General features: G+C 43.1%; 1 protein-coding gene across 2 annotated transcripts; it reads left to right on the top strand.

Moving 5' to 3' along the window:
- MBOAT1 (membrane bound O-acyltransferase domain containing 1) lies at positions 18,124–133,198 on the top strand. 2 transcript variants are annotated; one of them, XM_018039164.1, is made up of 13 exons: positions 18,124–18,172; positions 85,115–85,260; positions 86,133–86,210; positions 92,351–92,446; positions 103,360–103,415; positions 105,597–105,651; positions 107,563–107,746; positions 109,799–109,991; positions 115,533–115,636; positions 118,038–118,102; positions 120,036–120,168; positions 122,950–123,101; positions 132,026–133,198. In XM_018039164.1, exons 3-13 carry the CDS (start codon positions 86,164–86,166, stop codon positions 132,150–132,152), a joined length of 1,212 nt encoding a protein of 403 aa, XP_017894653.1. In that variant the 5' UTR covers positions 18,124–18,172; positions 85,115–85,260; positions 86,133–86,163; the 3' UTR covers positions 132,153–133,198. The 2 variants fall into 2 exon arrangements, with proteins under 2 accessions (XP_017894653.1, XP_017894652.1); XM_018039163.1 differs by lacking the exon at positions 18,124–18,172 and adding an exon at positions 18,545–18,971.

Genomic DNA, 138,055 nt, shown 5'->3' with positions numbered 1-138,055 from the left:
TATATGTAGTGATTCTTTCCATTTTATATCTCTTTTTCAAAATGGTCTTGGTTATTCTAAGTCCTTTGCCTTTCCATATCAATTTTAGAACACATTTGCCTATGTCTTACTGGGAATCACTTCACCTTAATTGTCCTGGAATAGAGCCCTGGTATCAGTAATTTATATTCCCACCCCCAGGGGATTCTGATGTATAGCCAAGGTTGTGAACTTTGGTTTAAAGCTAAACACATCTAAAGAAAAATTGCCCTTGGAGAGCAGATGATTCAAGTCTTGGCTTAAAAGTTTGAAGAACAGGTGGGATCTTCTGAGAAAGAGACTATGAAGTGAAATTTAAAGAAGTGAAAGGAGGAGAAAGAAATAGAAATTTCTTTACAGCCCTGCAAGTTGTCTCCATTATATGCCCATCTGAATAGGAGGAAGCCTCGGTTTGAAAGAGTAGCTCAACTAATCTTGACAAAGCTCCAGAAATGGAAATGGCTGATCTCCAGCCACACTATTCTCACTTGGCTTGAACACAAAAAAGACTGTGGCCAAGACCACAGCTGTTAGAGGCAAAATACTCTACAGATAGGTGTGGTACAAGTTAGTAATGTGAAAGCATTTTTCTTCTGTATGGATGGTGCTACAAAGAAGGGTTGACACTTTAAAGGATTCAGAGGTCTTTTGAATCCTGCTTGTGCACATGCTCAGTAACTAACTTGTGTCTGACTCTTTGCAACCCCATGGACTGTAGCCCACCAGGCTCCTCTGTCCATGGGATTTCCCAGGCAAGAATACTGGAGTGGATTGCCATTTCCTTCTCCAGGGGATCTTCCCAACCCAGGGATAGAACCTGCGTCTCCTGCACTGCAGTCGGATTCTTGGGCCACATTCAAAAGCTCATCTGGACTGAAATTTTAAAAATGGCAGACATAGTCATACATTTGTTGTCCTTCTTCTTTTCTTTTAACTGAAAGCCTTTTTAGTTGTATCCAGTGAGCATCAATGTTATTACTTTTCTGACAATGTGCCTGTGATTTATAGTTGCTGTTGGTGAATAAATGACAATATGCTTGAGGGGATCTCCCTCCTTTTAAATACTGTTGACAGATAGTCTTCCCCTAACTGCAATTAATACAGATTTCCCCCGTAGTTATAGAAAAGACAGAATGATTGAAGTAAAACTGTTCCAGAGCAAAATACAGTTCTTTTACTACTTTTAAAATTACCAAGTAGTTGGCACCACAGAAATTTGGGTCTAAGAGATACCTAAGGAGGTTGAATGTCTCTTAGCCATCCCATTTGTGTTTCTCAAGGCTGCTTTCTGCAGTGACCACAGTACCAGGAAACAGAAAGCTTTTCTCTCCGTCGTCTTCCTGTTGGCCCAGTTCACTGACCTTCACCTGAGGGTGAGGCGTTAGTCTGCTTTCAGTGATCTCACTAGCAGGGAAGGAGCTGGGTCACCTGCCTCCCTGGCTTTCAACTTCATCTCCTTGGGGAATTTTGTTCAAAAGGAAGATTCCTGGTTCCTGGTCCCCCAGCGTTAGCCATTCTGCTCTGGAGGTCTGTCATGAAGCCCTCAAGTCAGCACTTTTGACAAATACCTTTGAAGGTGCTGAAACTGGCAGGGTCTGAGTCTGCTTTGGGGTTTGGAGTCGCAGAGGGCTGGTTGTGATAAAGATGCTTTTCAAGCACACCTGGCTCGGTGATGAAGGTGGCGGCCTTCATCATGAAGGTGGCTCCTTCATGGCTGGAGGAGCCCTCTGTGAGAGGCTCTCCTGAGTGCCCACCTGCCTCTCCAGACCCTTTTCTCTGAAGTTGCTTCTGCCCTGAACTGCTCCCTCTCAGCGACCACAATAACAATCCTCTGTTTCAGTTCTCACCACTTCACTGAGAATTTGACTATTTCGGTCCCTGTGGCTCTCCACCTTCTCTAGACTTGCTGTCATCACAACGAATGAAGCAGAGGCATTCTGAGGGGCCGCTTCTAGTGCGAAGGCTCATGAGGTAGCATCCAGGCTCTGGCCAACTCATGAGACACCTGTCCTTACAGCAGTTTCTCGTGACCCAGCCCCTCCTGCTGCCTCCTGCACTCCGTCCACAGGGCCTCTCGTGACCCAGCCCCTCCTGCTGCCTCCTGCACTCCGTCCACAGGGCCTCTCCTTCAATCAACCTGCCCTCCCTGGGTCTTCACTGCTATTGTGACTTCATCCCAGCACATGCCGCTGCTTTCTCTGCTTCGGAGACATCACTTTTTCCATAGTGTCCAGCACCCCAAACAGTTCCATGCCCGCGCCTCTTATGTGCAGGAAATTAGAAAGTTATTCTCATGACTAAATGTTAGCAGTAGGTTTCCACAGCCAGAGAATTTGTAAACTGAAGTATAACCACGGTGTCTATAATGGGCTTTGTTAGTTCCAAACCCAACCTGAGTGCAACAATTGACATTTCTTCTTTCACCCCAACTCCCCTGGAAGCTCCTTAACTGCAGCGACCATGTCTTCTTTGTCCCCCATGTTTTCCGTAAGCTTCACTGAGAACTGGAAAGGATGTTGGACAGAAAGAGAGAAGGGAGTATGATGTAAGAAAAGAGGATGGGCTTTGGAATCTGTGTGGGAAGAATCACGATCCCCCAAAGACGTAACCTGTAAAATTGGTAAAAATAATTCTCTTAATTGTATAGATGAAGCAGCTGAAGTTCTAATTGTTCAATACATGCCAAAGGTCACATTTACAAAGAACACAAAGCTGACAAAGGTCCATCTAGTCAAAGCTATGGTTTTTCCAGTAGTCATGTGTGGATCTGAGACTTGGACCATAAAGAAAGTTAAGTGCTGAAGAATTGATGCTTTTGAACTGCGGTGTTGGAGAAGACTCTCGAAAGTCCCTTGGACTGCAAAGAGATCCAACCAGTCCATCCTAAAGGAAATCAGTCCTGAATATTCTTTGAAAGGACTGATGCTAAAGCTGAAGCTCCAATACTTTGGCCACCGGATGTGAAGAACTGACTCATTGGAAAAGACCCTGATGCTGGGAAAGACTGAAGGCAGGAGGAGAAGGGGACAGCAGAGGAGGAGATGGTTGGATGGCATCACTGACTTGATGGATGTGAGTTTGAGCAGGCTCTGGGAGCTGGTGATGGACAGGGAAGCCTGGCGTGTTGCAGTCCATGGGGTTGCAAAGAATCAGACAGGACTGAGCAACTGAACTGACTAACTGAAAGATCACATAGCAAGGTAGCATGAAATCTTTTTGAATCTTGATTTTCATTTAATATAATTTCTATGTCTCCCAGGTGGCACTAGTGGTAAAGAACCTGCCTGCAGTGCAGGAGATGTATGAGACATGGGTTGGGTTTCTAGGTTGGGAAGATCCCCTCGAAGAGGACATGGCAACCCACTCCAGTATTCTTGCCTGGAGCATCCCATGGACAGAGGAGCCTGGTGGGCTACAGTCCACTGGGTTGCAAAGAGTTGGACACAACTGAAGAGTATGTTTTGAATGACTCCTTGGTGACTGAAATTTATTTGCATAATCTCATTCTTCTGAGCTCAGTTGCTTCTGTCGTGTCCAACTCTTTGCATCCCCATAGATTATAGCCAGTCAGGTTCCTCTGACCATGGGATTTTCCAGGTAGGGGTACTGGAGTGAGCTGCCATGCCCTCCTCCAGAGGATCTTCCCTACCCAAGGATTCTCCATTTTACAGATAAGGGAATAGATGGGATAGTAAATTGCTCAAATTCCCAAAGGCAGTAAATAGTAAGTACAGAAGTGGCCTTTATTTTCAGTTCTGTCTGAGTTCAAGGTCCCTGGATTCTTTCCTTACAGCATGCCATATCTCAGAAGGCAAGGCTCAGATAGTTCTGGATTTTGGACTTCCTGTTATTTCTTATAGGTCAATATCATAGTTTGCTTGTGTTTGGTTGTCTCCCTCTGACCACTCTTCCCAAATAATCTGACTTAAATAGAGCTTGCAATTGTAACTATTTTTAAAGATACCCACCTCCCCTACCCACTTTGGTGAACATTTGCAATTATGAAATCAGAATTCCTCTCTTGAATACTTCCCAAGAGTCTTTTTCCATTTAGAGGAGTACTTGCTGATTAATTGATGGTAGGCACTCAATGAAGGTTTTTAGAATTTAATTTAAGGATTCCCATGGAGCTTGCATACTTGATAAACCTTACAGCCACAGGAATTTTAATTTTATCATTGCTTACATTTGAGAGGACATTTTTTAATTTTTAATTTTTAGTCTTTTTTTACTGAGGTATACTTGACTTACAATATTATTATATATTCATTTCAGATGTACAGCATAGTGATTCAGTATTTTTATAGACTATACTCCATTAAAAATTATTACAAGATAGTGGCTATAATTCCTTGCCCTGTAAATGGTATCTCTGCTGCTTATCTGTTTTATACATAGTAGTTTGTATCTCTTAATCCCATACCCCTAACTTGCTCCACCCCCTTCCCTCTCCCCACTGGTAACCACTAGTTTTTCTTTTATATCTGTGAGTCCTCTTTCTGTTTTGCTATATGCAGTCATTTGTACGTGAATCTGAGTGAACTCCTGGAGTTGGTGATGGACAGGGAGGCCTGGCGTGCCGCGATTCATGGGGTCGCAAAGAGTCGGACACGACTGAGCGACTGAACTGAACTGAACTGAAATAACATATAGTATTTGTTTTTCTCTGTCTGACTTTTTTCACTAAGCATTAATATTCTCTAGACCCATCTGCTGCTTCTGCTGCTAAGTCGCTTCAGTCGTGTCCGACTCTGTGTGACCCCATAGACGGCAGCCCACCAGACTCCCCCGTCCCCATCTACATTGCTACAAATAGCAGACTCTCACACTTGAGAATACTTTTCAAAGTCCTGTTTCCTGCACTCAACATACATATCACGGAATGAGGGAATTAGAAGTGGAAATAGCTTTAGCAATTATTTCACCACCTTTCCTTTTCCATTTTACAATGATTACTGCAAGGGGTTAAGTGAGTAAACCAAAACAATGCAGCTAGTTAGTGAAGGCACCCACATCAGAATATAGAAATATAGGTTCAGTTTAATAGAGATAAATATATCTGAGCTTTAGAGCTAAAGTGGACATTTGTTTTTTTTTTAAACCTAAAATCCATTTTTCCTTGTTTTGATAACAGAACACTATTTTTTTTTTTAGAAAATTACTCCTCCTCCACTTTCAGTTAAGAGGTTGTGTTATGCAAATTCAGCCTCCAGTTCCATAGATGCGCATATGATAATGATCTGGCCAATCAGAGTGGTACACTCTTTATTTGGTTCAGAGATGGGCACGTGACACATTTAGGGCCAATGAGATTCAATCCTGGGATTCCTGCTGGGAGGACTGCATGCTCTGGTTACTGAGAGGACAGGAAACTAGCCTGGAGCTGCAGGCAGCCATCTTGCCATCCTAAGGGGATGGAACATCATAGAGCAAAACAAAAGCCAGAGATACTAAAAGGCCAATCCTGAAAACCTTGAGATCCTGGACCTAGGTGTATCTGAAGTGCAAATACTCTTGGACTTTTCAATTATTTGACTAATTAATTTGATAACCAATAAATCACTGCCTTGTTTGTTTAATTGCCTAAGGATGCTTGAAATGGCATGTCTATCATTTGCAACAACAACAAAAAAACTAAAATAATGAAAATATGATCAAAACATTAATTGACGAGGATAGGAATGGGGAGGCATGGCCTGACAATTATTTGTGTGAAAGAGGCTCTTTGGAGAATTTTTTTTAGTTGAAGTATGGTTGGTTTGCAATGTTGGGTTAGTTTTAGGTGTAAAACAAGGTTATTCAGTTTTACATACATATATGTCTATGTTTTTCAGATTCTTTTCCCTTATAGGTTATTATAGACTAATGAGTATAGTTCCTTGTTGATTATCTAGAGAAATTCTTATTCGTATTAATTTGAAATCTGATTTCTTGAAATGTATGACAATAAGTCTGGGTACTATACTGAAAAATGAAAACAAATAATGTAAATTTACTTAAGTATGGCAGCGATTTTTCTTTGTTTGGCCGCACTGGGTTTTCATTTCTATGTGTGTCCTTTCTCGAACTGCAGAGAGTGGGGACTATTCTCCAGTTGTCTGGGTTTCTCATTGCCGTGGCTTCTCGTTGCAGAGTACAGGCTCTAGAGTGCTCCTTCAGTAGTTGTGGCTCATGGGCTTGAGTGCAGGCTCAGTAACTGTGGCGAATGGGCTTAGTTGCACTGTGGCATGTGGGGTCTTCCTGAACTAAGGATCACACCGGTGTCCCTTGCATTGCAAGGTAGATTTTCAACCACTGAACCACTGGGGAAGCCATGGGCAGGGGTATTTTTAACTTCTAGAAACAGCTGATAATAGTTTCCATCTATATTGCACTGGTCATCTCTTGCTTGGAAGACTGTTTTCAGTTTTGTGTAATGGTTTTTAAGAGAGACAGGGACAAACAACAGAATCTCAGGAACAGGGTAATTAGAATAGTATGAGATCTTAAAATTACAACATTATTGAAGGAATAGTTTAGCTATGGAAATGAAGGCTTATAAGAGGGGAGGAAAAGAGACTCTTTTCAGTCTTTAACTGCTGTCAAATGGAAGAAAATATTTTTTTATTTTATTTGGCAGAACTAGGAAGAGTGGTTAAGAGTTTCAGGACAGCAGGTTTTAATGCAATATGATCAAAATTTTTAACCAATATGCTGTTTCCACAGTGTCTGTCATGGGTTACATATGAGCCCCATATGTTTGTTATTTTCTTGGAAGAACCAATTGACACAAAAATGTTTCACTGTTTAAATAGAGTCCCTCCCCTTATCCCAATTAATAACTAAGAGCAGACTGTGTTTGTCTGTACATCAGTATGCTGAATGGTCTGGGACAATGTTGGGTAAAAGCATTATAAATATATATTCAATATATGTATGAACAAAGTTATTATTTTTTAAAATATATATTCTCACAATGTTCTACCTGTCTGAAGTCTTTGTGAATGATTATATATTTGATTTCAGTTAGCAAAACATTAATGTATATGTTTAAGCTACAGTGATTAGTGTAGGATTGGTCTCTGTCTTCTATGAAGGAATTAAATGTAGCCTTACTCAACTTGTGTATACTCTATACAACCTATTCCTATGTCCTGTCATGATGTATCATATTGATTACTTCCCTGAATAAAGCACTTCAAGGAGAAGGACTGTGTCTTATCAAATTCCATATGAAAGTCCTGGAGGTTTTAGCCAGCTCAATAGAAGAAGAAAAAGAAATAGAAATACAAGGATTAGAGAGAAGGGAATAAACTGTAACTTTGTAAAGAAGATGATATGATTTTCTACTTAGAAAATTTGAATCTATATACAAATAAGTAAAATTCATAAATATTTTAAAGGGTGCTTGTATGTATAAGATGATAGATCAATTTCAAAAGTAAATTGCAACAAACAGAATATGTAATATATAAAACAAAAGAGAGAACATTTACTAGTGCAAAAGAAAATATAAAGTACCTGGAATAAATCTAATCAAAATGATTGAGGCATTTATATAGATAGTAATAAAAACTTAATCAGAAACTTCGAGGTCTGAGTAAGCAGAGAGAAATACTGTACTCATGGAACAAAAACTCTACATATCATAAAGATTTCAGTTCTCTGCAGACTGAAAATTTCTCTACAACTTGAGAAAGTGACTCAACACAATTCTAATCAAAACCCAATGGGGTTTTTCATGAAACTAACAAACTGGCTCTAAAATTTACATGGAAGAAGGCCCCAGATTGTCCAGATGCTCCTGAAGAATAATATGATGGCACATCTCATTCCAGGTTCCAAGACTTAACACATCGATTGTAATTATGGCATTGTGGTATTGGTCCACAGTAGACACATAGAACAGTGGAATGAAATAGTGAGCTTAAAACAGATCAACACAAAAATGATAACTTGATATATGACAGAGCTTGATTAGCAGAAAAAGGGGAACAGGTTGATAAAAGGTTCTGAAACATCTAATAATCCATATGGAAAAAAAATGAAACCTCACATTCTATCTCACATCATAACCAGGAATTAATTTTAGATGAGACAGAGTTAAGTATAAAGTAAAATTTTTTTAAAAATCAACCAGGATACAGCATGCTTGGAGCTGGTGCATGGGGATGACCCAGAGAGATGTTATGGGGAGGGAGGTGGGAGGGGGGTTCATGTTTGGGAACGCATGTAAGAATTAAAGATTTTAAAATTTAAAAAAATAAAAAAAGTAAAAAAAAAAAAAATCAACCAAGATAACCTTCAGTAATTGAATAGATAAACAATTGTGAGGGTGGCTTCCCTGGTGGCTCAGTGCTAAACTCTTTGAAAAATATTTCTATTCTACTCCCTCCACAAGCTTTTGTCCTAACATGATTGAAAGTCTTCTATTAATTATCCTATCATACTTATTCAAAACAAAATATGCATATAAATGTAATCTTAACATTTATCTCATTTTCTGGTATAAGGCTCTAAGATTAATTCTTCTAAAAAATAATTCTTCTAGATTGAGTTACCTTTGTAATTATTGTGCTCAGTTGCTTCAGTCCTGTTCAACTCTTTGTGATCCATGGAATGTAGCCAGTCAGGCTCCTCTGTCCATGGGATTTTCCTGGCAAGAATACTGGAGTGTGTTGCCATTTCCTTCTCCAGGGGATCTTCCCAACCCAGGGATTGATTCCCCATCTCCTGCATTGCAAGTGGATTCTTTACCACTGAGTCACCAGGGAAGCCCTTCTTAAATATATTTATAAATGTTGATTTGTTAAATATAAAAAGTAAAATTTATTGGAAATCCTTTTTTACTTTTTATTTAAATTTGAAGTATAGCTGATTTTAGAAATAAATAATTATATAAGAAGAATCATGCTCTTTTTCTATGCTTTTAGTACAGAGAACAGTTTATACTGGTGAGAACTGGTGGGACTAGCAGTTATTTTCTATATTGTTTTTATTGACAGGAGATAGAAAATAATAAACATTTCAAAGGATAAAGTAATAAGAATCACTATAATTACAAACAATTAATCATATAATTGATGAAATAGGTTTTAATTACCACACTGAATACTACATACAAAAATGGGAAAAAAAAGTTTTTTTTTTTTGATCTTACCCAAAGTTATCCTGAAAATTTTGGCAGTCCCAGGAAACATTCCAGTAACATTGAAAAGAATCACAGTCATTCTGCTTCTTCAGCTGATCAACATGTTTTTATTTCCAGCAAATGACACACCCTAGGAAAGAGTATCGAAAATAGCTGAAAAGAAATTCTTGTTTTTAAACACATGAGAAAAAGCCTCAAGTTTTCACTGTTGAGTCTTTCTTTTTCTCTCTCTCCCTCCCTTCCCTCCCTCCCTCCTTTCTTTCCTTCTTTCTTTGGGCATCCCGTGCACCATGTGGGGTCTTAGTTCCCCAACCAGGAATCAAATCCATGCCCCCACACAGTGGAAGCACAGAGTCTTAACCACTGGATCTGCAGGGAAGCCATAGTGTTGAGTATTTCTTACCCATCCTTTCTTTATTTTTCTCTCCCAGGACTCTTCCTCATTCTTGGAAAATGAGCTGGGGAAGAAAGAGGTGGAAAATTATCATTGCCACCTTCATTCTCATCACTACCATAGGTCTGATGTCAGAACATCTTGACATAGTTAACTCTAAAATTCATGCTCTGCCATTAACAGAAATATGCATAAAATGGGAACCAAGAAAGCCCTGTGGGTTAATGGAGCCTTGCTTAATCCTCAGGAGACCTGGCCCATTTGGAGATGAGAAGGGTTCACACCCAGGACCCTGGTACACTGTGAGATTTGCAGTGGATGCTTTGATCAAGTGGGAGAAGGACTGTTGTGAACTTGAGACTTCTCAGGTAAATTTGGTTTAGCAAGAGTATATATGAAATTTGGGTATCTAGAAATAATTTACATTAACTGGTAGATGGTTGCTGCTGCTGCTGCTACTGCTGCTAAGTTGCTTCAGACGTGTCCGACTCTGTGCGACCCCATAGATGGCAGCCCACCAGGCTCCCCCGTCCCTGGGATTCTCCAGGCAAGAACACTGGAGTGGGTTGCCATTTCCTTCTCCAATGCATGAAAGTGAAAAGTGAAAGTGAATTCCCTCAGTCGTGTCTGACTCTTAGCGACCCCCTGGACTTCAGCCCACCAGGCTCCTCCATCCATGGGATTTTCTAGGCAAGAGTACTGGAGTGGGGTTCCATTGCCTTCTCCATGGTAGATGGTTCAGTTCAGTTCAGTTCAGTTCAGTCGCTCAGTTGTGTCCGACTCTTTGTGACCCCATGAATCGCAGCACGCCAGGCCTCCCTGTTAGGTACTCGCAAAAGTCCTTATGTACCTGAGTAGGGGTGGGAAGGTGAGAAGCATACAAGCCTTGGTTTGGAGAGCACTGCTGATGATGTTTCTGATGTTCTATTTCTTATAAGAGTTGTGATAACATGCATTTATCTTTTATTGGTCTGTTTTTAGTTTATATTTGTATAGATATATATTGGGTTGGCCAAAAAGTTCATTTGGTGCTTCTTATAAGATCTTATGCAAAAACCCAAACTTTTTGGCCAACTCAATATACATACATACATATACATAATAATAACAATATATTATTATACTTACACATATGATGTATCTCTCAATAAATAGAGTTTTTAAAAATCTATAATGTTTGCAGGGCAGTTTTATTTCTCAAACATATAGATGGAAACTGTAGCCGAGGAAGACTGGGTTTGTAGGTGTGACAGTTGAGGGAAAATCTAAAATTTTCAACAACTGGTAGGAGAATCTCTTTCGGGGGAAAAATGTCTTTATAGGGTGTATTTTAAAGAGGATGGTAAATAAAGATATAGTTCCATTGTTTTACATTAAAAATGAGGGAACTCGGGTAAACTCTCACAGATACGGCCAAATGATCTTTGACATGGATGTCAAGACCATTCAGTGGGAAAAGGACAATATAAGACTGTTGACAAGCTGGAAATCCATATGCCAAAAAACTGAAGTTAGACTTTTATCTTATATTGTATTCACAAAGTAACTCAAAATGAATTAAAACATAAGCAGAAGACCTAAAACTATTATAGAGAACTAGAGGAAAATATAGGGGAAAACTTTATGACCTTGGATGTGGCAGTGATTTTTTAGATACAACAAAAAAGCGCAAGCAATGAAATTAAAAAGAGAAAAATGGGACTACATCAGGCTTCAAAACTTTCATGAGTCAGAGGAAACAATCAACAGAGTGAAAAGACAACGGACTGGATGGGAGAAAATACTTGCAAGTCATATATCTGATAAGAGGGTTAATATCCAGAATAAATGAAGAACTCTTACATTTCAACAATGAAAAAAATCAATAACCTCACCAAAAAATGAGTAAAGGACTTGGGCAGACATCTCTCTAAAGATGACGTAAAATGGCTAACAAGCATATGAAAAGATGCTCAACGTTACTATCAGAGAAATGTGAGTCCAAACCACAATGAGATTATTTCACACCCATTTGGATGGCTACTATTGAATAAAAACAAAATAGAAGATAAAAAGAGCTGGCAAGAATGGAGAAAAATTGGAAGCCTTGTGCAGTATGGGTGGGCTTGTAAAGTGGCAGAGCTGCTATGGCAAATAGTATGATGGTTTCTCAAAAAAATTAAAAATAGAATTGCCATATCATCCATCAACCCTGGAGAAGGCAATGGCAACCCATTCCAGTATTCTTGCCTAGTGAATCCCATGGACAGAGGAACCTGGTAGGCTGCACTGTGGGGAATTGCAAAGAGTCAGGCACGACTGAGTGACTAACACACACACACATACATGATCCAGCAATCCCATTTCTGAGTATATATCTAACAGATTGAAAGTAGGGTCTCGAATGCTTTTGTTATGTCTTCACCTTTTAGAGTATAAGCTCCATTAGGGGAGGGATTTTTGTCTGTTTATAGTTGATGTGTATCCCAAGCACCTAGAATGGTGCTTTATTAAATAATAGTAGTTTATTATAAACAATAAACATGTGCTGAGTCTGACTATGCCAAGGCCTTTGACTGTGTGGATTACAATAAACTGTGGAAAATTCTGAAAGAGATGGGAATACCAGACCACCTGACCTGCCTCTTGAGAAACCTAAATGCTGGTCAGGAAGCAACAGTTAGAACTGGATATGGAACAACAGACTGGTTCCAAATAGGAAAAGGAGTACGTCAAGGCTGTATATGGTCACCCTGCTTATTTAACTTCTACGCAGAGTACATAATGAGAAACGCTGGGCTGGAAGAAACACAAGCTGGAATCAAGATTGCCGGGAGAAATATCAATAACCTCAGATATGCAGATGACACCACCCTTATGGCAGAAAGTGAAGAGGAACTAAAAAGCCTCTTGATGAAAGTGAAAGAGGAGAGTGATATGTTGGCTTAAAGCTCAACATTCAGGAAACGAAGATCATGGCATCCGTCCCATCACTTCATGGGAAATAGATGGGGAAACAATGGAAACAGTGTCAGACTTTATTTTTGGGGGGTCCAAAACCACTGCAGATGGTGACTGCAGCCATGAAATTAAAAGGCGCTTACTCCTTGGAAGGAAAGTTATGACCAACCTAGATAGCATACTGAAAAGCAAGAAAGCTGAGCGCCGAAGAATTGATGCCTTTGAACTGTGGTGTTGGAGAAGACTCTTGCGAGTCCCTTGGACTGCAAGGAGATCCAACCAGTCCATTCTAAAGGAGATCAGCCCTGGATGTTCCTTGGAAGGAATGATGCTAAAGCTGAAGCTCCAGTACTTTGGCCACCTCATGCGAAGAGTTGACTCATTGGAAAAGACTCTGATGCTGGGAGGGATTGGGGGCAGGAGGAGAAAGGGATGATGGAGGATGAGATGGCTGGATGGCATCACTGACTCGATGGACGTAAGTCTGAGTGAACTCTGGGAGATGGTGATGGACAGGGAGGCCTGGCGTGCTGCGATTCATGGAGTCACAAAGAGTCGGACATGATTAAGCAACTGAGCTGAACTGAACTGAATGTCAACTCAGTCTTCACAAGCAAAAACACTGTTTCCCTAAGTGAGTCTGGGGAAAGCTAGTTCTGAAGGATGTACTGTGAACACAGAAAATGTCCTATGGTGAGTGGAGCCTGATGTTCCTTTCTTGGAGATCACCGACATGGGCACCTGTGAGTATGTGATGGGGATAGATACTCTGAAGTAATTGACCAGTAGTGATGGAAATTGTTTTGAAGAGAATGGAAGTTGCAGAAATGGCACAATCGGAGTGTAGGGAAGGCTTAGGTAATAAAGACAAATACCTACTTTAGTTCTATAAAGAAGAGACTACACTGTGCAGTCAGCATTTAGGGCTGGCCAGCCCGATGTGCTGACGCTGATGGCCACACAGGCTCTGAACAAGCTGGGTCATGGGGATTTAAGTGAGAAGTCATGAATACCATTGGCTGCACAGATGGCCAGGAAACCAGCCATCTCATCATTTGAAAGCACTGTTGTGCATGGTATTATCACAGGGCCCAAGAATCAGGCAATAGAACGAGGAGTGAAGTGCCTAGTCACTCAGTCGTGTCCGGCTCTTTGCAACCCCGTGGATTGTAGCCCACCAGGCTCCTCTGTTCATAGGATTCTCCAGGCAAGAATACTGCAGTGGGTTGCCCTTTCCTTCTCCATCTCCTAACTCGTAGTAGAACCAAAACAGACGTCAAGGGAGCAACAACTGAACTATGAGAGGAGGTTGAAAAACTAGGAAGTAGACACAGTAACTGAAAAAGTTTGTCTCTTTAGGTGAAATTTAGTGCCTGGACAAACTTTGGACAAGTCAGTGGACTCTAAGATGTCATCACTATATTGCAGGAGGGGGTTTTTGATTCATCAGTAAAAATTCAGTTATGATCACTAACTCCATTCAAGTAAGCAGGAACACATGCAATCCATTTTAGAAACCTCTTCTTCCCAAAAGACTAGAGTTAAAACTAAAATGTTAGCTTGTAGAGGGTATGCTTCTATGGAGCAATTTTAGCATTTTTTTTTTAAACAATTACTCGGTAACAGTTTAGTTTACATATAATATTTCCTTCAGTCCTTATACCAATGACAAGAGACGGTAATTCTTATTTTCATGTTGTAGAGCAGGAAGCTGAGACATGATAACTAACCTGCTCAGTCACAAAACCAAAAAAAAGCATTTCTGGTTTTCATATCCAGTTTTGTTTTGCTCTAAAGGCTGGGTTCTTTTGACTTTCATTCCCTGTTCCTTTTCTGCGTTTTAGGCTCCAGTCCTGCCTACTCAGGAATTGTACAAAATCATATTTATTGCTCTGTGTACTTTTAGTTAATGACATTTTGTAGCAGGTTTTATTTCTGCATTTGCTTATCAGTGACTAACTTCTGCTTTGTATTTCTCATAACTGGTTTCTCTCAGAGGCTGGCAAATTATTTTGGATTCTTTTGTCTTTACAGCATCTCCCTGATGTAAGTACAGAGATTAGCAGGCTGAGAGGATTTGTGTTGATTTATTTTGAATGACTAAATGATACCACTATTCTCAGAGGAAAATGCTATGTTATGAAATAGCAAGAGAAAAATCTGGCATGTGTTCAGTTATATTAACTTCTTAATTTTCTGAACCTGTACAAATATGAAAATAATGTTTAACTGTGATTGCAACTCAGAAAATAAGTTAGGCAGGTAGGTGGCAATAGATGCTCCAAGCCAATGTAGAATGGTGGAGCTAAAAACATGAAGAAGTGAAGCACTGATTGCAAAATATAAGTTCCCTACAATTTCGTGTGGATGATGCTTAAGGAAACAGCTTAAAAAGCAAGAGTGGTACCCATCGTGGGTCACTTTAGACCACTCTCCCGATCCGATCTCAAATATTAAGGCATAGAGTTTAATGCCCTTGGCAGGCAACAATTTCTGCTGTTTTCCTGAAGGTGGACTCCTAGTATAATAAAAGATTTCTGTGTGATTAAAAAAGAACAGTGGAATAGCTAAGTTTGAATCCTACGTTTGCAGGTTACTAGGTGGATAAGCTAGCTGCAAGTTACCAGAAACTTCATATTTTCATGAACAAAAATGGAGATGATGATAACATAATAAAAGTGGTAACACCTGCCTTTTCAACCTCCTAGAGTTGGTGGGAGGATCAAAGGGGATGATATAAATGAATGTTCTCTGTGAATACAGAATATACACAAATATGTGGTATTATTAGCATGGCAATTTATTTTTATGTGGGTTATGTCCTTTTAGATGGTTTAATTAGTTTTTGTGATAATTATTTTTTATGGAATCATAAGAGTCTATCTTCTTGGGGGAGTTATACCTTCATAAATTTTGAGGGTGATTTTAATTTTGTTGTTTATGTTTGGCTGGGTCTGTGTTGGCATGAGACTGGTGTTGGATTTTTATCAGTCAATAGCGTCAAGCTGCCTTCCTGAAACATGCCAGATTCTTTTTCAGGTCTTTTTTGTCTGGCCTTTAATTTTAGACCAGTCATCAGGATAAGTGCTGGGTCTTCTGGATGACTTCACATTCTGAGCATAGCTTCATAAAGGAGATTAAAAACTTGACCTTGATATAAAGCCTCATTTTACTGCAGATAGAAGACAGGTGAGACAAAGTGCCTGTAGCATCACACCAGCCACCTCATTTTTGAACAGTAAATGCAGTGTTTTGTCGATAGGAATGACAAGCCTGCGGGTATGTGAGTAGGCCTCCTGATAGAGAAATGTTTTAAGAGGCAAACGGCAAATGACTGAGAGCCCAGGCTCTGAAATCAGACAGACATGTTTTATTCAACCTCCCTTAACACAATCAAGACACTTAAGCTCCCCCAACTTCAGTTTTCTCATTTGTAAAATAGAGATTATAATAACTACCACATGGGCTATTGTCACTGGTAAATGAGAGAGCTTTTGTAGAGATATAACTAACATATAATAATTATTATGATGAATGTATGATTCACAGAGGATGGTAACAAAGGGGAAGGAAAAAAGAGTGATAAGTCCATGGTGCGTCTTAGAATCATAGCTCGTCCTCCAGAACCCAACTGAATTAACCTGTAGTATAACTGGGGCTTCCCCGGTGCCTCAGAAGGTAAAGAATCTGCCTGCAATGCAGGAGACGCGGGTTCAATCCCTGGGTCAGGAAGATCCCTTGGAGAAGGGCATGGCAATCCACTCTAGTATTCTGGCCTGGAGAATCCCACAGACAGAGGAGCCTGGTGAGCTACAGTCCATGGGGTCGCAAAGAGTCGGACACGGCTGAGCGACCACCACCACCAACAGTGTAACTGATACCTTCTCTTGATGCTACATTTCTTACAAGTTCTTTGAGGATTAATTGTACTACAGTTATCAGTGAGTGAGTGAAGTCGCTCAGTTGTGTCTGACTCTTTGAGACCCCATGGACTGTAGCCTACCAGGCTCCTCAGTCCATGGGATTTTCCAGGCAAGAGTACTGGAGTGGGTTGCCATTTTCTTCTCCAGGGGATCTTCCTGACCCAGGGATCGAACCTGGGTCTCCCACATTGTAGGCAGACGCTTTACCGTCTGAGCTACCAGGGAAGACTTACAGTTATCAGTAGGACAGGATTATTAAGATTTAAGTTCTGTGATGTTTTGTTTTCAAGATCTAAGCATATTTCCTGCCTTTTTAAGGGTAAATTTTAGACTAGATGATAATCTGTGTTTTGTTGAGAAGAAAATCCAAGTAGGGCTAATCTCTGTTTTTAAACCTATGCCAATGTGAGGACTATTTTTTGAAGTCTGAAGAATATAGCTTTGTGGAGAACTATGAGTGGTCTGAGGGTTTTCTTCATAAACACCACCTAAACTGGCCTATGTCTGCTTTCTAGCAGTTCACATTTAAGAGATTTTTTTTTTTTTGAGGTTTCAAACTCTTTCTGCCCTCAAATACCTCATGTAAGCTGTCATCTTGCTGAAGATAAAAGGAACATTGTTTCAATTCTGGTCAGTTTCTAGAACTGTGTGATATTTAGTAAGCCCGTCTAGCCTCATTGGGGCTTCCCAGGTGGCATTAATAGTAAAGAATCTGCCTGCAATGCAGGAGGCTCGGGTTCAATCCCTGGGCTGGGAAGATCCCCTGGAGGAGGGCATGGCAACCCACTCCAGTATTCTTCACCTGGAGAATCCCAAGGACAGAGAAGCCTGGTGGGCTACAGTCTATAGGGCTGCAAAGAGGTGGACACAACTGAAGTGACTTCAACATGCATACACACAGCCTCACTGATCCTCAAGCATATGCCTGTGTGTGTGAGTGTGTGCACTGTGTGAGTAAAGGAGAGTGGTGATGATAGTGGCCTCCTATAAAATCTTCATGGGACCAGGAGTGGTGGTCGGGACATTTTTTTTGCTCCTCAGTAGAGGACAAAAGTTGAGAAACTCTGGCCTGACCATCTAAAATTCTGTGCAGCTTTTTGGTGATGAAACTCTTCCAGAAGGCCAGGGTGAGGCTGAGCCTTGGAGGGAAAGGTGTTAGGAGTGTCTGACAGGCCTTCAGTTGGATTTGAAGCTGACGGTCACATTGAGGACAATTAGTTCTGTTCTAGAGGGGCTGCCCCCTGTTTGGTTGGTTTCTCCACCAATTAATCCTTGGCTGGGTTGCTCAGTGTCCGTCCCCAGGTAAACTTCCAATGCAAAGTATTGAGCTTGGTTACCTGGTGAAGCCTGGGGATTGACACCAACTCATTTTTTTCCTACCCATTTGATTTCAACACTGCTTTCCTGAAAGTCTTCTTCATCAGCAAGCATTACAGCAGTTCCTGGAAAGAGCAAGACTTTTATGATTCTCAAAATCTCTGTATGAACTGAAGAAGTTTCCCAAAGACCAGTGAAACACTTCTGGGGACAAAGAAGTGAAGGGGCCAGGTAACCCGTTTTTAGAACCGGTGCTGGCAAGAAAGTGATCAGAAAGCACACAGTACCGCAGTAGCATCGTTTCTTATAGGAGTGAAAAGACTTTACAGTCCGCAGGGGGCCGGACATCCGAGGTCAGAAGCGAGCAGTTCTAGTGTCTGAGCTTCTGCGACACGAACCGAGGGTGTGCTATGCTTGTCCGCAGGAATGTAAGGAGAGAGAGAGAAGGGGGTGAGTGATGGGGCGCTGGCTGGGAGCATCGGGGTGTCCTTGGGTTTCCAGCCCCCGAGCAGATGAACTCTTGGCCGCAGGGAAAGCGCAGGAAAGCTTCACCCGAGCGGGAACCGGGAGGGTGGGGGTGCTGAGACTGCGGCGGAACCAAAACAGGGTGTGGCCAGGGTGCTCCCGAGTGCTAGGCGCCCGCCTTGGCGACCCGGGAGGAGGTCGTTTTCGGGTGGCGGGGAGAGAGGACGGGGAGCTCCGGAGAAGGAAGAGCATTGGCTCCTCCCGCCCCACCCCCGCCCGGGGCTGCGCAACGCCGGGCGCAGGGCAAGGCGGCGGCGCTCTCCCGCCCCGCGCGGCCGGGGCAGGGCGGGCCGGGTGGCGCTCGGGGGGCCGGGCTCTGATCCCCACTCAACCCTCCCTCCCTCCGCCTCCCGGGCCGGGCGGCCGGGCCAATGAGAGGCGAGAGGAGGGGAGCGGGAAGCCGAGCGCGCTGGGCCGCGGCCCTCCTACCGCGCCCGTAGCCGCAGCGCCGAACGCCAAGTTTTGCGCCCCGAGACTTTGCGCCGCGTCTCGTCCTCTGGCTCGCAGCTCGGTCCGCGGGAGCCCGGCGGCCGCGCGCTGCCCTCGGGACGGCCGCCCGCGCGCACTCGGGCGGGAGGACGCCGAGCCGGGGGCCGGGGCTGGGGGCGGCTCCTCCCGAAGATGCAGGATGGCAGCGGAGCCGCGGTCCAGCCTGTCCTACCGCACCACGGGCTCCACCTGTCTGCACCCGCTCAGCGAGCTCCTGGGCATCCCGCTGGACCAGGTAACTGCGGGCGGGCGGCCAGGCCGCGGCTGGGGCGTGAGCGCAGGCACCCTCCCCGAGCCGGAGCGGGAGGGAAGCCGGGGGAGGCGAGGAGGGGGATGTTATCTACCTCCGTCCCCGCCCCCATGCAGATTTCCCTGCTTCAGACTAGTCAGGTGGAGTTTTGTTTGTTTGAGTTGATGTTTTTCTCCTGTAGGTATGGGGAGCGGGGAGGGAAGGGTATACCCTGCACAGCAGATTCGAATAAACTTTGTTTTGGTCTTGTTTGAACTTTGGGGTTGCCTCCTTTCCTGTAAGCCAGTTCTAAAGCCTTCTGATAAATGAAATCGTGTTCCGTCAGTGCACTCAAGTCTTCATTATTTTTAAGTTAGTTGAGCCTACTTAGAAAGTAAGCCTGACTGATGTCTAAGCAGTAGCCTACCGTTTGGGGATAAGAGACCGGGGTGTTTCGGGCAGCGAGGCTTGGAAAATCGGGTTGACAGTTATTCTGTGCCCTGTGCGATCTCCATCCGCAAGGGAGGAGGGACACAGGATGCTGTGGTTTTCCGAGGGCCGTGGTTTATTCAGTCAGTCCGTCCTCGAGGGTCCAGGCTCCCTAGCAGGACAGGTTATTGGAAGAAGAGAGAGGCTGCTGCAGGTGTTTGGACTGAAACTGAAAATAGCAACAAACAGTAATTCCAGGTAAGAAATCTTTCTAGGCGTTGAGGCTCTTAACCCATTTTTTTGGTCTCTCTAGATGCTACAGGCTAGATCTGCCCTGTGTTTAGTAGTAAGCCAGTAAATACACAGTTGACCCTTGAATAAGACAAGTTTGAATTGCATGGATTCACTTATATGTGGATATTTTTCAATAGTAAGTACTACAGCGCTGTACCAGTACTGAAGCTGCTTAAATCTGCAGAGTCTAGGAAGGGAGGATACAAGGGGCTGTCTGTAAATTATAGGCAGATGAACACCTATGTGGTTGAAGGGACAGCTGTATGTTATTTAAATGGAATTGGGTAAGGGTTCTGGAGGAGGGCCCGCATACTCCTGTTTCCTGCTGAGTTTTCATCCAGTTTTCTTCCTCTGCCTGTTCCCTAGTGAACTTTAAAAATTCTTTCCTTCACACAAGAGCATACCTGCCGCACTGTCCACTCCCATTCCTTCAGCAATGAGGAAGTGAAAGCTGGATGTTTGCTTTACTCAGATGCTGTTTTCTGAGCTGCCCTCTACCTGGTCCCCTTTGAGGCTTTGATTCAGAACTCAACCTGATCCGACAGTTGCCTCTCATCAGTTGTGAAATCTCGAAGGTCAGGAGGGGTTTTTTTCAGCTGCCCGTGCCTGTTCTTGTAGTGAGGATGTAGTGATTGCCAGGGACCTGCAAAGGCAGCAATAATAGCAAATTCTCTAGCCCTGAAATGAAATCTAACTCAGAGCCAAATTTCCTTTCTGGGGAGTTTGTTTCATACTTAACCCCTCTACCCTCCATCACAATTTATTTTAATTGCACTTTCCATTTGCAGCAGTACAGCACAATCCAGGGTTTTTTTGTTTTTTGTTTTTTGTATGGAAAGAGAGAGATTGTTAATAGATCCTGGAGATTGATGGCTAAGAGGCACCTAAGATGGATGTTATTAAGTGCCCTGTAACTGCCTCCACCATCATCTTGAGTCTCCTGGATTTCTGACAAAGGAATCCTGGTTTTAATTTATAAGAAAGAATGAAAGACGGAGAGGGGAGGGATTTGGGGGTACACGGAAGGAGAAATGTGGGCTCTAGACAAGAAAGGCACACCTGTGATCTTAGATCTTAGGGAGCCCTGCTGCCCTTCAGCTGGGTCCAATCACAGTGATTCTTGGTGGAAGACACCCGTAAAGGGCAATACCCCAGCTGGCTTATTTAGGCCGAGGGAGAATCCCAACCCATAAACAATGTGGTTTGAGGCGAAACTGTGGCTTGAGGGTTTGGAAGCTTGATGTGTTTTTCTCCCTCACACTTTCAAGGGCCTTTTAGATGTTAGACTGACTTGCGGGTAATTCCTGGTCTGCTAGGAAACTTCTTTTGTGACCGTCAGCTGGTATTCTACCAACCTGGAGCCTCAGGGTCCTCATGTGTAATGTGGGAGATGGCAAAAGACCTACCTTTGGGAGTTGAGACATTTTACATAGATGTGAAGTGCCATACGGTCCTTGTATCAGACACGGGCCTGGCAGGAAACAATTCAACTCAATGGCTTATAATGAAGAAACTTCCCTGAATTACTTAAGAGTTGTGGGTGGCACTATAGGAGCCAATAAAGGATGTTCAGGTACCAAGATTGGGTGCTGAAGGGGAATAGGGAGAAAGTCCTGTTGCCTGGATGCAGGGGCAAAGCAGAGAACTTGGCCCTTCTGCTCCCCATCCCCTGACCTTTGCATCTCTTGCTGTGGCCCCTGGTGGGTGGCTGGCCTAGAGCGCCTGGGTGAAGTGGTCTGAGGGACTTCTCCTGGGCCACAGGGGGGATGAGAAGTGTGGAGCCAGCTCTGGAGGACAGACCTAGGCTAAGAGCCCAGCCCTTGATACACATTTGCTCCTGGCCCATTAAAGAGTGCCTTCTTATTGGCCTGCAGTTTGCCAAGAATGATAAAACATATCTCAAGTTGCCCAAGTAGTGCCTCATATACTACTTACAGACGACAGTGAATCCTCTCCTTAATGTTTTAGGATTTCACATGTGTGTTTGTAATTTCTGAATTGATTGCGCTTGTGGGAATGTCTTTGGCTTCTAGGTCTCCCTGGGTCAAGTTGTTCTGCTATGTGAGTGAAGAGCTGTGTTTTTCATCCAGTTCTTCCATTTATCTGTTCTCTTAGCTCTTCGGGGGAGCCCATGTGCATTGCGACTATACTCAGGAGAAGTCTCTGGTTTTAGTTTCCAGGGGCTTTGACTAGCCTGGACTCCTCTGAAAGAGGTTAAATGCAAAATCATCTTATTTAATTAGAGACTTGGAGCCCAGCAGTTCAGGTCCAGAGTATTGGAAATGGAGGATGTATGGGCCTTCACAGGTGCCTCACAGATGAGTTTGTTGAAAACTGTGTTTCTAGAATGAGTTCCTTTCTGTTGTGCAGATGTGGAGCTTGGGCAGGGAGCAGAGGATAACTGATCTGCTTTTCTGTTTAAATCATCTGTTCATACCCTCTCCACCCTGTTTAGGTTGTGGGCTATGACAAGATCCATCTTTAAACTGTCCCAGCCTTCGAATGGACTAGGACTCAACTAGTCCTAAATGGACTCAGCTGCCAGAATGCTGACATTCCTAATGTGTGTGTCACTTGATCATATCCGAGGAGCTGTGCAAGAGGAGGAATTCCTGGCTTTAAGGACTTTGCAATTTGGTGAACTGAGTGCCAAGACTTTTTTTTTTAACCAACTGAACCCCCCCCAAATTTGTCTGTATTTGCATAAAGTATCAATTCAATATTAAATTAGGATTCTTTGTCTGGATTTCAGTTTTTCCCCCTAATGTGGCATCAGCAGAAAAAAGGGACAAAGGAAAAATAGACCAGGAGATAAGAATCTAGGAAGTGATTGCCGAGGTTAAAGCAGTCAAGGTTTAGGTCTCTTCCTGTAGGCTTGTATTACAGTTTAAAAGGCTAGATGAGTGAAGACTAGCTCTCAAGGCCTGGCCTTCTCAACTCATGGGCTTCTCAACTACCCCCGCCTCTGGTGGCTCAGATGGTAAAGAATCTGCCTGCAGGGCTGGAGACTCAGGTTCAATCCCTGGGTTGGGAAGATCCCCTGGAGAAGGGAATGACTACCCACTTAGTATTCTTGCCTGGGAAATTCCACGGACAGAGGAGCCTGGTGGGTTACAGTCGCGGGGTCGCAAAGAGTCTGACACTACTGAAGCCTCTGACCATAAACTTTCTCTACCTGCCTGGAGTTTTCAGTCACCTGGTTGGTTCCCTTGCCTGTCTGTGGAAAGCCCAACCCTCAATTCTTGTCTTATCTAAGCCTTGCCCTTGGTTAAAAGCTTAACTCACATTCCACAGTCATTATTAAATATTTGTTTCATACTTGTAATGCCAAGGACTTGGTCAGGTCGTAGAAATATAAGGATTAAAAAAAAAAAATCAAGGTTTCTGTCCAAGAAGAGTTTATACACCTATAAAGGAGACAAAAGACCCACATAAATATTAATATACAAGTACTATGTCCTGATGAACCGGTGTAGGTGCTAATAGAGGTATGCTGTTGTTCAGTACTCAGTTGTCTGACTCTTTGTGATCCCATGGACTGCACACGCCAGGCTTCCCTGGCCTTCGCTATCTCCTAGAGTTTGCTCAAACTCATGTCCAATGAGTTGGTGAGATCCAACCATCTCATTCTCTGTTGCCCTTCTCCTCCTGCCCTCAATCTTTCCAGCATCAGGATCTTTTCCAGTGAGTCAGCTCTTTGCATCAGGTGGCCAAAGTATTGGAGCTTCAGCATCAGTCCTTTCAATGCATATTTAGGGTTGCCTTCCTTTAGGATTGAGGTTTACACGTGGTAGCTTAGTGGAATGGAGATGGGAAAGCCACAGGACACCTTGGACTCCTGTAGAATTTACTGTTTACCTTTGACACCATTTGTATTTGACACCTTGTAAATGTTACCCTATTTTGTTAGCTGTCCTTCTACATTTGTATGCGGAGTTTCAAACCAAAGTTTTCTTGAGGGTCAGGTTTTATTTCCCTTTGTATTCTAAACAAGTAGTAAGTACTCAACAAATGTTTATCATTAGTAACAGTATGCTGCTGCTGCTGGTGCTAAGTCGCTTCAGTCGTGTCCGACTCTGTGCAACCCCATAGATGGCAGCCCACCTGGCTCTGCCGTCCCTGGGATTCTCCAGGCAAGAACACTGTGTATAGGCCCATGCTAATGGTGTACGTGATCAGATGTTGATATAGATAATCTTGTTTTTCAAGTGGACAGTGGATGGGTCTTTGTGGGGAAAGGGCCCGCCACTGAACATCCCCCCTGTTGGTGCTGCCTCCAGGCTGTACCCTCGGGTTTTTGATTTGAACCATCTGCTCTCCACCCTAGGGCTTTCCAGTTGACCCCAGCTCAGGATGCATTTGGCAGGCCAGAAAACGTCAGTCCTGCAGAGAGCCACTTCCATTTATTTATTTGGCCTCCTGGTTCCTACAAGGCCAAATCTTCTCTCCCCACTCAATTTCTCTTTCATTGTCCGAGAGTGAAAATCATTGACTCCCAGGAGGAAGCTCGTGCGGTTAGACCACAGATAGCAAATCCTGAGTTTCTGCCGTATTCCAGGAATTCCTGGAACCAAATGAGGCTGGGATGATTCAAACATGAATAAATTGGGCCCTTCCTCAAAAACCCTGGAGAAGGAAATGGCAACCCACTCCAGTATTCTTGCCTGGAGAATCCCATGGATGGAGGAGCTTGGTGGGCTACAGTCCATGGGTCGCAAAGAGTCAGACACAACTGAGCGACTTCACACTCAAAAAATTCACTGGCGATTGGGGCGAGGGACACAGAAGTCAACCAGTGTTGCTTCTGTGCAGTGCCTGGGCCAGCAGCATCAGCCTTCAAGCTTGTTAGAAACGTCCATTCTCTCTGCTTGGAGCCCCATCCGCCACTCTGCAGGGCAGACCCAACCAGAGGGTGGTCTCATGAGCCCTCCTGGTGGTGCTGGGAGCAAGAAGTTTGAGAATCACTGCTGTATACAGATAATTGGGATACAAATGAGTTTAGTGCAGTGGGGAGTCGGGTGAGGTTTGGTTGTCAGAGAGCATCTCACGGGTGGGGCGGAACATGAATTGGGTCTTGGAAGGACGAAGAAGTGTTTGTGTGGTGAGGTGGGTAGAAAGAACAGCACGTACAGAAAGTGGGGAAGTGTGAAACTGCGCTTTGTTTGAGGTGTTGAGCCCACTGAAGTGGCCAGTGGGGCTGCGCTTGTGAAGACTGTGGGACCGTAGGTTGGGGAGGGAGGCGGGGGTTACGTCACAGAGAAGCTGGAAGGCTCTGGTGAGGTGTCTGCACTTCATCCTGCAAACCAGGGGGCGGCAAGCTTTTTATATAAAGGACCGGACAGCAAATATTTTCAGCTTTGCAGGCAGTCTTCGTTGCATCCACGTCACTGTGCCTTTGACACTTCAGAGCAGCCCCAGATGGTATGTAAATCATTGGGCCTGGCTGTGTTCTCCTGAAGCTTTATTTACGGACACTGGAATTTGAATTTTGTGTAATTTACATGGGTTGTGGCATTCCCTTCTTTTTTTTTTTAAAGAAAAAAACCTTATTTTTGGCCGTGCTGGGTGTTCGTTGCTTCGTGTACACTTTTCTATAATTGGGGGCTTCTCACTGGCGTGGCTTCTCTTGTGGAGCCGGGCTCGAGGGCATGTGGGCTTCAGTAGTTGCAGCCCACAGGCTCAGTAGTTGTGGTTCGGGACTCCTGAGCACAGGTTCAGTAGTTTAATTGCACGGGCATAGTTGTTACGTGAGAGAAGGCAATGGCACCCCACTCCAGTACTCTTGCCTGGAAAATCCCATGGACAGAGGAGCCTGGTAGGCTGCAGTCCATGGGGTTGCTGAGGGTCGGACATGACTGAGTGACTTCACTTTCACTTTTCACTTTCATGCATTGGAGAAGGAAATGGCAACCCACTCCAGTGTTCTTGCCTGGAGAATCCCAGGGATGCGGGAGCCTGGTGGGCTGCTGTCTATGGGGTCGCACAGAGTCGGACACGACTGAAGCGACTTAGTAGCAGTAGCAGCAGTTGTTCCGTGGGACATGGAATCTTCCTGGACCAGGGAATCAAACCTGTGTCCCCTGCATTGGCAGGTGGATTCTTATCTGCTGTGCCATAAGGGAAAGTCCAAAATTCTCTTGATTTTTTTTTCCCAACCCTTTAAAAAAATGTAAAAACACATAATTAACATGCAGGCCGCACAAAAACAGGCAGGGGCTGGATTTGGCCCGAGGGCTGGAGTTTGAGATCCATATCCTAGACTGATTTTCCTCCAATCTGGTGGATGGACTCGCATCAGAATATACTGTATGCTTCTGGGATTCGATTCAGGCCTAGTGAGTCCAAATGCCTGTCCGAGTGAAGGGGCTGCCCAGGTGATTCTCCTGACAACTGAAGTTTAGAGGCACTGCTCACATCAAAGGGAAAGCGTTGAAGGGTTTACTGTGAAAGGATTTTCATCTTGTGAAGTGGGGTGGGAGGTCATGGCTGAGGGATGAAGGGATGGAAGTGAAGCCGGAGTTTTGAGGATGAGCTGATATTTTGGGTGGTCTTTATGGGGGAGCAGAGAAGGAGCTGCCTGGGGTCAGTTGAATGGGTTGCTGGGTATAATCAACCCACTGAAAATCAAAAGCGTCAGGATTTGTGCCAGTCTGATTTTTCTCTTTCAGCAGCGCCTTCTCAGAGCAAAAGTGAAATAGACAGTTGGAAGGGAAAGTTGTTGAGACGTTAAGAAGTAAGGGTGTTGAGAGACTCTCACAAGTAGTTAGAGGTGGTGACAGTGAGAAAGGAAACATTAGGAGATTGGAAGGACTTTGAAGAGCAGGTGCTGGGAAAGTGAGAGAGCCAGGCGCCGGGGTATTCAAGTTGAAGATCCCTAGCAAAGCTTCCCTGGGAGAAGGGATGGAAGTTGATTCAGTTTAGCAAGCCCAGGAACCTAGGGGGGTTTGAGGGATTGTCCTCTTAAACACTGAAGCTCCCCAGGTTCCCCGGGGATGTGAGGTGTGGTACCTAAGCTCTCCAGGAATGTGGAGGTTGGTGGGTGCTGACAACTAGGAGGGACCAGAGAGGGCATGACCGGCTCTGCTTTCAGGCCCTCAGCCAGCTGCTCTGCAGGGCGCATCCTATCCAGGGTTAGGAGGAGCCAGACTTGGGTCTGGAGGGGAGGTACTTCTTGGCTGGAAGGATGGTGCCTCTCTTGAAGGGTATTAGGAGCTCTCCTACCCCGTTTATAGAAGGAGGCAGCAGCTGAGCCTGATGAGGGGAGCAGAACACGCCTGCTGTGTTCTTTTGATGCTTGCCACCCCCGTTCCCTCCAACAGCCCCGTCTTAGGGGCCCAGTTCATAATTGGTGCTAATTAAACACTTTAAGAATTGATGCTTTCAAACTGGTGCTGGAGAACACTCTTCAGAGTCCCTTGGACAGCAAGGAGATCAAACCAGTCCATCCTAAGAAAAATCAACCCTGAATACTCATTGGATGGACTGATGCTGTAGCTCTAATACTTTGGCCCCCTGATGTGAAGAGCTGACTCACTGGAAAAAACCCTGATTCTGGGAAACATTGGGCAGGAGGAGAAGGGAATGACAGAGGATGAGATGGTTGGATGGCATCACTGATTCAATGGACATGAACTTGGGCAAACTCCAGGAAATAGCGAGGGACAGGGAAGCCTGGCGTTCTGCAGTCCATGGGGTCAGGAAGAGTGGACACGACTTAGTGACTGAACGACAACAGAACACTTCATGAATACAAGACCAGACAAAATGCATTCAAGTGCTTTCTAGAAAAAGTCCATTTTAGAGGTCTTTCTATTCAGGCTAACAAATAAGGGCAGAGATGCTACTTTCACATGATTGGCTGATTTTACACACGCTTAGAGCTTTTAGTCCGCAAGTGTATTACTAAATGGCAGGGGATGGTGGAAGAAAAATCGTCCAGAGCAGCACTGGGGGAATCTGGACAAGCAGTGACTTTTCTTCTCTCTCCTCGCCCATGTGGTGGTAAAATCGGGAAAGCAGACGCTGGGGGCAGACAGCTCTCCCACCAGGCTGAGAGCTGAGGGAGGGAGCTGGGAAGACTCTGAGGTTTCCGGAGCAGAGCAGAGGTCAAAAGTGGGAGGGAGGTCAGTGGTGGGAACATGAATCATGGAAGCGGAGCAAGAAGTCCATAGCTGCAAGTGTGCACTCCCGACAGGAGGCTGGGCGGATGAGAGGCAGGGTGCTCGGCAGGGCAAGGAAAGTGCCTCCTGAGGGCCCAGGGGCCTGGTAACGCCATGGCCAGCAACTGACCCTGAGCCTTGCAGTCTTTCCTGGAGCTGCTCGCAAAGAGAGTGGAAAGATCCTTTGTGGTTCTGAAGAGACTGCTTTTGGGAGATGGAAGGCGCCTTTTAAAATAGCCAGAGGCTCAGTGGCAAAGAATCCGCCTGCAATGCAGGAGACACAGGTTCACTCCTTGGGTCAGGAAGATCCCCTGGAGGAGGGCATGGCAACCCACTCCAGTACTGTTGCCTGGAGAATCCCATGGTTGGAGGAGCCTGGCGGGATACAGTCCATGGAGTCGCAAAGAGTTGGACATGACTGAATCGACTTAGCATGAGCATAATGAAACGGTGAGATGTATTGAGGGAAAGACTACATTATAAACCCCAAATTCCATATAATAAAGAGGACAGGGTGGGTGGCGTTGGGCAATGTCCCTCAGTCCAGCCCTGTGTGTGGGAGGAATGACTCCATCCTAAGGGACTCGGGTGGGTCCAGTGGGTGCTGGCCGGAATGGCCAATGCTGGCTGGTGTCACAGTCTGGTGGCCTGATTTGACCACAGTTGAAGGGGGATGTGTCCATATGCTTTCTGGCATTTCAGGCAGAGGCCTGGTGGGTCCTGGAGCTTCTGCCTGCCTGTCATGGAACAAGATGTGTTTTCTTCTTGACTTGGCCTCAGTTTACCTGTCTGCCCTAAAGACACCAGCAACTCCATATGCTGGATGCTTAAACAGGCTTACAGGTCTTCAGTGGGACTTCCCCAGTGGCTCAATGGAAAAGAATCCACTTGCAATGTAGAAGACACAGGTTCTATCCCTGGGTCAGGAAGATCCCCTGGAGAAAGAAATGGCACCCTACTCCAGTATTCTTTCCTGGAGAATCCTATGGACAGAGGAGCCTGGCTGGCTACAGTTCATAGCGTCACAAAGAATCAGACAAGACTGAAGCGACCAAGCCCACACAGGTCTTCAGTAACTTGCCTGCAGCCCTAGGGCTGGGCGAGGGCAGAGGCAGGACTTGAACCTGGGACTCTGCAGGCTTTGCTGTAGTCACTGCCTTGCATCCCAGCATGCTTTCCTGGGTTCTATAGACAGCACAGCAGACAGTGCTTTCCTGTGGCTCAGATCCCCTGTGCCTTTTACACCTTCCAGGTTCTGTTCACACTTCCCCCTCTTGCAGGCAGTAGCCCTCATCCTGATCCTCATTTCCTGTTTCACCTCCTCTGTCTGCTCTCTGTGACCCTGGCCTTGCTCTCCCCTCTTCCCTTATAGACTCCCTCCCCCAGGGCCAAATGACCCCCTTTTATTTTGTTTCTCCACAGCACTCTCTCCATATCACATGTACCTCTTTTGGGGAGGAAGGATTATGACAGTAATCCAAAGGGTTATGTTTATTGACTTTGTATATGCATATCTAAAGGAAATCAACCCTGAATGTTCATTTGGAGGACTGATGCTAAACTGAAGCTCCAATACTTTGGCCACCTGATGCTAAGAGCCCGTTCATTGGAAAAGACCCTGATGCTGGGAAAAATTGAGGGCAGGAGAAGGAGGAGGCAACAGAGGATGAAATGGTTGGATGGCATCATCAACTCAATGGACATGAGTTTGAGCAAACTCCAGGAGATAATGAAGGACAAAGAAGCCTGGCATGCTGCAGTCCATGGGGTTGCAAAGAGTGGGACGTGATTAAACAACTGAACAACAATATGTGTATCTACTTGTCTGGATATTGGTTCTGTGTGTCTGTTTCTGTCTTTTTTAAATAGAAAATTCATAGTTGATTTACAATATTGTATTAATTTCAGCTGTACAGCAAAGTGACTCAGTTATATATATTTTTCAGATTCTATTCCATTATAGGTTATTATAAGATACTGAATATAGTTCCCTGTATTGTACAGTACATCCTTATTTCTTACCTATTTTATGTATAGTTGTTTGTATCTGTTAATCGCATACTCATAATTTTTCCCTCCCCACCCTTTCCCCATTGGTAGCCATAAATGTTTTCTATGTCTGTGAGTCTGTTTCTGTTTTTTTTGTATATAAATTCATTGGTATTATTAAAAAATACTAATACCAATCTAAAAATCTGAAAAGATTCCACATATAAATGGTATTACATAATATTTGTTTTTGACTTCACTTAGTAGGATATACTCTAGGTCCATCCAAGTGGCTGCAAATGGCAATATTTCATTCATTCTTTATCACATGGTGCCTCTTACCTGTGTCTCAGATATTTATTGGTCTTTCTGCCCTGCCTCACTCTGAGAGGCTTCTTTCTGTAGTTGCTTATTGAACACCGCCTACCAAATATTGGGCTGGAAGGGGGATACAGAGATGAGCTAGGGCCTGTGCCTTCTAGCAGACAAACCTATAAGCATGTGTAAACTCTTACAATGCAGTATGCTTAATTATTCCAGAAAATATGTGCATCCAGGCCTCAGCACCCCTGGGCCTCTTCTGGGAAATTATGTGTGTGGGGAGTGTTCTTCCTGGGAGTTCCTGCTTTAGAAGGAGGAGAGAAAGTGCAGGGATGGGACCCGGGGGACAGGCAGAATATACCAGCAAGAGGAAACTGTTTGAGCAAAGGTACTGAGAAAAGATGAACTTTCTCTGTGGGCAGTGACTAAGGCTGAATCGTGGCCATCTTGGTATGCTTAGGAGTATGAAGTAAAAACTAAATAAACTTGCTTCCATTGTAGTGGAATTTTATTTACATATTTGCGTTGGAATGGATGACTAAGTGATGAGAAACTCAGGGGCCAGTTCTTTTTAATCACTGGGTTAGGCCTACCTGTTTCTTATTTGGACCCTGCATTTCAGATCGAATAGGTCTAATTTCTGATCGAAAGTTAATTAATGGCCCAGTTGCTGGTAGTGAAATGTGAATCTTGAATTGTTTAACATTCTCCATTCCTGTTTTCATTGTGTGAAGTTGATAGATTTATTACCCTAGATAGATCTATAGTAATAGATCTATTACTATATGATATAGTCATATCATGGGCTTCCCTGGTGGTTCAGATGGTATTATCATCATCTTTTGGGGGGTCAGAATGTCTTATGTTAGTGTGGGCAATATGTAGAAATTCCTTTCCCAGTCTGAAGTCACTTATACAAAAAGTACAGTATACCCCAGTACTCTCAAGTATTTTTGAAGCATGGCCTCTGAATTACATTTATAAAGAAAAATTTCATGAACAGATTATATCAAAGCAGATACAATCTGGTAATATCTTTTTGTGGCAGCAACTTATAAAAAAAATTAAGAATTCAGTCTATGTAATTTAATTGCAGTATTTGGTTGTGTGCTTTTCAGAAGCTTTCTATTTTAAGTAAGTCAACCCTTTCAGTAAATAAGACAAAGGAAAAACTTGCTGCAGACTTATTAATGACAGTTTCTAGTAGTTTTGCCAGAAAAGCAAAAGGATAGAGAACAATCAATGGGAAAAGTACCTTCACATAGTTTATAGTGGTTAAAAATAGGCTTTATTAAAAGACCACTATCCCTTAGGCCTCAGTTACATGACCATGTGCCACAAAATGAACTCATTAACCCATTTGTAATGGGTTTTTACTTGGCCAAAAAATATGTACTTGGTGAATCATTTACCAACTTCCTTATAATAGAAGGGCTCTGCTTATAACTGTTGTCAGTGGTTAATCTTCTTTGAAGTATGTTTTTGAAAGTCCACACGGCATTAAAGCGTCTCTAAGTGTTGAACTAGGATTTCTGGGGGGTGGGAAAGGGGGTTGGTGCTGAGGGTTTCCCCAACCATCCTATTGTTAAAAATATTCCATACTCCAGCTTATTTACCAAAACAACAACACAAAGCTTGGGTTCTTGTCTCATTTGAAAAAAAAGAGCAGGGTTTTACTGGAAAAGTTTTCTTCAGTTCTAAATTCATATTTCAAACAAGTAATTAACAAATCCTGTGGTTTGTCCCCCCTCGTTTTTGTCTCATTCCTCATTCTGTGCTTCTTATCTGAAACAGAGTCAGCAAAGGTATATACAACATAAAGTTGCTAAGCCTAGAGGAAGTTGCTAAATTCAAAAGTCATCTTGTGAAATGTCACGAAGTGGTTTAACTGTGAGTGTCATTGGGTTGAGACGTCTTTCCTCCGAAGACCTCCCCCACCCATCCCCACCCCGGCATTATTTGTTGCTCTGTCTTTCTAAAAATTTAATTTCTCTTATTTTAAATATTTATCTGTTTTAATGAAACATGATTTGTGTTTGATTAGCTCATTTAGGCTTTTACTTTGTGTAAATACAGATGTTAAGAAATGAGTTTTCTGACTAGGTAGCTTATGTATTTAAAGGCAGAAAAGGGGGGTAGGATGAAAGGTCAGTCCCAGTGGTGTTCCCCCCACCCCTTATCCCCCATCCCCCTAGTTTGAAGCTGCTCAGATTCCCTCTCCACTGGCAGCCAGTGGCATCCTTTGAGCGGTAGGGGAGACATCCATGTATATGGAATCTTTTTGTCTTTTCTGATATAAACGAGAGTGTATGGTTCCTCCACTCTTCTCCTTTAAAAAAAAAAAAAACCAGTGTCTCCTAGGAATTGATTCATATCTGTGTCTACAGAGCTCTTGCAATGCCGACTTCCTTTCTGCCTTTTCTGAGAGTTCTGTTTCTGTGCTTCCAGGAGTGACCTCCTTTAGCCAAGGCTGAAAAATGCTGCTGGGGGTGGGTGATGGAATTGGGGCGGGGTCCTCCACTTGGCATGGTCCCCAGGAATATGGAGAGTGTGAGGACTGCCTTCAGTGGGACAGGTTGGGGGGTTGAGCACGGAGCTCAGAAGAGGGTGCAGAATGGGATTTGCCTCCAGTTTCCGCTGGGAGGGAGAGAGATCCACTCTGGACTTAGGCTTGAGGATGTTGAAGATCCTCTGTCCCTTGTGGCCCAGGGATTCAGATGGCTCTGTCTCTCACAGACGTGATGTCTGTGGCCTGTCTCCAGAATTTCTGCTCTCTCCATCTGCCAGAAACGATACTCCTGAAGTCCAGTGCAGCTCTAAAATTCTGTGATTCCAAGATCTTCAACAGTAGAGGGAAGGCTTGGTTTCAGATTGTAAAGGAACTCTTCTTGAGGGTGAAGACCCCCTTTTCTTTTTCCTTTTCAGGGGATGTAGCTCAAAGGATTGCACCTGTATATGCACCTTATTTCTTATTTCTTTCAATGAAATGTGCGCATTTCCACACATGTTGGCTGAAGCGAATAGAACTTCAGGGCTCTGGAATTGCTTTGCTTCCAGCTCCTTGTTAGAGTTCGGTCAGAGTGCCTTAGAAATGTGTGTGCTTTGCTCTGGAAATAAGAGTAATTTTATTTGAAAAGAGCTTCTATTTCTTGTTCACATGTTTGAGGAGAGAAATGTTTATCTTACTAAACAATTATTCGTTCATGAAAATCACCTGATGAAGAGCCTGAGGATTCAGGATGAACCGAAAGTCCTTTGTATCTTTACTGAAAGTGACTTAGATGCATGCAATGATTTTAATAAATCTGACTTTAAAGTAAAAGTCAATCTAAAGCACAAACACATACTGGTGTAATTGTGTGTGAAAAGAGCTTCTATTTCTTGTTTACTAGGGATGTTGAGCTGATTCTCCTCCCTTCTCTATCCCAAAAGAAAATTGCCCATTCATCTCCAAACAGTAAGTGTTAACTTGCCTGCGGATTCAAAAGGAAGCAAATCAAACTGGATTTGAAATTGTATTCAGAGGTCCACTTTCTCTACCCTGTGGAGTGAAGAACAACAAAAAAATTTATGTGTTTTTTTATTTTAATGACTGGGTTCTGAGGGTGGAGTTTACAAAAAGGGTATAATGAAAGGCTGTTTTGTAGTCTCAGCTTTATTGAGTTATCATTTACCTCAGTTTCATAGTGAGCTTGCTGCTGCTGCTGCTGCCAAGTCACTTCAGTCGTGTCTGACTCTGTGCGACCCCATAGACGGCAGCCCGCCAGGCTCCGCCGTCCCTGGGATTCTCCAGGCAAGAACACTGGAATGGGTTGCCATTTCCTTCTCCAATGCATGAAAGTGAAAAGTGAAAGAGAAGTCGCTCAGTCGTGTCCAACTCTTAGCGACCCCATGGACTGCAGCCTACCAGACTCCTCCGTCCATGGGATTTTCCAGGCAAGAGTACTGGAGTGGGGCTGAGCTTGACCTAGTTGCAAATCTTTTATCTTTCTATAGGGGTATTTAGAGTGTCTTTATAGATACCTTTATCTGATGGCTAGTTTGTTATCTTAATTTCAAAGAAGGCTGAAAGGAGGCTATAAACTAAAAGTAATCTTTTCATCAGAGTACAAGGTGGGGCCCAGTTTCACTGTCTTGAGCAATAATGAATTATGACCGTGTACCTTCGCTCTTTGAAACTTTGAGAGACTCTAAAGGACAATAGTAAGCTGTTAAATTGATTTAGAAATTGACCACTTTTTTTTTTTTTATAAGAACTGGAACACTGTCTGTTGTATGCTTGGCAACCCCCAAGTATTTATTAGAGTTGTATGTATCGAGATTGGTTCTCTATTGCAAAGTTTCTAGAGGATATGGTGCAGTTAGAAAGGAGCAGGAAACACGGTTACGAGGACAACTGAATTGAAGGTTCCTAAACAAGAGAAAGTGGACTTGAGTAGAGCTGACTGAAGGTGGCCGAAGCTGCATACTATGGAATGGTGATCAAGGAGGCCCGTAAAATGCTGGTTTGGTGACCGTAGGTGGGGTGTGCCGCTGATGTATGCCTTTTCCTGAAGAAGGCCTTGAACTTGATGGCCTCAGAGAGCTCCTTTGTCACGTCACTTTACAGGTATTCTCTCTTTAGATCGAGTGAAAATACTAAGAGTCTCACCAATATTTCAAGAAGCAACTGGTGTCCTGTCTAAGGTTTGCTCTTTGCTTCATAATAATAGATCACGTTCTATGGTAATTTAAAAAAAAATCCCACATTTATTTTGGAATAATTTTAAATGTACAGAAAACGTGTAATGATAGTACAAAGAGTTTTTGTATATGCCTTCCCCAGTTTTCCTCGTTAGGTACCCTTGTCAAAAGTAAAACATCAACACTGGTTAACTGTTAAATGCATTCCAGACTTTTTGAATTCCACCAGGTTTTCAAATAATGTCCTCTTTCTAATCTGGGATTCTGTACCTTACAATTCACCCATTTCAGGTGTTCAGTTCAATGTTTTTTAGTATCTTCACGAGGCTGTGTGACCATTTTAATAACCAGGCTGAGTCTCAGGAGACAGAACAACTAATGTATGTTGAGTCCTGGGGCAGACAAAGAGCATTAGGCAAGTCTAAGGAAATCTGAATAAAGAACAGGCTTCAGTTAATACTAACGTGTGGATATTGGTTCATTAACTGTGGCACATGAAACCTTTGTATGTGAGATGCTAATAATAAAGGAAATACGCTTAGGCTATATGAGAAATCTCTGTACTATCTTTGCGATTTTTCTTTAAAGCTGTTCTGAAAAATAATTTTTACTTAAAACATAATGCTATTTAATTAAAAAAAATTTTTTTAATTAAAAAATATTTATTTATTTTCAGCTGTGCCAGGTGTTAATGGGATCTTTAGTTGCAGCGTGTAGACTTCTTAGTTGGGACATGCACGTGGGATCTAGTTTTGTGACCAGGGGTAGAACTCACACCTCCTGCATGAGGATTGTGGAGTCTTACCCACTTGACCACCAGGGAAGTCCCTGCCTTTTTGTTTTTAATCAAGGATCATTACTTGTGCCGTGTCTGTGAACACTGGGACCAGTGTGGTTTTACAGAATTTTCTAGCCAGAAGAATGAAAAGGAGACACACAGTTACCCTGGTATGTGCTTGTTCTTTACATTCACTTCTGCTTTAAAGTCAGATTTATTAAAATCATTGCATGCATCTAAGTTGCTTTCAGTAAAGACACAAAGAACTTTGGTTTATCGTGAATCCTCCAGCTCCTCATCAGGTGATTTTCATGAATAAATAATTGTTTAGTAAGATAAGTACTTCTCTTCTTGTAACATAAAACTGCAGAACCCCCCTCCCCAACCCCCCACCTCTACCTCCGAACAAAACTCTCCAGGCATTAGCCATTGCTCATTGGGGGTATTTCCTCATTAAGTTTCAACCTTGGAAATGCTATTCTGCATCTCAGCTCTCCATTCAGCAGGACCATTCTAAGTGTCTATTGCTTAAGCCAAAAGAATTCATGCCAAAAACTCTTCTCAAGGAATTATGGAGGGCAAGCTGTAAAAAGCTGACCACATTTTAGACCCAGGCTGTGTAATTGACATTTGTGTTTCCTTCTGACTTCTGTCCTGTGAACTCACCCTTGCTCAACTGTAGTAGGAACAACGCTGCAGTAGACTTTGAAGAGCTGGGTGTTAGACTTCAGTTCAGTTAAGTCGCTCAGTCGTGTCTGACTCTTCGCGACCCCATGAATCGCAGCACGCCAGGCCTCCCTGTCCATCACCAACTCCCGGAGTTCACTCAGACTCGCATCCATCGAGTCAGTGATGCCATCCAGCCATCTCATCCTCTGTCATCCCCTTCTCCTTCTGCCCCCAATCCCTCCCAGCATCAGAGTCTTTTCCAATGAGTCAGTTCTTCACATGAGGTGGCCAAAGTACTGGAGTTTCAGCTTTAGCATCATTCCTTCCAAAGAAATCCCAGGGCTGATCTCCTTCAGAATGGACTGGTTGGATCTCCTTGCAGTCCAAGGGACTCTCAAGAGTCTTCTCCAACACCACAGTTCAATAGCATCAATTCTTTGGCGCTCAGCCTTCTTCATAGTCCAACTCTCACATCCATACATGACCACTGGAAAAACCATAGCCTTGACTAGACAGACCTTGGTCGGCAAAGTAATGTCTCTGCTTTTGAATATGCTATCTAGGTTGGTCATAACTTTTCTTCCAAGGAGTAAGCGTCTTTTAATTTCATGGCTGCAGTCACCATCTGCAGTGATTTTGGAGCCCCCCAAAATAAAGTCTGACACTGTTTCCACGGTTTCCCCATCTATTTCCCATGAATTGATGGGACTGGATGCCATGATCTTCGTTTTCTGAATGTTGAGCTTTAAGCCAACTTTTTCACTCTCCTCTTTCACTTAGAGCCAGTCTTTTGTAGATGTGTAACCTTTTGGGGCTTCCCAGGGGGTGCTAGTGGTAAAGAATCCACCTGCCAACATAAGAGACGTGGCTTTGATCCCCTGGAGACGAGAATGGCAAACCACTTAAGTATTCTTGCCTGGAAAATTCCATGGAGAGAGGAGCCTGGCAGTTGCAGAGAGTTGGACTTGACGGAGCACATAACCTTGGCCAGCCTGTTTAAGCTTCTGAGCCTCATCCCTGATTTGTAAAATGAGCTATTACAGGTACATTAGGAGTGGTTTGAATTTCAAATGAAGCAGGTGATCCATGCGGAAGATTTCAGTAAACTGTTCATCAGTGATCTGCATGCTGTTTGCTGTCACTTCCCTGTCACCACTTCCATCACATTTTTGAAGCTCAGAGGGAACAATCATGCTCAGTGCTCATGTCACAGGACTGAGACTGAGGTGGGTGTAGGTGGTGTTTGGAGGGGAAGTTGAGTTTTCACTTAGTATCTGGTGATGAGTAAGAAAAGACTCAATTTTGAGGATTCTAGGGGATGAAGAAATTTAGTACTTCAAGACAGAAAAGATGGGGCAGAAGAAGGCAGTGAGTAAAGATAAGGATGACAGCTAGGGAGAAGAAAAAAACAAACTTTGGTTTTTTTTTTTTTGACTGTAGTGAAATGGGGAAGAGTGGATCCAAGCTGAAATATAAGTAAATTTAGTATACCCAGGAAGTGAGAAAGAACCTCTCATAGGAACCACTCTTTGTCAGATAAACATTACTTCTTATCAACGAAGAGGCGGGGTTAGTTAGTTTGGGTATGTTCACAGCCAGCAGAGTGGCTGTACCTGTGGGATATTAGGAAAAATCAGCTGTCTTATGAAACCGAAGCTGAGGTATTTACTTATTTATCAGCCACTTGTATATGTAAAAGACAGGACTTCTGTCTCTTCAAAGAAGAGGATAATACAGCTTAATTCCTCAGGAGGTATGGGCCACATGTATATTTATTCTGTCATATGGCAAGAATTCTGCTTTCAACTGTGCTAAGTTGCTTCAGTCATGTCCGACTCTCTGTGACCCTATGGACTGTAGCCTGCCAGGCTCCTCTGTCCATGGAATTCTTAAGCTTTTTGTAATGATGGCTTCCTACATACTGTGCTAAACACTCCATATGAATTATCTAAACCACACAACCTCCCTCTGTGGTAAGTGACTTGTTTTAGGTCCTATGGCTGGCCTACAGTAGAGCCAGGATTGGGACTCAGGAACTTTGGGTCCTTATCCACTCTTGTGTTTTATGCCTAAGGGCATCAAATGCAGCCTCAAAGCAGGGCTGATTAGAGAATATTCAAAAGAGTATTTGGTAAGTCTGGGAATGAGTTAGAATACACAGCAAGTTTTGTAGCTGTCCTCTTTGACTTTGGCCACCTGATGCGAAGAACTGACTCATTGGAAAAGACCCTGACGCTGGGAAAGATTGAAGGCAGGAGAAGGGGATGACAGAGGATGAGATGGTTGGATGACATCACCGACGTGATGGACATGAATCTGAGTAAGCTCTGAGAGTTGGTGATGGACAAACAAGCTGGAGTGCTGCAGTCCACGGGGTTGCAAAGAGTTGGACACGACTGAGCGACTCAGCTGAACTGAACTCTTTGGCTTGTGGCATGTGGTAAAATGACCCAGGGGATGTGTTATGCTCTCCTGTCCATAGCCGGTGATGCTGTGGAGGGATGGATGGTCACAGCAGTTCACTCTGTGCTGGTTGAGTCACAGGCCCCTCAGGTGTTTAGTGCTATGTGTTAGCTTTTGAGAGCAACATTGGAAGGGCTTCCCTGGTGGTCCAGTGGTTAAGACTTTGCCTTCCAGTTCAGGGGATGAAGATTTGATCCTTGATTGGGGAGCCAAGATCCCACGTGCCTTGTGGTCAAAAAAGCAAAACATAAAACCGAAGCAACGTTGTACCAAATGCAATGAAGACATAAAAGAGAGACCCCGGAAAGCAGGAAGAGCTGAAGGAAGGTGAGAGCCCTGGCACCTAGTTCCTGGGAAGAGGATTATTGAAGGAAGAAGAGGTGTTTAACTTAGAGAAGAAAAGCCTTAGATAGGATCCCATAATAGTGTTCAGATATTTGATGCATGTAATTATGCTGTGTCCTCAGCAGAACTGAACTCAAGGGATGGAAACTTTAGGGAAGTAGGCTTCAATTTGTCACAAAGTTTCCTGTTGATGAGATTTGTGTCGATAAAAGAATTGGTCATCATTGAAGTTCATGAGCGCTCTGTCCCTGGCAGTTTTTAAGTGTTCAAGCAGAGGCTGTGTGGTGATGATACTCCTACCATCAGGATCTACTCCCTTCCTTCCTGATAGCCCTCCCTGCTTGCTCTGAGTTCTTTGTTTATCCAGCTGTCAGTCCAGAGTGGTTCTGGTTTTAGTATCAGCTGACAAGTCAGTGGTTTAAGGAGCGCCTTTTCTCAATGGACTTTTTAAAGATAGAAAGATCCCTATATGATAAGCAATAGCAGAATAGTTAGATTGAATTCTAGTATACTCAAGCTATGAAATTAGATGCATGTATTAGAGAAAATGAGGTCAGGTTGAAAGATAGTCATCATACTGAGTGAAAAGAGCAAGTTGCAGAACAGTATGTGTATTATGATCTCATGTCTTGATTAAAAAATAAAAATGCCATCTCTTCCATCTATTCATCTATCTGGTTTTGGAATGATAGTCACCACCATGTCTCTAGCCATCGCAGTGACCTGTGAACATGTTCATGTCCCTGTCTGGGTGCCAAAGAAGAGGAGCAGGCAATCGGCATGCACATCATCCCAAAGAAGACATGCAGATGGCCAGCAGATACACGACAAGACGCTCAGCATCACTAATCACCAGGGGAATGCAAATCAAAACCACAGTGAGATACCACCTCACACCTGCCAGAATGGCTGTTTCAAAAGGATAACAAGTATTGACAAGGATGTAGAGAAAAGGGAACCCTTATGTGCTGTTGATGGGAATATAAACTGGTGCAACCACTGTTTAAAGAATGGAAAAAATAGAACTGTCATGTAATTCAGCAATTTTTCTCCTGGATATTTACTCAGGAAAACAAAAACACTAATTAGAAAAAAGGATATATGTACCTTGATGTTCTTTAAAGCATTGTTTACAGTAGCCAAGATAGAGAAGCAACCCAAGTGCCTGTCAATAGATGAATGGATAAAGAAGATATAGTATATAAATCCAGTAGAATATTTTTCAGCCATAAAAAGAATGAAATCTTGCCATTTCTGATGACACAGGTGGACCTAGAGGGTGTTATGCTAAGTGAAATAAATCAGAGAAAGACAAATACTATTTGATGTCATTTATATGTGCAATCTAAAACAGAAGACAGAACAGAGTTATAGATACAGAGAACAAACAGGTGGTTGCCAGTGGGGAGAGGGGAAAGTAATAGGTGAGGGAAATGAAGAAATACAAACTTCCGGTTCTAAAATAAGTGAGTATAGGTATAAAATGTACAGAATGGGGAATATAGTCAATAGCTATGTAATATTGATGTATGGTGATGGAACTAGACTCATTGTGATCGTTTTGAAATATATGGAAATATGGAATTATTATGGTGTAAATGAAACTTACATAGTCTTATAGGTCAATTATGCTTCAAAAGCAAGCAGTCTCATAGAGAAAGAGATCAGAATTGTTACAGAGGTGGGGAGTGGATGAAGGTAGTCAAAGGGTACACACTTGCTGTTGTAAGGTAAATAAATACTAGGGATGAAATGTACACCATGGTAAATATAATCAACACTGCTGTATGTTATATATGAAAGTTGTTCGCTGAGTAAATCCTAAGAGTGTAGGATTCATGACAAGGAAAAAAAGGGTTTTTTTTCCTGTTTATTTCATTATGTATCTCTAAGAGGTGATGGGTATTCACCAAATGTACTGTGATAACTGTTTCATGATGTATGTCAGTCATATCATTACACTGTACACCTGAAACTTAACACAGTGCTGTGTGTCAATATCTTAATAGAACTGGAAGGAGAAAAAAATAAGGACTCAACATACCCCCAGGAGCTTCTTGGGATGCTGGAAGTCCTAAAGAGGAAGAATGCCTTTCTGGGGCAGAAAAATACTCTGTGTGTTATCTATAGGTTTGTCTGAGCATTTACTCCTCTGGGAACTTGTTCTAAATTTTGCTCACTTGGGGATGTTGGGTCTCCCATGGTGATCAGACACCTTGCTGTTTCTAAGGCTGAGCATTTGTAGGTGTGGATATCTGTTGTGTTGTTTACTGTTGTTATTCTGCCGTGTATGTTCCCACAAAGATTCCAAAGCCTCTCTGAGCACCCTTGAGTCATTTTCTCTAGGTACTCTTCCAGTTCACAGGGTTGCCTTTTATGCCCCACACAGGCAGACCTTGGAGATATTGGGGGTTCAATTCCAGACCACTGCAACAAAGCGAGTATTGCATTTTGATTTCCCAGTGCATACAAAAGTTACATTTACACTATACTGTAGTCTGTTAAATGTGCAATCACATTGTGTCTAAAAAACCAATATGCACACCTCAGTTAAAGAATACCTTATTGCTAAAAATTGCCAACCATCATCTGACTACACAGGGTTGCCACAAACCTTCAATTCGTAAAACATTACCTGTGAAGCACAGAGACATGAAGTGCAGTCAAGAGGTATGCCTGTATAGTGCTCCATTTCACTCTTAAACTCGGTAGAAAACCAGTGTGCCAAGTTTCTTCATTTCTTGACCTGACTTATGGAAATTCTTTTTTTTTTCTCCTTATTCTTTCATATTAATTAATCCAGGAGCCTAAGTCTTAGTTTCATGACTCTTTTTTATTCCTTCTCTCTTTTGCTGAAGATAGAGATTGTTCACCCCTTCTGGCTTTTTAAATTGTTTTAAGTTTGTAAAATAAGTTGGAACTGTTTTTGTAGGGGAAGTAGGAAGAAGAAAATGAGCTCTACAGAACCGCAGTAAAATTTGCCCTGGAGAACACTCCCCATAAGTTGTGGGAGAGCCCTTTAGATGCTAGTACTAGATGTATCCATATATTTTGTTTTGTAAATTTCACAATTATCCTAACAGTTATCTTTCCCACTTCCTCATTTTACAGACTGGAAGGGCTAGGTTCCTCGAGATTACAGCAGTAGTCCAAGGACACCCTAGGTAACTCATGGCAGAACTGGCTGTCAGACTCCAAAGTCCATGCTCTTTCCTATATGACGTGTTGACTGTTTTGCTCGTATCTTCAGAATTAGTAAAACATGACCGTGGTGAAAAGACTAGATCCCTGGATTACATGGTTATTGCACACAGAGTTGCCATTGTTGCGCTTAGTCACTCAATTGTGTCTGACTCTTTATGACCCCATGGACTGTAGCCCACCAGGCTCCTTTGTCCATGGGATTCTCCAGGCAAGAATACTGGAGTGGGTTGCCACTCCCTTCTCCAGGGAATCTTCCTGATCCAGAGATCAAAGCCAGGTCTCCTACACTGCAGACAAATTCTTTATCATCTGAGCTACCAGGGAAGCCCAGAGTTGCTGTTGATCTGTGTTTAAATATTCCAGGAATCTTGAGAATCCTCTCTTAAAGTCCTGGGAAGGACTTTATATTCACATCTGAATGAGCAAGTTGTGATGTTCAAAAGATGTCTTAGCGGAATAAACATAGGAAGTTATTTTTATCCTGAAGATGTTTAAGTTTGAAATAAATGTTTCCAACCAACTTGGTAAATAGTTTTATAACCATATTTACAGGCTGTAGGTTTTGCTTAAAACTGAATGGCTTATGCTCTGCTTTCCATTTGTTGGAGTGTGGAGCTTATTTAATTACCTGGAAAGTAGTTAATTGGGAATTACTCCAGGCACTATGGTTTTTCTCCTGACTTTCTGGTTAGTTTGTTTACTTTTGGAAGTAACTGCTTGCTTTCTCTTGTGGCTTTCTTAAGTCCCCTACTCAGAGTTTAAACTCCTTTACATTGTTCAAGGTGTACTTTGATAGAATATTCTAATTTGTGCTACTTCTTCAAAGATTTCATCAGGGCTCTACTTCAAAGTGATGATGTTTCAGGCTGATCTTATTGGCCCTCCAGATTCAGATCCAGCAAACAACCAGGGAATAACTTGCCCGGTAAACTTGCTTCCAAGAAGCAGGTGCTTATCCATTCCCCACAGGGTCACAGTATTGCTTCTCCTTCTGTTTCTTGTTCTCTTACTCTGGGCTGCAGGAAGGGTGGTGATACTCAGGACACATGGATTTGTAGTTGCTCGGACCTGGAGAATGTAGGCAGCAGGAAGAGGTATGTTGGAAGCATCACTGGAGATGGAAGGTTATTGGTACAGCCACTATGGAAAACAGTGTGGAGATTCCTCAGAAAACTAAAAGTAGAATTACTGTATAATTGACCAATCCCACTTCTCAGTGTATTTACAAAGGAAATGAGATCACTATCAAAGAAATATCTGAATCCGCATCCTCCTGTTCTGCCCCTCCCCCCACCCTCCTCCACCAAGAAAAAGGAAGTCTTGCCATTTGTCATGAGGGCATTATGCGAAGTGGGATGAGTCAGCCAGATACAGACAGACAAAAACTATGATCTCACTTATGTGTGGAATCTAGAAGAGCTGGCTCCATGTTGAAATACCCAGGATCATATTGAAAAGTTGTGGACTCTTGTTCCCTGGGGCAGTGAGCCTGGTGGGAGGGAGGAGATAGATTATCTACAGATGAAGACAGAGCGGAAGCTTCCAGCAAACTCCAGGCCTCTCACCTTCCCACCCCACCGTTTTCCGTCCTCTCAATCATTTATGGACATGACACAGTGCAAAGACAGGGAGTCAGAGCTGGTGTTAACTCCCTGTTTTTTTCAGTTTTTATAAGTGAAAGTGAAAAAGTGAAAGTCGCCCAGTCACATCCGACTCTTTGAGACTCCACGGACTATACAGTCCAAGGAATTCTCCAGGCCAGAATACTGGAGTGGGTAGCCTTTCCCTCCTCCAAGGGATCTTCCCAACCCAAGGATCGAACCCAGGTCTCCTGTATTGCAGGCGGATTATTTACCAGCTGAGCTCCGTGTTTATATTGGAGCACTGCATCTGAAAAATAACAATGTTGGGTTAGTTTCAGGTATACAACAAACTGACTCAGTTATTCATGTATCTATTATTTTTCAAATTCCTTTCCCATTTAGCTTATTACAGAATACTAAGTAGAGTTCCTTGTGCTATACAGTAGGTCCTTGTCCTTGTTGGTTATCTATTTTAAATATAGCAGTGTGTACATGTTAATTCCAAACTCCCAGTCTATCCTCCACCCTCTCCATCCCACCTCCTGGTAACTGTAAGTTCATTCTCTAAGTCTGGAGTCTATCTCTGTTTTGTAAAAAAGTTCATTTGTATCATTTTTTTTTTAAAGATTCTGCATATAAGGAATACCATATGATATTTCCCTTTTTTGCTGACTTTGTTTAGTGTCATAATCTCTGGGTCCATCCATGTTGCTGCAAATGGCATTATTTCGTTCTTTCTAATGGCTGAGTAATAGTCCATTGTATGTATGTCCCACATCTTTATCCATTCATTTGCCGATGTACGTTTAGGCTGCTTCCGTATCTTGGCTATTGTAAACAGCACTGCAATGAAATTGGGGTGCGTGTATCCTTTCTGAACCATGTTTTCTCAGGATATATGCCCAGGAGTGGATTGTGGGCTCATATGGTAGCTCCACTTTTAGTTTTTGGAGGAACCTCCATATTCTTTTCTGGTATGTCTGTACCAATTTATATTCCCACCAACAGTATAGAGTTCCCTTTTCTCTACACCCTCTCCAGCATTTCTTGTTTGTAGATTTTTTTTATGATGGCCATTCTGACTGGTGCAAGTTGACACCTTATTGTAGTTTTGTATTCTAGTATTTCTCTAATAATTAGCAATGTTGAATCATGTGTCTCTTGGCCATCTGTCCTCCCTGCCTTTTAAGACTTTGCATCTGCTGAATGGAAATGATAATGGACCTGCCTCATAGTTTTGTTAAGGAAATGAAATGAAAAAATAGGGAAAATGCTAAGACTATAGAGAGTATAATTTTGATTATAAGCCTAGGTGCTGGGCTTACAGAGATGAGTAAAACTTGTTCCTTGCCTACAGAGAACTCAAACATAGCTAGAATATAGATTCACACACAAATTGCCATTATGTTAAAATATTAGATACCTACTTGCTGCAGCTCTTTACCTAGTTTTTAATTAGTGACTTTCCATAGCTGTTATGTTTGTGAGTAGATAGCACCCTACTCCAGCACTCTTGCCTGGGAAGTCCCATGGACAGAGGAGCCTGGTGGGCCGCAGTCCACGGGGTCGCTGGGAGTCAGACACGACTGAGCGACTTCACTTTCACTTTTCGCTTTCATGCATTGGAGAAGGAGATGGCAACCCACTCCAGTGTTCTTGCCTGGAGAATCCCGGGGACGGGGGAGCCTGGTGGGCTGCCGTCTCTGGGGTCGCACAGAGTCGGACACGACTGAGGTGACAGCATAGTAGTATAGGGGCTTTCCTGGTGGCTCAGACAGTAAAGAACCTGCCTGCAATATGGGAAGCACAGGTTCGATCCCTGGGTTGAGAAGATCCCCTGGAAAAGGGAATGGCTATCCACTCCAGTACTCTTGCCTGGAGAATTCCTTGGACAGAGGAGCCTGGCAGGCTATAGTCCAAGGGGTCACAGAGTCAGACACGACTGAGTGACTGATCACACACACAGAATATAACTGGTAAGCAGAACAGAAATACTGATATTGGGTAGTCATTCTCTTTATCTCCCACATAGGAGACTTTCTCTGCAAATTCAGAATAGAATCAGAAATAGATGGAGTCCGCTGGTGGACATCGTGGTCACGGTGATTGAGCCAGGCTGACCAGATAGGCCCAGTTGCATTCTTTGTCTGTACCTGGATGGGCTGGTTGTAGTGCCTCTTTACCTATTTGGTGCTCATGTAGTCAACTATTTTGTCCTTTTTCCTTTGTTTAATAAAATCCTGGCAGACTTCTCCTTTCTGTAAACACACTGTCTAGATCGTAGTACCATGGACTATAGTGAAAGCTGCTCAGTCGTGTCCGACTCTTGGTGACCCCATGGACTATACAGTCCGTGGAATTCTCCAGGTCGGAATACTTGAGTGGGTAGCCTTTTTCCTTCTCTAGGGAATCTTCCCAACCCAGGGGTCAAACCCAGGTCTCCTGCATTGCAGGCAAATTTTTTACCAGCTGAGCCACAAGGGAAGCCAAGCCGTGGACTAGATTACGGTTTATTTTAGTTACATTCCAGCCTGGAGGACAGGACCACCTGGCAGGCCCCTTGAGTGAGAGAGTGACAGAGGGGTCCAGAGGACAGGGATTTCTCTCTGGCTGCAGTCGTATCCTTGGCTCTTTGCAGAGGGGTGGGAGATAAGGCCAGGGGGGTTTTCAGTGTCTGGAGAGCTCTGTGTGTCAACTTGTTCTTTTTATAAATATAATACCAACTGTTTCCATTGTGTTATCTGAATTTTCCTCCACCAGTGAGGAATTCTCCATAATTTTCCATAATAAATATTGGGGTTTGAGAGTTTCATTTTCGCCTGCTCCAGTGGGTTGTGAATCAGTTGAGACTTGTGCACAGGTGTCAGCTAGAGTGCTTGATAATGTCTTTAATAGTGAGAGAGCTCTAACAGAGCTGGGGACCATAAATGTGAGAGCTCTTGCAACTTGAACTGAGCTGATTTATCCTGATGATAGACGTATGTTGTTAATCCCTTCCTTCAATTTGTGTAGGTGTAACATTGCCGACTAAGGTCCATCTAGTCAAGGCTGTGGTTTTTCCAGTAGTCATGTATGGATGTGAGAGTTGGACTGTGAAGAAGGCTGAGTGCTGAAGAATTGATGCTTTTGAACTGTGGTATTGTAGAAGACTCTTGAGAGTCCCTTGGACTGCAAGGAGATCCAACCAGTCCATTCTGAAGGAGATCAACCCTGGGATTTCTTTGGAAGGAATGATGCTAAAGCTGAAACTCCAGTACTCTGGCCACCTCATGCAAAGAGTTGACTCATTGGAAAAGACTCTGATGCTGGGAGGGATTGGGGGCAGGAGGAGAAGGGAACGACCGAGGATGAGATGGCTGGATGGCATCCCGGACTCGATGGACATGAGTCTGAGTGAACTCTTGGAGTTGGTGATGGACAGGGAGGCCTGGCGTGCTGTGATTCGTGGGGTCGCAAAGAGTCGGACACGACTGAGTGACTGAACTGAACTGAACTGAACATAGTTTCTCAGTGGTCTGAGGCACTGTAAACGTATACACCTGTGCCCTTGAGTCGCGCTCTGTGTTGGAAGCATAGTCTTCACTTTGGATGGCCCCTCCTTCATGGATGGCCCCTCCTTTGTCACCCGGTCCCCATGGAGATGTGAGCTCTCTCCTCTGGATGCCCGCGGGCTTCCTGTCTCCTGTGTGTGAGGACAAGATGATGCCTTATGCTTTAGCGGCTTCCTGGGTGGTGCTGGTGGTAAAGAATCCACCTGCCAGTGCGGGAGACATAAGAGACATGGATTTGATCCCTAGGTCATGAAGATTTCTCTGGAGAAGGAAATGGCAACCCACGCCAGCATACTTGCCTGGGAAATTCCATGGGCTGAGGAGCCTGGTGGGTTACAGTCCAGGGGGTCGCAGAGAGTCAGACACGACTGAAGTGACTTAGCAAGCACGTGTGCTTTCTGGTCCGTTGTATTGATACTTGCTTTACCCCTTTCTCTAGAAGGTGGGAACCAGGGCTTCTGTCCTTTTTCTACCATGGCACCATCCTGAACTCTGGGACTAATTATTTAATTGAATACATTTAAGTGATGACTTTTCATCCACTTTAGAGTTCAAGAGAGAAGAAAATAAGATGGAGAGAAAACGCCAGCAGTTGAAAATAGAATAAAATGGAAGCAAGGATTTCCCTGGTGGGCCAGTGGTTAAGACTCCATGATGCTTCCAATGCAGGGGTTATGGGTTCCATCCCTGGTCAGGGAGCTAGAGTCCCCTGTATCATGCAGTGTGGGCCCCCCACCTAAAGAATAAAGTCAGAGCAGGAAGAAGGGAGACAGAGGGAACCTGATAATAAACAGGTGAAAGAAAAGAAATGTTTTAAAAGGAAAGAGGTGAGACCTGTGCTTCCTCCTGCACTGAGATGGTCCTGCCCCGTTTGAGTGGCTCTGATCACTTTTGTGTTGCGGGGCTCGGGGAGGGGGTCCTTAACGAGGAGGGTCACCACAGCAGTGACCAGAGTGTTACCCCTAATTCAAACCTCTCTGCTGCAGTCACCAAAATGGGAAACAGCCTCAACGGGCCAGTCCTTTGGCAGCTGCGAAGTAGACAAGATTAAATTATCTGGTTTCTATTTTCAGCCTGCCATTAACACAGCCTGAAACTGATCATTTCAAGGCAGTCATTTGCTACTATTTCTGTTTTCATTATATGTCTCCTTAGGCTCACGGCTTCTCAGGTGGTGCTAGTTGTATACAGGAGACATTAGAGACGAGGGTTCGATCCCTGGGTTGGGAAGATTCCCTGAAGGAGGGCACAGCAACTCACTCCAGTGTTCTTGCCTGGAGTATCCCTTGGCCAGAGGAGCCTGGTGGACTACAGTCCATGGGGTTGCCAAGACTCGGAAATGACTGAATCGACTTAGCAGGCACAAGCACAGGCTCAGTTTGGGTGACATCAGAGTGGTTTCTGATCATTTCAGTTTCTTTCATTCTTAAATTTTAACTTCTGTTGAAGTCTTCCTAAACGTCCAGTTGGAAAACACAAGTTTACATAAGCGATGCCATTTATTAAATAGAAGTTTTCATTAAATTAACTTGTCTGTGGATACACTGTAGGTTTTTAAGTTAGAAGATGAACATTAACAAGTAATTGGTGTTTGTTGAGTGGTAGAAAGAAGCGTTGGTGTCCTATTTAAAGGCTAGAAATTTAAATAACGTTTAGCGTAGCTTAGAGTGGAACTTTGTGGGCAGATTCATCAAGTGAAGAATGATTTTTGAGTTTAGTTAGCAAAATATCAAAGCAGCTGATTCTGTAGGTGGGGGGAGCAGAATGTGGGGTGTAGTAGATCCAGGACCACCGGTGGTTATGGGAACAAGCAAGGGGTTAATTAGCTGCCCATGAGGCCTGAGTGTCCACACTGGGAGGCCCTGGAGAGATGACAGGAAGGGGAAAATGGTGGAAAACGGCAGGACATTTTCATGGGGAAAGACAGGAGAATCGGGTAACATAGGAAGATGGCCAGAGGTGAGAGCGTGGACGGATTGGAAGTGATTGGAAAAAGGAATGAGGGGGAAATTAAAGCAGGCTCAGTGATGTTAAACTACATCAGAGTTTTATTGAAAAGAGCCTGAGAAGTGTCTACTTTTTTGAGCAGTGCCACAACTATCCAGATAAGGATCCACTCTTCAAGGAAGAAACAGTCTAGAGTGGAGGTGGCATGAACACAGACGGGATGTGATGGGTGCAATGTGCTGGCGTGATGCAACTGCAGAGGCTGCCAAAGGGAGGGGGAGAGATACAGTGCTTGGCTTCCCTGATTTGTTGAAGGAAGCGGTTGGCTTTTTCTTTTTTTAAAAGATCCAACTCTTGGGGCTTCGCTGGCAGTCCAGTGGTTAGGAAGCTGTGCCCCAGTCCCTGGTTGGGGAGCTAGGATCACACATGCTGTGCAGTGTGGCCAAGAAAAAAAAAAAAGTAAAATCGAATTCTTAGCAAATCCCTGATAGAAACCAGGCACCCACTGTAGATTTGGTGAGCTACGCTGTTAAGAAGACTGGCCGTTCAACTGGGATGACCTTGCTCCACTCATTGTTTTGATGTCAGTACAGTAAATTTATTTCCTGTGCTGTTGGTGTAGTCTTTACATGAAGTGGATCAGTTCATCACCACCTGTCAGATGTCAATCAGCCTTAGGCTGAGTCACTTTATCCAGCCAAAGCACAGAAAGCATTTATAAGTATTTTCGAGGTAGAAAGGATATTATGGATCATTAATATGATCTCCTGAATTTTCTAGTTGGAAAGCTTAGGACCTCAGGGGCTAATGACTGTCTAATGTTCAGTACATAATTGTTGTTGACTTCAGCCCACGATGAGCCCATCTCAGATCTAGTCTGTGTCTGGTCCAAGGTTAGGCACTGGGTATCCACACTCTGACACCAGGTGTGCTTGGCAGGGACATCACGTTTAGAAGAATAGCAACGACTGCTTTTTAAATATTTCCCGGAATCCTGTGGTCCTTTTCTAACACTGGCGTGTTTTTGTGGCCAAGTATTGCAACCGTGGAATCTTCATAGTGTTAACAGTACGTAGCCATGGTAGGCTCAGCTTTTGCTCTAAAGAAAAATGGTGTCATGTGGGGGTGGCCTTAGAAGTCCATTCGTTGAATACACAATAACCACTGTGTGTACATTACCTACACACTGGAGGGACTTTCCTGGTCCTTCTGTGATGGTGCTCCTTGCCTGCCGCCTCCTCTTCCCCATGGAATTTACATCCCTGGAAAACTGGTAGCAGGAGGCAGGAACTTCTGCCTTGTACCCTAGAATGGTCCACCTTAAATGTCAAACAAATAGAAAAACCACAATAGGAGACAGGAAGTTGCATCTCGGCTTGATAGGCTTTTGAGGTGAGTAATTTTTTTATGTTCACACCACTGAAAAAATTATAGACTCCAGAGCAGCGGTCCCCAACCTTTTTGGCACCAGGGACCAATTTCATGGAAGAGGATTTTTCTACAGACTGAGATACGGGGCAGGTAGGAATGGTTTCAAGATGGTTCAAGCACTTTACACTTATTGTGCAAAGAAAAAGCAAGAGAGTTCCAGAAAAGCATCTACTTCTGCTTCATTGACTATGCTAAAGCCTTTGACTGTGTGGATCACAACAAATTGTGGAAAGTTCTGAAAGAGATGGGAATACCAGACCACCTTACTTGCCTCCTAAGAGATCTGTATGCAGGTCAGGAAGCAACAAGTAGAACCAGACATGGAACAACAGACTGGTTCCAAAATGAGAAAGGAGTATGTCAAGGCTATATATTGTCACCCTGCTTATTAACTTGTATGCAGAGTACACCATGCCAAATGCCAGACTGTATGAAGCACATGTGGGAATCAAGATTGCCAGGAGAAATATCAATAACCTCAGATATGCAGATGACACCACCCTTATGGGAGAAAGCGAAAAGGAACTGAAGAGCCTCTTAATGAAGGTGAAAGAAGAGAGTGAAAAAGTTGGCTTAAAACTCTGCATTCAAAAAACTAAGATTGTGGCATCTGATCCTGTCACTTCGCTTCGTGGCGAATAGATGGGGAAACAATGGAAACAGTGAGAGCTTTTATTTTCTTGGGCTCCAGAATCACTGCAGATAGTGTTTGCAGCCATGAAATTAAAAGATGTTCCTTGGAGGAAAACTATGACCAACTTAGACAGCATATTAAAATGAAAAGACATTACTTTGCTGACAAAGGTCTGTCTAGTCAAAGCTATGGTTTTTCTAATAGTCATGTATGGATATGAGAGTTAGACCATAAAGAAAGCTGAGTGCCAAAGAATTGATGCTTTTGAACTGTGGTGCTGGAGAAGACTCTTGAGAGTCCCTTGGACTGCAAGGAGATCCAACCAGTCCATCCTAAAGGAAATCAGTCCTGAATATTCATTGGAAGGACTGATGCTGAAGCTGAAACTCCAGTACTTTGGCCACCTAATAGGAAGAACTGACTCATTGGAAAAGACCCTGATGCTGGGAAAGATTGAAGGTGGGAGAAGGGGATGACAGAAGATGAGATGCTAGGATAGCATCACTGACTCAATGGACATGAGTTTGAGCAAACTGGCGTTGGTGATGGACAGGGAAGCCTGGCGTGCTGCAGTCCATGGGGTCACAGAGTTGGACAGGATTGAATTGAACTGACTGATACTTAATGTGCACTTTGTTTCTTTTATTACATCAGCTTCACCTCAGATCATCAGGCATTAGATCCAGGAGATTGGGAACCCCTCCTCTAGAGGATGAATGGATTACATGTAAAACCCAAAGGACTTTCCCCTCCACACTGAGAGAAAGTAGCTTTAATGCTCAGCTCTACCTTTAGAATCTTTTAGACAACTGCAGGACTTGAGTCTTGTGACGACACATGATGCCCGCTAATCTGCCCTGTTGCCAGTGAACCTGCTGCCAGGGACTTAGGAAGCTGGCATCAGAGTAAAGGGAAGGAGGAAAGCCAGGTGGTAGCGGTGGCAACAGATAGGCTGAAGCTTTGGGCGAGGGGAACAAGTGAGAAGATAAGCAGAAAGTTTTAGAGAAAGCTGACATCTTAGGATGGTGTCTCAAAAACATTTGCCAAGTTTCACGAGAAATGCCAATGTTGTGCTTTGGTGTATTGTCCATATCAACATATCTTGGATTTTAAAATAGGCATTCTTGTTATTATAATGTCCCCAAGGCAGTTCTGAACTCTTATGTTTGCTGCTTAATAAGCTCATGGAGCAAGAGAGAAGGTAACTGCCTGACGATCACAGGCCAACTCACTGGCAAAAGGTGACTAAGCGCCAGCCTGTTGTTAATTGTCAAAATACCAACAAGTAGGGTCTTTATTAGTATTTTCATCTGGGTAGTGACTAAGGGCAGGTCATTCTTGATGACAGGCTAGACTGTCAAAATTTTCAGTGTTTCTAAATGTGTGAAAAGTGAAAGTTTGTCGCACAATCATGTCCGACTCTGTGAAATCGCATGGGCTGTAGCCTGCCAGGCTCCTCTGTCCATGGAATTCTCCAGGCAAGAGTACTGGAATGGATTGCCATTTCCTTCTCCAGGGGACCTTCCCAGATCAGGGATGGAATCCACTTCTCCTGCACTGGCAGGCAAGTTCTTTGCCACTGAACCACCTGGGAGCCCCTCCATCACTGGCTGCTTGGTATTGTTTTTATTCTGCATGGATCCTGTGACTGGAACTCTTTTCAAGTACTCTTGATTTCCTCAAGATACTCTCAAGAAGCAACTCTTTCTTCTTGAGCCCTGAGTCAGCCCCCAGTGTTGCATACAGCAGGGGACCTGGTGGTATGAGTGGCGTCTGGAGGTGACTGGTGAAGCTGTGCAGCACACCCTTTTATAGATTGGTGGCTTGGGTTCCTGGACTCCTGATACTTTTTTCCCTGTTTCTCTCTCAGGTATCTTCCTCTTTCAAGCATACTAAACAGCAGGAACCGTATTCTGAGGCTCAGTTTTTAATCTTAAGAACAAGTATGTTTTTACCGCCTGGACGAGGTGGTCCACTGACATCTGTGCACAGTGTGTGTGTGTGCACACGTACTCTGGTGCTGGTGCTCAGTTGTGTCCGGCTCTTTGTGACCCCACGGACTGTAGCCCACCAGGCTCCTCTGTCCATGTGATTTCCCACGCAAGAATACTGGAGTGGGTTGCCATTTCCTGCTCCAGAGGCTCGTCCTAACCCAGGGATCAAACCCAGGTCTCTTAAGTCTGCTGCACTGGCAGGTGGATTCTTCACCACCTGGAAGTGTGTGTGTGCATCTATAGAAATGACGTATAAGAAATACATATGTGTGTGTATATATATGTGTGTGTATATATATAAGTATATGTAGACGTGTGTGTGTATATGTCTGTATCTTTCTTGGACCACGATGGATCTGGAGGGCACCATCTGTATTTCAACTTGTATCATCACAGATTTGTTTAGTTAGCATGCTATCATTTCTAAGAGTTCCTTCAAACCTTTTGCTCTTTGTTACATGCAGAAGTCCTGACAGATATTATTAATCCCATTTTTCATTTGAGTAAGAGAGTGGCCCCAGGTTATTGGGACCAACCAGGTAGCCTGTGGAGCTTGGTCCGCAGGATGGAGAGAGAGCTGCTCCCCATTCCCCCCACTCAGTTCAGTTCAGTCGCTCAGTTGTATCCGACTCTTTGTGACCCCACGGACTGCAGCATGCCAGGCTTCCGTGTCCATCACTAACTCCTGGAGCTCGCTCAAACTCATGTCCATTGAGTTGGTGATGCCATCCAACCATCTCATCCTCTGTCATCCCTTTCTCCTCCTGGCCTTCAGTCTTTCCCAGCATCAGGGTCTTTTCCAGTGAATCAGTTCTTTGCATCAAGTGGCCAAAGTATTCGAGTTTCAGCTTCAGCATCCTCACTTTCTCCCCACTTGGCCTGGTATATATCAATGTGTAGGACAGGTTCCTTGGGCATTGAGAAGAGATGGGTGGAATGTGAGAACATCAGGGTAGATTGGCCTTTGCTTTTCAATTCAAGAGAAAAAAGAAATCAAGCAGTCTTCTAATTAGCAAAGCCTGGATTTAATTTTCCTTTTACTCACTTAGCTGTGATCTACTGTAAAGCCAAGAAGAGAAACTAGAGTCATTCTTTGGAACCACCAGTTGTGGGCGCCACTGACTGATACCTTTGCCACAGACTTAGTGTTCCTCCTTTCTCTCCTAGATTTTCTCTAGCTTTCTTTTATGGGCCTTTTCTCATTTATTCATCTGTTCTACAGAGATTAAATACTTACTGCATGCCAGGGACTGTGCTAGGTGCCAGGGATCCAAAGAGTAATGTCATTAAGTTTGTGCCCACGAGACCCTCACATTCTACTGGGAAAGTAGACTTTATCTACCATTTGAATTGTTTATTCTGCCAATTCTAGGACCTCATCTGAGTTTTAGAATCGTCTTGTAAGACAGTGGTCCCCAACCTTTTTGGCACCAAGAACCCATTTCGTGGAAGACAAGTTTTCCGTGGATGGGGATGGTGGTTTTGAGATGATTCAAGTGCGTTACATTTATTGTGCACTTTATTTCTGTTGTATTTCTTACTACATCAGCTACACCTCAAATCATTAGGCATTAGATCCCAGAGGTTGGGGACCCCTATTGTAAGAAGCAGCAGTTAAACCATGTTCTCTTTGTCATTTATTTATTTCCCTACTGCAACATTTTTGTCTCCCTTCTTTCTCTGTTTTTTAAACCCTCTATTCCTAAATATTTACTGGCAGTGCCTAGTTCTTCATGTAGTACTCAGATTTAAAGATTTGCCCAGTTTCTGGTCTGTCTCTTCCTAAGTCAAACAAAATGTTCTAATCTCCTTTGTGTCCTCCTACTTATGAACAGCCAAATGTATTTTGACTCTATTTCAGGGATTTTCCAAAATGAGTCATTAAATATTTTTGATGAAATGTTTCCCCTCAATTGTGGTGTCTTTTAAAAACCAGTTTGAATGAAAGGGGAAATTAACAATAATAGTGGGAGACTTTAATACCCCACTCACACCTATGGATAGATCAACTAAACAGAAAATTAACAAGGAAACACAAGCTTTAAATGATATAACAGACCAGTTAGATCTAATTGGTATCTATAGGATGTTTCACCCCAAAACAATGAATTTCACCTTTTTCTCAAGTGCACATGGAAACTTCTCCAGGATAGATCACATCCTGTGCCATAAATCTGGCTTTGGTAAATTCAAAAATATTGAAGTCATTCCAGGCATCTTTTCTGACCACAATGCAGTAAGATTAGATGTCAATCACAGGAGAAAAACTATTAAAAATCCCAACATATGGAGGCTGAATAACACGCTACTGAATAACCAACAAATCACAGAAGAAATCAAAAAAGAAATCGAAATATGCATAGAAACGAATCAAAATGAAAACACAACCACCCAAAACCTATGGGAAACTGTAAAAGTAGTACTAAGGGGTAGGTTCATAGCAATACAGGCTTACCTCAAGAAACAAGAAAAAAGTCAAATAAATAACCAACTCTACACCTACAGCAGCTTGAAGAAATTATGAACCCCAGGGTTAGTAGAAGGAAAGAAATCTTAAAAGTTAGGGCAGAAATAAATGCAAAAGAAACAAAAGAGACCATAGCAAAAAAAAAAAAAAAAAAGCTGGTTCTTTGAGAAGATAAATAAAATTGACAAACGATTAGCCAGACTTATCAAGAAACAAAGGGAAAAAAATCAGATCAACAAAATTAGAAATGAAAATGGAGAGATCACAACAGACAACACAGAAATACAAAGGATCATAAGAGACTATTATCAGCAACTATATGCAAATAAAATGGACAACTTGGAAGAAATGGAAAAATTCTTACAAAAGTACAACTTTGCAAAATTGAACCAGGACAAGCACGGAAATTGAAACTGTAATCAGAAATCTTCCAACAAACAAAAGCCCAGGACCAGATGGCTTCACAGCTGAATTCTACCAAAAATTTAGAGAAGAACTAACACACACAAAGGTCCATCTAGTGAAGGCTATGGTTTTCCCAGTGGTAACATATGAATGTGAGAGTTGAACTGTGAAGAAAGCTGAGGGCCAAAGAATTGATGCTTTTAAACTGTGGTGTTGGAGAAGACTCTTGAGAGTCCCTTGGACTGCAAGGAGATCCAACCAGTCCATTCTAAAGGAGATTGGTCCTGGGTGTTCTTTGGAAAGACTGATGCTAAAGCTGAAACTCCAATACTTTGGCCACCTCATGTGAAGAGTTGACTCATTGGAAAAGACTGATGCTGGGAGGGATTGGGGGCAGGAGGAAAAGGGGATGACAGATGGCTGGATGGCATCACCGACTCGAGGACATGAGTTTGAGTGAACTCTGGAAGGTGGTGATGGACAGGGAGGCCTGGTGTGCTGCGATTCATGGGGTCGCAAAGAGTCAGACATGACTGAGCAACTGAACTGAACACCTATCCTACTCAAACTCTTCCAGAAATTGCAGAGGAAGGTAAACTTCCAAACTCATTCTATGAGGCCACCATCACCCTAATACCAAAACTTGACAAAGATGCCACAAAAAAAGAAAACTACAGGCCAATATCACTGATGAACATAGATGCAAAAATCATTAACAAAATTCTAGCAAACAGAATCCAACAACATATTAAAAAGATCATGCATCATGACCAAGTGGGGTTTATCCCAGGGATGCAAGGATTCTCAATATCTGCAAATCAATCAATGTAATAGACCACATTAACAAGTTGAAAAATAAAAACCATATGATTATCTCAATAGATGCAGTGAAAGCCTTTGACAAAATTCAACATCCATTTATGATAAAAACCCTCCAGAAAGCAGGAATAGAAGGAACATACCTCAAAATAATAAGAGCTATATATGACAAACCCACAACAAACATTATCCTCAATGGTGAAAAATTGAAAGCATTTTCCCTAAAGTCAGGAACAAGACAAGGGTTCCCACTCTCACCACTACTGTTCAACATAGTTTTGGAAGTTTTGGCCACAGCAATCAGAGCAGAAAAAGAAATAAAAGGAATCCAGATTGGAAAAGAAGTAAAACTCTCACTGTTTGCAGATGACATGATCCTCTACATGGAAAACCCTCAAGACTCCACCAGAATATTATTAGAGCTAATCAATGAATATAGTAAAGTTCAGTTCAGTCCAGTTCAGTCACTCAGTTGTGTTTGACTCTTTGCGACCCCATGAATAGCAGCACGCCAGGCCTCCCTGTCCATCACCAACTCCCGGAGTTCACTCAGACTCATGTCCATCGAGTCCGTGATGCTATCCAGCCATCTCATCCTCTGTCGTCCCCTTCTCTTCCTGCCCCCAATCCCTCCCAGCATCAAAGTCTTTTCCAATGAGTCAACTCTTCGCATGAGGTGGCCAAAGTACTGGAGTTTCAGCTTAGCATCATTCCTTCCAAAGAAATCCCAGGGTTGATCTCCTTCAGAATGGATTGGTTGGATCTCCTTGCAGTTCAAGGGACTCTCAAGAGTCTTCTCCAACACCACAGTTCAAAAGCATCAATTCTTTGGCACTCAGCCTTCTTCACAGTCCAACTCTCACATCCATACATGACTCCTGGAAAAACCATAGCCTTGACTAGACAGTTCTTAGTCAGCAAAGTAATGTCTCTGCTTTTGAATATGCTATCTAGGTTGGTCATAACTTTTCTTCCAAGGACTAAGTGTCTTTTAATTTCATGGCTGCAGTCACCATCTTCAGTGATTTTGGAGCCCCAAAAAATAAAGTCTGACACTGTTTCCACTGTTCCCCCATCTATTTCCCATGAAGTGATGGGACTGGATGCCATGATCTTCGTTTTCTGAATGTTGAGCTTTAAGCCAACTTTTTCACTCTCCTCTTTCACTTTCATCAAGAGGCTTTTTAGTTCCTCTTCACTTTCTGCCATAAGGGTGGTGTCATCTGCATATCTGAGGTTATTGATAGTTCTCCCGGCAGTCTCGATTCCAGCTTGTGTTTCTTCCAGTCCAGCGTTTCTCATGATGTACTCTGCATATAAGTTAAATAAGCAGGGTGACAATATACAGCCTTGACATACTCCTTTTCCTATTTGGAACCAGTCTGTTGTTCCATATCCAGTTCTAACTGTTGCTTCCTGACCTGCATACAGATTTCTCAAGAGGCAGGTCAGGTGGTCTGGTATTCCCATCTCTTTCAGAATTTTCCGCAGTTTCTTGTGATCCACACAGTCAAAGGCTTTGGCATAGTCAATAAAGCAAAAATAGATATTTTTCTGGAACTCTCTTGCTTTTTCAATGATCCAGCGGATGTTGGCAATTTGATCTCTGGTTCCTCTGCCTTTTCTAAAACCAGCTTGAATATCAGGAAGTTCGTGATTCATGTATTGCTTAAGCCTGGCTTGGAGAATTTTGAGCATTACTTTACTAGCGTGTGAGATGTAGGATATAAAATTAACACACAGAAATCCCTTGCATCCCTATACACTAACAATGAGAAAAAAGAGAAATTAAGGAAACAATTCCATTCACCATGGCAAAGAAAAGAATAAAATACTTAGGAATATATCTACCTGAAGAAACAAAAGACCTATATACAGAAAACTATAAAAGACTGGTGAAAGAAATCAAAGAGGACACTAATAGATGAAGAAATATACCGTGTTCATGGATCAGAAGAATCAATATAGTGAAAATGAGTATGCTACCCAAAACAATCTATAGATTCAGTGCAATCCCTGTCAAGCTACCAACGGTATTTTTCAGAGAACTAGAACAAATAATTTCACAATTTGTATGAAAATACAAAAAACCTCGAATAACCAAAGCAATCTTGAGAAAGAAGAATGGAACTGGAGGAATCAACCTGTCTGACTTCAGTCTCTACTACAAAGCCACAGTCATCAAGACAGTATGGTACTGGCACAAAGACAGAAATATAGATCAATGGAACAAAATAGAAAGCCCAGAGATAAATCCATGCATCTATAGATACCTTATCTTTGACAAAGGAGGCAAGAATATACAATGGAGAAAAGACAATCTCTTTAACAAGGGGTGCTGGGAAAACTGGTCATCCACTTGTAAAAGAATGAAACTAGAACACTTACTAACACCATACACAAAAATAAGCTCAAAATGGATTAAAGATCTAAACATAAGACCAGAAACTATTAAGCTCTTAGAGGAAAACATAGGCAAAACACTCTCTGACATAAACTACAACAGGATCCTCTATGACCCACCTCCCAAAATATTGGAAATATAAGGAAAAATAAACAAATGGAACCTAATTAAAATTAAAAGCTTCTGCACAACAAAGGAGACTATAAGCAAGGTGAAAAGACAGCCTTCAGAATGGGAGAAAATAATAGCAAATGAAGCAATGGACAGAGAATTAATCTCAAAAATATACAAGCAACTCCTGCAGCTCAATTCCAGAAAAATAAAAGACCCAGTCAAAAAGTGGGCCAAAGAACTAAATAGACATTTCTCCAAAGAAGACATACAGATGGCTAACAAACACATGAAGAGATGCTCAACATCACTCATTATCAGAGAAATGCAAATCAAAACCACAGTGAGGTACCATTTTATGTCAGTCAGAATCGCTGCTATCCAAAAGTCTACAAGCAATAAATGCTGGAGAGGGTGTGGAGAAAAGGGAACCCTCTTACACTGTTGGTGGGAATGCAAACTAGTACAGCCACTATGGAGAACAGTGTGGAGATTCCTTAAAAAACTGGAAATAGAACTGCTATATGACCCAATGTTCCCACTGCTGGGCATACACACTGAGGAAACCAGAATCGAAAGAGACGCGTGTACCACAATGTTCATCGCAGCGCTGTTTATAATAGCCAGGACATGGAAGCAACCTAGGTGTCCATCAGCAGATAATGGATAAGAAAGCTGTGGTACATATACACAATGGAATATTACTTATCCATTTGAATACATTTGAATCAGTTCTAATGAGGTGGATGAAACTGGAGCCGGTTATACAGAGTGAAGTAAGCCAGAAAGAAAAACACCAATACAGTATACTAACACATATATATGGAATTTGAAAGAAGGTAACGATTACCCTGTATGCGAGACAGCAAAAGAGACACAGATGTATAGAACAGTCTTTTGGACTCTGTGGGAGAGGGTGAGGGTGGGATGATATGGGAGAATGGCATTGAAACATGTGAAATATATGTGAAACAAAGCACCAGTCCAGGTGTGATGCATCATACAGGGTGCTCGAGGCTGGTGCACTGGGATGACCCAGAGGGATGGGATGGGGAGGGAGGTGGGAGGGAGGTTCAGGATGGGGAACACAGGTACACTCATGACGGATTCAAGTCAATGTATGGCAAAACCAATACAATATTGTAAAATAAATAATTAAATTAAAAAAATTAAAAAACACTAGTTTGAATCTCTATGATTGTTTTACGGAATTTAAAGATTCAAATCCTGGATTAACTTTCAGAAGACATTTTGCTTGTATGGGAACAGAGATCTAGAAAAGACCAGCTTCTACTACTCAGAGACCACAAAATTCTAATTTTGTGTGACATGGAGAACTTACTTTTCTTCATAGAGTCCATCTAGGAAACCAAAACATATTTATACGTTTCTACACTTTTAGCCTTTTTTTCATATGTTTTTGTGCATCCTGTCATATTGAAAAGTTTATTAAGTATATGATTATAGATGTGCATCAAGATTTTATACATCCACACACACGTATTTTTCATTTATGTGTTTGCAGGACTTCTCACTATAGCTCTCCTGAGAACTTACTTTTCTTGGAACAAGGAAACAAGGCATTTGCTAAGATTTGGAAAGGCAAAAGATTCAGAAAGGCAAAAGAGCCAATTTCAGCTCCCTTTTGATTTTAAGAGCAAGAGTTGAGAAAGCAAGGCAGCAGATCCTCCTTTGATTCTGCAGGTAGAGTGTCAGAAAATTGAGGCATCCCTAGGAATCAATTTTTCATAGCACTTTATAGCACAGCATCTTTATTGCCTTCTTTTTTGTTTTCCTTCAGTTCAAGAATGTAAAAGAATTTCCTGCTGTCAGCAGTGCTCCTGGGGATTGTATTGCTGGGGTTAGTTGTTGTTCAGTCACTCAGTCATGTCCAACTCTTAGCAACCCCATGGACTGCAGCATGCCAGGCTTCCCAGTCCTTTACCATCTCCTGGAGTGTGCTCAAACTTATGTCCATTGAATTGGTGATGCCATCCAACCATCTCAACCTCTGTCATCCCCTTCTCCTGCCTTCAGTCTTTCCCAGTATCAGGGCTTTTCCAGTGAGTCACCTCTTCCCATCAGGTGGCCAAAGTATTGGAGTTTCATCTTCAGCATCAGTCTTCCCAATGAATATTCAGAGTTGATTTCCTTTAGGATTGACAGGTTTGATCTCCTTGCTGTCCAAGGTCTCTCAAGAGTCTTCTCTAGCACCACAGTTCAAAAGTATCAGTTCTTCAGTGCTCAGCCTTCTTTATGGTCCAGCTCTCACATCTGTACACGACAACCGGGAAAACCATCGCTTTGACTAGATGGACCTTTGTCAGAAAAGTAATGTTTCTGCTTTTTAATATGCTATCTAGCTTGGTCATAGCTTTTCTTCCAAGGAGCAAGCATCTTTTAATCTCATGGCTGCAGCCACCATCTGCAGTGATTTTGGAACCCAAGAAAATAAAGTCTGTTACTGTTTCCATTGTTTCCCCATCTATTTGCCATCAAGTGATGGGACCGGATGCCATAACTTCATTTTTGTGTTTTTTTTTTGTTTTTTCAGTTTTAAGTCAACTTTTTCACTCTCCTCTTCACTTTTCTGCCATAAGGGTGGTGTCATCTGCATATCTGAGATTTTTGATATTTCTCCTAGCAATCTTAATTCCAGCTTGAGCTTTGTCCAGCCCAGCATTTAGCATCATGTGCTCTACATATAAGTTAAACAAGCAAGGTGACAACCTACAGCTTTAATGTACTCCTTTCCCAATTTGGAACCATTCCATTGTTCCATGTCTGGTTCTAACTGTTGTTTCTTGACCTGCATACAGGTTTCTCAAGAGACAGGTAAGATGGTCTGATATTCCCATCTCTTTAAGAATTTTCCACAGTTCTTTATTGATGGGGTTAACTGTGATGTTTTCTGTTGAAGTTGAAAGGAAGGATTAGATTGGAAAGAGATTATCAGGTTTGTTTTGTATTAATTACATATAAATAGCTGAATAAGAAGTAACATTGGTCATTTTAAAAAGTGACACCTGTAATTCAAAGAATACTTCTGGCAGAGTCACCCATGGCCCCAAAACAGTTCATTCTTATATATCAGCCTTTTAGCAAACAGTTTCTGAATACCTGGTAGAGGTCTGGAACTGTATTCTTTACAGAATAAAGAGGAAGCATGATCTCCAGATTCCTTTATTACTTGTTTTCTGCTTTCCTTTTCCTTTATCTGTCTTTTCTTATCCCCTTAACATGCTGGCTAACCTCCCTTGCTCCTGAGCCTACCATTTGTTCATTCATTCATTCTAATACTGAGAACCCAATATCCAGGCACCATGGATGCATTGAATATTCATTGGAAGGACTGATGCTGAAGCTAAAGTTGCAATACTTTGGTCACCTGATGTGAAGAGCTGACTCATTGGAAAAGACCCTGATGCTAGGAAAGATTGAAGGCAGGAGGAGAAGGGAACAACAGACGTTGAGATAGTTGGATTGCATCAGTGACTCAGTGAACATAGTTTGAGCACACTCCGGGAGACAGTGAAGGTCAGGGAAGCCTGGCATGCTTCAGTCCGTGGGGTCACAAAGAATTGGACAAGACTGAGCGACTGAATAACAACAAAATGGATACTTTGATCGAAAGTAAAGACACAACCTTTGCCTTCTTGAACCTGTTTGCCCAGTTAATGAGGTCAACACAGTTCCAGAAGTGCTGTGACTGCAGAAGCTTAGGATACTGCAGGAATGTCAAAAGGGAAGCCTTCCTGGAGGAGGTGACTTCTAAGCCATGATTAAAAGGTTGGAGGAAGAAGGGAGAAGGAAGTGGGCATGGTCAGAGGCAGTAGATGAGTTCAATGGCTGTTGAAATTGTCCAGGTGAAATGAAGGGTGACCTGAATTAAGGTAGAAGTTGTGAGGGAAGCAGATGGATTTACGAGACTGAGGTAGAATGAATAGAGTCAGGAGGTTGACTCCATTTATGGGATTTAAGGGAGAAGGACAGGTTCTCTGGTTTCTGGCCTAACCAGTTGGGTGGTTGAAGGGCCCACCCTAAGAGAGGAGGCTGAGGTGAAGGGGAAAGTGATAAGCTCTTATGGACCTCATGAAATTTAGGTGTCTATGGTTTATCTAAGTGAGGATTCCAGTAGGCACCACGGTGTATGCCTAGGGATTTAGGAAGGACATCTGGGCTGAAGGAAAGAGATCTGGAAGTCGTCTGCTGGTCATTGGAGGCATGGGAGTGTGAGAGATCCTATGCTGTATAACTTGGCTTGGGAAGCAAAGCTGGCCTGGGATGGCCCCCCAGAGGGCACCATCTCAAGTGGAGTGGCAGGAGAGCAGCTCTCAAAGGTGAAGACCACCTAGGAATGTCAGGGAGTCAAGCAGAAAGAGCAGAGAATAATGCTTTGCATCAAACGTTGCTGAAAGCTCATGGCAGCTCCTGGGTCCTGCTCACTGGCTTTGGCTGATGAGATGGTTGGTCACAGCAACCATCTGATGACTTGGTCACAGCAGTTGTTTTAGAGTGTTAGAGAGTGTTGTAATTTATGGCACGTGAAAGTGAAAGTCGCTCAGTCATGTGTGACCTTTTGCGACCCCATGGACCCATGGGATTCTCCAGGCCAGAATACTGGAGTGGGTAGCCTTTTCCTTCTCCAGGGGATCTTCCCAACCCAGGGATTGAACCCAGGTCTCCCTCATTGCAGGCAAATTCTTTACCAGCTGAGCCACCAGGGAAGCCCAAGAATACTGGAGTGGGTAGTCTATCCCTTCTCCAGGGGATCTTCCCAACCCAGGAATCAAACCGGGGTCTCCTGCATTATAGGCGGATTCTTTACCAGCTGAGCCACCAGGGTAGCCCAAGAATACTGGAGTGGGTAGCCTATCCTTCTCCACGGGATCTTCCGGACCCAGGAATTAAACCGGGGTCTCCTGCATTGCAGGCGGGTTCTTTACTAACTGAGCTATCAGGGAAGGCCCTATGGCATGTAGTGGAGGTTAAGCAATACAGTATGATTTTAGGGGTTCTGTGTAATTAATTTTTAAAATAGTTATTTCTTTTTGGCTGTGATGGGGCTTCCCTGCTGTGTGCAGGCTTTCTCTGGTTGTGGTGAGCAGGGGCTAGTCTTCATTGCGGTGCTCCAGCTTCTCCGTGCAGCGGCTTCTCTTGTTGCAGAGGGCGGGCTATAGGAGCTCAGGCTCAGAAACTGTGGCGCACGGGCTTAGTTGCTCTGTGGCATGTGGGGTCTTCCCAGACCAGGGATCGAAACCATGTCCCCTGTATTGGCAGGTGGATTCTTACCCATGGCACCACCAGGGAAGCCCTGTAATTAATTTTTAAAAATACAAACCCCTTCACTAGGTCCCTCCCTGTGACCTATAGGTGGGAGAATTTAATAAGCACCAAAGAAAAGCTTACCTACTATTTGCAATTTTTTTTTTAACCTATAGTTGGAATTTGTTTTCTGCCTTTGAAAACCATTGTCTTGTTTGCTATAGTCTAAGGCATTTTCTTTTCTTTTAAAATAAGGGATGCACAGTTCCTTTGACTCTTGCTCCAAATTGGAGTTTCCCTTTGACCATTAACACATATTTTAGAGAAGGTGATTACCTAATAGGAATTGTAAATAGCTTAGGACTTGGTGACCAGACAGAATCACAGGTATTCCCTTCTTGATGTTCCCTGGTTGTATAGTGGCCACTAGGGCTTGGGTCTCTCCACTCTGGGAATTGTGATATTTGTGTTATATCCCACCTGTCCCCACAAGAGCTCTATTTTATGAAAGGTAAATGGTGGTATGTTTTATTTTCAACTTGAAGTGAAAATTAATTCTGTTTCGAGACATTTGAGAATTTCATAACTGTGTGAGATAATTGGTCACACCCTAGGGAAATTGCATAAGAAAATATAGCTCTGAGTTCTGCATTTTCATTTTCCCTAAAGATCTCATTCACAGTAATGTCTTAAATAGTAAATACTTTTATGGGTGATGGGAAAGCGGATCTACCTGTAGAGCGCACTTTCTTTGGCATGGTGGAGGGTTCACAGACCACCACAAAAGAAATTGTTCAAGTCAGGCTCTTTGTTTAGGAGGGAGCAATAGGTTATTGGGGATAGAGGTGGCCTGGGAGTCTGTTTTCCTCTCTCTCGTTAAATTCACCTTATTTAACCTCTCCATTTTACCCGCTGGAAAACCACTGACGTTATTTGTAACTTCCAGTATTCTTGCCTGGAAAATCCCTTGGATGGAGGAGCCTGGCTTGTTGCAGTACATGTGGTTGCAAAGAGTCGGATACAACTGAACAACTAATACACTTGCTGACTATATAGGAGCTTATGCATTTGGTAGACCATCATTGTGCTAAGTCACTTCAGTTGTGTCTGACTGTGCGATCCTATTGACTATAGCCTGCCAGGCTCCTCTGTCTATGGGATTCTCCAGGCAAGAATACAGGAGTGGGTTACCATGCCCTCCTTCAGGGGATTTTTCCCAACCCAGGAGGAAGTCAGTGGCTGCCCTGGTGGGTCTGCTGGCAGGACTTTGATTGACTTAGTTCTCTATCAGCCTCTACATTCCAGGACAGAGGAGAAAGGAGGAAAAGCCACTTCCAGGCCAACCTGTCTCTTACATCTCCTGCATTGGCAGGTGGGTTCTTTACCACGAGCGCCACCTAGAAAGTCCTTAGAGATGTAGGGGTGGTGGTCATCATTTATATGTTTTTTAACTGAAGGATGTGCAGAGAAACTGATCAACTCTAATGAATATATTTGAGCTTTTCTCCTTGTTGCTGTATTAGGTAGACAGCCTGATGGCAAATAAGAGAGGTGCCATTTAGCACACACTCAGTATTTCATGCTGGACAGGCACCATGCTAATCACTTTACCAGTATTAAGTCATTAAGTCTATGACTCAATTAATTTTAATATCAAGTATTCTATGAGGGTAGCTATATTATTATCCCCATTTTACAGAAGAATTGGGGGTAGGGGTTAGATAACTAGCCAAAGTTGTACAGCTATGGGGTGAGTTAGGGTAGTACTCAAGTCTCAGCAGTCTGGCTCCAGAGCCTGTGGTCTTAACTCTTTACACCACTAGCTTTCATTACAGTTTTCTGCACTGTCTACTGATCTGCAGTGTGTTGAATCCACGGACAGAAACCGAGAATAAGGAGGGCTGGCAGTACTTGGCTATTTTCTATAAGAGACTTGAGCATCCACAGATTGTGGTATCTGTATCCCCGCAGATTCTGAGGGACACTGTGTTATGGATCAAATCTGAGTGCTTTAACTCATCTGCATCTTGCCGTTTTTACAGTAATGAAAATGAGTCCTGTGGCTAATAAATTCATTGGCCAAAGGCCAATAATAAATGGAAAGATGCTCAACCAGTAGTCAGGAAAATGCAAATTGAAATAAATATACCACTAGTTCCTTTACCTGATTGGAAAAATCAAACAGATTCATAGCATCCAAGTGTGATGGGTAAGGACACATACTCATATGTAACTGGTGGGAGGTGGGAGTAAAAAATTGCTTCGAATTTTTATATAAAAATTTAAATAAACATTTCATTTGACTGAACTCCTAGGAATTTATCTTGTAGACATAAAATCACCAGTACATAAGGATGCATGTACACGGATTTTTTTTTTTTTTTATCATGCTATTTGTAATGACCCTAAACTGGAAACCACTTGGCAGTTGGAAAATGCTGGCATAAATTATGCTGCATTCCTAACATTGGAGTTTGGGGAAACTAATCAACAATTCCTCTCCTAGCTAGCATGCATGCATGCTCATGGTCAGGTTTTCAGTTGTGTCTGATTCTTTGCGACTCAGTGCACTGTAGCCCGCCAGGCTCCTCTGTCCACGGGATTCTCCAGGCATGAATACTGGAGTGGGTTGTGTTTCCTCCTCCAGAGGATCTTCCCAACCCAGGGATCCAACCCTGGGATCCAGCTCTTGCATCTCCTGCACTGCAGGTGGATTTTTTTTTTTTTAACCACTGAGCCACCTTGGAAGCCCTCTCCTAGTTATGGAACCAGTTAGGAAATAAGACCCAAGGGACAGAGGGAGATCAAAATATTGTCTTTATTAGTGATAAAGGTGATTGACTGTGTTTCTTATTTCTTTAGTCTTGAATGAGATGGACTTATGCCCCCAACTGCTGGTGGTGATGGAGGAAGGGCAGCAGGGGAGGGAGCACAGAGCAGAGAATGTCCTTGTCTGAATGCAGACTGGCCACCAAAGACGGAAGTCCCCGAGTGAGTCCAGCATGCCCAGTGTCTCCTCGCAGATTCACCAGCTGGACTAGTCATTTCCTCCCTCCCTGGAGAGGAGGAAGTGTGGAGTCACAGGGGAGAGAAGGTGGAAATTCTCCTTTTGTATTTTCCCTCCTAGGGAAGGGAGTGGAGATTATTCTTCCTTATGGAAATCTACAAAGTGGGGAGTGTTCCCCTCTCCTCTAACACAGTGTTTGGAATATCATGCAGTGTTAAACAGTATAACTTAGCTCAGTTGAGCAGACTTGGGAAGATGTCTGTCATATTTTAAGTGAAAAATTATGCTATAGGTGATTTTTATACCATGATTATATTAAAAGAAGAAACCATGAATATGGGTATATTTTTGTAAATATAGAAAAAAGTATTTAAACACATATTGTAGTTGTTAAGAATGGTGTGTGGAAGGTTTTGGTGATGGGGAAACTGAGCTTTTTCCTTGCATTTCTCTGTATTGTTCAGTTGTTCAAATGAGCGTTTATTAATTATATAAGAAAATGTCTAGTTGAGAGTTGCTATGAGATACATATGGGCTTCCCTGGTAGCTCAGATGGTAAAGAATCTGCCTGCAGTGCAGGAGACCCTGGTTAGATCCCTGGGTCGGGAAGATCCTCTGGAGAAGGGAATGACAACCCACTCCAATATTCTTGCCTGGAGAATTCCATAGACAGAGGAGCCTGGCAGGCACCAGTCCATGGGGTCACAAAGGAGTCAGACATGAGTGAGCGACTAATACTTCATACTTCACTTCATGATATATATATACATACACACACATATATATATGTATGTATATATACATATTTTTGGATTACTTTTCCATTATAGGTTATTACAGAATATTGAATATTGTTCCCTGTGTTATACAGTAACTACAGGATCTTGAAATTTCTGGTTACAAGAAAAAAAAAGTTGTAACTGTGTGTGGTGATGGATATCAACTAGACTTACTCTGTTGATCATTTTACAGTATCTGCAAATACTGAATCATTGCATTGTACACCTGTAAGGAGTCTTAGTGGCTTAGCTGATAAAGAGCCCGCCTGCCAATGCAGGAGACGCAAGAGATGCAGGTTCGATCCCTGGGTCAGGAAGATCCCCTGCAGATGGAAATGGCAGCCTACTTCAATATTCTTCCCTGGAGAAGCCCATGGACAGAGGAACCTGGTGGGCTGAAGCACATGGGGTCACAAAGAGTCGGACACAGCTGAGCTACTGATACATGTTGTACACCTGAAACTAATATAATGTTATATGTCAATTGTAGCTCAATTAAAATATCCTAAAGTCATGAAATTAAAAGATGCTTACTCCTTGGAAGAAAAGTTATGAGCAACCTAGATAGCATATTCAAAAGCAGAGACATTACTCTGCCAACAAAGATCCGTCTAGTCAAGACTATGGTTTTTCCTGTGGTCATGTATGGATGTGAGAGTTGGACTGTGAAGCAAGCTGAGTGCCAAAGAATTGATGCTTTTGAACTGTGGTGTTGGAGAAGACTCTTGGGAGTCCCTTGGACTGCAAAGAGATCCAACCAGTCCATTCTGAAGGAGACCAGCCCTGGGATTTCTTTGGAAGGAATGATGCTAAGCTGAAACTCCAGTACTTTGGCCACCTCATGCGAAGAGTTGACTCATTGGAAAAGACTCTGATGCTGGGAGGGATTGGGGGCAGGAGGAGAAGGGGATGACAGAGGATGAGATGGCTGGATGGCATCACTGACTCGATGGACATGAGTCTGAGTGAACTCCGGGAGTTGGTGATGGACAGGGAGGCCTGGCGTGCTGCTATTCATGGGGTCACAAAGACTCGGACACGACTGAGCGACTGAACTGAACTGAAAGTCTGCAAATATTGCATTGTGTGTTCAGTGGTGTTGCCTTCCGCAGCTGGTGTCCCCTCTTCCCTGGCAGTTCAGGGGTCTTCACTGAGAACTTATTTCTAGATGGGCCTGTCGGGTCCCCTGCACCTTGTTTTATTTCCACTCCACACCCAAGTGTGCATATGTGTGCTCAGTCGCTTCATTCGTGTGCGACTGTTTGTGATCCTGTGGACTCTAGCCCAGCAAGCTCCTCTGTCCATGGCATTCTCCAGGCAGGAATACTGGAGTGGGTTGCCATGCCCTCCTCCAGGGCATATTCCTGACCCAGTGATCGAACCTGCATCTCCTGCATCTTTTGTGTTGCAAGTGGATTCTTTTTTTTATATATATAAATGTATTCATTTTAATTGGAGGCTAATTACTTTACAATATTGTAGTAGTTTTGCCATACATTGACATGAATCTGCCACAGGTGTACATGTGTTCCCCATCCTGAACCCCCCTCCCACCTCCCTCCCCATCTCATCCCTCTGGGTCATCCCAGTGCACCAGCCCCGAGCATCCTGTATCATGTGTCAAACCTGGACTGGCAATTCATTTCACATATGATAATACACATGTTTGAATGCCATTCTCCCAAATCATCCCATCCTCGCCCTCTCCCACAGAGTCCAGAAGACTGTTTAATACATCTGTGTTTCTTTTGCTGTCTCGCATACAGGGTTATCATTACCGTCTTTCTAAATTCCATATATATGTATTAGCATACTGTATTGGTGTTTTTCTTTCTGGCTTACTTCACTCTGTATAATAGGCTCCAGTTTCATCCACCTTCTTAGAATAGATTCAAGCCACCAGGGAAGCCCCTAGACCCAAGGCTGGTGGGGAGTTTTGGGAGGGTGCGCTGGACTGGAGTCAGGCCAGTTTGTTGCTTGGTGACTATGAACCCAGCTGAGTGACTGGCCATCTCTGGGCTCCACTTTTCTTATCTGAAAAATGAGATGTTGGAATTACATGAGAAGATTGAACTAAATAAATCATTCTGGGGGCGCTGAGCAGATGGACTCTGAACCTTGTATCTCCAAGTTTAAATCCCCATATTGCCACTTATTAGTTGTGTGATATTTAGGAAAATTTGGTAACCTCTCTGTGACTTACAGCCAGAAGGACTTAGAGCAGTGCTGGAATATATGGGGTTGGTCAAAAGTTCATCTGGGTTTTTTTGTAAGATGTGATGGAAAAACCTGAATGAAGCTTTTGGGCCATCCCAATAGTTAGCACTCTAAATATTGATAGTGTTAGTCACTGAGTCATCTCCGATGGACTGTAGCCCATCAGGCCTCTCTGGAATTCTCCAGGCCAGAATACCAGAGTGGGTTGCTTTTCCCTCCTCCAGGGGATCTTCCCAACCCTGGGATTGAACCCAGGTCTCCCGCATTGCAGGCGGATTTTCTACCGTCTGAGCCACCAGGGAAGACTACTCTAAATACTAGCCATCATTAACTGACTAACAATGAAGTTAATTCTAATGGGGAAATGGTATCTCCAGGGAGGTGGGTTGCCAGCATGCTTATGGGTAAGGTTTTCCAGGATTCCTCAAATAATCCTGAATTCTATCCGGTCTTCCTTGTCTATTTGGCCAGGGCTTATAAGGATGTGGTTTATGGGGTGGGAAGCAAGCTAGTGATATCCTTAAAAGATACTACCCACCTATATTAAGGTTTTTCTTTGCCATGGCTAAAGAGGTGGCTTAAGTATTTCCCCCTTTGTATACACTGGAGTCAGTTTCTAAAGAGTTTTCATTGTAAATTATAATAAATACATGGTATGATATTTACAGAATAAGGTCAGCTATGAGTCTTCCTGTACAATTTAAACTCTAAACTCGTATATAGGATACTGTTCTGAGAAGGTGTTTAGTTGCTAAATTGTGTCCGACTCTTCTGTGACCCCATGGACTGTATCCTGTCCAGTTCATCTGTTGATGGGATTTCCTGGGGAACTATACTGGAGTGGGTTGCCATTTCTTTCTCCAGAGGATCTTCCTGGATCAGGGATCGAACCTGCGTCTCTTACATTGCAGGTGGATTCTTTACTGCTGAGCCACCAGGGAGGGTTATCTCATTCCAGAAGGACTGGATGACTTACTCTGAACTAGTGGAAAGAGGCTTGTTAAGTGAGTATAAAAAATTGGGGAGCAGGACTTCCCTGGTGGTCCAGTGGTTAAGACTTTGCCTTCCGATGCAGAGGGTGTGGGTTTAATCCCTGGTTGGGGAGCTGAGATCCCACATGCCTTAGGGCCAAAAAACCAGAACATAAAACAGAAGCAATATTGTAACAAATTCAATAAAAACTTTAAAAATAGTCCATATTAATTCTTTTTTTAAAGCTCAGAGAAAGTTTGCACAAGTTGAAGAGTTGTTGGAAATGACTTTGAGCAGCTTAATTAAAGCCTCCCCCTGGATAAGCCTGAGGTCTTGGGAGACAACCACAGGCAGTGACTAAGCATCTCGCTTTAACTCCTGGAGCTGCCCTGTAGCTGAGTGTTTTGGGACCATTTACTTTACCTCTTAGTTTCCTCAGTAGTCCTGGAGGGTTGTTGGGAAGATTCAGTGAGATGATAGATGTGAAGCGGTAAAGAATCTCCTTGCCGATGCAGGAGATGAGGGTTCGATCCCTGAATCAGGAAGATTCCCCTGGAGGAGGAAGTGGTAACCTCCTCCATGTTGTTGCCTGGGAAATTCCATGGACAGGGGAGCCTGGCAGGCTCCATGGGGATGCAAAAGAGTCGGAGGCAACTGAGAGACTGAACACATACATTTAGAAAAGCAGCCAGTATTTGTGTTGCTCAGTACACATACATGCTCAATCAGTGTCGATTGTTATTACTTACACATGTGTGTTTGAAACAAAAGGCTGAGGGATCATGAACTTTCTCAACAAGTGTAAACCCTTTGTGGGCTAATGAGCTTTTGACCTAAGTAGGAGCAGGGAGGCCAGGGCACTGCTGGGAAGCCCTCTCAGTAGCTGTTTGCAGTGGGCTGAGAGGTACCTCCAGGCGAGGAGGGGGCCCCAGCTTGAGCCTCACGGCATCCCTCACAGTTTGGTTTGGGTATTGCCAACTTCCCACCTGCAGGTGCAAGGAAAATGAGGTCTGTTTCATTCCTTGTCTTTGAGTCGAGGGTTTTTTATTGGGAAGTGTGACAGGCCAAATTATGTTCCTGCAAAAACCCAGTTCTGAAGTCCTAACTCCCAGATGGTTGGATGGCATTGCTGACCCAATGGAGGTGGGTTTGAGCAAGCTCCGTGAGATGGTGAAGAACAGAGAAGTCTGGCATGTTGCAGTCTGTGGGGTCGCAGAGATTCAGACACGACTGAGTGACTCAACAACGAACAGCAACCTCCAGTATCTTAGAACGCGACTGTATTTGGAGATGGTATCTTTCAAGAGTTCACTGAGTTAAATGAGGTCTTTCTTTTGGGTCCTAATCCAATGACAATGTCCTTATAAAAAGGAGGAAATTTGGGAAGACACTCTGGGAGGGAGATGTCGGCCGTCTGCAGGCCAAGGAGAGAGGCCTCAGAAGAAACCAACCCTGCTGCCATCTTGAATTCGGGGCTTCCAGAAGTGTGAGGCAACAAGTTCTGTTGCTGAAACCCTCCAGTCTGTGATACTTTGACATGGCAGCCCTAGCAAACTAGTACAGGTAGCTACTGAATTCTCCCCCGGGTGATAATATTTCTGGGCAGACTATTTGAGGGTGAAGGAAGTGATACAGTATCTTCATTGGGGACTTAGGCCAGGTTTTAAATTCTGGCTCTGTTTGCTCACTGGCTTTGTGAATTCAGCCTTTGTTTTTTCTTTTCCTCCTGTATAAAGTGAGAGTAAGCTACTTCATAAAGTTGTGAAGCTGAAAGGACTTCATCTGTATAAAGTTTATTACTGTGCCTGACACTTAGTAAGCGCTCAAAAAGATAGTGTTGTTACAATGAGACGGAATGTCACTTAGGAGTTTGGTTATAAATTTGCACATTGATTATCACTTTTAAGTACTATTTGCTTACCTACAAGCTTGGAAAATAGCTTATCACAGATTTGAAGGCATTTCTTGCTGACCTCCCCAGGAACTTGGAATTAAAGTACGACAAGGATGTCTTTGAAAGTGCAAAGTAGCTAAAGAGTATGGTACAGCCACTTTTTGTTTTGTGGTACAGAAAGGAATTGCATTTTTTGTTCCCTTCCCCAGCCACATTCATTTGTAGGAGGCAATGCAAAAGAGCACTGTTTGTGAAAGAGGGACGGCTTGCTTTTAAATAAGGAATTGTTTAATTAGGTTGGTTTCATCTTGGGGCATATAAGGCAGTGCTGCTGAGAAAAACATTCCAGGCCTGAACAGCTGCCTTTGTCTCATTGGTGAGCCGCCGGTAAATCACTGTGGTAGGGAAATAATTTTGGATTGTTAATATTTGCTGTTTGTTAAAAATAGCCAGCTTGCATCTCTTCATTAGGAGGAAGGCAGTGTTTTGTGCTCCTGGCGAAGTTTGGGGGGTTTTTTAGAAACATAAATCCCCAAGAAATGCCTTTCAAGCAGCACATGAGAGCAGAAAGATCGAAAACTTCCATTGGAAGATTGCAGCTCATTGTGATTGGGCTTCCCTGTGGCTCAGCTGCTAAAGAATCCGCCTGCAATGCAGAAGACCCTGGTTCCATCCCTGGGTTGGGAAGATCCCCTGGAGGAAGGCATGCAACCCACTCCAGTATTCTTGCCTGGAGAATCCCCATGGACAGAGGAGCCTGGCGGGCTATAGTCCATGGGGTCGGAAGAGTCTAACACAACTGAGCGACTAAGCACCAAGTGATGGGCCTTTGGTGAAATAAGTCAAACCCGTGGGCATGTTTTTTTTTTTTTTTTTTGTTTTTTTATGGGAGGATGATTGCTTTACAATATTGTGTTGGTTTCTGCCATACATGACTCAGCCATAGGTATTTTGAACTCATATGTCTGTTGAACTCCCTCCCACCTCCCAGGGCACATGTTTTATTTCCTTGCTGTGACTTTGAAATCTTGCGAGAGTGGTGGAAATTGAGCTCTTGCTGAATCCGGGTTGTGTTTGATCAAAACAGCTATGCTGTTCCATTTCCTTCTGCAGAAGGGCCTGGGCAATCCTTTCATTGTGAAGGGCGTGTTGTTGGACATCACGAATGGAAATGCAGCTTGCTTTCCTGCAGTGGAAAAATAAAAACTTGGCACACCTTCCTTTTAAATATGAACGTGTGAAAGTGTTAGTTGCTCAGTCGTGTCCGACTCTTTGCTACCACATGGACTGTAACCCGCCAGGCTCCTCTGTCCATGGGATTTCCCAGGCAAGAATACTGGAGTGGGTTGCCATCCCCTTCTCCAGGGGATCTTCCTGAGTCAGGGATCAAACCTGGGTCTCCCGCATCGTAGGCAGATTCTTTAGGATCTGAAACCACCAGGAAAGGGTTATTAAAAGTAAAGCTATCTATTTTCATCTTCTTTGCCCATCTACATGGTTTACTCCTGACATTTTGCTGCCTGTAAATAGCACATTTTTCTTTAAGATGAAGCTTTCTTCAAGTTAACTTCTGTTTATGCCTAATTCCTCCCTAAACTTGATATATATAGTAAGGGCTAATAAATGCAGCCCTGAGGATAGAGTAAGTAGAATTAAATAAGAATTGTTATGAGTTTAAGTGCCCTAATTGTGTGTGGTGTGTGTATATGAGAAATTCCATATGGAAATTGCAATTATAAATTGGAAAAAAATTTACAAAGAATTTGCCAAGATTCCTGCCATCCTGATAAAACAGCCATATTCAATTTGACATGTCTTTGCCTTTTCACATGCTACTATTTTTTAAAATATAGTTGTACATATCTATACAGTTTTATCTTCTGCTTTTTATTAGTTATAGCAAATGTTTTTCATTTTATTATAGGTGCTTTGTAAGGCCCATTTTTAATACTGTTATACTGAACAAGTTTACCATTAATTACTATCTCTCTATTATCCTACATGTAGGTAGATTTTGCTTCATTTTGTCTTGTAAATAATATCTTGACTTTTGTTCGGCATTAAGCTTTTTATCATTCCAATGAATAAATTTCCAGGAGTTGGTCAAAAGTGTTACTTGTAGTAAATACTATCTACCATATTCCCCCTTTTTTAAAAAAAATTTTTTTTCACTTTTTTTGGAGGCTAGTTACAATATTGTATTGGTTTTGTCATACATTGACGTGACCATATTCCTTTGAAAGGATTATAGTGCCAGATGCATCCTTTTTTTCACATGTTAATCAGTGTCTTTACTAGTTGTTGAACTTTTAGTTTGCTTCTTCTTGCCGTTAGAAATAATATTGAGGTGTCTTTTTAGTGTGTATTAAAATTTTGGTGCCCATTTCTAATAGATAATTGTGGTTTTAAAATTTACAGTCATGCAGACTGGATAGGAGGGGAGTTTGGGGGAGAATGGATACATGTTTATGATGTATAGTTGAGTCTTTTTGCTGTTTACCTGAAATTATCAAAACATTGTTAATCATCTATATTCCAATATAAAGCAAAATATTAAAAAAAAAAGATTTACAGCCACAGACAGATGATACAAAAAAATAGAACTTTAAACATTTTTCCCTACTAAACTTAATTTGGTTTTCAAGCTGAATTGCCAGTTTTAGTCAGCTCATTTCCTGTTTAAGGCTGTGAAGGTTTGTCTCCCTCAACACCTGGGAATGAGTTGCAGGCTCCTGTGCTCTTGGCGGGCATCGGGCCCCTGTGACATTGGGACTTGGCTGGACTCTACCCCATCTTTGTGTTCCTCTAGAGTGCTTCTCTGGGCTTCCCTGGTGGCTCAGAGGGTAAAGCGTCTGCCTACAATGTGGGAGACCCGGGTTTGATCCCTGGGTTGGGAAGATCCCCTGGAGAAGGCAACCCACTCCAGTACTCTTGCCTGGAAATCCCAGAGAGCTTCTCTATACTGTTGGCCATCTTCCCCAGCTGCATTCTGAGAAGCCAGGCAACCATTTCTTCTACTGTGATACCTGCATGCTTCCTCTAGGCTTTTCTAGGAATCCCATCCACTTAATGGTCTGAGCATCTTTCCTTTTACCCTTTTGTTCCTGTGTCTAAGTGCTGGTCCTGTGTGGTTTTGTGCTAAGTCGCTTCAGTCGTGTCCAACTCTTTGTGACCCTGTGGACTGTAGCCCACCAGGCTCCTCTGCCCATGGGGTTCTTCAGGCAAGAATACTGGAGTTGGTTGCTGTGCCCTCCTCCATGGGATCTTCTTGACCCAGGGATTGAACCCGCAGCTCCTGCATTACAGGCAGATTCTTTACTGCTGAGCCGCTGGGGAAGCCCCAAGTGCTAGCTCAACCCCATGGAATCTCTCCTTCATTCTGCTGGCCAAACACTTTTATCAGCTTTTGTGCTGAAAAATAGCTCTTGTATCATTAAGAGCTTTTCTCCCCTCTGGGATTATGGTAAAACTCCATACTTTAAATTCTTCAGTTTTGCTCTTCAGCTATGAAGATAAGCTTTCAGAATTAAAAAGGAAAAAGAAAAACTTTCCTAAGTTTCTGGAGACTGTTTTGGCTTTCAGATTTATCTCTGCTCTAGGTTTAGAAAACGCTACTCAGGAACTGGAAAACCCAGGGATTGCCTCTCTCATCCTAGGCTGCATGGCCTGTCCCTGGGGAAGAAAGGAATGTGGAGGGCTTGGGCAGCTGCTTGAATGATGGGTGGGAAAGGGAATCAGTCCAAGGGCAACAGTGAGACTGGGGAAGCCAATTCTTAACAACACAGCAGTTTAGTGCTGTGACTTAACTGGGGACTGCGTGTTAAGTTCATCAGATGCACAGTTTGTGTGTTATTGCTGTTCAGCTGCTAAGTTGTGTCCAACTCTTTGTGATACCATGGACTGCAGGGCACCAGGCTTCCCTGTCCTTCACTATCTCCCAGAGTTGGCTCAAACTCATGTCCATTGAGTCGCTAATGCCATCCAACCATCTCATCCTCTGTTGCCTCCTTCTCCTCCTGTGTTAATTTAGTGGATATAGAATAGTATTAATAGCAAGTACTTGTCAGTGCCAGGACTGTTTTGAGTGATCTACATTAACTTCTTTAGTCCTCAAAACAACTTGAGAAGGACAACTACTTTTTTTTTTTTTGTCCATACCACGTGACATGAGGGATCTTAGTTCCCTGACCAGGGATTGAACCCTGCATTGGGAGCTTGGAGTTTTAACCACTGGACCAATTGGGAAGTCCCTAGTACTACTGTTATTATCTCCACCACATGCACTCGGAGCCAAGATGAAATGAGTTTTGTAACTCTTCAGCCTGTACGTGGTGAAGCTGGGTGTTGCAGCCCAGTAAGACTGAGTCTCTAACTTGTGTTTGACTCTTGTGACCCCATGGACTGTAGCCCATGAGCCCACCAGGCTCCTCTGTCCATAGAATTCTCCAGGCAAGAATACTGGAGTGGGTTGCCATTTCCTACTCCAGGAGATCTTCCCATCCCAAGGAACAAACTCGTGTCTCCATTGGCAGGCAGATTCTTTACCACTGAGCCATCAGGGAAGCCCTGGTTCTATTTCTGGTTAGGGACTGGGAGGTGACAAGTACTTCATTTGATTATTATTGAAGGGAAATCCTTTTCTCTTGTATTTGTGACCCTTTTGGCTTTCTTCTTTCAGGAGTTTGATCATTTCATAAAAGGTGGTTCCTTTCCTATTTAGGAAGGCATCATCTCTTTACTGTTTTGGTTTGTTCGTATATTAATATGTATTTCCTCACTAACTTAGCTGTTTCTCTGATGAGGATAAGGAAACCTTCATTTCAACTATTGGAATCACTTGGGTTTAAAATCTGCATTATCTCAGGTCAGTGACTTGTTTTCCAGAGTTGTGTTATTTTTTAAAAATATTTTTTAATTTATTTGGTGGCAACGGATCTTAGTTGCGATACACGGGGTCTTCATTGCAGGATGTGGGGTTTAGCTCCCTGACCAGGGATCAAACCCAGGCCCCGTGCACTGGGAGCAGAGTGTTAGCCCCTGGACCACCAGGGAAGTCCCGGAGCTGTGTCATTTTAAAACCCTATTTACTATTAAAAAGGTTAAACATGAAGGTGAACGTGGAGATATCAGTAGAGCAAACTTTTCATGTGCCCAACACACAGCCTCAACAGTTTTAAACTCACGGCCAGCCTTGTTTCATCTATACCAGGGTTCTTCACCTTGGCACTATTGACATTTTAGAGTGGAAAAGTCTTTGGATGGGAGGCTGTCCTGTGCCTTGTAGGATATTTACCAGGATCCCTAGCCTCTACCTACTAGATGCCAGTAGCGCTACCCTCCCAGCTTCCTGGTTATTATGACAACTGGAAGTGCTCCCTGGGGAGCACACCCTCCCGAGTTGAGGGCCACTGACTTATACTCACTCCCCTCTCCCTCCCTGTAAGATTATTTGGAAGTAGATCCCATAGACTGAATCAAACTCATTTGTGGATTTATTTCTGAAATGTAACATTATATATAAAATATAATGTCCGGTTTTGTTAACCCTTCAGAGAAAGTGAAAGATAGTGAAGTCACTCAGTCATGTCCGACTCTTTGCGACCCCGTGGACTGTAGCCCACCAGGCTCCTCCGTCCATGGGATTCTCCAGGCAAGAATACTGGAGTGGGGTGCCATTTCCTTCTTCAGGGGATCTTCCCGACCCAGGGATTGAACCCAGGTCTCCTGCATTGCAGGCAGACGCTTTAACCTCTGAGCCACCAGGAAAGAAAGGAGCAAACATCTAATAATGTTCGTATATGAATCGTTGTCAGGTGGCCACTCTTGGCTGCAGAGATGGTCATAATTCCTACCGGCTACCAGTATTGATATGAACTAGGAAACACAAAGAAATGGATATTGTGCTCCAGCCTGTGTATATTTTTAAAACTGTAGTAATGTATATATGATACAGGGTTTCCCATTTTAAAGCATGTAGTACAATTCAGTGGCAGTAAGTAGACTCACTCTGTCATGAAACTATTACCAAATCATCCATCTCCAGAACTCTCTTCATCTTGTAAAACTGAAACTCCATACCCATTCAGTAATAATCCTGTTCTCTCCACCCCTCAGTTCCTGGCAAGCACCATTCTGCTTTCAGTCTTGATAAATTTTATTTTTCTAGGTACCTCATATGAAGTGAAGTGAAAGTCACTCAGTCGTGTCCGACTCTTTGCAACCCCATGGACTATACAGTCCATGGCATTCTCCAGGCCAGAATGCTGGAGTGGGTAGCCTTCCCCTTCTCCAGGGGATCTTCCCAACCCAGGGATCAAACCTAGGTCTCCTGCATTGCAGGCGGATTCTTTACCAGCTGAGCTATGAGGGAAGCCTGGTACCTCATATAAGTGGAATCAGATATTTGTCCTTCTGTGTCTGGATTATTTCACTTAGGATAATATCTTCAAGGTTTATCTGTGTTGTATCATGTGTCAGAATTTCCCCCATTTTAAGGTTGAACAATCTTCCATTGTGTGTATTTATACCACATTTTGCATATCCATTCATCTGTTGATAGACATTTGGGTTGAACGTTGTGAACAATGCTGCTCTAAACCTGGTGGGCAGACAACTCTTCAGGACCCTGCTTTCAGTGCTTTGGGGTACACGCCCAAAAGTGGAATTGCTGTATTATAATTTTTTGAAGAACCACCATACTGTTTTCCACAGCAGCTATACCATTTTCGATTCCCACCAGCAGTGTACAAGGATTCTAATTTCTCAAAATCCTTGCCAATGCTCATTATTTTGTTTTTAAAATAATTACCGTCCTAATGGGTGTGAAGTGGTATCTAATCGGGGTTCATTGTGTACCTTTTCGGATGTACCTCTAGTAATTGGAAAGTAATTCTGCTAGAACCAAGTGCTGCCATTGTGTGTTTTCACTTTGCCTTAGAATAGTTTGCTCTGGAACCCTCCGCTAGCCATCTGAGGATTGGGCTAGAGACTCATTGCTGGGAAGAAGGTGGAGGGGTGGGTCATGTTTATGTATAGGGGGAAACTTTTAATCCATAGTGAAGTGTTGCATTTGGGCATCAAGAGTTCAGGGAGAAGATTCTGGTCAGATGTGGAATCAGAGACCATCAGGGCTGGAAGAGGCATGAAAGACCACTTCAAAAGGAATTGAAACCCAGAGCATGTAAGTCTCTGCTTCTCAGCTTGAGGGTGGTGACAATGCCTTGCTCACTGTCCCCAGGATCCTATGGGTAGAGTCAACCAGTAAATGTTTGTGAAATTAACCCATGAATTACCTAAGGCCACCCAGTTGACCTTTTAGTGGCAGAACTAGGGCATTCAGTTGGTTACACATGCTATTACATTGACTATTATAAAAAATAGCAGATCGCCCCCATGGCCAAGTGAGCCGTCGTCTTCTCTTTTTCAATCCCTAGGGTAACAAAGTCAGATGTGATTTTCCCACAGTGAGGCCTGTTCTTCCTTGGAGATAGGTTTAGAGGGGTCTTGAAGACAAGCAGCCCAGCTCAGGAGACTTGAGGTTAGCTGAGTGATGGATGCCAGGCTTTGATCACTCTTAAATCTATTTCACTTCATCCTTGCCCCTAACTCGCACAGTCCAACCTCTCTGCCCTGTGTTTTGTGTTTTTCATTCTGGAAAAGTCCAGCTCGTAATGGGTGCCTCTGTAGGACTCTATTCTTCTAAACCAAGTTGTCTCCATCCTGCTTGCATAGAAGAATCACCTGAATGCTTTGAAAAGTCCTGTCGCCAGGCCATCTACATCAGAATACTTGAGGATAGGGCCTAGGCAACAGTATTTTTAAATGTTCATAACATTCCTCAGTTTTCATTTATTTCCTGATTGTCCATCTGAATCACATCCCGCCTTAACCATGAACTTCTCATTTACTTTGGGTGTAAAGGGCACACAGTGTTAATGTCATTTTACAATTACTTGTGGGTTATCTGTTCTGTTGCCAGGTAGACTATAAGCTTCCACAGGCAGAGATGCCTTCTTTCTCCTCCAGCCCAGGGGCTCTCAAGCTTGAGTGTACATCACAGTCTCTTGCGGGGGGTCAGGGGGTGTTTGTGTGATACATGCAGATCGCTGGGCCCACCCTGGAAATCTCTAATGGGTCAGAGATGGGACCTGAGAGTGTGTACTTCTAACAGGTTTGCAGGTGAGGCTGCTGGGCTGGGGCCATACTTCTGAGAACTGCTATTCTAGCCCCTGAGTGTGAGTGAAAGTCACTCAGTCGTGTCTTACTCTCTGCGACCCCATGGACTATACAGCCTGTGGAATTCTCTGGGCCAGAATACTGGAGTGGGTAGCCTTTCTGAATCACTCCTCGTGGCCTGGGATGCTCAGTGATTACTGGCCAGCCAGAAAGAATGGAGCAGATTCCTCCTTGTTTGCACTTCTGAGTCACTATAATCCGCTGTGGACTGGTCCCTGGGCTGAGAGAATGAAGGAACGTGTGATTGATCACCTACAGATGATCGTAACTTTGACTTTCTAGTTGCTAGTTCCTTTACATTCAGAACCTCGCTTAGACAGTTGTTTTCTGTTTGTGTGTGCATGAGGTTTTTTTCTTTAGAGATTTTTTTTTTTTGATGTGGACCATATTTTAAAGTCTATATTGAATTTGTTTTAATATTGCTTCTGTTTTATGTTTTGGTTTCTTGGCCCTGAGACATGTGGGATCTTAGCTCTCTGACCAGGGATCAAACCCGCACCCGCTGCATTGGAAGGTGAAATCTTAACCACTGGACTGCTAGAGAAGTCCCTATGTGTGAGTTGTTGGTGGTACATTTAGTCTATAAAGAGATACGACCATATCACACAAGAGAGGATCAGACTTCACCTCCTCTCTGTCTTTCAAGGTAGAGAGGGAGGGTGGGACAGTAGTGGGAATACGTTTTTGGAAAGACTGGTGGAGAACAATCTCCAAATAGAATGGAAACTCAGCACAGTCAATCATTCAAAATAAAATTCTCTGAAAGTATTTCCTATGAATTATAAGGAGTATTCTTATTTTCTTTTATTGTGAAAACAGTTAAGCTGGAATGGAGCTGATGTCGCCTACCTCCAGCCCTACCATGGAGCAAAATAACCCTGATGAATTTCATCAACAGCCACAGTTTTTTTGTAGTGTGAAAAACTGTCAAGGCTGAAGTTGATGATTTATTCAGATACTATATCCTTGTTCCCTTCTAAAAGCAAACTGATGCTGAAGTTTTCATTCCGAATACTCTGAAAAGTCTAAAGGACTTTTCTAGGGTTAATTTAATGGTTAAACCTTTCAGTATATTTTGTGTTAAGTCCCTTGCTCTTTCCTAAGGGTATCAGTTCAGTTTAGTTGTGTCTGACTCTTTGCGACCCCATGGACCCCAGGGCCAGGCTTCCCTGTCCATCTCCAAGTCCCAGAATTTACTCAAACTCGTGTCCAATGAGTTGGTGATGCCCTCCAACCATCTCATCCTCTGTCGTCCCCTTCTCCTCCTGCCTTCAGTCTTTCCTAGCATCAGGGTCTTTTCAAATGAGTCAGTTCTTCGCATCAGGTGGTCAAAATATTGGAGTTTCAGCATCAGTCCTTCCAATGAATATTCAGGACTGATCTCCTTTAGGATAGACTGGTTTGATCTTCTTGCAGTCCAAGAGATTCTCAAGAGTCTACTCCAACACCACACTTCAAAAGCATCAATTCTTCGGCACTCAGCTTTCTTTAGAGTCCAACTCTCACATCCATACATGACTACGGGAAAAACCATCGCTTTGACTAGACGGACCTTTGTTGGCAAAGTAATATCTGCTTTTTAATATTCTGTCTAGGTTGGTCGTAACTTTTCTTCCAAGGAGCAAGTGTCTTTTAGTTTCATGGCTGCAGTCACCATCTACAGTGATTTTGGAACCCCCCAAAATAAAGTATCTCACTGTTTCCCCATCTATTTGCCATGAAGTGATTGGACCGGATGCCATGATCTTAGTTTTCTTAATGTTGAGCTTTAAGCCAACTTTTTCACTTTCATCAAGAGGCTTTTTAGTTCTGCTTCACTCTCTGCCATAAGAGTGGTGTCATCTGCATATCTGAGGTTATTGATATTTCTCCCAGCAATCTTGATTCCAGCTTGTGCTTCATCCAGCTCAGCGTTTCTCGTGATGTACTCTGCATACCTAAGGGTATCAGGAAATTATAAATATTTTATAGTTTCTTTCAGGTAAAATATTTTTGAGAGAGAGGTCATTGAGATTTTTCTAAGGAAAAATATTGAAAGTTTATTGATATTGAAAGTTTAATACAGGGCTGTCTCTTTTTCTGAGCATCTTTGGAGTACCCCCTTGGATTTGGGCAATCTCTTATTTGGTGTTAATTTAAAATGAGAAAAATTAGAGTCAGAAAACAGTTGATGAGGGACTTCTCTGGTTAAGACTTCACTCCCTGCAGCAGGTTGCAGGTTTGATCCCTGGTCGGGGAGCTAAGATCCCATATACCTCAGGGCCAAAAAACCAAAACACAAAGCAGAAGCAATATTATAACAAGTTCAATAAAGACTTAAAAAAAATGGTCCATAATTTTAAAAAAAAAAATCTTAAAAAAAGCCTCCCCAAACCAGCTGATGATTGTTTTGGAGAAGCATTTGCTTTCTTAGGTACCAGTGAGGGACAGGGCTTCCCTTCACAGCTCAGTTGGTAAAGAATCCGCCTGCAATGCAGGAGACTCCGGTTCAATTCCTAGGTCAGGAAGATCCTCTGGAGAAGGGATAGGCTACCCACTCCAGTATTCTTGGGCTTCCCTTATGGCTCAGCTGGTAAAGAATCTGCCTGCAATGGGGGAAGGGAAAGGCTACCTACTCCAGTATTCTGGCCTGGAGAATTCCATAGCCTGTGTAGTCCATGGGGTTGCAAAGAGTTGGACACAACTGAGCAACTGTTACTTCACTTCACTGTGAGGAAGCCTCAAGGACTTGATTCATCTGCACCTCAAAAAGAATACGTTCTTTATCTTAGGCTAATGCTAAGGGCTGGGGGTAGGGAAGACGCTCAGCAAAGTGACCTCACAGTCAACTAAGGCTCTTTCCAATAAAAAGTCTCCAGTTTGTTAGTGGGAAAGCAGCTTTGCCTCATCTCAAAGGATTGGAGAAGAAACTTTTGGGTTGGTCACTTCTTCTACCAGATGAGGGTATGGTTATCTTTTAACCTCCTCCAAACGAGTGCTCTACCGAGCAAAACATCCATGTCTGAGAGACATCTTGATGTAGAATCTGCAAGAAGGAGGGAAAGAAGATCCACACACAGGCCAAACAGCAAAGGTTCTAACTCTCACTCTCCCCGTCCAGGTGAATTTTGTGGCCTGCCAGCTCTTCGCTTTGTGCGCAGCTTTCTGGTTCCGCCTCTACCTGAGTCCCGGGAAAACCAGTCCTGATGTCCGGCATGCATTTGCCACCATTTTTGGCGTCTATTTTGTCATCTTTTGTTTTGGCTGGTGAGTATGAACCTCCTACATTCTAAATTTTTATCATTTGAGTGTTTTGTGGAGATATTCTTGGCATTTCCCAGACACTAAGGAAGAAAAAATATGACATTTACTCTTATTGTAAAATAATGGGGATATTGCAGGAATCTCCAGAAACTGAAACCAATAAATTGACTCTAACAGAAGTTAATTCAGTGAATTTTTCTTAAAATTAGACTTCTGCTGATCTCACCCAGGGTCATGTAAATGGAATGCTCTAAGGTTAAATTGTCCCAGCAAGGAACTTTTCCTGACTGTTATAGCTATTGGTGTTTTTCTTGCATCACTGCTGGAGATACTGGCATTAATCTTGCACTTAGAGTAGAATAGTTTTAGGGCCAGTCTTCGGGAATGTGTCCTTCTTTAGCAGGGAAAGCCTTTTCTCTACTAGGTAAGCTGGGCAGATCTCCTGGGAGGGATACTTCTTGGGGAAGAAGTTCTAGAAATGAACATTTCTAGAAGTTCAACTTGAGGGAATTTGTTCAGAGTAGCAGCTTATGGCTCCTCCTCCTCCAGTGAAAATTTGAGAAAGGATGATAAGTATTTTGAATCACCCCCAGGTCGAAGTGTTGGTGTCTGGGTCAGCTCAGTTTTGGTCTTGATACTTTAAAGTTAGAAAGAACTCTCTTCTCTGCAGTTGGAGATCTATGTCCTGACTTCCTAGTGTCATTTCAAGGTATCTTACTTGGATAGAATGAAAATGCTTGATTTATTTTCTCTTAAATAAACATGAGTTGACTGATCACTTGCCTTTTGGTGGGAGTGGAGGTGGAGACAGCCAAGAGGTATGTTAATATGAAATGCATTCGGTATCCTCCCTTTCTCCCCACGATGTCCTGCAGGTATTCTGTGCATCTATTTGTGCTGGTGTTAATGTGCTATGGAATCATGGTCACTGCAAGCATATCCAATATTCACAGGTAAGACCCTGGGGATGAACAATGCAAGGTGAGCTTTTTCATGATCTTTGAAATCTGTTTCCAGGATGAAGGGATGCCTTCTCCCTTAGCCACATGTGGTATATCCTAAGTTCTCTGGGATATCTGAAGGGAAGGATGGAAAACCTTAAATGCTGGGGGTCTTCGGAGAAAGCTGTTTGGAAAAACAAAAAGTGTGATGTGAACTAAGATTAGGGGAAAGAGAGTTTATCAGAATTAGGCAGCCTTATTTGTCATGGCACCACCCTGGAAAGGGGTCACCTTATGGAATACTACTCAGCCATGAAAAAGAATGAATGATCGCTGTACGCAATGCCACGGGTGAATCTCAACATCAATGTGCTGGATGAAGGAGATCCCACGAATTCTGTTCTCAAAAAAGCAAACTAAGCTGTAGTGACAGAAATCAGATTGGGGTAACTGGCAGCAAGATGGCTCAGGGAGATGTGAAAGGGATCACGAGAGGCGTGAATCAGCCTGGGGAGGGGGTGATGGATGTGTCTGTTATCTTGAACTTGGCTCTGATTTTCTGAGTATGATGTGTCAAAACTTTGGATATTTTAAATATGCCCAAAGAAGTGTTCAGAAAGGAAGAAATATTCTTCCTATGATATTTTGACTTCAAAGTGCAGAAGTAATTTAATTCTACCTTGAAGGCTGCATGCTTGGACAATCCAGGAAAATACCTGGAGTGGCTGTCTTGCACTGTCTCTGATTCCTGTGGTCTTTCTGAAACCTCAGAATTAATTCAGCCTCTCAGTAACACTGGAATGTGAGCTCTGTGAAAACAAAGACTTTTCTCTCCACTATTGTAGCCTCAGAGCCTAGAACAATACCTGGCACAAGTAAAGACTCAGTAAATATTTATGGAATGAATGACTGAATATACTTGAAAATACATTCACTCTTCGATGGCTTCCTTTTTGATAACTTCTCTGGAAAAGCAAATGACTTGTTTCAACCTCGGAAAACTCTTTGATTAATAAGACTATTAGCACAATAGTTTTACTTCTTAAAAGCATTGGAATTTAATTTTTTAGTGTATCATCTTGCAATTACTTCCAATACATTTTTGGTTTGCAAGGGAAAATATTTTTGCCTGCTTTTAACTTGGATAGTCATTGAACTTCATATTCAAATGAACTTGGGAAATTTGAATTCTAATCATCTCTCTCAAGAGTTGACTGATTGGAAAAGACTCTGATGCTGGGAGGGATTGGGAGCAGGAGGAGAAGGGGATGTCAGAGGATAAGATGGCTGGATGGCATCACCGACTTGAGGGACGTGAGTTTGAGTGAACTCTTGGAGCTAGTAATGGACAGGGAGGCCTGGCGTGCTGCAATTCATGGGGTCGCAAAGAGTCGGACATGACTGAGTAACTGAACTGAATTGAATCATCCCTCTGCTAAATGTCTTCCTTAAAGGGATAGAGTCATTCCTTCAGAAGGGAAATAGGAAATCTGTATTTCTACAATTTGTTAAGAATGGATTTGGGAAATGCTTCATGTTATGACAAAATCTTTCTTTTTCAGTGGGAGGTAAAAATGTGTGGCTTTTCCTCCACTTGACACTGGAAGCAATTAAATGATGAATATAAATGTCACATCTCTAAAGCAGGTTTCCAGCTACCTTACAAACTATAATTTGTCAGCTCTCCCTGCATCTGTGTGATGCTGGTGAGGTGGGGTCCATTTTTCAGAGGGTCCAGCTGTATTTCCAGGCTTGCTGTGTTAGTCTCCAGGCAGGAGTGGAATCCTCCGGCCTTGGGAGGGAGAGCCCTTCACGGGCAGGCTCCGACTGTTTGCTTCTTCATGATAACATCGTGGTAGCAGAGGGCCGTGTCCTAAGACTGGAAAGAAAAAAATGCCAGAACAAGTTCTTCTCCTCTTTCTGTGCTTGTGTGGTTGCCAGGACTGCCGAAGTCAGGAGTGGTTCACATTTCCCAGTGGAGGGAAGTTGTTTCCTCTTGCTGCTGGGAAAGAACTCCAGGCAGCGGTCAGGAAACCTGGCTGTTTCCAGCGGCATGAGGTTGGAAAAGCCAGGCGGCTTCTTTGCGTGTCGGGCTTCCTGCCTGCGCGGTGTGGGGTTTGTCCTGCTGTTTGTTGTTTAGTGGCTGAGTCTTGTCCGATTCTTTGCGACCTCATGGACCGTAGCCTGCCAGGCCCCTCTGTCCATGGGATTTCCTAGGCAAGAACACTGGAGTAGGGTGCCATTTCCTACTCCAGGGGATTTTCCCAATCCAGGGATTGAACCCATATCTCCTGCTTGGCAGGCGGATTCTTTACCACTGAGCCACCAGGGGATGGTTTGAGCTTAAGTTCGCTTCAAGATTGTTGGGTTCTTTGTGAATTGTTTTCCTCTGCCTTTCCCTGAGTTATGAGTTGTGTTCTATGCATAGCTGGGAATAGGAGGGCAAGACTGGTACTTGCTGCCATGCGGACCTAACCCACTGCAGAGCTGCCTGTTATTCAGGATTTATCTAGAGAGTTCATGGGGTACCAATTCTGTTTCCTTCCCAGGCCCCTCTGTTGGGCAAAAATCACGGGTTTTCACTTACCTTGTATGAACCCACTGGAACAGAATACAGTACCTCCTGGGATGGAAGGCCTCGTGTCAGAACTTGGTGATGCAGTTACCAACTTTTGAGGCCAAGCTCTCTTAAATATATTTCATAATTTTGATATATAAACTCTTATTGAGTGTATCAGTATACAATTACATTTACTATTTCCTATCATTACAGCAAATATATTCTTTCTAGAAGAACTCTATAGGATATAGATTTTTATTTCCTGAGATGGAAAATGATGAAAGTTCAGAGAGGTGAATGGGTGTACGTGTTCAGCCATTCAGTCGTGTCCGGCTCCTTTTTAGCCCTCCAGACTCCTCTGTCCATGAAATTTCCCAGGCGAGAATACTGGAGTTGGTTGCCATTTCCTACTCCAGGGTATCTTTCCCACCCAGGGATCGAATCCGTATCGCTTGTGTCTCCTGCATTGGCAGGCGGATTCTTTACCACTGGTGCCCCCTGGAAAGCCCCGGGTATACAAATGGCCCTGCAGTTCAGTGGGTTTTCACAAAGTGAACACACCCCTGCAACTGCCACGAAGGTCAGTGAGGACTGTGTTCCCGTCACGCATGTTCCAATCTCTACCACACCCTTCCTTCCTAAGATTAACTACTAGCCTGACTTCTCACACCTGCAGATGAGTTTGGCCAGTGCTTGGATTTGAACTCATGTTGGTCTGTGCCCAGAAAACACGCTCTTTCTGCTGCTCCTGGATTCAGGATTTTCAGGGGAAATGAACGTATTTCTCTGTTGTTTGGGGACTCAGTACTTGGCCCCACCCTTGGTAGGTGGGTCGTTTTATAATAATTGAATTGAACTTGCTTTTCTCTCTGGGTGAAGGGTCCCAGGAAGGCCTGGTTGTAGCTCCTTTTGATTCGAAAGGGTTCTGGAAAAGTCTCTCGAATCTTCTTTGTGCTACTGCCTTGACCCTTATGAACTGGCTTGGGAAGGGGAACAGATAATAGAGGGAAAAGGTCTAACTCCATTCTAGTACTTCAGCTCATAAGGGAGTTTTTTCTTAAACATTTGCTTTGTGCACCATCTTCTTGGTCTGGAAAGGGTTATGGTTGAACCCAGGGACGGAAAAATCATTTCTGTGTGGTAAGATCTTTGCTTGCAAATAATGAAGAGAACTAAAGTTGTGGAATGCTTTAGTGTATCTGGCTCAGCATCCTGCTTTCCCTTGCTACCAGATGAATGTTTATTATCCCTTCTTAATATTCCTGAGGTTGATCTAGTCTTCATGAGTTATTTTAATGTGAATTTGTGAATTTCGGCATCATTTGGTATGAGAATATACATCTTCCCAGTTTTATTACATTTGCTTGAAAATCAACCTCGTGAATTTATGTCTGTTTTTGATGGGCTCCTGAACCGTTCAGTTCAGTTCTGTTCAGTCGCTCAGTTGTGTCTGACTCTTCATGACCCATGGATTACAGCACGCCGGGCTTCCCTGTCCATCACCAACTCCTGGAGCTTGCTCAGACTCACGTCCAGCGAGTTGATGATGCCATCCAACCATCTCATCCTCTGTCGTCCCCTTCTCCTCCTGCCTTCAATCTTTCCCAGCATCAGGGTCTTTTTCAGTGAGTCAGTTCTTCTCATCAGGTGGCCAAAGTATTAGAGTTTCCTGCTTCAGCCTCAGTACTTCCAATGAATATTCAGGACTGATTTCCTTTAGGATGGACTGGTTGGATCTCCTTGCAGTCCGAGGGACTCTCAAGAGTCTTCTCTAACACCACAACCACAATTTGAAAGCATCAATTCTTCAGTGCTCAGCTTTCTTTATGGTCCAACTCTCACATCCATACACAACTACTGGAAAAAACCATAGCTTTGACTAGACGGACCTTTGTTGGTATAGTAATGTCTCTGCTTTTTAATATGCTGTCTAGGTTGGTCATAGCTTTTCTTCCAAGGTGTTTAATGTTCTCAGTTTAGTTCATTTCAACTAACAGTTAAGTGAACCTCTTGATGGCCAAGAGTTTGGGTGCTCGAGGTTACAATGAATTGGAGAAACAGATACATGTAATTTTAATGTTATGATGACATGTTAGCATAGGGCACTGGAGAACACAGGCAGTTGAGCAGTGAATTGTGTTGGGCATTGGGGTGGGGTGGATGGAGCAAGACTATGCTAATGACATTAGAGCTCAGCCATGTCAGATAATTTGTGTCCAGATAGACCATAGGAGGGAGCAAAGGCTTGCAGGCAGAGGAAGGAGAAAGAAATCTGGCCTGAAAATTCAGGATTTAATTGTGGGAAGGGAGCAGTCTGGTGTGGTTTAGCACATGATGGACATGCAATGTGGCTGGAGATGATCCAAAAAGGAACTGTTAAGCTAGAGCTTAGCATGTGCAGCACCTGGAATGCTGTATTCAGGAGACTTGATGTGATTAGACATTAGGGAGTAGGCGTGGGGTGGAGGAGCAAGACTTTTTTAAATGGCTTTATTTATTTATCTATGGCTGCGCTGGGTCTTTGTTGCTGTGCCCAGGCTTTCTCTTACTGCAGACAGTGAGGGTTACTCTTTAGTTGGGGTGCATGGAGTTCTCATTGCCGCAGCTTCTCTTGTTGTGGAGTACAGGCTCTAGGGCATGTGGGCTTCAGTAGCTGTGGGCTTAGTTGCCCCAGGGAAGGTGGGATCTTCCCGAACCAGAGATTGAACCCTGTGGCTTTTAAGTCAAGAAACATTCATTTATTGTGTGTTCACTCAACACTGGCAACAGTCGCAGCTAGTGGTGAATGAAACACACCTGACCATCCTGACTTTCATGGGGCTTTCCGGCTTGTAAGGGAGACAGTGGTTAATCAGGTGATCACATACCTGTATATGTACAAGCTGATGAATGTTCTTAATGGCATGCATGCGTGTGTGTGTGTGTATGTGTACATTGCTGGTTTATACTGTAGGATGATCCTCTGAAGGAGGCCAGGGAGTGAACAGGAGAAGGTGGAAACTGAAGCCTCAGGCATCAGCAGGGAGGATCCTGAGCAGCGCATTGGGACTGCTGACGCCTAAGGAGTAGAGGGAGGAAGATAGGCTGAGCAAGAGCCTTGGAAGAACTGACCAGAGAGCTGGGAAGGAAACAAGGAGAATGGAAGCCAAGGAACAAAGTGTTTCAGGAAGGGAGTGGTTGGCAATAGGATGATTTATATTTTAGGAAGATCACTGTGTAAACAGGATGGTTTGTGAAGAGGAGGATCTGAGTGCAGGACCTTACAGGTCCGCCGTTCCCAGCTCTGGCTGCACATTGGAGTGACACCTGCCATGTGTATCTCTTATCAATGAAATTAGAATATCCAGGGGTGGGGCCAGTTACTCCCGAGGTGATTCCATCATGCTGCCCGAGTTGAGAAGGGCTGCTGTGGTCCAGATGAGGAAAGATGAAGGGCTGAGAGCCGTGGGTGTGCAAGTGAGGAGCAGGGATGTGCTGGGAGGGAGGTGGACCAGATAGGACTTTGTGGCTAATCGCATGTGGGGGTGAAGGAGAGAAAGTCAGCTGAGTGCATGCACATGATCTGATGCTCCGTGTGTTTTTTTGGTTCCAGATACTCCTTTTTTGTAGCAATGGGCTACCTTACAGTCTGCCACATCAGTCGAATCTACATCTTCCACTACGGAATTCTCACTACAGATTTTTCTGGGTGAGTATCTTCATTTGCGTTGGGGTGGTTGGGTGGCTGACTTTGACTCAGTCCCCTGGGGTCTGGAAAGATCGAGAACACAGGTATGAGTCATCAGTGACGTGGTTAAGTCATTTGGTGAGACGGTGCATGTGAGATTGAGGGCGGTGATTTGATTGCTCCGTAGGATGGTGAGCTCTGCCGTTGTCGTAAGGTAGGGTCGCCAGCCACATGCCGTGGGCTCTGTCTGGGCTGCCACTTGTTTCTGTAGTTATATTGGAACATGCCCAGGCACTTACTCATGTATCTGTTATCTGCGGCTGCTTTTTGCACTACGGTGGTAGCGCTGAGTAGTTATGACAGAAACCATACGACCTTACAGAAGCCAAAATATTTCCTATCATGCTCTGTACAGAAAAGTCTGCCAACCCCTATTCTAAGGTCCCAAACACAGAGTTGGTGTTTTATCTCTTACAGTTAATAACACAAAATTCTTCCATAGGAGCTGATAAACATTGGGCTGGCCAAAAAGTTCGTTCGGGTTTTTCCATGCACTGTTACGGAAAAGCCAGATGAGCTTTTTTGCTGCTCTGGCCTTCTTCCCAAGTCCCCTCTGCAGCTCCCCCAGGCTGCTCGCAATCAGAAGGGTACTGTCTGGCATAGCAGGGGTCTCCATCCTTCTTGTAAAATTGTGTCTGTCACCGTGGCCTTCACCCGGGGGACCACCCCCTCTCCTAGTGGGTCGCCTAGTGAAGGTGACAGTGGATCAGAGAAAAATTTGTGCTCTGTGGATGCTCTTTCAGGAACAGCTTTTTGTGAATCTTGAGGAACGGGCACTAAACGAGAGTTCCTCCTCCTCACACGTCGTGTCTTCTCCACTTCACTTCCTTAGAGTTTCGCTTCTCTTCTATGCAGGCAGCCTGAGGTCAGGGAGGGCCTGGGTTCTCCTCTCAGGTTGACCTGCCTTTCATGGGCTGAGTTGGTAGAGAGTAATCAATGAAATAAGGGCTGCAACTTACCACTCATTTGTATGAACTTCCCAGGTTGTGCAACTAAACGCTCCCACTGTGACGAGGCTTCAGGAGGCGAAGTGTTGCTTGGAACACAAAAACTGTTGCCTTGAAACATCCACAACCCTAGTTTGGTCTCAGACTGGCTTTCTGGGCATAAGTTCCTCTTACCCTCAGTCCTCTGGGTTTTGCCTTTTTCTCTTTGAGTTGCATCCTGTCTTTATTCCTTTCCTCCCAGATTGTGGACCACTATTTTTCAGTTTTCTTGAAACAAATGCACAAACTTCTTTCTGTTTTTTCAGTGATGTGTATGGCTAGCAAAATATGGAAAATGTGGGAGCAACAAAGATTAGCAACATAGTCGCAAAGTTATAGCATTAAAAGTAATTTCAAAATGGTCATCGTAACTCTCCTTAGAGTTTAATCAACAAACTTCAGTTTTTTTGGTTTAACTCCAGAACTGTGTCCCCTGTTCCCCATACTTAGAAGAGCTTCTGGCACGTCATAGTGAAAGTGAAGTCGTTCAGTCTGACTCTTTGCGACCCCATGGACTGTGGCCTACCAGATTCCTCCGTCCATAGGATTTTCCGGGCAAGAGTACTGGAGTGGGTTGCCATTTCCTTCTCCAGGAGATCTTCTCGACCCAGGGATTGAACCTGGGTCTCCCGCATTGGAGGCAGATGCTTTACCGTCTGAGCTACCAGGGAAGAATACCTGTCACGTCATAAATGAATGAGTTAAATACTCTAGTATTTGAGAAAGCCTAAAGGGGGTGAGACAGGAGTATAAAAATGAAAATCTTGCATTAAGATTGCTTTGCAAGCATCTTTGCTTCCCCTTCCCTTCTCAATCCGTGTTGGAGAAAACGACTCCGGAGATAGTGGATGGGGATTGTGTAAGAGCAAAGCCATCATCGATCAGATCCATGCTCCAAGGAGTGGCTTGGGTTCTGCCTTGGAAGGTACCTTCATTCATCATTCAGCAGACCTGACTGAGAACCTGTAGATGGCAGGCACAGTTATAGGAGACAGGGGTGAGGACTCAGGAAGGATGCATGCGCAGTTACCCATTTCAGGTTTGCATAGGGAGGTCGCATGTGAGCGTGTCACCACGAACTGGTTTGACGAGCGTTCCCCTAATTTGTGTCCACTTGGAGCCTCAGAATATGTTCTTATTTAGAAACAGGACCTTTGCAGGTGTAACTAGTTAGTGTGAAGGCATGCTAGATTAGGATGGGCCCTAAATTCACATGGCGGGTGTCCTTACAAAACGTCCACGGGAGAGACAGAGATACCCAGGGGGAGGGGCGGCCCTGTGAAGACAGAGGCAGAGGTAAGAGTGATGCAGCCGCAAGCTAAGGGACCCCAGGGGTTGCCGTCTGCCCCGAGGAGCTAGGGAGAAGCATGGAACGTTCTCCGTCAGAGCTTTCAGAAAAGCCCATCTCTGCCAGCACCTTGCTTATGGCCTTTCTGACCTCCAGGACTGTGAGACAGTAAGTTTTTTTTGTTTGTTTGTTTTAAGGCACCCATTTGTGTTATGGGGGCCCAAGGAGATGAATATCCATTGTTCTGATTTCATATATATATCTGCTGACCGCAGTCCCCGGCTCCTGGTCACACAGGACACAATGCCTCCCTCTCCACATTCCTTCCTGCCCTGGTGACATCTCCTCCAGTGGTTTTGTCCGTAAAACTCTCGAATGGTTGTTACATCATTTTTAGTATAATTGCAATTGTGGAAAGTTACCAAAAGGGAAGGATAGAGGGCACATTATGGGAAGACAGTCATGTGTTTTTGAAACGGGGTGGATTTGGGGTTTGACAGCAGGGGAGGATGGAAGTTCCCATCCACTCCACTGTCAGCGGCGTAGGTGAAATTGTGCTACATTCCCTTACGTGGTGTTTACCCTCTGGCATTTTTTTGGGTCTGCTTGTGTTAAGAAATCTCTTCTTTACATATAAAAGTACAGACTGTTTGAATGAGAAAGGACACTTCTGTTAGGGGAAGGAGACAACGAAAATGTGTCTGCTCTTGTACCTCGAAGGTGATTTAGAGCCCTAATTGGCAAGTGACCATACTTTATTCAGTTCTTGGAAGATATGGTTTTTTTTTTTTTTAATTATAGGGCATTGTTAGGCAGCAGCATTATTTTTTTCCCTGTCACCCTAAATGCAGTGTCACTGATACAAATCCACCTTCTTGGGGAATGTCGGAAACATGAATGGAGAGGTGCAAACTAACTGGAAATTGACAAAGTGCTTTACATCACAAATGGTCTGTAGGAGAGATTCTTATGTCTGTTCTCATTGTGTTAGTGGGCCAGTCATGTCCAGCTCTTTGTGACTTCATGGACTGTAGCCCTCCAGGCTCCTCTGTCCATGGCATTTTCCAGGCAAGAATATCGGAGTGGGTTCCCATTCGCTTCTCCAGGGGATCTTCCCAACCCAGAAATCAAATGTGCATCAGATTCTTTACTGTCTGAGCCACCAGGGAAGCCCCAATAGGGAACAATTCTCATTATGAACATACAAGCAACCAGCAGTTCTCTTTCAGAATGGAATTTGTTTAACACTACTGTTTATGTTGGTCTAAGAATCTTAAAAGACGCTTACTCCTTGGAAGAAAAGTTATGACCAACCTAGATAGCATATTCAAAAGCAGAGACATTACTTTGCCAACAAAGGTCCGTCTAGTCAAGGCTATGGTTTTTCCAGTGGTCATGTATGGATGAGAGAGTTGGACTGTGAAGAAAGCTGAGTGTCGAAGAATTGATGCTTTTGAACTGTGGTGTTGGAGAAGACTCTTGAGAGTCCCTTGGACTGCAAGGAGATCCAACCAGTCCATTCTAAAGGAGATCAGTCCTGGGTGTTCATTGGAGGGACTGATGCTGAAGCTGAAACTCCAATATTTTGGCCACCTCATGTGAAGAGTTGAGTCATTGGAAAAGACCCTGATGCTGGGAGGGATTGGGGGCAGGAGAAGGGGATGACAGAGGATGAGATGGCTGGATGGCATCATTGACTCAATGGACGTGAATTTCACTGAACTCCGGGAGTTGTTGATGGACAGGGAGGCCTGGCGTGCTGCGATTCATGGGGTTGCAAAGAGTTGAACATGACTGAGCGACTGAACTGAACTGAAGAATCTTATTTAGGATTTTGTTGAGGAGTCAAGCAGTGATTTGAAGTTATACTTGGTGTTTTAAGGCAGCAGCCTGATGTGATAGCTGTTCTCTTCTGAGCATGTGTGCAAACCTATGTGCTTAACACTGTTGTTTAGGGCAAGAGCGCAGACAGGAGTTGACCAAGATTGGATTATGTTCGCCTTGTTACAGTGATGTGTGTGTGTTAATTGCTTCGTTGTGTCCGACTCTTTGCAACCCCACGGACTGTCCTCTGTCCATGGAATTCTCCAGGCAAGAATACTGGAGTGGATTGCCATTCCCTTCTTCAACAATGATGTATATGTGTTTCTAATTTGGGGGAGCATATAAACTTGTACTTCAGATTATTCTGGGGCTTGAAAATTTATCATTCTGAAAGTAATCAAAGCTGGTGTGAATGGTGAGCGTGACACACAGATTCACGTGTATTAGTGATGCTAATGTCATTTGTGTCAGTACACACAGGGGCCATTGCCCTCCATGTTTTCTCTGTGAATGCAGGTTATTAAAAATATGAGAAGATTTAACTGTTCTCCCTGGGGAAGCTCAACAATTGCTTGTAATAAAGCTGATACTTAGTCTGTGATCGTGAACTGATTGTTTTTTGCTCACAGAAGGGTGCAAATCGAGTTTTTTCTTCTGAGGGAAACAGCAAGAAGGAACCTTAATCCTTTTGCAGACAGGGCCAGATTCAGGCAGATAATTGCTCTGTCATCAGGATGGCAATTTGAGTTGCTCATGTTTTTTTGAAAACATCATGAAATGAGAAATTTTATATGCTGCTAGTGGGAGTATAAATTGGTACAACTGTTCTGGAAGGCAACTTAGCCACAAATTTTAAGCAAGAAATTTTTCAAAGTTTATATCATATTAAATTCCTAGGAACTACCTGAAGGAAATCAAATTTATTCATATGTGTGTTCAACTTATGAATAGTTCAACTTGTCAATCATAGTGCAAAATTGGAAACATCCTAAATGGTCCAAAAGGGGTGAATGGTTAAATTATGATACTAAATGGGAATTCCTTGGTTGTCCAATGGTTCAGACTCCATGCTCTCACTGCTAAGGTCATAGATTCAATCCCTGGTTAGGGAACTAAGATCCCACAAGCCACATGGTGTGGCCAAAAACATTAAAAAATAAATTCTGGTACTAATATGCATCCATTAAAATGATGTCTTCAAAGAATATCTAATAACACTGGAAATGCTTACAATATAATGGAAAATCAAAACCACACACACAAAAATACATGTATTGAGATTCCATTTTCATGAATGTGGACATGTGTGGGGGAAAAAGAGTGGAGGGAAATAAATGCTAAGATAGTGATTCTGTCTAGAGTTGGGGAGCGGTCTTTATTGGTGATTTCAATAATTGTTTTTTTTAAATTTTATATAATAAGTTCTAAATGTCATTTAAATGTAATACAGTTGAATGCAGACTGCATGCTTATCATGGTGAACTGCAGCCTACGCCAGTGGAACAGTAGCCGTTTGTGTTCCTGGTTATCCCGTTGGGCATTCTAGAAATACTACTCACTCACGCCCCTTGGGGTAGGAGAGCTCATTTGCCCTGTTGTTCCATGGGAGATGTAGTTTCCTCTGTTATTATAATCCCAGTCACTGAACTGATCAGCCCAGTATGTGCAAATAGGTGGGGTCTGTGTCTTAGATTATATTACTTTTTGATTGAAATGCAACATGGACGGTACTATGGTATTTGAGTTTTATCCTAAGTCAGTCACTCTGACGTCTCAGTAAGCTGTGCCGTCTGAGTCTGGCATCTGATCTACCCATCGGCTTAAATAAATTGATGAATGAAAAAGTGTTCAGAATGGACATACTCTGAGCAGGAGCGTATGGGACTGTTCCTTACACCACAGGAAGGTAAGAATGTAGGAGTCTTACCCCATTTCCTTTCCTGCAGGTTGCCAGTGTGTGTTTTGTAAGCCCATGATCCCACATGTGAGTTGTTTCTTATTTAAGTTGCTAGAACTTTCTTCAGATATTTCAAACAGAAACACATATTATTGAAAGTATAGTCTGGGTGATGAGTAACAATATTTGACCCATAGCTTCTTTCTTTTGCCCCCTGCCCCCAGAAGGGAGATTTTTTTTTCATCAAGAATGATAACAATATGATTCTTATACAGATCTAAAGGTACAGATTTCATATGGAATAACTGTTACTCATTTACATTGATCCAGATATTTAGTATTCTGCATTTTATTAGCCTGGGTTCTGTGAGAAGTGGATGCCAAAGTGGGAACAGAAGTATGAGGTTTGTTGGGTGAAATACCTGGGAGGGAAAACATGGAAGCAACTAACCAGGGAGGCTCTTCCATCTGGGAGAGCCATCAGACGGAAATGCACGTCTGACCCCTGAGACGGAGAGGAAAGGAGGGGACTGAGGTCTTGGACTGCAGTGCAGTTCTCGTAATATTTCAGCGAGTTCAGTGATAAGTCTTCGAGCTAGGATCCCAAGCTGAGGAGCACCATACCTGGCCTGGAGGGCCCTACTGGGTGCTCTGTCATTGACTGGACACAGCCTCAGGAGCTGTGGGCTCAGCACCAACAAGGCAATGGAACCAGAGGATGCAGCTGGAGCCGGTCAATTACGCATCCCCAGCAGCCAATCAGAGAGCTGCTTTCTCATGCCCATTGTTTCTGTGAATAGATACTAAATGCTTTGCTGAACGTGTGCCTAATTGTGGAATACATTAAATCTAACCCCTGGTAAAGGAAAACAAATGTTACATTTCTTAAAAAATTTTTTTTTATTTTATATTAGAATATGGTTGATGAGCAATGTTAGTTTCAGGTATATAGCAAAGTGATTCAATTATAAATATGTATCATTTTTTCAAATTCTTTTCCCATTTAGGTTATTATAAAATAGAGTTCCCTGTGCTATACAGTAGGTCCTTGTTGGTTATCTATTTTAATTATAGCATTGTGTACATGTCCATCCCAAACTTCCAATCTATCCTCCCCACTACACCTCATTTTTCCCTACTGGTAACCATATTCATTTTCTAAGTCTGTAACTCTGTTTTGTAAAGAAGTTCATTTGTATCAGTTTTTTAAGATTCTATGTATAAGTGATATGATATTTGTGCTTCTCTGACTTACTTCACTTAGCATGTCCATGTCCATCCATGTTGCTGCAAATGGCATCATTTCATTCTTTTTAATGGCTGAGTAATATTCCATTGTATATATATACTGTATGGTCTTTATCCATCCGTCTTCTGTAGAGAGAGAAGAGCAAGCTAATTCTGTGACACATTTTCTTTATGGATATATCAATGTTATAAACCCCTTTAAAATGAAGTTATAAATTAAATCAAATGTAGAAACTAAGCTTGCAAAGTGCATGGGTCATCAGAATGTGTGCCTCAGAATACAAAATAATTTGTGCTGGGCTTTGTGTAAAGAAGGCTGGGAGCTTAGGTCCTATTACTGATTCCTCAGACTTACAGTCTTACAGGACAAAAAGGCTTTGGGGAAAAAAAGGTCATCTTTGGCAACTGCTTGGAATGTGATGCTTAGAGTGAGTCCCTTTCAAGACAAACAGCTCTCTGCATCTGTTATACATTCTGGGTTAGAAGGCTGGTAGAATATCAAGATGTTGAGCTGTGAGGTTATATTGGTCTATAAGGCCAAATTGCTCTTATAGAAAGTTTTGATGTATATTATTTTTAGGACCCAAACCTCTGTGTTCTGGAAGCAGTTTTTTTTTTTTTTTTCACTATATAAGAGTGTAATCAAAATCAGTGTCAGCTGTGAGCTGTCTTGCTGCCCTAGCGTGACCACCCTGGGGGCCCCCTGTCCACCACTCCTATTTCGCCCCAGTCCCGGAGAGCATGCCGCCCCTCCCTTCCGCAGGCAATCCACTCACTTCCCCTGCTCTTCGCCTTTCAGTGTGAGGATTCTTGTTTCAAATGTTGGCAGTGCGGCTTTTGCAAATAAGATATAAAGCTGGGTGTAGGTGTTAAGATTTCAAAGGGCCTTTGTTGACATGCTCTTTAAAATAGTGTATCTTCTTAGTTTATACTGGTAGTTGAAGATATTACATGCTTTTTCTTTTAAAGAGATGGAAAATGGAAATGGGATCGGGAGGAATTAAAGAGGAAAATGACCTCAGAGAGAGGTGGCTGGGTACAGTGGACATATCAGCTTTGGCCTAAGGATGCTTTGTGTCCAGTCCTATCCTCCCACACCTGGCGTGGCCAGAGCTCAGGGCCCAGAGGCTGTGCTGCACCCTAAGGTTATCTCAAGGATAACCTGATATTATCTCAAGGATAATATCTCAAGGACATTGACCAGACCTCAGCTTTGTATGTAAATGAGCCCTCAGAACATACGGGTTAGAGATGGCAAATTCAGTAAGAAGCCATGAGGATGGAGATCAGAAAACCAGGCTAAACTTAGAAGGTTTAGAGGAAGGTATGGTAGTTGGGCGGTGAGATTTTATCTTGTCTTATGGGGCAAGAATAGAGCTATTAAAGGTACTGAGCTAGACCAGATGGTTGGAAAAACCAAACTGCAGCTTTATTGAGATATAATTCAGGTACCATACAATTCACCCATTTAAAGGACACAATTCAGCAGGTTTTGGCAATATGCAGAGTGAATTTACAGAGTCTAACCATTTACAGTGGTTAATTTTACATTTTCATCACCCTCCTACCCAAAGCAACCAGCAATCTATTTCATTTCTCTATGGATTTGCCTATTCTAGGCATTTTATATAAATGGAATTATACAATATGTGGCCATTGGGTCTGGCTTCTTTCACTTGGCATAATGTTTTCAAGGTCTCTCCATACTGTAGCATGTAGCAGTGCTTTGTTGCTTTTACTGAATTATTGAATATTCTGTTGGATGGACACGTGTGTGTGTGTGAGTGTGTGCTGTGCTCAGCCATGTCCGACTCTTTGTGACCCCATGGACTGTAGCTCACCAGGCTCCTCTGTCCAGGGAATTTTACAGGCAAGAATACTGGAGTGGGTTGCTATTTCCTCCTCCAGGGGATTTTCCCAGCCCAGGGATCAAACCCACATCTCCTGCATTGCAAGCAGATTCTTTACTGCTGAGCCTACTGGGGAAGCCCTGGATGGACATATCATGTTTTATTTGCCCATCAGTTGATGAGATAGAAAAATATGTCTACACACAGACTTGTACATACATGTTCAGAGCAACACTATTCATAGCAGCCTGAAAAGAATAATCCAAACACCCATCAACTGATTAATGGATAAATAAAATGTATTTATATAACATTTGGGTTATTTGGGTTGTTCCTTTGGGGCTGTTATGAATAATGTTGCTTTGAACATGAATGTACAAGTTTATGTGTAGATACATCGTGGGTATATACCTAGGAGAGGAATTGCTTGCTCATATGGTAATTCTATGTCTAACCTTTTGAGAAACATCCAGGCTGCTTTTCAAGCAGCTGCACCATTTAATATTCCCACCAGTAATGGATGAGGCTTCCAGTTCTCTGCCTCGTGGCCAAAACCACCTGTCTTTTTGATTCTGGTCATGCTGGTGCTTGCCGAGTGGTGTCTCACGGTTTTGATTTGCGTGTCTCTGGTGGCTGCTGACAGCGGAACATGTTTTGATGTGCTTCTTCACCGCTTGTGTATCTCTTCTTTAAGATCAATGTCCATTCAGAGCCTTTGGCCATTTAAACTGGTTATTTTGGTCTTTTTATTTTTAATTCCGAAGAGTCCTTTGTGTAGTCTAGTACAGGTTCCTTAGCAGAAATATGATTTTCACATGTTTGTACATTCTGTGAAGTGTCTTTTCACTTTTTTTTGATGGTGTGTGTCCTTTGAAACAGAAAAAATTTAAGTTTTAATGACATCCATTTAATCAATTTTCTTTCCCTTTGGTTGCTTGGGCTTTTGGTATTATAGCTAAGAGGCTGTTGCCACATTGAAGGTCATGAAGATTTATGCCTGTGTTTTCTTGTAAGAGTTTTGTAGTTTTAGCTCTTACATTTAGGCCTTTGAACCATCTTTAGTTACCTCCGGTATGCTTTTTATGTGGCTGTCTAGTTATCCCATCACTGTTGAAAAGACTCTTCTTGCCTCCATTGAACTATCTTGGCACCCTTGTTAACATGGGTATCACTTCTTAAGCTTTTTTTTTTCCCCCCCTCAAATTAAGATTGTTGCTATTTTAGGTCACTAAATGTTTTATTTACAGGAAGCTACATTTTACAAATGTGTTTCTTTTTCTTTACTACGTGTGCATGGAAGAATTGCCTTTAAATAGAACAAACCATGTTAGACCATATTAGGATGAAGAAGTCAAAATATATACCCATCCAGTTGGAACCAGGGCACTGGATTGGGGGTTTCCCAGACTAGTGCTGCTTACGCTTAAATGTGCATTTAAATTCCATGGAGATCTTGTTAAAATTCAGGTTCTCATTTTATGGTCGGGCATGGAGCATAAGCTTCAGCGTTTCAGACAAGCTCCAGGAGATGCTGGCAATGTTGGTTCTGGAACTTAGCTTCGAATAAAAATGCAAGAGAGACTTTTCCGGGTGATCTTGCTGTTCACTTGTTCTACTTATTCAAGGTGATTTGGAAGGGGAAAATTGTTTTGAATTCCATGGTTTTTGTATTTTACTTAATAACCTTCAAGATGAGAAACTACCAGGGCCAGAGATGGAATAAACATTTTCTCCCGTGGCGAGGTGGCCAGTCTTCATTTTTTTCTATCTTTCCTTTCTAGGCCTCTGATGATTGTTACTCAGAAGATCACAACCTTGGCATTCCAAGTTCATGACGGTGAGAACAGCAGCGCTCCTTTTGGGTCTAAGAGTGAGCTTGACCTTCAGAGTTCTTCTTTTCCACTGTATACACAGCCTAACGTTTAGACAAGGGCTGGCAGATCTTGTTATATCTTGTAAAAAAAAAAATTTTTTTTTTTTTTGCAACTCAGATTAATCATAGCTTTCTACTTTCCCAGCCGTTACCTATCATTCCATTGCTGAATCTGTAGCCTTTGCTGAAACATTTGCATCAGGAACAGTGGGGTTTTGGCTTAGCTGTATGATGTTTTAAATTTCAGTTAATTTTGCGGTACTCTCTGCCCTTGATTTCCAAATCTTTCAAGAAGAAATGGCATCCTTTTTCCTTTGGGTTCATCTCTGAGAAGCTCGGATGGTAATAAAAGATGAAACAGCATTGGCTAGTTAAGTTACCTTTATTTTTGGCTTGGAAAATTATATTATGAGATTGGCCTGAACCTATAAAAAGCTGGCAAGAGGAAGAATCTTCCGGTTGTCTAAAAACTGAACATATTCTTCACTTGGGCCCTTCCTGATAATGGCCAGAACATGTGATTATTTCCAGCGTTACTACCGGGTTCCAGGAAAGGAGGGTGGCATTTCCACGAAAGAGGAAGGTTTCAATATGGGCTTAAGAGAAGCAGGTGCGCTTAGTAAGGATGTCTTCTTTGGGTTTGTAGGGCTCTAACAAATGCTTTCCGATTGCTGAAACTTCTTTATGTGTTGACAGATTGGGAAGATTTAGTCCCCACTAGCAAGTCTTCCTGTTTTTACTTAAAGCTTGAGAACTGGTTTGATTTCATTTTGACCCTGTTTATTCCCAGTTCATACTTAGTGATTAGTCATTCTCTAGAGAACCGAGTAATTTCATTCTGAGGATGGAGTCTGTCTACACTGATCAGCTATCCGGGTTTGCTCAGAACCCAGAGGTTTCCCAGGACAGGAGATATTTAGTGCCCCAGCTGGCAAAGTCTTGGGCAAAATGGAGTGAGCTGGTCAATATTTTTGTACCTGAAAACCATTTGATCGTGGTTATAGACTCATGCTAGTGCCATAAGTCAATAAGGTAAAATCAATTTAATTCCTGAGATTGCTGGGTTGGGTAGCCTATGCCTTCTCCAGCAGATCTCCTGACCTAGGAATTGAACCCGGGTCTCCTGCGTTGCAGGCGGATTCTTTATCAACTGAACTATCAGGGAAGCCCTCCTGAGATTGCTAGAGCTGGACTATTTGATGAGATCTTAGAAAAAAGTGAGTGTAATTTTGTTTAATCAACATTGCTTCTTGTTTTCGTTTTTAATACATAGGCTTTTTGCCTAAATTTACTTTTTAAAGCGTTCTCAGTTTACCCTGTTTTTTGTTTTTAGAATATCCCTTACACGCAGCAAAATGTTTGTTTGCCTTTTTTTCTTTCTTGTGTGTGGGAGGAACAAGTAAATTCCAGAAACACTCTGCCTTCTCTTAGGCATGTTTTTGAGTTGTGTTGGTGGTTGTTGATCATAATCTGTCTTAGCTATATATATAGTTTTAAAGTTGAATTCTTTTGCTTTTAAGATGACAGTTTGGTTTCCTTGACTGTAAGTTAACATACGCATTTTCTAGGAGGCACAAGTGCAATTTGGTTGGGAGTTCTGGCATGGGTGCGTTTTAAAAGAAGAAAAAACTCCTGATAATTCTTTGGTGTTTTCCCTGCATTCAGGGTTACATTTCCTGTTTGGTTTTTTTTTCCCCTTTGGAAGAGGAAGGTCCCCTCTTTCTTTCCCATTCCATTCCATTCTCAGCGTGTACCAGGTGTGTGTACCCAGCATAATCTGGGTGGTAGTTAGGCAAGTGCAGGCAGCAAGGCAGGCTTGTGTGTCTCATGTAGCAATGAAAACATATACAGCGTGGTAAGGAATACATGCAGTGTAGGTCCCTGTCCATACTGGTGAATTAAATAAGGGTAACCTCCGAATCCTCCCCTCTTCCTGAGAACCTATAAAGACTTTCCTTCTCACTCATGTACTTATTGGTAGCTCTTTGATCCAGGGCACTTAAAAAAAAAGGAAAACAGAGACTCTTTATGACTGATGAAATAAAAATGAATCATTTCTTTCAAAGGAGTTTTTATCAGCCTCTTTTAGGATGTAGTGATCTACTTCACTCAAAACCTCTTATTTCCAAATGTTTCTTTTCATAGGACTAGGTCGAAGGGCTGAAGATCTTTCCAGCGAGCAACATCGACTTGCTGTAAAGTAAGTTTGACGATACATTCTTGAGCCCTTTGGGCATCAGTATTCAGAGCTCTTCCTTGTTTATATGGATGTAATATTGTTTATGGAATGAAGCTACTGTTGATGGACAATCAGTAGACTGGGTTGTCTGGCTTTTATAAATGGTAAGCTATGATAACCTTGTTCATAGGTCATTTTAAATGGATTTGGGTGTAGTTGTGGGATAGGTTCCCTCGATTAAAAGGTCGGTGGCTCTGTAATTTTCTTAGTTTCCCAGGATTCTCCTTCACTGCGGTTGTAATGTTTATTCCAGAATTATTTTTATTGGGCATGTATCTGGAATTGGGGGGCATCCTCAAGAAACAGTCACTTATCTGTGCCCATCAGTATGATTATGCTGGCATGAAGGAAGACAGGATATTGGGTTGGAGAGAGAAAGATGGGCTGGGCAGGAGGAAGAAGGAGAAAGCTAAAGTTTGAAGGTGGATTTTGGCCAATGTTGTGTGACGTAGAGAGGGGGTGGGCATCAGAGAGGAAGGGAGGCCGTGTAAAGAGGAGAATAGCACTGATAAGGCTGTAAAATGGCATGTGGGGGAGGGTGGTACAGCCATGGTGGAGAGTTCCTACCAGAGAATTCAGTTCAGTCGCTCAGTCGTGTCTGACTCTTTGTGGCCCCTTGGACTGCAGCACACCAGGCTTCCCTGTCCATCACCAACTCCCAGAGCTTGCTCAAACTCATGTCCATCAAGACGGTGATGCCATCCAACCATCTCATCCTCTGTCATCCCCTTCTCCTCCTGCCTTCAATCTTTCCCAGCATCAGGGTCTTTTCCAATGAGTCAATTCTTCGCATCAGGTGGCCAGAGTTTCGGAGTTTCAGCTTCAGCATCAGTCCTTCCAATGAATACCAGAAAGTAGCAAGAGATAACTGGGATGTATGAGACAGGGTCCCAGCTTCATTCCTTCATTAAGGAATCGGGACTTGAAAGCGATGGAGAAAGAACCACCACAAGAGTCTCATGAACCAGCTTCTTTGCTGAGCATCATAGAGGTGTAAACACTGGAGGGCTAACCCTGTGAGGAATCCTTTCCCCACAGTTCTGTCATTAGAAGAGCATGCCCTTTGGTACTTATTTTTGCTTTCCAGTGTTACGATTTTTAATGAAACTCTACTCAGACAGTAATAGCACCAGCACTTCATTTATTTTTGGTTGCGAGACATATGGGATGCTAGTTCCTGGACCAGGGATCAGACACGCACCCCCTGCATTGGAAGTGCGGAGTCTTAACCACTGGACCACCAAGGGGGTCCTGAGCCTGCCCTTTAAAATGCCATTCACACACTAGACACAACTGGTCTCTGCAGAGTGTTCTCCTGCCACTACCCGTCTGTTGGCCGGGACGTCATGCCTGGAGGCCAAAGCGGACGGGAGACTGCTATGGCAGTAGTTTTGTGTGGCCTCTTCAAGTGGAAACCAGTTCCACCCATCATTTGTTTTGTATTTATTTTGGCAGTTGGGAGGGAGTTTTCCCATCTCACACCATCTCGACCAAGTCACATTAGGCCGGGCTCCCACCCTGCGTGATGTTTATTACCTTCATTTTCTCTGGTGGACAGACGGGTGAAAGAATATTTGTTCCCCAGCCTCAAGGCTCCCTTTGTCCTAGTCTGGCCCTCCGCGTGTAGAGCTGCGGTTGGCCAGCAGAGGGCGCCATAGAGTGCCGTGCCGTCTCTGAGCCACTCACCTCCTTAACTTGCTTTCAACTACATTTCTCTCTTAGGTGGGTTTTTTAAGAAACAGAACAAAGAAAGAGCGTGTAGCATTTAACAAGCGACAGAGACAACACCTGTCTTTACAACGGGCATATTTGCAGATATGAAAGAAAAATCGAAGACTGAAGACTCTTCAACTTCTCACTTTATTTTTGCAGAGCAAAACCCTCCTTTTTGGAATATGTGAGCTACCTTCTCAACTTCATGAGCATCATAGCAGGCCCTTGTAACAATTTCAAGGACTATATAGCCTTCATTGAGGGGAGACACACACACATGAAGTTGCTGGAAGTGAACTGGAAGGAAAAAGGCTTCCACAGTCTGCCAGAACCTTCTCCCACTGTAAGTTGTTTTTTAGTGCCAAGTATTTGTCCAGAGGTCTAGGAAGTAGAGCTTTGCTGCCAGGGCTGACTGTCACTTTTAATTGTTCTAATTAAAAAGCCAAACAGTTTACCAGAAAGCTTGGCCCTTAACTTTTTCCCCTGTTTAAAATATCAACATTGGTATTTATTTGCAGGAGTTCTCCATGTTGGAGCAACAGGAGTTTATTTCACAGAAAAGCTCATTGGCTAGAAATATTACAGCAATTAATCTACTTGCCAACCAGCCAGTATTTACTGCCTATGATGTACCTACAATTGTGCTAGTTAACACCTTCAAATGTGTCTTTATGAATAGAAATTCGTAGACAGCCAAAGGAGACTATGTCATAAATGGTGAAGGGGGAAAGAGTGGGAACCAAAATAAATGTACTTTTTATTGCAGAGCCTTACTATGGCAAGGGAAACCAGCTTTATACTGGCATGCCTTATAGTCAGTAAGTTTCATCTTATTGACTTGTAGAAAGTTGAAAAGGTGTTTTTTTGAAATAATGTTTTAATTTAAAGTGTTATAATCTCAAATTAATCAACATGAGGATAACTCATTGAACTTTGCAAATCTGCTGAATGTATCCAGATCAGATATCCTATATTTAAGGAAAATTTGTAATTAATGGAAGGAATGAAGTAACATTAGAAAGGGAGAAATTGAGGATAATTTAAATCCTTTTTAAATGCCACTGTCAGGCAACATTAAGTATTTGAAAATTTAAATGATTGATTAAGCCTTATATTTTCTGAGTTTTGACACAGTCAGGTCCTCTGCAGTTTATGGTGAATCAGAGACCTTTATGGACAGAATCTAGGAGGGAAGTCACTGGCTGGGCGTCATCTGAGTAACCACAGGTGCTTATACGCAGGGTCTATCACAAGAGTTCTGTGTCACATTATTTGGAAAATAATATTATCAGAGAGTTTTCATGTCACCCTCCAAGGAGACTCTTGCATTTTTGTGCACAGAGAACATGAAGCTCTGAAGTTGCATTTTAGCCAGACACGTGGATGTGAGGGGCTGGCGCGCACTAGTGGTGAATAGTTAGAAAAGCATGATGCGCTCTACTGAGAGATGCCGGGAATCCGGCACTGTTCTCAGTCCCTTGTAAACATTCCTATGCTGAAACCCCAAGCCACCCTGTGAGGCAGGCGCTGTTACAAATGAAAGTAGTCTTTTATAAAGTTGGGGACTATAATTCTTTGGGTGTTAGCTGACATCTCCTGGCTGTCAGGGGATCTGGGCAAAATGACTCCATCCAGGGGAATTGAAAACCTCAGTACATCTCAAGCCCAGAGCAGACTGCATGGAGACCATCCAGAAAGGGTTTGTAAGGCTATCTGCCCACGTCCTGGCTCAGACATGGAATCATGTGCCCAGAATCCTTCCTCATTAAGCCTCTGTGCTCCTTGCTGGCCACTCAGACCCATTCGCTTGGCTCTGCTGGCTGCAGGACCAGGCGGCCAGTGGCTTTTCTTTCTGATGGAAGATTGCCACCCTGTAATGTTACTGATTTTGCATGTTTGGGGGCTTCCCTAATGACTCAGATGGTAAAGAATCTGTGTGCAACACAGGAGACCTGGGTTCGATCCCTGGGTCGCAAAGATCCCCTGGAGAAGGAAATGGCAACCTACTCCAGTATTCTTGCCTGGAGAACCCCATGGACAGAGGAGCCTGGTGGGCTTGCAGAGTCGGACCCAACTGAGCAAGTGGTCTCTCACTGGGGTAATAATACCACCTGACCTTTGATGGTAGAATGTGCTGGTAAGAGTTTTTTTTTTTTTTTTTTTTAAGATCCATCCCTTCCTGGGGTGTCAGAGGCGAATCCTGCATCTAAATACAGCATGTATGCCCATCATCTGAAACTGTGCCCTGAGGAATAATGCCCTTTGCGTCTCCTCTTAGAGACTATTACCACAGCAGCCATGGGGCAGCTTTATTCTTAGCATGCCTTTGCTGAAATTGTTTTCCACGCACCAGTGTCTTCTGAATAGTTACTTCATTCTTCTCCCCCATTTCCAGGGAGCCGTGATGCACAAACTGTGCATGACCTTGGTATCTCTCCTTTTGTTTCTCACGCTGACGAAGACCTTCCCTGTCACCTCCCTGGTTGACGACTGGTTTGTTCATGAAGCAAACTTTCTGACCCGACTCTGCTACTTATATGTTGTCATGCAAGCCTCCAAGCCCAAGTATTACTTTGCCTGGACGTTAGGTGAGTTTGCTGGAGGGCACTGAGTGCCTGAGGAAATAATGCTACTCCTTGGAGGGCTTGGCCAGAGCAACATTTGGATCACTTAATTAAAAAAAAAAAAAGTCCGGTGTGTCATGGAAGGCGGTTGAGCCAGGGTGACTCTGTACTTTCCAGGGTAACCCTCCTCTCAATTATCTGTGATAAGGGGAAAAGAAGTATGGCTATTGTTTAAACCCAGTGTTATTAACAGATGTCAAACCTCAGAACCTGCTGCATCTACCCATCAAACTTGGCTATTTAGGGCAATGGAAAGTTAGGAAAAATTCCAGAGTGATCTGGCTTTCTTGTAATTTTTCTGGGTTGTCTGTAATATAGGATACACGCTGAATTTTACCCATACATGTGCTCATTTGGGCTGCACTTTTTAAGAAATGGCTGGTTAAGCTTTATGCCTTAGAAAGAAGCTGATTTCAAGTGATTTTATTTTAAGGTAGAAAGTTAAGCTTAATTGGGTGTTATCACACTTTTCTTTTTCCCCTGTGAGGTAACTTAAGTCATTATTAAGCTTTTATATTTTTCCTTTTAAAGAGTTTTATACCAGAAAAGTTTAAACCTTTGCTAAGGTGAGCAATAAACCTTCTATTTACATACCAAGAATGGTAAAGTATTTTGATAAGGCATGGTAACCATAAGGAATATCTATTTCGCATTTGGAAGACTTTCAGGAGGGGAAGTTTAACACCTTAGCTGCAAGTGACTTGGGGGCCTGATGCCAGGGAACAGTGACTTGGTTTATGAAATCAAGTAGATTATTTAACTCGGTTCCTAGTAGACCATATTCCATAAGGGTGCGGTGCTTAACTGAGTTCTCTCATTTCATACTCTTAAGTTTTTAGCACCAAATTAAAGTTTATAACTACTGATTTATTCATTTATCATTTTTTATTGTGGTAAAATATACATAATGTAGAATTTTCCATTCTATCCCCCTATAGTGTACAACTTAGTGGCATTAAGTTCACTCACAACAATGCAACCATCACCACCATCCATCTCCAGAACTTTCTCCATCACCTGAAACAGAAACGCTGTCCTTTCAACAGAGCAGTGATCCCCCATTCCTCTTTCTTCCCTGCTCCCTGGTCCAAATGATTTTTTAAAGGTCACAGTGTTCAGAGGCAAGTGCAGTCCAGTGCAGAATTTATGCCACACTTGACCGGAGAGAGACGTAAGAGCTTTTCCAAAATTTGCTGTGTGGGAAAGTCTGTTTCCGGTCCCATTCAGTTTAATGCAAGGAGTTTTTCTTGAGTACCAGGCTCTGTGCTATGAGGAACTCAAAGGTAGGACATCTCAGCCCTCATGGTCATTGCACTCAGTGGGGCCACAGACACGTATACCCATGAGGCAGTACATCCCCAGAGCTGTGCCAGTGACAGGATGAGCGGAGATGACGTGTATGGACTGGTCCTCGGGCGAGGCTCCCAGAGTCTCCTTGTATCTGACTGCCTTTCCTGCAGATGCTTTATTATTGAAGGGTCATTTCCTTAGTAGGTGGGCATTACGCGTCCTCTGGAATGAGCGCTACTCGGAACACTGGGTGTGTTTTTCTACTGAAGTAGACTTTTCCCTTTGCTTCAACCTGGAGAGGGTGTGTGATAGAATCTCACTCCTTTCCTAATTTCTACGTCTTCGCTTTTCCTCCCTTTCTTTCCCCCTTCTCCCTCCCATTCCTGCTCCCATATTCTGTACCCCAGAGTTTATGGGCTGGCTTCTGGACTAAATCGGCTCCTGATTTAAGGAGGAAAGAAAGGCCATTCCGTGGCCTTGTAGGGAAACTCTAACACGAGGTGGGTTGTACTGGCGGGAATCTGGGCGGGGAGGCGGTTGCAGGACACAGGGGTGTCCAGCCTCACTCTGCCCTTTGTGGAGTGACCCCAGATATTTAGAGTAGAGAAATAACCCTTCCCATGGATTGCTTTCTCTGTGGACTTACCTCTTTGTCTTTTCTTCCCCACCAGCCTTTCTTCATTGTTTTTGGTAGCTTCAGTAGAAACGCTTCATTAATTTGCATGGCCTCAATTTGAAGTTTGTATTAGTTTAGATCGCATGGGCTGGTCTGAAATTAACCTTTGTATTATTTATAAGATGCAATGAATAGTGTAACAGGGAATATTTAAACTGCTTAACCGAATAATTGTTTTATCCAGCTCCTTCAGACACCATTTACATATAACTGATGTACTAATTATACACAATTATAAATTTAATCCTTAAAGCTGGCCTCTTGATGAATCTCCGCTCACTCGCGCTGTGTACGTCTAGTTATAGTTACCGTTTCTATTGAAAGAATAGAGCTATTTTCTTTGGACTTAGCATCTGAGGCTAGTGGTTTTTCTCCTACTAATTAGTACTAATTAGTGAGACTCAATTATAGCCCAGGCTGTGTTCTAAAGATCACAGATGCCCAAATAGGGGTGTCCAATGAATTTATCTTCCGTTGTACGTTAGAGCCGTGTGCAGTGCAAGGGAAGCCGATTTTGGACTGGTGAACTTAGAGATTCTAACTGCTCTAAGGCAAGAACAGTCTTGGATAAAAGGTGGCAGGATGCACTGAAGGGAGTAGGGAATTCCGACCGTGTCTAAATGCGGCAGTTCTGAGAGCCACCTCTTCTGGTTCTTACACTTATCTTTTAGATGGCTCCTAGCCAATCAGGCTGGAAGAATCAGAGTCCTAGTGTTCAGAGTCTGGCACTGTTTACCACCTGAGCAATCTTTTCTGTTTTTTTTTTTTTTTTTTTTTAATGTGAACCACTTTTATAGTTTTTATTGAGTTTGTTACAGTACCGCATCTGTTTTATCTTTTGGTTTTTTGACCCGAAGGCATGTGGGATCTTGGCTCCCCACCCAGGGACTCGAACCTGCATTGGAAGGCGAAGTCTTAACCACTGGCCCACCAGGGAAGACCTGCACACCTGGCGGGACTGAGTGACCTTAATGTTAACATCTCTAAGCTTTAGACCTCTTACTAGCAAGATGGGGGTGGCAGTAATAATAATGATGGTGGCAGCTAACCATTCTTGACTGTTGACTTGGGCCAGGCCCTGTATTATGCACTCTGCTGCTGCTAAGTCGCTTCAGTCGTGTCCGACTCTGTGTGACCCCATAGACAGCAGCCCACCAGGCTCCCCCGTCCCTGGGATTCTCCAGGCAAGAACACTGGAGTGGGTTGCCATTTCCTTCTCCAGTGCATGAAAGTGAAAAGTGAAAGTGAAGTCACTCAGTTGTGTCCGACTCTTAGCGACCCCATGGACCGTAGCCTACCAGGCTCCTCCATCCATGGGATTTTCCAGGCAAGAGTACTGGAGTGGGGTGCCATTGCCTTCTCCGATTATGCACTCTACATATATTCAATTTGGTTTAATCCTTTCAGCATCCCTTTAAAATAGGTACTGTTATGACATCCACTCATGAGAACAGGTTCCTAGAAGTTAGACAGTTCTCCCAAGGCCATGAATTGACCCCACTCCCAAGTGGAGAAAGGAACCCAGGAGATCACCATTCCACGCCAATGGTAGTGTTAACCACCATCTTCACACCATTGTGAGCAGTAAATGAGAAATGTCTGTGGAATGCTTTACAGAATCCTGGGAAAATATTTAAGGACCAAAAAAAAAATTTGTTATTCTGCTGTGTGTTTTAGATCTGAGGCTGGAGATGGGACAGGGCATGCCTGGATTGCTGTGCTGGTCCCAGCACCATCAGCCTGGCCCTCAAGAGTGTGTCCTCTCCTGGTTTTGTTTAATTCTGTCCTTCGCCATCTGTGCCCACACAGTGTAAATTCTTGGTCTCTAGCTGCTGCACCCTGGCTGTGTCCTCCTTCTTTTCCACTGAGTTTCCCTCCAGTTGGCATGGGAGGAAGAGATCTCAGGACTCATTTCTTTCCTCCCTTCTCTGAAAGAAACCGGGTCATTTTACAGTAAAGCTAAGCGTAAGATAAGCAGTTTTAAGGCATCAACGGTGCCAAAAGGAAAGCAGGCAAACTTTGAGGGGGTGGTTTTTCTTCCCACTAGCCCTTCAGAAGTCTAGCGTGAAGCTGCACCTCAACTCCCCTAGAAACGGAATGAACAGAGCTATGGGAAGGGTTTCTCTGAGATCTCCCCCAGATCTCAGGCTCTACAACTTCATTAGTTTGATTTTTTAATGTTTATAGCAGCTTTACTCATAACTATCAAAAGTTGGAAGCAAGCATCAAGTAAGTACATTTGTTGCTTATTTTTTTATTTGTCCTCTGTAGATTGCTTTATTAAGTTCACTTCTTTGTTTGCAAAGATTTAGGGGTTTTGGTGAGGAGATGTTTTTAATTAGGAAAAGATGAATTCTATGGAATGTCATCTCTGTATCTGTTAATATGACCATATTTTTCCTTTTAATCTGTTAAAAAGCTCATTTGATTATTTTTAAGGAAATATTCTAACAGTGAACTTGAAAGAAAATAATCTTGGCCATCGTAATACAAGTGTGTTGATTTCATCGGGTCTCTTTTTGAGTGTAAAAAATATCATTAAGGAACTGTTTAGAAATGAAATACAGCAGGGGGATGGTTTCACAGAGTTCAGTGAAGTGAAATAAAGGTGGACACAGGAGCTTTTAGACTGACTTTGTCGGTAGGGTGAATTTGGTCGTTGTGTCCACGTGTGGGCTCTTTGGCGGGCTTCCCAGGTGGTGCTAGTGGTAAAGAACCCGCCTACCAATGCAGGAGATATAAGAGATGTGGGTTTGATCCCTGGGTCGGGAAGATCCCCTGGAGGAGGGGCAGTGGCAGCCCAATCCAGTATTCTTGCCTGGAGAATCCCACGGACAGGGGAGCCTGGTGGGCCACAGTCCAAGGGGTCGCAGAGTCGTACACCGACTGAAGCGACTTAGCATATATGCATGTGGCCTCTATGGCAGCTGCCTCCAAATTCATAGCTCTGGTACTGTTCTTTTTCGTAAGTTCTAAATGGTTCTAACTGTATCTTGGCCGTCCCAACCGATAGCCCTACTGACATGTCATGCTTAACATGTCCAGAATGAGCTTCAGTTTCTCCTTCAGAGCTGATTCTCTTCCAGATGCGATGCTATCAGCCTGTGCCCTGCCATCGTTAATGACAGCTCTTGGATGGAGGTCCTTCTGTCTTCTGAGCTTATATGTAAATATTTCCACCTTTTTTCCTTTCCCCCCTTATATCTAGTTGGTCTCTAAATCTTCCTATTTCTCTGTTTTGTTTCTCCATCTCTCTTTTTCTCATTCTGCACGTTCTGTGAGCATCTTCCTCCTTAGTTAGCAGGTGCTCACAAAATGCTAGTGAATGAATAAAAATGAATAAAAGTTGACGTCACCCAAGTGCCAAAACTCTGACTCTTAGTGGTACCAGGAGATCCTGTAAATATATTTTGGTTTCTTTCTCAAGGAAACTGCAGCCATCTCTCTTCCTCTTAAAGCTAGACAGACATTTAGTTATCTTTGAAAGCAGCAATGTGACTTTTGTCCCACATCCTAATGTGTTGTTTTAAAAACCATAGCTGATGCAGTGAACAATGCAGCTGGCTTTGGGTTCAGCGGAGTGGATAAGAATGGAAATTTCTCTTGGGATCTGCTTTCTAACCTAAACATCTGGAAAATTGAGGTGAGTGTATCATGCTTGTGAATGACGCTGCCGTTGTGAATAAAGCAAGTGGTGTGCTGTGAGTGTGGTATATATGGGAGGTCCTCGTTAGTGTCCAAAAAAAAGCCACTGTCAGGGAATGCTGGCTCCAGCAGTCTCTGAAACATTCTGTATCTCAGAACTTTTTTCCTTATATATATATATATTTTAAGCATGTAAGAATTAAAGATTTAAAATTAAAAAAAAAAAAAAATAATACATTTTAAATCTTAAAAAAAAAAAAAAGATACCTACTTTCTTGGCGGTATTAATGCTTCTAGTAGTAATAATGATACACAGAAAGCCTGCCAAAGAGCCAGGAAAATCTTCTGGTTGTTTACACTCCTGCTCTCCTTTCTGCAAAGATACAGACTAGCAGTTGTATTGCCAGTGTTTTCTGTGGTTCCTTTCGGAACGATGCATCTGCTTTTAAGAATTGCAACAGTGCACAGCTTTTAGGCCTCTAGAATTAGAGTGGTGTTTTCTCTTTCGCTGGCTTTGTTCTTGGACCACAGTTCACGGTATTATCATTTCCATCTCTAGAGGTGATCTCTGTGGGGCCACCTCCTTCTTGATCTCCTCTGCGTTGTCATCCGTCAGAGCTGAAAGTAACGCCGAGCCTCTGGCCCTTTTCCTGCTTGCAGCCGGAGGGCACGATTCTCAACGTATAGAAGTGCTGGTTCTCCAGCCAAGAGACTCATGGTTGCTGTTGGCTATGCCACTGGAAAGGCAAGGCAGAAAGAGGAGGTCCGTGTAGGGCAGGAAGCCTGGGAGGTGGAGACTGACCCCCTGCTGCCCACATTTGGTGGGTTTCTCCACCCACAGGGAGGCCCAGGGGACAGCCTCTACCTTCTTGACACTTGGGGCTTCTCTTCATTTGAATTGACACGATCCAGCCTCCAGAACAACCCCTCTCTTTTGTTTTTCTATCTAGATGATGTCAGACTTTTCTCCCTTTTCCCACTGAAATTCTTCTCATCCTCAAAACTGTCAGATCTCGGCTGGCTACTTTGGCATGCTGAGGGTAAATGGGCCTTCAGAGTGGGTCCCCTGGACCTCCAGCTGCCCACCAACCCCTCCACTGTGCCCCGAAGACAGAGACCTCTCACTGTGGGCAGGTGTTCTGGGTGATGCTGAGTCATATTTATTATGAAAGAACACCAGGAGAGAAAGTTTGTATTTCCAGTGAAGCTGATATACAGCCAGGAGCTAAGGAGAACCACCAAGGAAGTCTGATTTAATTTAGGCACTCTTGGATCTGTGAGGATAGCATTTTTTTAGCCATGGAAGATGGCTAAATGGATAAATAAAACTCCTTAGGACAGCGGTCCCCAGCCTTTTTGGCGCCAGGGACCAGTTTCGTAGAAGACGATTTTTTCCCGGACCAGGGGTGGGGAATGGTTTTAGGGTGATTCAAGCTTGTTACATCTATTGTGTACTTCATATCTATTGTTATTACATCAGCTCCACCTCAGATCATCCGGCATTAGATCCTGGAGGTTGGAGACCCCTGCCTTAGGGTGTTGAAACTAAAAGTTCATAGTACAGAAATCTGTCTGTCCATCATTGATGCATTCTCCCTCTTCCTCCACTCCTTCCAAACATATTACATTAGGCCAACGTGTGGCCTAAGATTTTCTTATGGTTGAAACAGAAAACAGGGACATCTACATTTTCCAACTTCATTAGGAATTCTAGTTCTTACATGTTTGCTACGTGCTTTCTACAACCAGCCTTTATTAATTTTTTTTTAATTAGAAAACCCAGTTGATGACTTATTTTGGAATCTTTCTGCATGGTTGATCTACCTGCATCATGCTGGCGGGGTGATATTTTGTTTTCTTCTCTGTATTGTGACTCCATCATGCGTGAAATCTCCTTACTATTCTAGATACAATTGGAAGCATTTGAACCTGTGTAGCTACTTGCAGAGTTAACTGCACCAGACTGACCTAGTTTATAGCTGGCCCCAGAGTGAAACGACGGCAATTGAATTCAAGGTGTCTCCGGAAGGGCTCTAAAGTCACAGGATGAAGCTTTTCCTGTGGCAAATCCCATTTTAGAGGGTTTAGTTTTAAAATTCAGATGACTTGGGTTTTGTGTTTAACCAGAATGGAAGGAAAACCCACAGAACATTCTTTCGGTCATCCTATAATTTGAAAATAGATTTTGGGAGAAATTGCGAGCCAAGTTTTAGTTGCAGAGGAAATCTTGTGAAGCCCGTAAAGTCTGACTGTGTACAGTGGAGCAGCTGAGCTGTCCCTGAGTCAGTCATCACCGTGGAAATAGTACATCTAATCTACCGCCAGGGAAATTCTGGGGAGGACTTTCCGTTTCTGGGGATATTTAAAGCTAATGATAGGTGCTATTTTCTCCTTTCTAGACTGCCACAAGTTTCAAAATGTACGTAGAAAACTGGAATATTCAGACAGCTACTTGGCTAAAGCGGTAAGGAAAACAAAAACGACCTTGTTACTCATGGCGCTGGGATATGTTTAGATGGGCAGCATTAGATAAACAGCCGTAGTCTGCTGGGTCATGTCAGCTGGCACTTTGGTTTGGTATTAACATCTATGCTCTTTCAACGAAAAAGCAGGAATAATTTGAGAAGCTCACAATGTAGTATATTTATTTCACTGTACCAAATAACTTGCTAATGCCATTCCTGTGTACCAGCAATTCTCATAGCAATCCCATGAAGTCTTGGTACTTATTATCTACATTTTGCAAATGAGGAAAGTGAGGCACAGGGGGTGTGTAACTTGCCCAAAGTCACACAGCTAAGGAGTAATAAGTATGAGTCCAGTGCAGCTCCAGAGCCAGGCTCTTAACCTCTGTGATGTGCTACTGCTTATCTAGAGGACAGCCTATTGCTCAGGTGTCAAGGAGGGTCAATGTCAACATCACGTCACAGAAGACTGCTGTTTAGCATTGAAAACTTTATGGTACCCCCCACCTGTTGATGCTTTTTAACTTTGTATTTTTGGTATTTCTCTGTCCTTTTGTTTTTCTACACATTCCAAAATTAGAAATATTACTTCTTATGGAACTAATGACATGCTATCCTCGAAGCAGCAGACTCTAGCTCATGAATATTCCTATTACATGAGTGCAGAGAGAGTATAAAAATATTAAATTGTCAGTTCTACTGTTTTTGATAAGTAGCATTTTTCATCTTATTAAAACACTGGGGTCAAAGAAGAGACAAAGTATAACAGTTCTGCCAAAGTACACTCATGCAATTAATCTGAACATGCACGTTTTGAAAATTTGCCCTTAAATTATTGCTATTAATTTTGTGAATCAGTTTAGCATAAACCTCTATTTCTGTGTATTGAATGACCCCAATGTATTGAGAATCCTATAGTCTCCACTAGGAGCTTGTTCTACATAAATATTTTTTATGTGAACATAAATATTAAAAATGAAATGTTTTTAAAAAATCATTTTAGAAATGGAATATTTCATTCATTCAAGAGGGTACAGAGAGGTAAGAAACAAACACCCATGCAAAGTACCTCTCATTTCAAGAAGAAATATTTCACATGGAATTCCACCCTTGTTTCTTTCCTCAAATGCATTCCCTTTCTTCCCATAAAGAGACAGCCGTGATCCTTAGTTTGGTTTTAACTTGGTTACTTTTGACTGTTGGGATTTATTTTTCATCTGGGCTGTCTCATTTAGGAAGCCATGTAGTTGCTCCCCAGGGTACCACTGTCAATTTGTAGACTGGATTTGGGAGGAAGTCCCCTGTCACTTCGTTTTAATAAACAACCAAGAAGCCAGAGATCTCCAGGGTATTGACTGGCAGTTCCTGGAGTCTCATACTGCCCTCACTCTTTAAGGCAAATCCATGGATTGGAATCCAGTGGACACTGAGAACTGAAGAGGCCCTGTAACTGGTGTGTTGATTTTGTGCTGGAGTCATGCCCAGGAGAGATGAGAAGGCTGCAGTGGTTTGCTTTTTTTTAAGGTGGCATTGGGGCCAGTGTGGAAAGTAAATGAATTCCACTAAATGAGGACCCTTATCTGGTTCTAAATGTTTTAGAGCCAAGGGCAATTTTCCAATCTGGAAGATCCCCTAGAGAAGGAAATGGCAACCCACTCCAGTATTCTTTCCTGGGAAATCCCATGGATAAAGGAGCTTGGCGGGCTATCGTCCTTGGGAGTCACAAGAGAGTCGGACGTGACTCTTAGTGTTTAAGAAAACGAGAGTTCAAGGCTGCTTGGGCTACACTGTAAGTCCCTGATGAGGGTGAGGCAGGCGTGCCCTCAGTGGATCATCAGGTGATTCTGCATGACTGGATCCAAAAAGATGCAGGTGTCGGTAAAAGTTCCTGGCATGTTTGACCTGTGGCTCGTTGTACCTTCCTGACTTCAGTGTGTGCTACGAGCGGGTTCCCTGGTACCCCACCGTGCTGACCTTCATCCTGTCTGCCTTATGGCACGGTGTCTACCCTGGGTACTACTTCACCTTCTTAACTGGAATCCTTGTCACTCTAGCAGCCAGAACGGTAAGCTTCCTTCGGTTATTTCTTAGTAATCAGATGCCTGTATGTGTGTTGTCTTTTAGGGCCCAGCAGGTTGGGGACCATGGTGGGAGTGATGTTTTGAGGAATCAACAGAAGTCTTCCCATTAGAGAAATATTTCAGTATATAGAAACTTATGGTCATAAAATGGTTAACTATTTCATTTTCATATTACTTATAGGGAGTGTTTACAAAGCAAAAGGACTTTTAGGAACAATGTTTAGTACCTTAAGAGATGAAAACATTTTTAATCATTAAAGGCTACTAATTACGGTGACTATTGTTATTCATCCATGGAGATTCCATAAAACTTCATTTTGCTTATACTATACATAATGTCTCTTTTCATAATCCTGCACCTAAAAATAATTTGATCTTTGAGCAATTGTAAAAATTGCAGCCACAGGAACTGTTCTCTTAAAGATATCTCTAACGTCTCATGTTTGATCCAATTAAATGAAGTTTGTGTAAAGTCCTTTGTGACTTTTATAAATTTAGTTCTCTAGGTTTTAGGAGTAGGCTTCAGTTTGTCCTAGACTGTTCCTGTGATTTGCTGGCTGCAGAGCAAGAATGACAGAATTAAAAAAAAAAAAGTCCTCAAAAATGAGGTGAACATGTACCAAAGTAATTACAAGCCAGTGTATTCTAACTGTCAGATACAGAGCTTTGAATTTTATTTCATTTCAGTACTTGATAGGGATTCAGGTGCCAAGAGCTTTTAATGAGATTTGTTGAGCTGGTATTTTAGATGTGGGTTTTAGGAGCCCCAACAAAGCTATTCACTCTTTTATTTTTAAAAAAATATGTTTATTGAGTGCCTCCTACATGCCAAGTGCTGTGATGGATACTGGAGGGAAAAATGGAGAACAGAAGGGATGTGGTCCCTACTCCTGGTCTACTGCTGGGAATAGAGACAACATCTAGTGTAAATGGGAAGCATCTCGTATAAACGGATAACATCTTCCTGTTTGTTCAGTGGAGAAAGCGGGTAGAGTAGGATTTCTTCCGCATTTCTTTTAGCTGTTGACTCATTCTTGAATTCATCTGTTCGATTAATATTTTAGGAGCCCTTTTATATGTTAGTAGGTGCTGGGCTACTACAGTGAACAAAATTCTTCACCCATGGGGTTTTTATTAGGTTGGCCAAAAAGTTCACCCGAGTTTCTCCTTAAGCACTTGTAGAAAAATTTGAATGCAACTTTTTAGCTGACCCAATATTTTATTTATATAAATGTTTGTTGTGTGAACAAGATGGATAATTGATTATTCTGATTAGCACAGTTTAAAGTTTCATAGCAACCCAGTTCAGTATTGTTGCCTGGGAAATCCCAAGGACAGAGGAGCCTGGCTCGGCTTACAGTCCATGGGGGTCGTAGAAGAGTTGGAAATGACTTAGTGACTAAACAAGAACAATAATAGTATATATTGAACATACTTGTACAGTGAAAGCAAGCATTTTCTTTTTTCCCATTCATATACCAACTTGGGTCATAAAACTAAAAAACAGCTGGAAAGACAAAGGCTAGAATTTTGTTAATACATTCAGAGTATTATTTCTTAAAATGTCTTTCATTCAGTTGATCTTAACTGGTATAAAAACATTGATTTATTAGGTTGGGCCAAAAATTTGTTCGAGGTTTTCTGTAACATCTTTTGGAAAAGCCCACATGAACTTTTGGGCCAACCCAGTATATAAAGCCTGTTGGGTGACCTTGGAATGTTTTCCACAAAGAGTCGGATAAGAGATGGAGAGAGGGTTGATAGAACAGTGTTTCCATTCCCCTCCCACTGCCCCCACCCCCCGAAGGGAGAATGAACTCAAACAGTTATGAAGTGTCTCAGGCCCAGGAAGTTACGTAATAAAATCTCTTACGTGCTTCTCAGTACTGCCCATGGATGGCCCTCCAGCCTCCGTCTAGAGGACCTTAGAGCCAAGAAGAGTCCTTACCCCGCTAGGCAGCTCTGGTATGGCTTTCCTGCTTTGGGGCTGACCTGCCTTTAAACCAGCCATTGTTTCAACTCTGTCTTTGGTTCTGGCATCTGGAAATCGGGTGTCTTTCTGGAACCAACTCTGTGTCCAAAGACCTACAAATCTTTTGACACCCACCATTTTTCATCTCAAAGAGTTCTGTTTCCTTGTCTCTAAAATGGGCATAATGATGCTTACATGATAGGTTCGTGGGGAGAGTCAGAGATGATACCCATAAAAAATTTGCACAGGCTTGGCATACTGTAAGCACTCAATAAATGGTAGCTCTCATTATTACACTATTATATTTCACCATTATTCAAAGGAAATAAGACACAGTGCAGAGACTTTTCTACAAGGATATACATCACAGAATTGTTTACAGAGTTTCCCATAATTAAAATTGTGTCAGATTAATATTTACTGACATAGAAAAAAGTTCATGCTATGTTGCTAAGTGAAAAAACAGGCTAACCATCTAGTGGTGCCATTGGAAATGTAAATATGAATATGTATGAATAGAAAAGAGACTTGAAAGGGTTTTTCAACAATGCTTTTCTGGGAAACGTTAAAAAAAAATCTGACTCTGCTTAGTTGTTCTTTAAACATTTTTCTACAGTGAATGGATGTGTACTTTTTAAAAATAACAAAACTATAATGGTATTTTTGGTTGAAAATAGAACTCAGATGGTTGGTAGTTTTTATCTCCTGTGTTCCTGAAGTATACTACATGCATGCATGGAATAAAAGTTTTTATTTTTTGCACCCCGCCCCCCACGACTTCCTTGGCAAGCAGGTGAGGAAAAACTACAGACATTACTTCCTTTCTTCAAAAGCCCTCAAGGTTGTTTATGACATAGTCACCTGGGCTGTCACGCAGCTGGCCGTCTCTTACACGGTGGCCCCCTTCGTTATGTTGGCCGTGGAACCCACCATCAGCTTATACAAGTAAGTGTCGCTTGTTCACGATTGCTCTGTAGAAAACTTGTCTGGTAACCTCTGTGTTTGACTTAGGAGCTGGTGAGCTGAATGAGCCAGTACTGACAGTTTCTATGTGCGGTTTCGATGGAAAAATGCCTAGAGAAAGCTTTAGGAGGAAGTGTCTGTCCTGGAGATGCCAACAGACAAACAGTAACGCAGGTGGGGCAGAGTGGCCCTCGAGCCATTCCTGATGTAAGTAAGGGACGCTTATGGTAGTGAATTCCGAAGGCATGTGTCTGGATTACAAGCTCAGAGGGTGAGTTCACTGCCCTTACCTGTTTCTCCTGGGGTTAGGCTCTTTTGGAGGCCGTGGGGCACCCCAGGAGGGACAGAAGCAGGCAGCAGCTGGATTCACCCCACAGACGAGGCCTTTAGGGAAAGGATGTCAGGCCGTTGTATTCAGACACCAGCCTTCCTGCTGAACTGCAAACCTCCTCTTGATTACTTTTATTGTTTCACTCCTCTGTTGAATTAGCCATATTTTTCTACTCTCAGAGAAATGGTTATGTGACCTCTGGCAAGTTATTAACCTCTTCTACCTGTGTTTTCTCAACTGTAAAATGAAGGTTAAGAATAGAATTCATCACCTTTGTCAGGACTGAATGAGGCAGACGTGCAAGGGCTCAGCCCAGTGTCTGAGGTTGTAGTCTGTACTTGATAAATAGTGACTTGTGTCGTTTACTGATCTGCAGGGACTTTTGTAGGTTAAGTTTGGGCCATAGCTACAGTCAGAAAAGTGGCTTGGAAACAGACATGCAAACGTGCCTTATGGTACATCAGAGACTGGACACGCTGGTTAGGACTGACCAAAGATACTCTCACTGCTCAGTATAGGCATCAGGGTTTCCAGGTTGAAGTCTGTTTCTGTAATTCCAGTTAGGTCGTAGGAGTTATGTCCAGATGGAAGTTGAACTGGTTTATATAAAGATTTTTCTAGACAAGGGATGCAGGAATAGTGGGAAAAGAATTATAATCTTCGGCCAAAAAACCCTCAGTTCAGCTGCTACAGAGGTAGAAGCCATGAGCCGTCCCATCTGCACTAGGCTCCCTTTTCCCAGAGGCACCCACCCCTGAAGCCTGCACCACCTTGGTTTTCCCTCCGATGCCCCCTCCCTCCGAGCAGCCCCACTTGCTCACTGTTCTGTTTTTCTTCCCCTTATCTAGTGCTTCCCCTGGTGGGCGTCCACCTGCCGTGCGGGAGACCTGGGTTTGATCCCTGGGTTGGGAAGATCCCCTGGAGAAGGCAATGGCAACCCCACTCCAGTACTCTTGCCTGGAGAATCCCATGAATGGAGGAGCCTGGTGGGCTACAGTCCCTGGGGTTGCAAAGAGCTGGACATGACCAAGAGGCTTCTTTCCCTTTATCTAAGGGCCCTCCAGCCAGCATTTGCCCTTTATTATCTTGTACATTTTAACACTCTCTGAAGCAGCCTTTAAGCCCAGTCCAGCTATTCTGCTGGGCTGTCCAAGTTTGGGGCTTGGGTGCTAATTGTCTTTGTTAGTGCTCAGGTTACAAACAGTCTCATAGGTTTTGAGGTGTCTGCTTCTAACTGGTAACCCTGGGTCCTTTTCCCCCATTTCTTTGGAGAGAAGAGGAGAGAGCTGCTAGTGAGGAGATGACCTTTTATAGAGAAGTGGAACCGTGAAATAAACAAGGAATTATGTTAAACAGTTTTTTGTTTTTTTTAAACAGGCGTTGAGACACATTGATTTGCATTCCTAAGTCAGATGGCTAGGGCTGAGGGTTCCCCCAGTGTTTGGAAACTCTAAGTCACTATGCAGATAAAGAAACAGAAACTGAGGAGAGGCGAAACATACCCACCCCAGCCCTGGTATTTTAAGCACATGATGTTATCATTTAATCAATCCCTGGGTCGGAAAGATGCTCTGGAGAAGGGCAGGCAACTCACTTCAGTATTTTTGCCTGGAGAACCCCATGGACCAAAGAGCCTGGCAGGCTGTAGTCCATAGGGTTGCACAGACACAACTGAAGCGCCTTGGCACAGCACGGCATGCTAGGCACTGCTCTAGACGCTGGGACTGGGAGGGTGAACGAAAGACAGAGCTCATTCCTACTTCTGTGGAGGAGATAGCTTGATAGAAGTGATAGGAAATAACTGACAGATTTATAAATACCCACCAAGATCAGACCCTTGAGTGAATGGTCCAAAGATTTTGTACCATGTCCCATGTACAAGGTGCATGTAACAAGAATCTGACTCTTGAGAGAAAGCAGCATTGAGCTTTCTTTCCTAGAGGCTGCACCATGGGAGTGTGAAGCAGGTATAGAGTGTGTGGGGGTGCTGAGGGGGCGGCTGGAGCACTGTGGGTTGTGCGGCAAACCCTGGGAGCAGCAGAGAGAAGCTCCATTGTAACAGGAAGAAGCCCTGAGAAACATGAGTGTGGGAAGAGTGTAGAACCAATCCGAGGTAGAGCAGTGAGCCGAGGAGAGAATGGTAGGTATCACTATCCCTGTTGTTATTTATGGCCATGGAGGCTCAGAGAGGGTGAGTAATTTAACAGATGTCACACAGCAAAACCCACATGTCACTTGCAAAGTTTTTTTTTTTTTTTTTTTAAACAGCAAGAGGAGTGCAGTCACTGAAAGTTTCTGTAGGAGAGAATACTTTGGAAGAATGTTATCACTTGGGAGTCACACACAAGTGGTGATTTGTTTGTGATCACATGCATTTAACCAACTAAGCATGCCGAATTCTATATGTAGGCAGGAGCTTTAGGGAAAGAAATCATTCAGTCCAGATCACTCTCAGGAGATTTCCATTTCTTTTTAAAAACAACCTACTTTACTTAAAACACACACAAACCTTTGTTTAGAGTGAAATTGACATTTCTGTCACTTTTGTCAGTTTCAAGTAATTCAGCTTAAGTGGTATTTTGTTCTCCTCTCTGCTTATGTATATCATTTAAATTCCCTACCTAGGTCAGCTCTGTCCAGTAGAAGTTTCTACAGTGACTGAAATGCCATCCAGTAGGTTGGCCACCAGCACATGTGGCCACCGAGCTTTTGAAACGTGTGACTGAGAAACAGTTTTCAACTTAAAATTCAAATTAATTAAAATTAGATTAACAGCTGCATAGCTGTTGCCAATGGCTATTATAGATTGCCTCTCAAAAATGTTTTCAGAATCTTTTTAAAACCATTCTTTTTCAGAAACTGGTAGGAGACTCTCTGAATCTGGCAGAAGAAATGAATGGAGATGGGTCTGGCCAGATCTGTTCCTCTCTAGGGGGTAATTTCAGGAACTGGAGATGACTGGCAGTCGTATGCAAATTCATTTCTCAGGATACCCTTCCTTGATTGACATTTAAGTGTCAGACGGGCTTTTTTTTCTGTCTCGTCACTTTTCAATCTGTAGTGACTAAAAACCCTGCTTTAGTCTAATTTTTTCCCTTGTAGTTGTAAGTGAGCCCCAAGTGAACATCTGACTGTATTATGAAAGAACTTGTGTTTCCACAAACATGGCAGAGTAGAAGGATTTGAGCTCACTTCCCCCCAGGAAATCACCAAAATCACCACCAAGTGCTGAGCAGCCATCGACCAGACAGACTGCAATCTACCCCAAGTGATATATTCACAGAAGCCACACGAGACAGGAGGAGGGGTGTTTCCACAGCCAAGCCCTATGTCCAGCAGGTGGGCAGCCCATAGGCTGGAAAATAATTACATCACAGAGGTTCCCTCACAAGATGGAGTGCTGAGCCCACATCACACTCCCCAGTGTGAAGGTCCAGCCCTGCGAGGAGGGACCCCAGAGCATTTGGCCTTGAAGGTCAGTGGGGACCGAGTAAAGGACTGGAGCTCCACGGGACTGGGGGAGACAGAGTCCACTCTGGGAGGGCACAGACAAGGTTTTGTGCACCCTGGGAGCCAGCCCAGAGTAGTAAACTCCACAGGAGCTGGGACTGGACCTCCTGTGGGTCCTAAAGGCTCTCCTGTGGCGACAGGGGTTGGCTGTGGCTCACGGGGCCGGGGGAAGGGTAAGGACAGTGGCAGCAGAAGTCCCCAGAGAATGCTGACCTCTCCCAGAGGTCGACATTTTGGCTTCAAGACCTGGCTCTAACCAATGACCTACAGCTCCAGTGCTGGAATGCCTCAGACAGATCAATCAGCAGGCTACGAACACCGCCCCACCCATCAGCAGCCAGACTGAGGTCACCTTGTCCTTATGTTAGTCTAGCAGTTGTCTGACTCTTTGCAAGTCCACTAACTGTAGCCCGCCAAGGTTATAGGCTCCTCTGTCCATGGGATTCTCCAGGCAAGAATACTGGAGTGGGTTGCCATTCCCTTCTCCAGGGGATCTTCACAACCCAGGGATGGAACCCCAGTCTCCTGAACTGCAGGCAGATTCTTTACCATCTGAGCCACCAGGAAAGTCTCAGCCACACAGCCACCTCTAAACACACCCCTTGACACAATCCTAACCAATGCCAGACCACTTTACCTGCCTCCTGAGAAACCTGTATGCAGGTCTAGAGGCAACAGTTAGAACCAAACATGGAACAATGGACTGGTTCCCAACTGAAAAGGAGCATGTCAAGACTGTATACTGTTATCCTGCTTATTTAACTTATATGCAGAGTACATCATGCGAAATACCAGGCTGGATGAACCACAAGCTGGAATCTAGATTGCTGGGAGAAATATCAATAACCTCAGATATGCAGATGACACCACCCTTATGGCAGAAAGTGAAGCAGAGCTAAAAAGCCTCTTGATGAAAGTGAAAAGAGGAGAGTGAAAAAGCTGGCTTAAAACTCAACATTCAAAAAAACAAAGATCATGGCATCTGGTCCCATAACTTCATGGAAAATAGATGGGGAAACAAGGGAAACAGTGACAGACTTTATTTCTTTGGCTCCAAAATCACTGCAGATGGTGACTGCAGCCATGAAATTAGAAGATACTTGCTCTTTGGAAGAAAAGCTATGACCAACCTAGACACCATATTAAAAAGCAGAGACATCACTTTGCCAACAAAGGTCCATGTAGTCAAAGCTGTGGTTTTTCCTGTGGTCATGTATGGATGTGAGAGTTGGACTATAAAGAAAACTGAGCACTCAAGAACGGATGCTTTTGAACTGTGGTGTTGGAGAAGACTCTTGAGAGTCCCTTGGACTGCAAGGAGATCCAACCAGTCCATCCTAGAGGAAATCAGTCCTGAATATTCACTGGAAGGACTGATGTTGAAGCTGAAGCTCCAATACTTTGGCCACCTGATGCGAAGAACGGACTCATTGGGAAAGACCCTGATGCTGGGAAAGATTGAAGGCAGGAGGAGAAGGGGACGGAGGGTGCCATCCAGTGATGAGTTGAATGGTATCACTGACTCAATGGACATGAGTTTGAGCAAGCCCTGGGAGTTGGTGATGGACACGGAAGCCTGGCGTGCTGCAGTCTATGGGGTCGCAAAGAGTCGAACATAACTGAACTGACAAGATCCTGACCCCCTGAATGACAAGACCCAGCTCCACCCATAAGGAAACCTGCACAAACCTCAGGACCAACATCAGCCACTAGAGGGCAGACATGAGAAGAGAAGCTGTGATCCTCAGGCCTAAAGCAAAGGAAGGAAAGAGGACGGACAAAATTCAAAGTTAGAAGGAAAGAAAGAAAGATCAGAGCAGAAATAGAGACGAATAATGGAAAAAAAACTGAAAGCTTTTTCTTTAAGAATTTAAACAAGATTGATTAATGTTAGCCAGACTCATTAAGAATAAAAGGGAGAGAACTCAAATCAATAAAATCAGGAATGAAAAAGGAGAAGTTAAACTGACACCACAGAAATATAAAGGATCTTAAAAGACTACTACAAACAACTATATGCATATAAAATGGACAACCTAGAAGAAATGGCTAAATTTTTAGAAAGGTACAACCTTCCAAGACTGCACCAGGAAGAAAGAGAACAGACCTGTTCAATTTCAAGTACTGAAATTGAAACGTGACTACAAATCTTCCAACAAATAAAAGTTCAGGACCAGATGACTTCACAGGCAAATTCTGTCATACATTTAGACAGGAGTTAACAACAATTCTTCCCAAAAAGTTGCAGAGGAAGGAACCCTAATGTGTGTTGCAGCACTGTTTACAATAGCCAAGACATGGAAGCAACATAAACGTCCATCAGCAGATGAATGGGTAAAGATGATGTGGTCCATATAGATATACATAAACAGTGGATCCCCTGGACGAGGGCATGGCAACCCACTCCAGTGTTCGTGCCTGGAGAATCCCAATGGACAGAGGAGCCTGGTGGGCTACAGTCCATGGGGCTGCAAAGAGTCAGACGTGACGAGTGACTAAGCACGATACTCAGCCATAAAAAGAATGGAATAATGCCATTTGCAGCAACATGGATGGACCTGGAGATCATCACACTAAGTGAAATAAGCCAGACCAAGGCAAATACCATATCACCCACATGTGGAATCTGATTTTTTAAAAATGATACAAATGAACTTATTATGAAGTCAAAACAGCCTTACAGATATTGAAAACAAACTTACGGTTACCAAAGGGGAAATGTGGGGGTATGGAGGGGCTTGGGGTTAACACATACTACTATATATAAGATAGGTAACCAACAAGGACCTACTGTATGGCACAAGGAAGTCTACTCAATATTCTGTGATAATCTATATAAGGACAGAATAAGAATGAATATATGTATAACTGAATCACTTTTTCACACATTTGAAACTAACACATTGTAAATCAACTGTAATCCAATAAAAGAAAAAAAAAAGAATGAAGTTGTCTTAGTTCAGGCTTCTATGACTAAATAATATAGACTAGGTGACTTAAAAACAACAGACTTTTTTTTCCTTTGCAGTGGTGGAAGTCGGGAAGGTCAAGATCAAGGTGCCAGTAGATGTGGTTTCCAATGAGAGCTTTTTCTGGCTTGCAGAAGTCTGCCTTCTCGCTATGTCCTCACATAGCAGAGAGAGACCGATGGAGACAGGGATAGCGAAAAGATGGGTTGAGGGACAGTGAGAAGGACACAGAGACAGCTCACACTCTGATTTCCCGTTATTTTCTAATAAACACACTAATACCGTCATGGGGAACCCACCCTCATGGCCTTTTCTAAACCACATCACCTCCCTAAGGCTACTTCTTCCAATACCATCACATTGGAAGTCAGGGTTTCAACATACGTGTTCAAGGAGGACAGAAATATTTAGTCTAGAGCAGACCCCTTCTCTGAAATCATTTTCAAAAGCAAAATCTCCTGAGTTGTCTTTAACTAGATAACGCTTAGTAAATTCAGTGTATGAGAATGTGAGAATTTGTGTAGGAGTTTTTGTAGATCGCTGTGCCCTATTCATCTGTATATCTGGACATCTAGTTTAGTGCTAGAACACTATATAAATGTTAACTGAGTTCTTCCATAATAAAAAAGATGAAGGGTTCTTTAACACTGGAGAGAAGTATGGAATGTCAGAATAGGTTACTAAACCTTCCTGGGAGGTTGAAAAGGAAATTTTAACCCCTTGACTTTCAGAATATTCGATTGTACTCTAACATAACTGCTCCAGGGTAGATTTGACCACATGTAAATGATTCAGGCAAAAGGCAAAAACAAAGTCTGTTTTCGGAGAGCAGACCCTGAAAGCTAGAATTGTCTCTGCCTCAGATGTGCCTATGAGAATCCCAGCTTATACTTGCAGAGCCAGTGTTTCCTTGTTGAACTGTTTTTCACTCTCAGTAATGTCCTGGTTTAAATAGTAAGTCAGATGACCACTCACCTGTGGCTGTTCACCCATCTGCTGGCTAAATTGCTACTATTCTGTCTGTACTGGTCTTTTCCATTCCCAAAAGAAGGGGTGGAGTCTTTGTCTTTTCATAGATCCCAGTTTAATCCTTCCTACATTCTAGGTGGGCTTCCCAGGTAGATCAGGGGTAAAGAATCCCCTGTGACGTAGGAGATGCGGGTTTGATCCCTGGGTCGGGAAGATCCCCTGGAGGAGGAAATGGCAACCCACTCCAGTATTCTTGCCTGAAAAATTCCATGGACAGAGGAGCCTGGTGGGCTACAGTGCATGGGGTCACAAAGATGACTGCGCAGCGGAGCGCGCACGGTACATACTATTGAAGGAAGAGAAGATATGCTTGCTTCTGCTGGAGCTCTCGACTATTCTGTTGACCCGACCTTATGATCACAGAAGCTGGGGAATGAGATGTAAATCAGTTGTGGGTCTTCTGCCCCTTAACAGTATTTTCTTCTCCTCTTCAAAACTGAAAGTTCAGTTTTTCCAAATGGATATACAGCAATCTTATAAAAGCTGTTACTAATTACTTCACTCATTGATGTGTACAGATTTACTGAACATCCACACTGTGCCCAGTACCACACTTAGGCTGTAAGTCCACAGACCTCAAAAATAAAACGTGTTCTAGTTTGGATGAAAATTATTGACTCACGGGGTAGGCTTTGAAATCTGAACTCTTTGGGCTCATACTGTATACAAGAACCCCTGACACTTAGTGGAGCACACTGGCTAAAGTGTCAGTTGCTTTTGTGTTAGGGGAACATAGGGTAGGGCTTGAATTTGCATTCCATGCATCCTTATACTTTTAATATGGTGAGTTTCTAGCTGTGGGGTTAATGCTCTTGATATGCTTATAACATCAGTGGGATATTACCACGTGTCTGTCTGCAGACGGGCTAGTTGGTTTGCTCTGCCCAGCTCTGAGGTTTTGGTCCATCCTTGGCCTGCTCAGCCACTGTAGGGAGTTATCTGTGGAGTAGATCAAGGCAAGCCTGAGGGTGGTTAGGTCTGCAGTGCCAAAGGATGATGTAATTGCTTCATGTGACATTTCTCTTGTATATCCTCATTTGAAATACAGTGTGTATGTTTCTTCCTAGGTCTATGTACTTTTACTTACACATCATCAGTCTCCTGATCATTCTATTCCTACCAATCAAATCACAAGCTCATAATCAAAGGCGGCCTCAGACTCTGAACTCTGTTAATAAGAAAAAAATGGATTGATACCTCCACCAAAAAAAAAAAAAAATATGCTGAACACTTAAGACTGCAAATCATTGGACAGACAAGATAAAGACTCCAGAGTTCTCCAGTGACTTAGAGGTGATGTTTACATGCATTTTTTTCTTGTTTTTGTTTTTTAAGTGCAGGGAGTATTTTTATAAAGCCTTTTTGTACTATTAAATCAGCCATGCCCAGTTGGTTTAATATTTTATAGGACATTTGGGTGGCATGGAGGTATGTGGAGAAAGTGCCAGCACTTGCAGAGACAGTGCATTCTGGGCATCTGGGTCTTTGTTTTCCTGGCATGATCTCCAGCCCCTGAAATCTGAATATTGGGAACCTGAGTGTCTGCTTCCGAAGTGAGATGGGGAAGCTGAGATGACTTGTCTTCCAGAATACACCCAAGATGGCTGTGCCTTGGGAAGCCCCCAATCCTTTTACTTGTGACCTTACTGTTCTCGAACACATTAACTACACTCAGAAGACTTCCAGGGAGGAACTCTGTGAAGGGAGGTCTGCAGAATACTGAAAACTTGGTGAGCCAAGATCACCAACGTGAACGGACACCTGTATGGACTTAAAAGTCAGGCATGTGCCCTGAAGACGGCTGTGTTTTTCTTCCCCTGCCCCTGAGGGATGTAACCCTTCTTTCTTCTGCAATGAGCCAAGATTGAAAATCAGAAAGTCTCCTGTCCAGGTACAAAGAGGTCTCAGAGGGGTTACAGTTCCCCATTGCACAAGTACATGCCTTCCACTTGCCCACACGTGGTCCTGAGAAAACACCCAAATTTCACACCATGAAGGCAGGAGGATACCTTTTTATAATTTTTTTTTTAAATAAAGTTACACTGAAGTTTGGGAAGAAGAGGCAGACATTTCTCTTCTCTTCCCTCACATCTTGGGAGTGTTCATGATCATAGCCATGGTGTTCACTTGGGCTGGTTTCCATTTTTAAGTTTCATAGCTGATTAAATTTGCATTGTTTGAGTTGAATCATCCTGCCTGAAAGCAGAGATTAAAAATGGTTTTCTTTTCTGTCTTTGTCATGAATGTGCTGTGGCTCCTTTGGGAAACTTCTACTAGGTGATATTCTATGTGGGAGAAGGAAATGTGGTATTAAATGTTATGGAAAATAACAATAATGATAATAAAACATGCTATAATGTTGCATTTTCAATCAAAAACCTTGGGAGGAGAGAATTTGTTCAAATAAGATGGTGAAAAGTTTCTTACTAAATGAATACTGTGTTTCTATATAAAAGAAATATTTCTGAAAAGCATTGAGTATTGTATCAGTAGCATCTTGCCATTCTGAAGCATGTGTGCATTTTGTGTGCGTGTGTGTTAACAAATGTGTACAAATGCGCTCCATCGATACTTTATGTCAAGCGCATGGACGCTTTTGGATTTTGGTTGGATTTCTGATCTTCATCCCCCTAAGTGCAGATAGGATTAACTTCCTTTTATAGATGAGGAAACAGTCAGGAAGATGGTTGCTAACTGCCCCATAGTCACAGACTTCATGGTTGAGCTAAGATTGGAATTCACAGTGGTCCCAGGAGGGCTGCTGGCCTTGGGATATTTCCATGCTGGTGCTTCTCATTGGACAATGAAATGTGAAATGATGTTCTTGTTCCTTAAAGAGTCCGGGGTGGCCTTGTGCTGCTCAGAACCTAAGCTCTAGTCCTGCTGTGAGACAGTGGAAGTTAAGAAGTAGCACATTGGGCCAGGGTAGGAAGCGCACCCCCAATTTAACCAGGTAACCTTCTGGGACTTCCCTGGTGGCTCAGATGATAAAGAATCTGCCTGCAATGCAGGAGATCTGGGTTTGATCCCTGGATCAGGAAGATCCCCTGGCAAAGGGAATGGCAACCCACTCCAGTATTTTTGCCTGGAGAATCCCAGGCACAGAGGAGCCTGGTGGGTTATAGTCCATGGGGTCGCAAAGAGTCGGACATGACTGAGTGACTAACACTTCTTTCAGTCTTCTAGCAACCCTTCTTAGTGTCCTGAAAGGAATCTTAGTGGATGCATGGAAAAAAGGTAGGTGCCTAACATCTGTCAGAGTCTGCCTCCAACAGGAATATTTTGAGGTACAAGACCAAAATGCATAATCTTGTACACTAGCAAAAATGGTATATATCACCATTGGCATGAAGTGTGTGGAATAATCCATTTTACAATGAAATCCTTGAACTTGCAACGTGATTTATGTCTGGGTTTCACTGTATTTTAAGTGTCTTCATTTCTGAGAGAAGAACTTTGGTGGCGAGGAGAGTTTATCATCCCTCTGCTTTGTAGGGACTCTGCCAACCCCTGAGTCCTGGGCAAGTGGGGACCACTGGTCCCCTAAGTGACCACCCAGAATCAACTATTTATTATGGAATAAAGTCAAGACTATGGAAACTGGGCTTAAAGATTGTCTGTGTCAGACAGTGCTAGGACCTGGGACACATTTTTGATACTTTGAGGCTTTACTCAGTAAAAAAAGGATAACACATTGAAGAGCAATTTGTCCCTTTTCCCCCCTGAGAACATTTATCCATAGGAAAAAAATTCAATTTAGGACCCATATTTAGATAGAAGATGGGGACTATTTCTATGGCTGTAGAGTTCTAGTTTTTAGGTATGACCTAAATCAAATCCTTTGTGATTATACAGTGGACGTGACAAATAGATTCAAGGGCTTAGATCTGATCAAGTGTCTGAATAACTATGGATAGAGGTTCGTAACATTGTACAGGAGGCGGTGACCATAACCATCTTCAGGAAAAAGAAGTGCAACAAGGCAAAATGGTTGTCTGAGGAGGCCTGACAAATAGCTGAGAAAAGAAGATAAGTGAAAGGCAAAGGAGAGATAAGAAAGCCTTCTTAAATGAACAATGCAAAGAAATAGAAGAAAACAACAGAATTGGAAAGACTAGCGATCTCTTCAAGAAAATCAGAGGTACCAAAGAAACATTTCATGCAAAGATGGGCACAATAAAGACAGAAATGGTATGGACCTAACACAAGCAGAAGATATTAATAAGAGGTGGCAAGAATACACAGAACTGTACAAAAAAGATCTTCATGACCCAGATAACTACTATGCTGTGACCACTCACCTAGAGTGTGAAGTCAAGTGGACCTTAGGAAGCATCACTATGAACAAAGCTAGTGGAGGTGATGGAATTCCAGCTAAGTTATTTCAAATCCTAAAGATGATGCTGTTAAAGTGCTACACTCAATATGCCAGCAAATTTGGGAAACTCAGCAGTGGTCACAGGACTAGAAAAGGCCATTTTTCATTCCAATCCCAAAGAAGGGCAATGCCAAAGAATGTTCAAACTACCGCACGATTGTGCTCATTTCACGTGCTAGCAAGATAATGCTCAAAATCCTTCAAGCTAGGCTTCATTAGTACATGAACAGAGGACTTCCAGACGTACAAATTGAATTTAGAAAAGACAAGAACCAGAGATCAAATTGCCAACATCTGTTGGTTCATAGAAAAAGCAAGAGCGTACTGGAAAAACATTTACTTCTGCTTTGTTTACTATGCGAAGTTTTATGCAAAAGCCTTGACTATATGGATCACAACAGACTGTGGAAAATTCTTAAACAGATGGGAATACCAGACTACCTTACCTGCCGTTTGAGAAACCTGTATGAAGGCCAAGAAGCAAGTTAGAAGCAGACATGGAACAACAGACTGGTTCCAAATTGGGAAAGGAGAATGTCAAGGCTGTATATTGTCACCCTGCTTATTTAACTTATATGCAGAGTACATCATGTGAAATGCCAGGCTGGATGAAACTCAATCTGGAATCAAGATTGCCAGGAGAAATATCAATAACCTCAGGTATGCAGATGATACCACCTTTATGCCAGAACGCAAAGAGGAACTAAAGAGCCTCTTGATGAGAGTGAAAGCTGGCTTAAAACTCAACATTCTTCTCCTCAAGGGCCAGTCACCCTCTCGTTTACCATCTAACAAATTTCTTTTTCTTGCCTGAAAAAAAAAATTCAACATTCTTAAAATGAAGATCATGACATCTGGTCCCATCACTTCATGGCACATGGATGGGGAAGCAATGGAAACAGTGAGAGACTTATTTTCTTGGGCTCCAAAATCACTGCAGATGGTAACTGCACATGAAATTAGAAGACACTTGCTCCTTGGAAGAAAAGGTATGACAAACCTAAGCAGTGTATTAAAAAGCAGAGACATCACTTTTGCCAACAAAGTTTCATATAGTCAAAGCTATGGTTTTTCCAGTAGTCATGTATGGATGTAAGAGTTGGACCATAAAGAAGCTGAGCGCTGAAGAACTGATGCTTTTAAACTGTGGTGCTAGAGAAGACTCTTGAGAGTCCCTTAGACTGCAAAGATATCCGACCAGTCAATCCTAAAGGAAATCAACTCTGAATGTTCATTGGAAGGACCAATGGTGAAGCTCCAACACTTTGGCCACCTGATGCAAAGAGCCAATGCATTAGAAAAGACCCTGATGCTGGGGAAGATTGACGGCAGGAGGAGAAGCGGGTTACAGAGGATGAGATAGTTGGATAGCATCACTGACTCAGTGAACATGAGTTTGAGCAAACTCCGGGAGACAGTGAAAGACAAGGAAGCCTGGTGTGCTGCAGCCCTTGGGATCACAGAGAGTCAGGCATGACTGAGCAACTTAACAAAGAGTTTCAAGTTATCCTAAATGTATCATATATGTAATAAATATGTGTTGAGTTGATGAGCTTTAGGTTTAAAAGAAATACAGTTTAGGGTTTTTTTTTTTAAAGGCCAGATCTAGTCATCAGTGAAATGAGAATCAATACCACAGTGAGATAATCAACCTCATGCTAGTCAGAATGGCTATCATCAAAAAGAACACAAATAACAAATGTTGGTAAGAATGTGAAGATAAGGGAGCCCTCATATACCGTTGGTAGGAATGTAAATTGGAAAAGCTTCTGTGGAAAACAGTATGAAGATTCCTCTAAAAACTAAAAATAGAACTATCATATGATTTAATAATTCCACTCCTGGATATATATTCAAAAAAAACCCAAAATGCTAATTTGAAAAGAAACATGCACTCCTTTGTTCCTAGCAACCTTACTTATGATTGCTAAGGTATGGTAGCAACCTAAGTGTCCCTTATCAGATGAATGGATAAAGAAGATACAGTGTACACACACACACATAAAGAATATGCTTACACACAATGGAATACTACTCAGCCATAAAAAAGAATGAAACTTTTGCCATTTGTAGTACCATGGAGGGACTTGGCATGATGTGAAGTGAAATAAGTCAGAGGAAGATAAATACTGAATGATATCCCTTATATGTGGAACCTAAAACATACAACAAGCTAGTGAATAAAACAGAAAAACAGCCGACTCATAGATACAGAGAACAGACTAGTGATTACCAGTGGGGAGAGGGAAGGGAGAGTCAACACAGGAATAGGGTGGGAAAGGGGTTATTACGGGATTATATGAAGCCATGTGTGCAAAACTTTTGAAAATTATAAAACTTTAAAGAATCTTTTAGTTAATTCTATTTTAGTTTTAAGGTTGCCGTACAAAAAATAAACATTATTCACTAGTTGCAAAGACTCAGTAAGTATTTCAGCCTGAGATTTTGACAGGCTAAGAGAGAAAAAGACAGAAATTGGGAGAAAAGAGGAATTGGTGGGTGGTTCCAGAACAGGTTGGGGGTGTGCCCCCTGGACTGTGTAGGCTCAAGGCAGTGAGCAGAGGTCCATTCTGTACAGACCTTCTCCACACTGGCCACACGTTACAACCACAATAGGAAGTTTATAAAGAAGTGATTGATGCCCAGCTTTGTGAGAGTCTGTATCTTATTTCTCTTCTTGTCTCCAGCCCTTGGCATAGTGCCTGGCATGTAATGAAGA

This window comes from Capra hircus, chromosome 23 (assembly GCF_001704415.2).
Source record: "Capra hircus breed San Clemente chromosome 23, ASM170441v1, whole genome shotgun sequence".
Classification (NCBI taxonomy): Eukaryota; Metazoa; Chordata; class Mammalia; order Artiodactyla; family Bovidae; genus Capra; species Capra hircus.
Note: the sequence above shows the minus strand (reverse complement) of the source record. Positions and strands in the feature narration are given on the sequence as shown.

Bases quoted from the DNA above. Each gene is read 5' to 3' on its own strand.
- MBOAT1 (XM_018039163.1), top strand. From the start codon at position 18,876: ATGGCAGCGGAGCCGCGGTCCAGCCTGTCCTACCGCACCACGGGCTCC. The intron at 115,637-118,037 runs GTGAGTGTATCA...TCTCCTTTCTAG, and splicing joins TAAACATCTGGAAAATTGAG to ACTGCCACAAGTTTCAAAAT. The intron at 118,103-120,035 runs GTAAGGAAAACA...TCCTGACTTCAG, and splicing joins ACAGCTACTTGGCTAAAGCG to TGTGTGCTACGAGCGGGTTC.